Here is a 143,291-nt window from a genome sequence, read left to right as displayed (position 1 = left end):
TTTCCTCAAATGGTGTCTCTCCCTCCCTCCCTTCTTTCTTCTTTCCACTCTCTCCCTCCCTTCCTTCTCTCCCTCCCTCTCCCCCCCCCTTCTTCCTTCCTCACACCTTGCTGTGTTGAAATCACCCACCTGGTACCCACAGCTCATTCTGAGTGGCCTTGAGTGCATCCTTGTTGTGTGAGTATAATTTATTTATTGAAAAATAGTTGTAGGAGAAAACAGATACAAAATGCCAGGCCATATAAGGCACCTATTGACCAACAATCCCAGGGATTATAGGCTTGCAAATGGGGTGGGGGGGGGGGAATGAAGCTTTAGGCTTTTTCCTGTAGCTACCCTGATTTCTGGATAAGCTGTCAGGGTGACCTATGGGGAGGTTTTGCTGCTATAATGAACTCTCATGTGGCCAGAGGAGTCTCCTGTTCACAAAGCACTTTCACATCCCCTTTCCCTCTGACCTGAACAACTGCTCTGCGAGGTGAGCTGTGCAGAATTATTTTCCCGGCTTTTCTGATGAGGAAACTGAAGCTCCGAGAGGTCAAAGAGTTTTGCTCCTGAAGACCAGCAGATTCAACGCTTCACCCAAGGATTTCTTTTGCTAACTCTTCTACTTGAAGACAATCTGGAGTTTTTAGCTTAGGACAAGATCGTGCCAGAAATTTTTAGTTCAGAGATAAAATTAAGTGAATTGGAACTAGACATTAGCCACAACAGGGATAAGTTATGGTCAAGATAAAAGTGACCATCGAATCAGTAAAAATTTGGCTGCCTCCTTTGGTCTCCGCATTCCACCTTTAAACTCCCAAGTTGGACATTTTCTCCCCAAAGCATTTCTGGACCCCCTTGCCTCTGGGGTTGCAGGAGCTTATTCATCCTCTGGGGCAGCTTTTCCATGCTCTCAGTCTCTACCGTAATCTTCATAGTATATTGCCACTTGCGCATTCACAGAACTCTCTTGGCTTGTGTGTAGCAGGTCCCCAGGTAAGGGCTGCCTCAGGGAGTGTCATGAGGCTGCAAACGAACTTGTGTGGTCTGGCTCAAGTCTGGTGCTGAACATGAGGCAGTGGCATCTGGGGGTCCAGGGAGGGGCCTGCAGCAGGCAGAGAGGTGACCAAGAGCTGAGGAAGGGACAATATGGGAGGTTCTAGACCAGTGGACAACTTTGGAGGATGTCTGAGAGCCAAGGCTGTGGCCACAGGCCTGCGATTTGGGATCAGGACTCAAGTCTTTGGAGTAAGGGCTCAGGGACTTTGAATGATCTTGGGAGAAAGAGGCTGCAAGGCTGAGACTAGTATCAGGGATGAGTCAAACTCCTGTTCCTGGAGACCCAGTTGCCAGGCCCACCTGGCCAAGTCCTCTGCCTACCCCGAGGGAGGAAAGAGTCAGGATCTGGGCTCATCTCAACTGTTGGGGAGGGGCATGGCAGTGCGGAGCTAGGCAGAGCATTTTAAGAAGCCTCCACTTTTCTCACTTCCAAAAGGCAGAAGAACTGAGTAGTTAAAAATACAAAGAATGAAAAATAATGGTCAGTTTAGACAGCCCAGGTTCTTAGTAAAGGGTGCCTGTCTTACATATAGAGCTGTCTGTGATTGCTATGGTAGAGGGGACCTTCTCTTTCTTGGTGCAGAATAACTACCATTTCTGAGCCTGCAATCTGCCCTGGTCTATCACTCTGCTGACCCCAAAGACAGGCTGACATCCAGAAGGCATATTGAGTAACTGAACTCACATCTTACCAAACCATCTGGATTTTACTTTCTGGGTAAAAAGTTATCACTCTGTGGTCACAGCAATTACTCTGAAGACATGGATCCTTCTCAGTGCCTCTAAAAGGCAACTTCCCATCCCTGCAGCCTACGTGCTGTAGCAAGAAATGCCAGCCACTTACCTGTTCTTCAAGTTGGGGGAAGACAGGCCAATTTATCACATGCTTGTAGAAATGAAAAAAGGCAACTCATAACATTTATTGAAAGCCTGCTACATACATGTGTTATTACATGTGCATGTATTTATATATACACATACGAAGCCCAGGGATGTCTCTATCCCTAATCTCCAAAGGAATAAACAGGGACTCAGCTGCCATATAATGGAGGTGCATCTTAATGGTAACTCAGCCCTCTCTGAGATCTTTTCATTCCACGTTTTTGCACAGAGAAGACACCAGAAAGGGCTGGCACTCTCTTTGCAGAGCTGGGATGATCGCACTAAAGGCCACTGTCACTGGCTGGCCCCCAGGAGCTTTCTGATCTCCCAAATGACCCTCCTTTGCTCTAGTCTCTCTGGGTGACATCAGTTAGAACCCTGGCACCCAGAGGTGAAGGCTCTGTCCTGGCCGCGGGGCCCTTGTTGGTGAGAGAAGAGTGATGTCGCAAGCTCCTGGGAGGGGGACTGTGAACCCTGTCAGGAGGATGCGCTGGCCGCGCAGGGCTGCCTGCTAAAGGAGCCAGTGCAGTTGGTCATTGGGAAATTGATGAAAATAATCAGCTGCAAACTTCTAAAACACAAACAGACCACGATCCAGAGGCTTGAATAACAGCCCCCTCAGCCAGATGGCCGTAGGAACGTCTCCAGGGAGAAAAACCATCTCCTGCCCTGAATTTCCTCTTTGTTCTGGGCCCTGCTGTCTTTGGACATCATCGGTGCACTCCCGCCCTCTCAAGAGCCAGCCACCCAGACAGGGTCTTGTGCTCAGGGAGCTTAAGGCAGCTTTCCCCAGATTAGGATTTGGGGACAGGGAATTCAGGCAAAAAGCAGCTTTCTTGTACCAGCATGAGTCACCACAGGCTGCAGGAAGCACACAGCTGTCTGCATCTGGGCCTGGAATGTGGCCTCCTCCTTGCAGGACACTCCCAAGAAGTCTGAGACCCTGTGCGTATGGAGCAGGAAATCATAAGCTGGGCCACTCTGCGTGAGGGGGCAAACCCTCCGGACACCACCGTCCTCTCCAACAGACCTTCGCATCCGAGCTGTTGGGAACAGAAAGTGAGCATGTTGCATGTTGCACTGTAACCACGCCTGGACCAAGTGGTGAGCGCATCCTGCCAAACACAGCCTCCAGCAAGAGCACTGATGTAAGAGCAGGGCCAATGTGGATTTGAATCCTCACTCTGCCATCTGGGACCTCAGACAACTTATTCAACCAGAAACATTGAGGAATAAACTCTAAATCAACCACCTAGAGGCTCTGTGTTTTCTAAAACATGGAGGAAACCCTACAGGCAGGCAGGGACTCCAGAATTCTCCACACTTACCACTTGCCACTGGGGATTTGCTAGACATTTTAAAAGCAGAACTTATCCAAACATTTTCACAAAGAAGTTCCTTTTGTTCTTCCCTTTAGTTTACGTCAGTGACCCTTGATTTCCAGTGTGCATTGGGACACCATTTTGCATTGTGTGACATGTACACAATCCTAATGAGTTTGGAGAGTTTAGAACCTGATCTACTTAGGATGTAACTCTGTGGTTTTAATTGATACTGATCCCTGACTTTAATTTCTCATAGTCTTACCTCCTTCTCTTCCTCTGAGCTTCACCTATAATCTTAGGGGCTACCCCATCTCTGAATCCAATTGTTTGATTTTGTGTACATACTAACAATTACTGATACAGTCTTCATTGAGTTTACAATAACTATTTTTTATTCAAAGCTCTGTAAAAATGTCTTCCACATGCATTATCATCTTTAGTAATTCTCACTATAACCAACTAAGGAGTTGGTTTATTAATGGTACATCTCCATCATACAGAGAGGGTAAGTGATGTGCCCAAGGATACACAGTGCAGACATGTGGAAGTCAGGCTTTGAACCTGTTTCTGTCTGGCTTCAAATCCTATGGCTTTCCCATTATCCCAGGCAGAATTCCAATTGGGGCAAGGAGTTTCTGTTTGGAAAGGAAGTTTATAGGCACTGAACTTTGCTCTGAATATCTATGGCAAGCACAAAGGGAGTGAGAGGCTCAGGACCCATGAACCCCTCTTCCTGTGGCCAGCCCTATATTCAGAGCACTGTGCTTAATGGAAGCCCAGCTTCTGCAGGGGTTGCTTTGGGCACACAACCTTCTAGAAGTGGATGTCCAGGAATTCCTGTTAATTAGGCACTTATTCACAGAATAAACATTTCCCCGAAGAGCTCTCAGCAGCTGGCCAATGTCATGGCCCTCCCCCGGTTTGGTCTCAGCAGTGAGATGCCCATTAGCAGGATACATGACAGTGTGAGGCGAATTGCATGTGTAAGTAGGTAATCCATATAAGCGTGTAAGCCGTGTAATATGTCTCTGTAGAGTGATGTTTGTGTTAGCCTTTTTCTATTTGTAGGGTCACCGTATAAAATACAGGATGCTCAATTAAATTTGAATTTCAGATGAACAACAAATGATTTTTTAGTGTGTCTGGTCCCATGCAACATTTGGGCAAAAGTATTATTCACCTGAAATTCACATGTAACTGGTGTGTTTTTGTTTGCTGAATCTGGCTACTCTATCTATATGCTTGCATGTTGGTGTACACGGGCTGGCTGGTATATCTCAGGGTGCACGTGAATGTGCATGCTTGTGCCCACGTGTTTCTGAGTGTATACAGGGATCTGCGTGCACATGTACCTGGCTGAGAAGGAAGCAGCAAATGACTGGGAGCCAACTTCTCCACCACCTGCAGTTCATCTACTGCAGGTCAACCTTACTGGAGCAAGAGGAGTCCAGATGGGCCAGGAGCTCACAGACTTAGATGTGAGCTAGGAAGCCCTCCAGCTGTATCCCAGAGAAAGAGCTGAAGGTCACACCAGGGGAAGGCTGAGCAGGCTGGACAGTTGCCGGTAAGGGAGGGTGAGGGTCTGGGCTCAGGCTTTGGTGGTGGAGATGGAGGGAAGGTCCCCCTGTGGGACTTGTTTAACTTTTGCACAGGGGTGAAGGAGTAATAAGCTGAAGGCAGTACCCCAGTTTCCAGTTTTGACACCTGGGCTAATGAACCATAGGCTCCTTAAAGGTTTGTCCTCCTCCCTTCCTCATCCTCAATGTCAGGCACAGAGAAACCAGGCAGCAGGAGGGGCAGGGGAAGGGGGGAAAGGCCCTCCTGGCTGCCCGTCCTCCTGGGTACTGACAGTGTCTATTTTATTTCTGTCTATAGCTCCACATTAAAGTAGCAGTGAGTAAATGATGGTGTAAATCAAATCTTTGCATAGTTCCTGGCACGTAGTAGGTGCTCAATAAATGTGCTCTACAACCTTCATCTCAGGAAGTAAGGTATTTCCTTCTCTGAGCACAATTTTTCTATTTTAGGGAGTCAAATTTCCTTTTGATTGGGAAGAACTTTCTTTTCGGCTATTGAATTCCTGGAAATTTCAAAGGCACCGGGCCTGAAAGCTTGCTGTGAATCAGGGGGCAGGCAGGAGCCCAGGTGAACAATGGTCTGATCCGTGGGGTGGCTCTAGTCAGGGTCACTCCTCCCACAGCCGCCCCTTCCTTCCGACACGCCTTGTCATCTGTCAGGAGCCCAGAACTTCTCCTGGGTCTGGCACATAATGTGTGTTGTGTAAATGTTTGCTGTGATTATTTTTGTTCTTACTCTCCCTAGGCCTGGTGTTTCCTGAAATTGAATCACTTCTCTGACTCTAAAGTCTAGTTTATTTGATTTTATCCAAGCCTCAGGCTAACACCTCAATAGCTCTAGATTCCCGAAGCAGGGGAGACTAATTCTGACACAATCTCTTTCCAGTCATTTTTAAACACTCCTACCACAGATGAAGGTAGGCTTCCTTTAAGAGCTCACTTAGTTTAGATAAATATTTGGGCTGTGGGTATACAAACTGTCCTAAAATGTACCTTTCTCTAGGCTTAGGATCTCAGAAAGGGTTTTCAAGGGATTCAATGCATATTCATTTTGTCATTGACTTATTTACCTAGCAATTCCCACTGGAATGTAAACCAGGGTAGGGCTTTCTGCCTGTTGGGTTCACCGTTGTAAACTCTGTGGCTCCATAGCTGCTCAATACCGATTTGTTGAACAAATGAGCAAGTGTCTTGTCTGTGCCAGGATGCCTGGCACTGGGACGTTGGAACTGGACACAGTCTTTGCCATCCAAGAACCTGTGGAACTCCCCACCTTGTGCTACCCCTGCCCCCACACCCTGAAATACAAAGCAGATCCACCCTGCTCAGGGGTCCCAGGAACCTGGCAGGAGGAGTACTTCTTCCGGAAAGACCAAAGATGGCATCCCGGATGAGAGGGCATTCACGCTGCTTTGATTTCAGCGCCCAGGAGTTAGCAGAAGGGAAATAGAACGAGCCTGGGTCCAGAGGTGGCAAATATCAGCTTGCAGAGAGAGTTCTGGGTTTGTTCAGCTGGGTGGTGGAGGTCCTAGAGCAGAAGCCCAGGATAGCAGGGTCCACTCTGCCTTGGCCATTATTGTGTGGCACAGCGCCTGGCACAGGGTAGGTTCTTAGTACATTGTTGATTAAGAGAATGAATGAATGACAGGAGAAGGGATGGGCCCTAGAAACCTTTCTGGAAGTGTGCTTAGCAGCTACTGGGGGTTTCATTGTCTCTTTCCACCCTGGAACTGTGATGCTCGTGTCTGGAAGGACCCTTAGTCCAATCCTCATCATTTCCACAAAATTCCACCAAGCGATAGTCTGGTTTTGGCTGGAATGACCCTTTGTGACAGGGTGCTCACTCCCTTCCACACCACTAATTCCTTTTTTATATTGATCTGATTATTAGAATAGCCATCCTTACATTGACCACACAGAAGCAGAAGAGTGGTAGGGGAAGAGCATTCAGTTTGGAGTCAGAAGAGTTGGCCGTGGCTCCAAGCTCTGTGCCCGACTTGCCACATGGCCCTTGGGCAGGGCAGGACTTAATTGACATCTGTGCCTGTTCCTTATCTGTAAAATGGAGGTAGTAATAGTGCCTACCTCACAGGGCTGTAGTGTGGATTAAATGAATTAATGCACGCCAAGTTCTTAGTAACTTACTTAGCAAATGAGTAAGTGCTCAATGAAAGTTAACTATGATTTTTAGTATTATTGTCCCCTTTCTGGCTCTCGGTTTCTTTCTCTGTGCAATGGGAGTAAGAACCCCTGTCTTGGGTATCTTGGGATCTTTGGGTTAGATGCCAGAGAACATGGGAGGGAAGCATCCACAGAGGGGACAGGTTCTGCCTCATTCCTATTGATGTTGGGTTGTGCTGTGGGAGACCCCACTGGCAGGGCTTATCCCCCAAATCACTCCCATCCCACCCCATCCAGATCCCAAGCTTTTTCTCTACCTTTGGTGGTTACATTTCTGTTCCTTAATAGTCTACATCTTGACTTCCAAGAGATATACAGTAGAACCTCCATAGTTGACCACCTCCCTATATTGACCACCTCATTACATTGACCTAATTTTCTTTTTTTTGGCCAGGGCTGGGTTTGAACCTGCCACCTCTGGTATATGGAGCCGATGCCCTACTCCTTTGAGGCACATGCACAGCCCCTTTTTTTTTTTCATTGACCTAATTTTCATAGACTGGACATGCTAGTCCCTCATGTTGACCACCTCTGTGTGTTGACCAGTTTGTGACAGTCCCTTGGGTGGTCAACTGTCACAGGGTCTACTGTATTTTGAACAGGTCTGCAAAGAAAGGAAGGGGGAAATGAAGAAGAGGAAATGGGCAAAGTTCTTGCTTTCAGCAGGTCTGTGGGGAACCTGAGACTCAGATTCTCTACCCTCCTTGGCAAAGGGGGCTCGCCCAGCCTTTGAAATAACTATTTCCTTCCCTCCTGGCCTTTTTAGATCAGAGAGGTGGGAGGGGGTATGGAAAGTCACTGAACAGGAGGCTGTAAGCTTTACTCTGATGTGTGACTCTTCCTCAAGGGCCCTGGCCCTGGGAGATGGGACCCTGGGCTGTGGTTGCTCATCTTGTGGTCTACCCTGGACTCACCACAGGCCCAGCTGCCACTGACCACACAGATTTCTTTTAAAAGGCTTACTGCCCCTCAGCACAGCTGAGACATTCCAAGTCCTAGAATGTCAGAGCTGGAAGAAGATTTCAGCTTCTCTGGGCCAGTGGGCCCCAGACTAGGGTATTCTGTAGGGTCCTTGCACTATTTTCAGTTCCTTTAAAAGCCCCAAAGAACAGTACTTGGCCCCTGTGTGAGGACTCTCAGGCCCCTAGAAGTATTCATCTTCAGCAAACTCTTCCTTCTAATCCCACGCCCTAAAAGTACCAGCTGTTTCTACTTTTCCCTGAAATCAGCTCAGGGAGCTCCCTCTGTACCTGGTGTTGTTGGTGACAATAACAGCTTCCTACTGAGCTTGTCACCTGTTAGAATTGAGGCAAAGCCCTTTCTCTGCAAGATCTCTATTTCACTGATGGAGAAACTAAGGGTCCAAGGGTTTAAGCACCATGCCCGAGGCCCTGCCTCTTGTCTCTTCATCTCCCACCCTCAAGCTCCAGCAATGGTCTTCTGAAAGCTGTCATTATGTATCTTTGAATACTGCAAAACACAAACGAATGACAAACACATTTGTCTGTATCATAGAAGGAATCTGGGAGGGAAGTTTGAGGATCTCGGTACTATGTACAGGAGGAATAATAATGGCGGTGGGTGGGGAATAGTTGAGGACCAGCCACCTTGTTTCATAGAACTAAGGCCTGGAGAAGTGAGGGTCTCACCCAGTGTACTTTGGGAACTGGCAGCTGGGGCAAGAACTTGTTTCGCTTCAAGGGGACTTGTTGGGCCTTTTGTTTGGCAGGAGGCACGGCAGCACTGTCTTGTCTCGAGCTGACGGCAGATGACCGTGGGCTTCCGGGCAGGATCTCTGACTCCTCCTGCCCTGAACGCTACTGCCCAACAAGGGTCAGACCACACACCCTGACTAGTTTTCCACCAGTCCCCACCTACCTCCCTCCAGCTTCACAGTGCCTTGGCCTCACCAGACCACAGAGCCATTCAGATCTGGCCCAGCCATATTCATCTTCAGCAAACTCTTCCTTCCATCTTCAGCAAACTCTTCCTTGGCAGTTTGCAAAGGGGCTTCCACATCTTCCACATTATTTATCTTGAGACCCAAGTTTGTTCTGGGGGCTGAGTAGGGTAATACCACACTTTACAGAAGAGGAAAAGAAAGTTCTAAGAGGAAATGCAACTTGGTCAAAGTCATGTACATAGATAAGAAATACTGGAGTCAGAAGTTGGAGCTGGGTGGGCCTGTTACACTGCACAACTGCCTGTTCTGGTGCCTGCCCTACCTCACCAAGAGGCTCCCCCTGGTTCAGAATGAGCAGAGAGCAGTGATGGATCAAGTGCTAAGCTGGGGCCTGCAAAAAACTTTTTTTTTTTTTTGCAGTTTTTTGGCCAGGGTTAGGTTTGAACCCACCACCTCCAGTATATGGGGCTGGTGCCCTACTCCTTGAGCCACAGGCACCTTCCAAAGAACCTTATATTTAACTAACAGCATCACCATTAACCACATCTTTTTTCCCATAGTGGACCAATATAGGTCACTAAATTAATGTCAGTTTAGGTTGCAGGCCTGCACTTTGAGAAGCTGTAATGTGATGAGGACACAAATGTTGAGGTCAGAAGTGGCATAAGGCCAGACCCATAACATTCTCAGTGTGACCCCGGAAAGACCCTTCACCCTTTGGGCCTCTGTTTTACTTGTGTACAATAAGATGATAAAACTTACCTTAGTTGTTATAAAAATGAGTATGACCCTTATAGACAAGTTTCTTTGTAAAATTTTAATAACTGTTATACAACCATCACACACAATGATTAATCTTCACAAGCAGCTAAGGCAAGGGAAATTCACATTTAAACACTAAAGATTAAATGCTTCCTAAGTAATTTACATTGCTTATTCTGTGAATTTGAACAAGAGCCTGGTAGAGACTGGTATCATTCTCATCCCCATTTTATAGATGAGCAAACTGAGACTCAGAGATTTTTAAGTAACAGGTAGCAAATGGCAGAAGCAGGATATGAAATCTGGGTAATTTAGCACCAGCAGGTAAACTCTTTAACAATCCAGGTGTATCAGAATCACCTGCAGGGCTGGTTAAAGCATGAATGGCTGGGTTCTACCTCAGAGTTTCTGATTCAGTGGGTTTGGGGTGGGGTCTGAGTTTGATTTCTAAGTTCCCAGGGGGTGCTGATGCTGCTGGGATCAGGGAACACACTTTGTTGTTTTTTAAATTTCAGATTAATATGGGGATACAAATGATTAGGTCATAATGTTTTGGTTTGGTAAGTAAGGTCTCTGTTGTAGATTGGCCCTCATGCAGGAGGTGGGCCATATCCTCTTACATCGTGCCCATTAGGTGAGAGCTTATCTAACCCTCCTGCCTCCCCCTCCCCAACTTGAATTAAATTGAGTTTTGTTCTTGGTCAAGCATGTGTTAGTCAGTCTACTGGCTTCATTTTAGTATTGAACATACTGGAGACTTGCTTTCCCATTCTTCTGATGCTTTACTAAAGAGAATGTTCTCTAAGGCTATCCAGATTAATACAAAAGATGTAAAGTCTCCACCTTTTCATGGCTGAGTAATATTCTGTGGTATACATATACCACAGTTTATTAATCCATTCATGGGTTGATGGGCACTTGGGGTGACTCCACCTCTTGGTGGTTGTGAATTGAGTGGTGACAATCTAGTGCAACTGAGGGACCACACTTTGAGAACCACTGTGCCACACAGAGCTCTCTGGTCCCACCCTGGCCAAATCCAGGCCCTCTGAGGCCTGTTTGCACAGGTTACCTGGCCATGTTTGCACAATAGGCCAGACTGATGTCAGGTGGACAGGTATCCCACCAGTGGAGAGAAGTAGCATGGACGGCAGTGCAGAGAGGCCCTTTCTCCTCCAGAAACCGAGTGAGAGCAGTTACTCCATGTATCTCCCTACTTTGGAAGATGAATATGCTTGAGTCCATGTGGTTCTGGCCATTCAGGCCCTTCCCCAAAGCCAGCCAGGCAGCGGGCAGGGCATTAGTCTGGAGCAGGCACAGAGAGTAATTCACAAGAGGCCTCGCTGGCCACTGTCGCTCAACATTCCCCCTCAAGCTTCTCGCACTCCCGGAAAGAGAAGGCACAGTCTTCAAAAGCAGCAAGCATGGACCAAGAATATTTCAATCTAATTTATCTTAATTAAATTTATGTTTTTGAAGAGAAATGAGAAAATGACTTCCAGAAGAACAGAAGCATTTCAGAAAACAGGGCTTGGGCCAAGAGCAGTGGCCACAGACAGAGTAAAAAAATCAAGGACATATGACAATCCAATTGTTTCTGAGCTGTGTCTGTGGAAAATACCAGGCCTTCTCCACTAAACTGTCTTATATCCATCAAAACCAGTTGTCCAGATTTAGAATAGCCAGGACAATCTTGACAAAGAAGAACAAAGTTGGAGGACTCACAGTTCACAATTTCAGAATTTACTACAAATTTACAGCAATCAAGACTGTGTGATGTTGGCATAAAGACGGACATATACCAACGGAATGGAATTTGAGAGTCTGGCAATAAAACTTCACATCTGTTTGTTTGTTTTAGAGAGAATATCTCACTCTGTTGCCTGGGCTGGAGTGCAGTGCTGTGATCCTAGCCCACTGTAACCTTGAACTGCTGGGCTTAAGCAATCCTCTTGTCTTAGCCTCTCAATATGCTGGGAACACGGGTGTGAGCCACCATGCACAGGCACCTCACATTTATGACCAATGGTTTCCTGCAGTGGTGCCAAGACCATTCAATGAGGGGCGGAAAAGCAGGTCTTCAACAAATGGTATCAAGACAACTGGATAGACACAAGCAAAACAATGACATTAGACCCCAGACTTACATGTAAAAAAATTAACTCAGAATGAACTAAAGACCCAAATATAAGAGCTAAACTACACAACTCTGACAAGAAAACATAGGTATAAATTTCTGTGACCTTGACTTAGGCCATGGGACGTCTCCCCACTTAATTAGGTCTTTAACTTCTCTTAATAATGTTTTAGAGTTTTCAGCATAGATCTTTCACATCTTTTGCCAGATTTGTTCACTTTTTTTATGATTAGCTGGATTTAATATCAGGCTATGTCTTCACGCTTTTTTGCTATTGTAAGTGGTATTGTTTTTTAAATTTTGCTCGTGTATAGAATTAAAATTGATATTTCTGGATTCTGACCTGGTATCCTACAACTTCATTAACCTCATTTTTTCTAGGAGCTTTACTGTAGATTCCATTAGATTTTCCCATTGATAATTGTGTCATCTGTGCGTAAAGGCAGTTTTACTTCTTCCTTTCTAGTCTAGATGCTTTTTACTTTTTTTTTTTTTTTTTGGCCTTTATGAATTACCTAGAACCTCTGATACAACATAGAACAGCAGTGAGAGCAGGTGACTGTGTCTTGTTCCTATTTTGTGGGGAGAGCAGCCAGCCCTTCGTCATCAGGTGTGATGCTCATGTTAGGTAGTTGGCTAGATATGAGCAGGGCAGATGGTGGATATGGTTAGGCTGTTTTAGATTGGTTTGAGTCAGGCTGACTTGGGCTATTAGTGGATTGAGGCTGATTAAGACCTTGCAGGTGGGTTGTTTTAATTATACAGTTAATTAAGACACTGGGAGATGTCCAAGAAGCATTTAATACTTCTCAAAGTTGTGTATAAAACTCAGAAATGTGCTTTCTACAGAGCCTGCAGTCACTAGGATGAGCCCTGGCTTGTATGTAAGTTGTTAATAAACTTCCTTTCTCTTGATAAAGCTTTACTTGCTTTTTAAAATTATTTTGGAGATGATCTCAAGTTACCTGCTATAACACTGATTGAATGGGTGCAGGAAACCCCCCTATATCACCCTTCTATTCCTAGGTTGCTGAGACTTTTAATCAGGAAAGATTGTTGGATTTGTCAAATACTTTTTGAGTATCTATTGATTCAGAAAATACAGTCATCGTAGGTGAGAGAGTACAAACTCAAAAGGGGCCTTTATTTTCTATTACAAAGAAGAAAAAGGGAGAGGGAAGTGCCCTGCCCAGCCAAAGGAACCTTTCTTAGGGAGCTGGGTTGGGGGCAGCCTCTGCTCTGTTCTCTCCCCTTGGCTGGATCTCCCAGGGTTCAGACCCTTCCCTGTGGACTCCAAAGCCAATGCTCTCTCCTCTACATTCAGATGTCTAAAGACTTGGACTTCAGAATTCTGTCTTGCCAAGGCCCTTAAGATGGATAAAACTTCAGATTCTTCCATCATATAAAATAGTAGCAGCCATTTACTGAGCACTTTTGATATATCAAGAGACAGCACCAGGACCAGGGTGTGGTAAGAGAAGCCATCTGTGGGTGCAGAATCTAAACAGACACCACCTTTCTATTACGGAAACTTTCCCAGAAATACAAAAGAGAACCAAATAGCATCATCATTTTCCAATATCCCCCAGCTTCAATAGCCACCTTCTCCCCTCATTGCTCCTTTCTGCATTGGTCCTGCCCTCTGTGTTATTTGAAGCAAATCCTAGATCTCATATCATTTAATCTGTAAACAGTTCTGTATTTATCTCTAAAAGGCAAGGACTTAAAAAAAAATAACCATAATACCATTATCACCTTTAACAAGGTAAACAGCTACTCCTGAACAGGAATAAAAGCCCAGAGTTCAAATTTCCCCTGATATCTCTCAAATGTTGTCATTAGAATTCATTTGTTTGCACCAGAATTGAAATAATGTTCATACGTATATTCTAGTTGGTTGATATGACTCCTAAGTTTCTTTTAACCTCTAATTGTCCTCTTTGTTCTTTTTTCCTTGTAATTTATGTTTGAGGTGATGCATATCCCAGTTACCCTGATTTTTATTATTACAAATTGCATACATGTACCCCCCCCAAATATGTACACCTATAAAAGATCAATTAAAAATACAAAGAATGGACATTTGGCCGATAGAGTTCAGGTCATACAATCTGGATTTTGCTGTTTCCATGTTTAACATGTTTCTCTGTTCTTTACATTTTGAAGAAAAAAATAAAAAAGGAAAAACAATGATATGATGCCATTATCCTAATAAAACTGCTTCTATTACTGCTCATCCCCTTCTGATCCCTGTATATATGCGCGTAACCTTTCATTTTTTTTTTTTGGTTTAATACTACACTGTAAATATTTTCCATGTTTCACTGTTAATGTTTGTAGTAGCCAGAGTGATGTTGAGTTTAATCATTCTTCTGCTATTGAATATTTAGGTTTTGTCTAATTTTTGTCACTATGATAGGTAGCAGTAAATCTTTCGTGTCTCTGGCGTAATTATTTCCTTGTGCATGAATCCTAGGTGCATGCTTTTGTCTACACTGGGTCCTGTATCCACACTAATCCCCCCCTGCAATTCCCCCCCAATTTAATGAACGTAAAATGAAAGTGTGGTAGATCCAAGATGGCCACAAATTCTTTGCTACCTGTTCCATCGCGAGGTGGAGTCTAATTCCCCTCTCCTCCAACATGGGCTGGCCTTAGTGCCTTGAATGGCCACTTGTATGTGGTAGGAGTGATGCTTGGAGATTGTTGCTGTGGCTTCTGCTGAGGGCTCTCAGAATGCTTGTCCTGGGGCATGCCAGCTACCTCCTAAGAGATCCGGCCACCTAAGTAGGCTGTGCATGATGGGGACCTGCGAAGGAGCTGGGTCAGCAGTTCTAGCCAAGCCTAGCCTGTCAGCCTTCCCAGGCTCCCTGCATGTGAGTGGATCTTTGGAGTCTCTCAATTCATTCACCAGCTGAGTACTGTGGAATGTCCTCAGATTCCATAAAGAGCACAAGAATCACTCAGCTGAGCCTTGCCTAAATTCCTGACCCCGGAAAATCATGAAATACGGTAAAACAGTGATTGTTTTAAGCTGCTAAATTTTGAGATACTTTATGTAGCAATAGATAACTGAAACAGGTACCTTTATATTCCCCCTTCCTTTTTAAACTTGTGGTAAGAACTATGTTCCCCTGATTTACATTTCCCAGATATCTGGATTTGTATTTTCATTTTCACTTGCGCTTGTGATTTTTTTTTTCAATCTATAATCATTGTAAATTGGCCTTATTTGTCCTGGGGAAGGACTTTGACTCCAATTCACATGTGCATAGCATGTCTGGGACCCTGCACATCTAACTCCCACACACATTACTGGGAAATACGCTCCTGCCAAGGATATTTCTACCCGAATGAACTTTGAGTTTCCTTCCAATTCATTCACGATTCCAAGTGTCCTGGATGGTGGAGTGAGAAACGAGAATTTGTCTTCTAAATCCAAAACCCGTATCTAACTAATCATGGAACATTGAATGCTACAAATGAAATACAAAAGTAGAGACATGTTAAGACTCATTTCAAAGCTGCTTGACCAAAAGGCTCTTGTAAGTGAATCCCTGCATCTAGAAAATACAGAAACAAGGTTAGCCTTAAACCCTGAATGCTTTTTGCTATAATATAATTCAGGCTTTTGTGCCATGAGCAATACTTTATGTTTACTTTTTGCATATATTTTGTATTAGTTCATAAAACATGACAGCATCCTAAAGGCGCTAAATAATTTGATAAGCAATTTCTCATTTTAACTTAGTCCTCTCGCCTCTGCTAATGGTTATCGCTTTCTGCTTAATGCATTATTAATAGCCAGCTACTCCGGAGGCTGGGGCAGGAGTATCACGTAAGCCCAGGCGTTCAAGCCCAGCTCGGGCAACAGAGCAAGATTTTTGCTCCTCTTTTCAAAAAGCTTTAGTAGGATCTATTACTTTATTTTGAGGGATTTGGGTTTTTTAAGTAGGAATATAATAATGTTAGAGAAATTTGAAGACAGGGTGAAACTCATAAGCCTCCCACTTTGACATAGTGACTTTTTTAATGTTGTTTTTACAACTCATGTGTGTTTAAATGTTTTCCTAGACTTTTTCACCTAATATTTCATTGTAAGCATTTTCTATGATCCTTCACTAAATTCAAACCCATCATTTTTAAGGGCTATAGAATATTTCTTCAAAGTTTATACCATAATTTGCTAACTACCCTTCTTATCCTTTTTGAATTTTTGGGTGGGTTCCAGTTCTTCACTAAGCAGCTCTTTGATGAATATTTTTCTGCATATGGCTTTTTCCATATTTCAGGGTATTTTCTTAGGCTAGCTTCCCAGAAGGGGATTATTGAGTCAAAGCATATGAACATTTTTAGGGCTTCAAAGTATCTTTGAAGAAGGTAGGTGTTCCATTTCATGAGGCCCACAAACATAAAAGAGGAAATTTGGCTTCAAAAAAATCCCTTGTAACACATGTACATTAAAGTTTGGTCAAAGAGCTGTTCTGATAATTTTCTAAGTAATTCAGGCTTCCCCTTTTAGATTAAACAGATATAAAAAGTTATTTTTTACTTTATTTGTTTTTGATGAGAGGCTTTTCTGGGATACTTCTTAGCTCTTCAAGAAGAATCCACATAGCCAGCTCTTGGCTTTGCTCTTTAATCACACACCCCAGGCAACTATTGCGATGGGGGTCTGGGGGCTGACCCCAGAAAACTACCAGGCACCCATATCAGGGTGTTGGGATGTCTCTGGACTTACCTTGCTATTAGGAACTTGCAACTCTCACAGAAGTCCCCCAGGACTCCTGTACCTTCTCATGTGAATGCAGAACAGCTCCCAGGTATCTTTGTCCCCCAGCCAGGTAGGGGACTGAAGTTCTGAATAAAGCCTGTGTGCTTTCCTGACGTGATGTGAAATGTAAGGTCAGAGGACCAAGTTCAACTTCCAGCTCTGCCCTTTATCCATCAACTGACCTTGGGAAAGTTACTCTGCTTAACCCCTCTGAGTCTCAGCTTCCTCATCTCTGAAATGGGGATAATAACCCCCTGCCCTGCCATGTCCAGGTTGGTGTGATGCTCACGTGGGGTAAGTGGAGAGGAAGTCATAAAGATTCTGGCAGATGTGGGTCTGCCTCATCTTGTTTAGATTGCAAGCACAGAGGCCAGCGCATGCTGAGGTTTTATTTTGCCAGCTTTTTGGTGGGGAAACCTATAAAATCTCATGAGTTGCTAAGAACAGGAGCCCTGCTAGGACTGGGCTCCTGGGGCCTGTAGTGGTGGGGGTGGAGTTTGGGGTGGGTGTGGGATCTGGATCTCTGGTGGCACCAGGCTCTGGGCATAGGGAACACTGGGTGCCTCCTCACACGAGGGCTCTACCTATGGGAACACTGAGTCACAAAATGCAGGCAGCAGAAAAGCATGAGCCAAGATAGAGAGAAGTGTCCATGGAGGGGACGGGGCCACGTTTTTGGATGGGGCAACGTTTTACAGTAATATGTTAAACCATGGTATGGTTGTTAAGAGTATGGTATTAGGAGGATCAGTTCAAAGATGAGATCACATGAACTTGGGACTGAAGCTTCAGTGGCTGGAACATGGACAGAGGGTGGCTGGTTCTCCCACTAGCCAAAGTCAGGGGTCCCACCCCTTGGGCCTGGCCCAGATCTCAGCCCCGAATGGCATCAGTTCCTGCACTGCTCTACCGGGCTAGAACCTGGGCCCTTGTGTATGGTGGGAAGGAGGTTTGGAATCTATTGGGAAAACAGGCTGCCCATCTGGCATAAAATACCAAGCTGTGGCTCAAAAAAACTGAGAAACACTCATTTAAGGCCTTTCAGCTTAATTCAGGTTCCTCAGCCCACCCTCCCCCACCGCCTGGCCTCCCACTGTGGCTGGTTTCATTGCCCACTGTGATGCAGGCTTTGAATGGGTTGGATCCATCTGCTCCCACTGTGGGGAAACATTGTGGGGAAAGCACCTGGGCCTCCTGCTTCAGAGGGAGCCCTGTGAAAACCATCCATTGCTTCAGCGTGCACAGTTGTTTGTTTCTGGCCATCTGGTAGTGGGAGACAGAGCAAGACAGGTTTAGCTCATCAGAAATCACTGGGGCTTTCACTTTAGTCCTGAGGTTTTTTTTAGGTCAAGTAGTGTGTGTGAGAATGGACAAACGGTTCTTATGGTGAGATTCACTCCATAGCCGCACCCCTGGGGCTGGTGGAGAGTTTTGAAATAATCACACTCTAATATGGGCTGTGGGCCATTTGTGGGTCATAAAATCTACTTAATGGGCTTTGATTGGCTTGTCTTTTTTTAAAAAAATAAAATAGACCAGGACAAGAATAGAAGATATTAGAATGCGTTACATATAGTTAAGGACAAATACTGCTACATGAAACTTTTGTTTCAGATGAGAACAGATATGTTTATGAGATTGTGAGACAAAGGTTCTTGGTCAAAAAAGACAGAAATCCACAGTCTGTGAGTGTTTCTCAGTGGGGCACAGTGGGCATTGTGGCTGGGATAGTTCTTTTTTGGGTTGACTGCCTCTTACCTTGCAGGATTTAGCATCCTTAGCCTGCCAAATGCAAGCAGCATCCTCATTCATTGTGACAAAAGAAACTCCCCTTGCTCTCACATTTCTAAATGCCCCCGGAGAGCTACTGACCCTTGAGAAACCTTGAACCTGTAGGGTTGTGGGAAGAGGAAGCTACATCCTGTGGCTGATCCAAGAGACCCTGCCTGCTGCTTGGCAGTCATGTGGGGCACAGCTGGTTTCCAACAGCTGGTGTGACAGAGAAGGGGGCAGGGCCGGGCCATGTTTTCTGTCAGCTGTACTGCTGACCAAGAGTGTGACATCAAGGCTTAATCAGTGATAAAACTCCTATCACGTTGGATAAGATTTCATGTCCTGCCCTCTCTGGCTTATCTCACGTAGATATTAATCAACTCTCATCCTCCTTGAAACAAAAATAGCAGTTAAATTTAGTGTGCCCATATTTGCCACACCCTTCTCTACAGATATTGGGGAAGTGACCCGTCTTTATCTGGTACACTGATGAGACACTTAACAGAGAATGGAAGGCAGGAGCCCACAATGTGGGGTTTTGCCCATATTCTCTTTGACAGACCTCCCTCTCTAGTGAAATGGTACCTAGGGAATTTCTTAGATGTCTTATTTCTTTAAGACATTAAGAAAATTTCAATAAATTTGCACACTCTGATTGGATAGGGCTTGGGATTAGGTGCAAGGTCCCTTCTAGCTCTGGCTGCTTTCTCTCCAGAATCTTGGATCCTAGAGGCCTTAATTGAATAGAACACATTTTTTCCTTGTTCTTCCAAAGGGTGTGGTGAATGGGAAAATCCATCCAGAAGAGGTCTTGGCAGTTTATCTGAGCTGGAAACTGCAAATGCATCATTGTCAGGGCGAGTATTTAAAACACAAAAGTACTGTACAGCAAGAACTTCCAAGACAGAGTTCAGGAACCGGGTGCCATGAGAAATACAGATCTGAAACTTCAGGCCAATGGCAGTGAAACTGCAGGGTGCATAAGAGGACCAGGGAGCTTCTTAAAATTCCTATCCTGGAGTCCCCTGCAGAGGTTCTGATTCAGTAGGTGTTCATAGAGAGTAGGCATCGTACTACTAACATTCTTGGCTGTTACAGAGCCAGTCATGGTTCTTTAATGACTATAGTTGTCCAGTGATATTAGGTAGAGTGATATTCTCCAGGGCAGTGCTTAGCTGAGCAAGCAGAGACTTTTGGGACCCATTATAAGCATGAAACATTAATTTCCAATTCTCCTTCTGTTTTAGAATGGTCCTGACTTTGTATGTATGGTGAAACTGGGTAAAAGTTCCAAAAGGCAGAGAAAAGAGCCCAGGATGGGAGTCAGGACACTTGAGTCTGGCTTTGCCCAGACTAACTGTGACTCTGGGCAATCCCCTTCCTCTTTGGACATAAGTGGAGGTTGGATTTAAAGAGCTCTGAGCACTTTTCCCAGATCTGAGGTTCTATGACTGTATCTATCTCAGTCTTTTGTTTGTATGAGACATATGGAAGCATTAAATAATAATAAAATAGAAAAATCCCTACTGAAGTGCTATGTGTTAGAGTCACTTAATTTCATGCATTCAATAACTTTGTATTATTATGGCTATTTTTTAACTCATGAAAGTTGAGGCACAGAGAGGCTTAGTAATTTGCCTAAGATCATACAGCCAATAAGGGACAGTCTCTGGATTGAAACCCCTACAACCTTACTTTGAATACTCTGTACTGTTCCTGTGTTGGAAGTTGGATTGGGTCCTTTCTGTCCCTTGGAAATGGCCTCTTTCCCCCACCATTCTGTGATTTTTGCAAGCCCAAAGCCATCTTCAATAAGGAAGGAAATTCCCAGAAAGCTAATGTTCTCATGCTAACCTCTGACACTGGACTCTTGTTTCTAAGCTCTGTTGTAGATCATCACAGCACCCACACTGGTGGACTCTGTTCTTCTGTTCTATTGACCAAGATGGGGAATCCATCTCCCTGCGGACATCCACAAAACCCCATCTTCATTAAGTGTTGGTGTATTTGGTAAACTCGAGTGAAGGCTGTTGTTGCCGGGGAAGGGGCATTGCAGGAGAGATTTCCAAAGCTAGAATGCAAACTCCATACCAAGCATTAGACTTATGATTTCTTGCACGTTCAGGGGCCACCCCTGTGTTGGATGTGTCTCATTGAATGCTTGATTGTACAGAACTTCTGGCCTTACACTATATTAATGATGCTTATTGACTCTTACTCCTCTGTCTTCACCTGGGGTTTCCTAAAAAGCAGAGCCTAAGGCAGAGCCTTGGAGTGCAGCCTCCAGGGATGAGGAAGGTGGAAGGGAGTAGGGAAGAAGGAAGAGCAAGTAAGAGGTATTAAATATAGATGAGTTCTCATTCTTGTGGGACTTTCTTTTAAGAAGCTCTTTCTCAGCCTAGCTGGCCTGGAATAGGAACAGAGAAATATTTATTCACTGGTTTCCATTCTCATTGTTCAAAAGTTGTCTACAAATTATTCCTTTACATTTCCAAGTTGCTTATATATGGGCACTAAATGGACCCTGCAGCATCTCATGTCTCAAGATCAATGAAGAAGTCCAAAGCAGGAGACAGGCTTACACGATGGGTGCAAGTTAAGGCCCTGCAGCGTTTTCCCGTGGTTCACTGAAGGGCACACTGAGTGGGTCTCGGCAGCAATGGCTGTGGCTGGCACGAATGGCCACATGGAGGTGGGAAATGCTGAGAGGATTTACCATGGTGCTTTAGTGGCTGCTTAGGTTTGCTCACACCCTCCCCACAGACCCATCTCCGATCATATGAGCTCTTCAATTTTGTACAAACACAATGTTCTCACTTTCTAAGAGGAGAGATAATAAGTCCAATCAGTCACAGGGTCCATTTCAAGGTCAGAGCCAACTGAAATCTCTGAAAAGATTTTAGGCAAGAGAGTGAAATAACCCACCGTCCCCGCAGCTAGAGCTTAGCCCATCTCCCTCCTCCTCCAGCCGTTGCAGGTTCCCTTTATTCTCGGCCACACTTTGCCTGGTCAGGCCTGCTTGCCTGGTGGGGTGACCTGGGGACTTATCCTTTAAGTGTCCGACCTCTGAGTTGCCGTGATTGCTTCATGTGCCCATATGGTATCACAAGGGGATATGGAAAGACCAGGAAATGTCCTGGGACATTTATTATATATATCCTCTCTGTGGCTCCTGGTGGCACCAGTATCCCAGCTCATGCAGTCACTCCTTTATTTGACTGCTTGCCCATGGGATGAGAAGCCCAAAGTGATCAGGTAGTGGTCATAGCTTTAAGTTTAGTGACCTTACTGTATCACTTGGAAAACTTTTGCTTATCACCAGAAAATCTACCCAGCTATAGCCCAAGGCTTCAGTGGGTCACTGTGAGAAGAAAAGGCTTCATCCCACCTCTATCTTTGATTTCTAAATCTAGGTATTCTAATTATTGAAGACAGAGCAACACATATTGTTCCTTAGTTCAGTAGCTATACCTACCACATTCTGGAGAAGGGTGCCACAGCTGTGCACCAGCCTGTCCCCAGGCTGATGCCATAGCTGCTAAGCCTTTAATAAGCGTTTCCACCACTGCGTGACTCCTGCTGTTTCTGGGTGCTGTGGCACATGGTCAAACCAATGGGTTCTTTGCTCATTCCCCTGTCACACTCCTTTTGCTATAAAATGGGAATGTTGTATGGATGTCATATTGATAAATAAAGCATTCTGTAAGTCTCTAGATAGTGATTCTGGCAAAGGCACCTGGTCAGGGAAGGCAAACCCAATTTCAGATAGGTATCAATGCTGATGAGGAAGCCTTGCTCAGGAAGGGGTCTGAGGGAATCCATTTGTCACCAAGTGGTTGGCTGGCCTTTCTAAGGAATTGTGCCATGTTGAGGGCTCAGTGACAGTGTCTGCAGCTGGCAGACTGGGAGGCTAGATCTGCTTTAGAGGGACAGGGTCTATGCTGTTGGGTCTTTTGGTCTTTGCTTAGCATTTACCCCTGTTATCATTGTCACTGTTTAAGGCTCCTCCACATCAGCCCTGGGATAGCCAAGGAAAAGACCATCACTGGATGGGTTATCCTGTCCCCCTGGTTGGATGGTCTCTAGTGAGCATTGTTAGATACAAGGACCAACACATTTCTCTTTTCTATATCATCCGGTCTTGCCTTTCAGGCCTCTGGCCAACATCTAAGACATGTGCTCACTGCTCAGGCATCTATTTACATCTAAATACTATACCACTTCTCCCTCCTTCCAAGGGGTTGACCAAGTGCGCCGCTCATAGTTCTACCCAGCAAGGGCTGCAATCCAGCAACAGCCCATTTTCAAGGAGCACCGACATATCACACAGACTCCTGTGAAGCAGTCTGAGTTTTCTCACTCTCTATTTACTGGTTGTAGGAAACTTCCCATGAAGCTGTAAGAGTGAGCTGAAGAAGGGGCGTGGGTGCAAAGCAGTAGATGGCATGGGAGTCTGGGCTCCTTCTCACATAACTTGCTTGTGCTTTCTGGACCTGTGTAGGCCTGATCTCAAATATATATTTGGGACAGATACACTTATTTTCTGGCAGAAACTTTACTTAGCAATTTGACTTGTAAAGTCTGGGAGGAAAAGCTGAGTGGAAGTCTATGAAACTACCTCTTTTCCCCATCTTAAGACAGTACATCAGAAACACTATCACCTCCCAGGGGGCGTTGCAGAAATTAGAATCACTATCATGACTTAAATGGTGCAAATGTGCTGGGTCCCACTATGCTTCCATTAAATCGCTCATACTGGCCCCCACAAAAACAAAATGAATTGTGGCCCGATGATAGTGGATTTCCATAAACTTGGCCATGGTAGCATCAATTGTAGCTGCCACAGCGGATGTGGCATCTTTACTGGAAATCATCAATATAGCCTTTGGCACATGGAATGCAACACAGTCCGGCAAGTAGAACCACAGAGAAAATTTTTTAAAAAAATTCACTTTTGGCCACATATACTGGGGCTGGTGGGTTCGAACCCAGCCTGGGCCTGCTAAACAACAATGACAACTACAACAAAAAAATAGCCAGGTGTTGTGTCGGGCACTATAGTCCCAGCTACTTGGGAGGCTGAGGCAAGAGAATCACTCAAGCCCAAGAATTTGAGATTGCTGTGAGCTATGACACCACAGCACCCTACCCAGGGTGACATGATGAGACTCTGTTACAAACGAAAAAAAAAAAGAAAATTCACTTTCACATGGCAAAAGCAAGAGTGTATATTTACCTCAGGGCTATTCTGACAGTTCCCTGTTACAATATAGACCACAGGGACCCTGCCGTACTGACATGCCATGGACTATACTGCTGATCCCTGACACTGGGGATATCAGGCTAATTGGAGCCAGGGAGCAGGAAGTGACAACTGCCTCAGATACTACATTAAGATGCCTGAGTGTGTCGGAAGGTGGGAGATAAGCTCCACCTGTCCCCCCTAGTCCTCGCAGGCAGCACTGCCTGAGGTGATGTCTGTGTGCCTCTATTGTCCGAGGGAGCCAGTCCTAGGGAGCAGACTTGCAAAGGGGAGTGAGGCAGGGAGGAGGAAGAACCCATTACTCAGCATTGAGGGACCATCTTCTGAGATGCCCTATGAATCACTTTCTTGGGACAATGCAATAGGGAGGGAAGAATACATATTTACTGTCTTCCTTGGGCTAAAATTTTGTCTCCCAGGGTGTTATTTGCACTGCAGCTCCAGGCGGTTGTGGGTGCTGCGCTGAGCAGACTATGACGATGTCAACTCTAGCACCAATTGGGAACCTCACAGGCAGACGTGGGGAGTGATCAGTGTGTCCATGAGGCAGCAGCTGTGAGTCCTACCTGCTGGAAGTTGGTGAGAGTCCAGTTAGAAGACTGGCACTAGAACCAGTCTAAACAATCTGGAGACAGGTGAGATTAAGAGAATCTGAAGTGAGCCAGGCTAAGTGGCTCATGCCTATAATTCCAGTCCTTTGGGAGGCTGACGCAGGAGGATCGCTCAAGGCCAGGAGATCTAGATGAGCCTGAGCAACCCAGCAAGACCCCATCTCTACAAAATACAGAAAAGTTCCCCAGACATGCTGATGTGTGCCTGTAGTCCCAGCTACTCAGGAGGCAGAGGTGGGAGGATTGCAGAGTGAGATTCCATCACTAAGGAAAAAAAAATAAGATTAAAAAAAATAAAGAATCTGAAGTGGCTGTCTTCATTTGGATTTCCCCAGAAGAAAACTCTGATTCCACTTGGCGAGGATTCCACTGCCAAGAGTTCACTTGGTCAGCTTTCTCAAGAAATGCTGGAAGGGGAGGGAGGTGAGGCGGCTGATAAATAGTGAACGCTCAGCCGCCCTGTGGGAGCTGTGCAGAGAAGCACAGGATGCCTCTGTACCCAGCTGGCCCCACCCCTGGATGAGGGAGCAGAGGTTCTTATGCACCAGTTCTCGCCAGTCATTGACTGAGGGCCGCTTGGGGTAGAGGGGGCACCATTAATACCCCAACACTTCTGGTCTGCGGTGCTTGTGGACAGAGCAAGCATTCGGGTGCTGGAGGTGGGAAGGCAGCCACCATGTGCATAAAGGATGGAGACAGAGGGCATGTGGGCACGGGGCCACAGTGGCATAAGGGGAGGCGCCTGACACACCCTCCCTCCTTTTATTCTTGTCCTGCTCCCGCCTCTGCCCCCCGGGATTGGCAGATTTTCAAATCCACCATTCTGTATTATGCTGAACAAAAGACTCTTCTGAGCCTGTGCCCCCCTTTGCATATCCAAACATATCAATGTGCTCACCAGAAAAAAAGTGGGAGGGGTCCTCCTTGGAAGGCAGTTATGGTTTTTTTTTTTTTTTAATATTTTTCATTATTATGGGTACATAATAGTTGTGTATCTTGATGGGTGTCCACGTGATGTATACATAGATATACAATGTGAATTAATCAAATCAGGGTATTTGGAGTGTCCATCACCTCAGGCATTTAACATTTACTTGTGTTAGGACCATCCCAATCCATTCTTTTAGTTATTTTAAAGTATAATCGAACTTTTTGTTGATTGTAGTCATTTCGTTGTGGTATCATATATTGTTCATTCTATCTAACTATCACTAACTTTATTTTTGCACCCATTAACCATCCCCACTTTATCCCCCTATCTCCACTACACTTCCAAGCCTCTGGTAACCATCATTCTAGTCTGTCTCCCTGAGAGCAATTTTTTGAGTAAGAACATATGAGATTTGTTTTTCTGTGCTTGGCTTATTTCACTTTATATGTTAAGTGAATATGTTGTCTGGTTCCATCCATGTTGTTGCAAATGGTAGGATTTCATTCTTTCTTTCTGGCTGTATAATATTCTGTTGTACATATGGACCACAGTTTCTTGATTCATTCATCCACTGATGGACACCACGGCTGATCCCACATTTTGGCTATTGCAAACAGATAACCAGAGCAAAATTGGATAAATGGGATTATACTAAGCTAAAAAGCTTCTGCACAGCAAAGGAAACAATCAAGAAAGTAAAGAGAGAGACAACCCACAGAATGGGAGAAAATATTTTCAAACTACCCATCTAACTAATAACTAGAATATATAAAGAGCTCCAACAACTCAATAGAAAAAATTAAAATAATCTGATTTAAAATGGGCAAAGGATCTGAATAGACATTTTCTAAAAGAAGACACACAAATGGCCGAAAGATACATGGAAAAATGTTCAACATCATTTGTCACCAAAGAAATGTAAATCAAAACTACAATGAGATATCATCTCACCCCAGTTAAAACGGATTTTATTAAAAAGACAGGCAGTGACAAATGCTGGCAAGGATATAGAGAAAAGGGGACCGTGTGCATTGTTCATAGGAATGTAAATTAGTGCAACCATTGTGGAAAACAGTATAAAGGGTTCTTCATGAAACTAAAAAGGGAATTACCATATGACCCAGCAATAGGATTGAGAGATGCATCATTCCAAAGGATGAGGATGCAGTATATTGAAAAGAAATAAATCTGCACTCTCATGTTTACTGGGGTTTAAACTGTCTTTGTTTTCTTTTGATTATCTAGAAGGCAGTCATCTTCTTGGCTGTTCTAGTAAGTTTTTTTCTAGCCAGCTAGTTCAGTCTATTCTGCTTTTTCTTCTCGTCAAATCAGATGGCATGCAAACTACCCACCTGCGCACAGCAATGTACTTCCGTGTACTGCAGAAACAGATTCAGAATGCCTTGCACTAATCCTTGGTAATTTCTTGCCAAATCAAAGTTTGAGATGCTTCCTATGAAATTTTGTACCCCTTCCAGCTACTTGAGGTAGTATCGAGAATACTTTTGGTTATTGAGTTTTCTGGAGCATTTGGACAGATTACAGGAAAATGAAACAGCCTATTAACTTAGTTCAGTCCTGGAAGAGCTGAAACTAAAATACCCAGTTTCTACATGTCCCCACCTCATAGATTACTGAACAGCGGTAAACAATTTAGACCAGCTTGGGTATGACATGAAGCTTCTTCCTCTTGGCTATTTCTACAACTTCACATTGAATGGAAGGAAATCACTTAAGACCTCAAAACACTGCCTGGCAGGAGGTAAAATGCCTTGGTTGGCTTCCTGCCCCATCCCTCCCACAGCTGGGACCATTTGGCCCCCATGTCAGCTCTCAGGCCTGAGGCCCTCCCTGCCCTCCATCCGGCTGAGTTCATAATTCCAGTCACTTGTAGAGGAGAAATGTGTTAGGGGGACTTCAGAGAAGTGAAGATTTTTAGATTTTAGTGAATTGGGTATTATCAGATACATGCACAGAGCCAATAAAATATGGAATGTGCATACAAGTCTTTCCTGGGAGAGTAGTAATCTGCTGCTTTATGCGTGTGTGTCTTGCGCTGATAAATTGGACCACAGTCAAGCCAACCAAATATGCCTTCCTCCTCAGGTAACATGCAGAACTGAGGCAGGTCAGGTTTATTTCATTTCATAATGGCGGCTTAGTTTTCATTGTTTTCGGTACAGACTTACTTTATTTGTACATGAAACATGCAGAAACATGTTCTTTACCTTTCTTTAAACTTGGCCTTCTCTGTCTATTTGTTGTTTTTTTTTAGGCAGAGTCTCACTCTGTCGCCTGAGCTAGAGTACCTTGACATCAGCCTGGCTCACAGCAACCTCAAGCTCCTGGGTTCAAGTGATCTTCTTGCCTCAGCCTCCCGAGTAGCTGGGATTACAGGCATCCACCACAAGGCCTGGATAATTTTTCTATTTGTACTAGAGATGGGGTCTCGCTCTTGTTCAGGCTGGTCTCCAACTCCTGAGCTCAAACGATGCTCTGGCCTTGGCCTCCAAGAGTGCTAGGATTATAGGTGTGAGCCACCATGCCTGGCCTGTTTACCCATTTTTAACAGGAACGTTAGCATTAAATCTATTCCACTTTTTTCTTTTTTATAAGCAAAGGTAGAGGACAAGTGTGATAATAAGTAACAACTGATTCTTAGCCTTGGTTGTTGGGGGCAATAGGGAGTGGTGGGGACTATGGCCCGGACTGTTCTGGCAGCAGTTCTTTAAGGTCAATTGTTTGTTGGCATAGGATATGCAGGCTCCATGTTTCCAGATACTCCAAAATTTTAAAAAGTAGCCTGAAACCTGGATTTTAATGTACACTCTCCAAATTATCAAATGTTGCTAATTAATTTAATTTTGAGATAGACACCCAGCAGGGCAAATAAAACATTGTGGTCCAAATTGAGCCAGCCCAAGGCCACCAGTTCACAATCTCTGGTTTTAACTGTCAAAAAGAACCATGGAACTACTATGTAGTATTGTTGTCCTAACTCTATAGAAATATAGTTCTAAGAAAGTCAATTATATTCCTAGTTGATGTGGTACTTTATAAGCAATAAATATAGAATTAAGAAAAGCAAATTCCCTATGGTCAATGATTTATAATAAAATAAAGTTATGCCCATCACAGAGGGGCTGCAATTGGGAAAAAAAATTCACATTCACAGAGAATGAGAGCAGATTAGGAAACAAGCCACAAGTGGACACAATTTTGTTAGAATGTGCTTTGTCTTGCTGTTTGCTCTGCATGGGGCCATCCTTGCCTCAAGCTGCTTTGGCTGCCAGAGCCTCAGTCCCTTAAGAGCTCCCTGTAGGGTTCTGTCTCTCTCTTGCCAATTGCCCCCTCCCTGGGCTGCAGCCCTGATGGTAAGAATACCCACCACCACCAATAAGAGAAGCCAATACCCAGTGAGCAGTGTCCTGTGCCAGGATCTCAAATGAAAGCTTTATTTTCAGTAACACCCTGACTTTTCCCAGCAACCCAGGAGGAAGAAAGTTTTTCATGTCTATTTTACAGATTTGCCCATAAATAACAGAGCCAGGATTCAATCCAGGTAGTGTGACCCCAGAGCTCAAGCTTGTAATTCTCACTTTTTCTGCTGCTTCTTGTGTGTTAAGGAGTCTGTCTCCTCCAGTGATGGGGGACTCTCTATCCTAGAGGATCTTCTGTTTGATTCTACATGATCTCTGAAACATTGAAGACCTTGCCCACGCCCTCCCTGTCTAATGTCTCCATCTTGGGCATTTGTCACCCTCTCTCTGGGCCTCAATTTTTCTTTTAATAAACAGACAAGAGGGAAATTGCTGGATCAGGGTTCTCAGGATTCTGTCTGTAGCAAATGTTCTGGGATCTCAAAATGCTCAGGGAATACCAAGAGCTTCTGTGGCCTTCAAGGTCATGTGCATGCCCATTAAACAGCCTGTCTTTGAAGGTACCAGCACTACAGCACCACCTTGCTGGTGCTTGCTCCAGACGGAGGAGGTTCTTATCCGCGTGTTGCTCTGAGCACTGTCTTTCTCTCCATCCCATTTGCCCTTCGAACTCTCAGTAGACCCTAGAGCCTGGGTCAAATCTCTTCTATTGAAGCCTCTCCTGTCTTCTTTGGGTCATGCATTGATTTTTCCTTTTTCCGAAAAGCTATTTGCATTAATCCCATACACGATCTCTCACATTTATATAGTGATTTATAGTGGACAGAGCACTTGCACTTGTGCAAGTTATTCCATTCAGATCAGGATCGTTACGTTCATAACACAGATGAAGAAATAAAAAACCAAACCAAGGGAGGGATTTGCTCAACTTCACTCTGCAGCCAGGGCCAGAACTGGACTGAAACCAAGGCTGCTGATGCCCAGACCAGTGGCCTCTCCTCTGACCCCTCATTGCTTCTGCTGGCATTAATCCTTTCATTCCCTTGTGCTTTGTGCCTCCAGTGCAATAACCCTCTTGATCACTTGCAGGCAGCATGGCTGAATGGTTAGGAGCATGGATGTTGGCGTCTGCCAGGCACTAGCGTTGGGTATGTTTTGAACCTCAGCTTCCTCATCTATGAAATGGGGATCAGCAGTACCATCTTTCCAGAGCTATTGTGGGATTAAATGAGATAACACAGGAAAAGCACTTAGCACAGGCCTGGGACCTACCCAGTAAATGTTAGCAGCCACCTTCATTGCCACGCTACCTCCGCTACAAGGCTAATAGCGTGGCAGGAGGTGACCTGTCCTCTACAGAGTGATACAGAGTGAGACCCAGGCACTGGCACAGAGCCATGGCCACTGTGGCTACTTGGTGCATCAGGAAGAGAGGCTGTTGGTGTTGGCCTGGCCTCAGAGCTGTCCAGATCTCAGCTGGCTTCAGCGTGCCTCCTCTCGCCCAGAGATCTCACACTACTGTGCCTGGTGTTAATCTTAATAAAAAAAAAAGCTGCCACTTGAGGGGTTACAGTGCCCTGTGCTAAGCTCTGTACAGTGGGATAGTCAGCTCTGCACCCCTTCACCTCCCCTGAAGGCTTTGGAGGCTGAAACTGGCTCATGTCCCCCATGTCTCATCACAGGGCCTGGTGAGATGTCTCACTCAGTGACATCTACTACCTGAACTGTTTTAAGCAGAGAACAAAACAAAGATAAACTCTCGCCCTTCTGGAGTTTACATTCTGGTGAAGGAGGCAGAGGAAAGTCCTAAAATGCCAGATTCATTAAAAAACATGTATTAGGACCACCTTTGCTGCCCTTATCCCTTATGCCCCCCAGCAGGGCTACTCCTGGGCATTCGAGTGGGTTTGTGTGTCAGGCATGCTGGATGGTGCACAGCAGCCAGGAGCTCAGTCCAGCTGTGTGACCTTGGGAAGTTCGCTCCACCTCTCTGAGCCTTGGACTCTTCTATCATATAAAGAAATCAGGGCGATTGGCACTCCCATGAGCTGTGGAGAGGATTCCACCAGTGGCCTGTAAAAGAGAAGTGCCTGTGGCTCAGTGAGCAGGGCGCTGGCCCCATATACCGATGGTGATGGGTTCAAACCCAGCCCCAGCCAAACTGCAACAACAACAAAAAAATAGCCGGTCGTTGTGGTGGGCGCCTGTAGTCCCAGCTACTGGGGAGGCTGAGGCAAGAGAATCGCCTAAACCCAGGAGTTGGAGGTTGCTGTGAGCTGTGATGTCATAGCACTCTACCAAGGGTGATAAAGTGAGACTCTGTCTCTAAAAAAAAAAGAGAGAGAGAGGGACAGAGAGAAGTGCTTTATTTGTGGGGAAGCCCGACAGGAACAGACGTGAGGACTGGAGGGAGCTGCGTCCCGCTTGCCCAGACCAGCGAGGGCGCCGGGCTTTCCTCGCAGGTTGCATAAGGCCGCCCTGGGTGGAGGCAGCAGTTGGGAGCGCACGCCGTCGAGGGGGAAAGGGGTGTGGGGAGGCCGCCGGCGCGCCGGGATTCCCGGGGCGTGAGTGCGCCGCCGCTGCCCGAGGTGGGGAGCAGCGCGCAGGGGAGCGCAGGGCGCGGCGGAGTCGGGTTTCACAGCGCGGGTGACTCAGGGCGCGGGCTGGGAGCCGGGAGCCAGGGGCCGGGATCCTGCCCGCCGCCCCGCTGCCAAGCGTCGCCTTTGTTCACTGCAGAAAGGGCGAGCGCGGCGGCCAGCCACCCGCGCCCCTCGTCCTCCGCGGAGCTCCACCGCTCTGTTACGCTCGCTGTGCGCCTTCGCGGGCTCCGCAGACCCACGAGATGGCGCCAAGGTAGGACCCGCTTCCCTGGGCCCGGGGCCCCTCCAACCCTCTCGCCGCCTGACCTTCTCTGCTTCTCCCTCTCGACCGCTTTTACAGGAGGAATGGGCAGCGCTGGTGCCTCATGCTGCTGCCTTGGGTCTCCCGGCTTCTCTCCGCAGTCACCCAGACCCGCGCGGCGACAGGTAGGAGATCCCGCCTGAGGGTGGCACCAGCTCCCCTCCGCGCCTCGGGGAAGTTGGTTTTGGCAGCGGGCGCGGCTGCGGTGCGCGCCTCATTCCTGGACATAAAAGGGAGTCCTCCGTGCGCATTGGAGGTCCTGCTGGCTGCTTCCTTCGGGTAGTGCAGGGACTATGGCCACGGATGGGGCCCCTGGGCAGCGGCGGCCGGCGGAGCACTGTCTGGGCACCGGAGGTGTTTGAGCCAGGCTCGGCCCCTCCAATCATGGGCAAAGAGAGACTTTGGAAGCACAGTGACAGCGCCTGCGACAACAGCCTCAGAGCATCTAGCACCCGCGCTCCGGTCGTGCGCGCTGGCTGGCTTCTGTTAAGGGCAGGTCTGGGATGCTCTCCGCACACAGGTGCGAAGCGTGACCACCAGCAGGGACACCTGGTGCTTTTGCCGCCCAAGAAATAATGGAACAGAATTGCTCCGATGCATAACTTAGCTCTGAGTTACCTGGCGGGTGACATCTACCACGGGCAGCGGCTCCATGGATGATGGAAAGTGCTGTGGGCTGGGAGCCACAGGATCTGCTCTTTGGGCTTTAGTTTCTCCAGCAGAACTCAGCAGATGGGATGCATAGTGGGGTCTGAGTTTAAAACAGTTCTCGGTTAAAATCACGGTGTGCAGGTTTGAATTGTGACTCGGCCTCGTGGCACTGGTTGACGAATTTCAGGTTTCTGTGCCTGCTTTCGCATCTGAAAAAGAGGAGTAATTAGGCCCCTTAACCTCCTAGGGATGCTGTGAAGATGAAAGGAGAAATAGGAATAATGTGCTTTCCATGCTTGTGGCACATGTTAGGCACAAAGTAAGTGATGGAAGTCACTGCTTGATTCTTGCAATAACTATATGTTGGAAAGCAGAGTAGGCAATTGAAAAAATACTGAGGTTGAGAGAGGCTTAGAGAGTGGCCAGTTCAAAATCCAGGACTTGAACCGGTGCTTCTGGGCTCCTGTCCCTGCTAGATCTTTTCTTGAGCAGTTTTGCAGGAGAGCTATGCTCTCCAAATGGTAGCTTCTGACCCCTTTTGGATTTAGAGTATTAGTACACAGTTCAATCTAATAAGGGAGAGGGAAGACTAGGAAACACTCTTTGGTCCCTTGAAGGGAACTGGGGATTGAGAGGGTGGCTTTGGTTAACTCGTTGTATGCCTGAAGAAGCCCAGGACCACCCAGACCATTGTATCCTTGGGAGCAAGACGCAAATGCCATGAAAGATTTTTCTGCCAGAGCATTCAGCCTGGCATTTCTTGCAGATCAAAGGGCAGCTGGAGCATAGTTTTGGCCTCTCAGCACCATAGCCCATGTCAGAACATTGCAATTTTGCACGTGGTATAGGGCACTGCCAACTCAGAGGCAGAAGGCAGTTTGGACTCCATGGTCTTCTGTGAACTTTGCTGAAGCTTCCAGTTTCCTAAAAGGAAGAGGGATCTGGAGAAAGAAATTTGGGTGTTTCTTTCTCCTCCTGCATGTGTATCCTAGATCCTCAATGTTGGGTGAGGGCTGTTGTTTCTAACACAGAAGTCCTGTTGCCATCCTTAATATAAAAAGCAAGGCCAGAAAACCCTCAGGAGCCAAGAGGGGCCCAGGGAGATTCGTTTGCCTCTGATGGGCATTCAGTGCCCCTTTGGGAATATGAAAAGAATTTTTAGAAATGCAAACTATTCTCCTGCAAACTACATATCTTATGCGGTTTAATATGGCTAGTGATTATAAAACATTCCATATGTCTGGGTGGAGGTGTGAACCTGTTCATAGGAGGTGGGGACTGAGGGCTGTTACTATCTCTGTCATTCAGATGAGGAAACAGAGGTCCAAAGTCATAAGCTTTCTAAGTGACAGGATAAGATTTGAACCAGATAGTCTGACTCCAAAGTCCTTGCTCTTAATCGTCCTACTATTCAGTTAGAAGAATTTCAAAGGTAGGGAAGTCTTGAGGGGCCCCAGTCTCCAGTGAGCTCCATAACTGGAGTGTCACAATTGTAACATGAGTCCATTGCATCTGTGTGGCATTGTGTAGTCTACAAAGTACTTACCCTCCACCAAGTCACAGGATTTTCCCCTAGCAGATCTAGAAAGTAAGCTGGGCTTCCTCATACGAAAGGAAGTTGACTACCTCAAGACCACACAGTTGTAATTGGGTAGATCCATGATAGCTCTCCCATGTCCGTGAAACCCAAGACTGGCACTATTTCTCCTATGAGACCACTGCTCAACTGGCATTAAAAAACTATTGCCAAAACTTTATAGCGCTAATATGAACAGCAGTTTCTAAGTGCTAAATGAACTTGTTCAATTTTCACAGCAACCCCATATGTTATCCCCTGTTACAGATGAGGAGACTGAAAGACATGAAGCCTTTAGTGTCAGAAGTATGATTTGAACCCAGAGGGTCTGACTCCAGAATCTGTACTCCTACATACTATGCCATATGCTTAGTCAGGGTTGCTTCTGAAAACATGTTTTCAAGTGGAATATTATGAGCTTAACATGCATTTTCCCAACAGTTTGACAGTTTCTTAAAAAGTTAAACATTTACCCTACAACCTAGCAATTCCACTCTTAAATGTCTATTTAATTGAGAGGAAAGCATATGTATATCTGAAACTCAAACATGAATGTTCACAGCAGCATTATTCATAATGGCCTAAAATGGAAACAAACTGGTTCATAAACTGGTGAACAGATAAAGAAAATGTGGTATATCCATTCAGAGGAGTGCTACTCGGCAATGAAAAGGAATGAAGTACTGATAAATAACAACAACATGAATAAATCTTTAAACTATTAAACCACTTGAAGGAAGCCAGACATAAAAAATTGTAGTAGAACCTCTGTAAGTTGACCACCCAAGGGACTGTAACAAAGTGGCCAGTATATGGAAGTAGTCAATATGAGGAACTAGGCCTACCATGCTGATAAGTACATGTGGTGCTCGTCTATGAAAATTAGGTCAATTTAAGGTGGTGGTCAATGTAGGGAAGTGGTAACTATGGAGGTTCTACTGTGTAATGTAGGAGTCCATTTATATTAAGTTTCTGAAAAAGGCAAAACTATGCAGACAAAACAGCTTGGAAATTGCCTGGGCCAGGGATAGAAACAGGGATTGACTGCAAATCGGCAGGGAGGGAACTTTATGGGGACTGTTCTAAAGCTGGATTGTGGTGATGACTGCATAACTTAATAAATTTACTAAAACTCATCTAACTGTACATTTAGAATGGGAGAATTTTATGGAACATAAACTATACCTCAATAAAGCTGTTTATAAAAACAAAAGAATGCATTTTCCCAGAGAATCTAGCTTCCAGGTCTGGTGGGGCTTCAAGGTGGGGTACTGCTGGCCTCATAGTGTGTTGCTTCTCTGGGAGTTTCGCCTGCACTTCCAGGCCTCCTGCTATACTGTCCCTGCTGTCCCTGAATGCCACTGGGTGAGGAGCAGGGGAAGAACACAGACATATGGTGAATTGCAGATAATGGATCAGTTAAAAAGTCTTTGTAAGGGCAGTGCCTGTGGCTCAAAGGAGGAGGGTGCCAGCCCCAGATGGTGGGTTTAAACCCAGCCCTGGCCAAAAACTGCAAAAAAAAAAGTCTTTGTAAGCTTCCTGGTATTCCACCCCCAACGATAAACAACCCCAAATCCAAGCGCTGGGAAACCTAGGTTTCATCACTGACTTCCTCTGTGAACTTAGATGAGTCACTTTTCCCACTCTGAGCCTCAGTTTTCCCATCTATAAAATGAGGAGGCAAGATTCTCTCGTCTCTGTAAGTCCTTCTAATTTAAAATGTTGGAAAACAAAACAAAACAACATTTATCTAGTTTTATGTTTAGTTATTCCATGGTTTAGTTCAACAAGTACATACTAAGCACTGACTCTGCATCAGCTTTCATGCTGGAGGGGTAGAGAAAGGATTTGGGCACAGAAATGTCCTAGGGGCTTGTAGTTCGGAGGCAGAAGGACAGGGTCAGAGACAAATGAAATGAAGCTTTTCCTAGAGTTCTTTTCATCTAACTTGCCATGTGTCTTGTGTGCAGCCAACCCCATCCTCCTGCGCCATCCTGTGTAGAGAGATCTTTGTCAGCTGGGTGTCGCCACATGGCCTCTTGTGCCCCTGATGGGTCAGGGCTGAGCTGGAGGACAGGATCAATGCTCCCTTTCCCTGCAAAGTTCCAGCATCATTGGAATACTGAGAATTTTAGAAAATAATGGGACTGGGAGGCGCCTGTGGCTCAGTCGGTAAGGCGCCAGCCCCATATACCAAGGGTGGCGGGTTCAAGCCCGGCCCCGGCCAAACGGCAACTTAAAAATAGCCGGGCGTTGTGGCGGGTGCCTGTGGTCCCAGCTGCTCGGGAGGCTGAGGCAAGGGAATCACTTAAGTCCAGGAGTTGGAGGTTGCTGTGAGCCGTGTGAGGCCATGGCACTCTACCGAGGGCCATAGAGTGAGACTCTGTCTCTACAAAAAAAAAGATGAAAAAAAAAAAAAAAGAAAAGAAAATAAGGGGACTATTGTCAGGGCAGAGATGGTGGTGTCACAAGTAATTTGTTTTTGCTAATAAAGTGCCGATAGCTGCAATTATTTAATTTCCTTTAGCCTGTTTTATTGTGAAATATAATATCCATTCAGAAAAGTACATGTAAGGTCATTAAGGTAAAAAAAAAAAAAAAAAAAAAAAAAAAAAGGGTAGCATCCAGAAGCTGTCCTGTGACCCTTTGCTGTGATTTTTTTCTCTTCTTCCTCTCAGAGGTAACAATTACCTTGACATTAACAATCATCACTTCCTTTTTTTTTTTTTTGAGACAGTCTCACTATGTCACTCTTGGTAGAGTGCTGTGGCGTGACAGCTCATAGCAACCTCAAACTCTTGGGCTTAAGCAATTCTCTTGCCTCTGCCTCCCAAGTAGCTCGGGTTACAGGTGTCCACCACAACACCTGGCTATTTTTTGTTGCAGTTGTCATTGTTGTTTAGCTGGCCCGGGCTGGGTTCCAACCCACCACCCTTGGTGTATGTGGCTAGCGATGTAACCACTGTGCTACGGACGCTGAGCTACTTCCTTCCTTTTAAAAAATATCTTTACTACTTAAGATGTATCTCCAAACTCTGAACTTCTGTTTTATTTGGTTATGAATTTGTTATATGCAGCAAACATGCTTTGGTGTTTGTCATTTTCACTGAATATTAAATTTCTGAGATTTATTAATGCCATTGTATGTGGTTGTAGTTCATTTCCATTGCTGTATGATGTTCCATTGTGTTAACATATCATATGTTATTAATCCATTTTTTTCCAACAATATTTAGGTCATTTCCATTTTTGGTTAATATAATACTGTGGCTTTGAACATTCTTGTACATGTCTCTCAATGCACATGCACCTGAGTTTCTACTGGGTCTATACCTGGGCGTGGAGTGCTGAGTGACAGATTGTGCATTCCCTCCAATTAAGTAGACAATGCTCCATGTCTTCTAAATGGTTGTCGTGATATCCATGGCCACTAAGAAAAGAGAGTCTCCATTTCTTCACATCTGCACAAGCACCTGGTCTTGTCGCTGAGCTTGATTCCAGCATTTCTAATGGACACACGTTACAATCATATTGTAGCCCTCATATTTTTCTGATTATTAAGTTAGTCACCTTTTCAAATGTTTACTGACCATTTGGATATCTGTACTTACCTTTTATTGATGTGAAATTCACATAATGTTAGCCATTTTAAAGTGTATAATTCAGTGGCGTACATTCACAATATTGTGCAATCAACACCTTTGTCAAGTTCTAAAAAATTTTTATCACCCCAAAAGAAAACTCTACTCATTCAACAGTCGCTCCTCATGGTCCCCTTTTCTTAGCCCCAGGTGACCACTAAACTGCTTTCGGTCTCTATGGACTTTCCTCTTCTGGGTATTTCATATAAATGGAATCATACAATATTCGACCTTTTGTGTCTGGCTTCCTTCATTCAGCACAAAGTTTTTAAGGTTCATCCGCTTGACATCATGCATCAGCCCTTCATTCCTTTTTATGACTGAGGAATATTCCATTGTACGTTATACCACATTTTGTTTTTCCATTCATCTATTGATGGATATTCAGATTGTTTGTACCTTTTGGTTATTGTGAATAGAGCTGCTATGAACAGTTGTGTACAAATTTGAGTGCACTTCTTTTGGATGTAAGTATACTTAAAAGTGGAATTTCTGGGTCATATGATATTTGTATGTTTCAATTATGAGCCACCCCTAAACAGTAGCTGCCCCATTTTATATCCCCACTAGCAATGTATGAGGGTCCTAATTTTTTCACATTATTGCCAACACTTGTTGTTTTCAGGGTTTTTTTTTAAATTATAGCCATCTTGAATATGAAGTGGTATCCCATTGTGGCCTTGATTTACATTCTCTAATGACTAAAAACATTAAGCATCTTGTCAAGTGCCAGTTGGCTACTTACTTATCATCTTTGAAATCCGTATTAATTGAAAATGTAAATCAGAACAGTTCAGGATTTTCCTCCAGCTATGTCACCCCTGCCTCCCCTCTGATGTGCTTCTCTGGGTGAGAGAGATGAGAGTAAGGGTCACACCTGAGGTTCTGCAGCATTGGCTTTTGGTCTTCATTTCCCAAAGGGCACTTGTCCAGAGTTGGCCACCTGGACTTTTGCCGTTTTGAAATTATAAACAATGCTGCTAGGAACATCTTCAGACAAATGCTCTTTGTCTTTTGTGAGTTTTTTTGTTTTTTGAGTATTTCCTTTGGCTTTATTCCCCTAAATGGACTTGTACATCAAATAATAGAATTAGTTGGATAATTCTTTTTATATATTTAGATGGATCTTTCTTTGCTACAGACTGAATCATGGCACTTCCTAGTCTAATGCCCTTGCTGGGTTCTCCTTGTACCTGGAATGGAGTCACACTCCTTCCCCTGGAGTGACACACTGCCTCCCCTCTAGTGACACTGAGCCCCTACTGACTTGGGCTTACACTGAACCACTGGCAGGATTGTGAATGAGACATGCAATGACCCACATCTGTGTCTTTGCACATGCCAGTCCCATTTTTAAAATGTCTTTCCCCTGGTGTCCCTGGAAACACCCCATTCATCCTTTAAGATCCATTCTGAGAAGTTCTCCCTTCCCTCCCAGGCATGTTGGGTGTCTCTCAGCCACAGGGTTTCTGAGACTGTGATGATTACTCAGCTGCCTTCCCTGCCACATAGGAAATTCTGCGAGGCAGGGATGGGCCTGTCCAACTCTGAATCCCAGAGCAGGGATCCCAGGCATAGGGGCTAGCACAAAGTGGGAACTCAGAAAACTTGTTCAATGAATCAAAAAAGTAATGAATGGCTTGGTTTAACCTGTGGCCTAATGGGGCAATTTACCATGTCCTCTGTGGTATGTAAATCATCCTGATTCTTCCATTGCTCTGCCAGCTGTAGGTGACCAGGACTGAGTAATAACTTAATAACTAGGTGGGCTGGAATTTATGCTAATTTTTTTTTGCTCTTTATCTCTTTTAATTACATAATTGTAATAACGATTTATCTTCTAACTTATCTCTACTCATTTCTGATAGACCTATTTTGTCAAAAGTTGTGCATTTATCTTTTCCCTTCTAGCTAAATAAATATATGAGTTAATTTTCCAGTTTTCTTTTAATGTGTGTAGTTTGTTCCATTTAAAGTGGACCATAGACTAAGGTATAACCTACTGTCAGTTCTTTTCCAAAGTGGCACCAGGATTCCTCAATGAACTAACTAAAATGCGGGCTACTGCACTATTATTGTGTTGCCCGTTATTGTTACATAAGTTGTCATGTGCAATTTTTTCTTTTAATGATATACATTTATTTTTGAAATCTCTATACTACTGGTTACTTTCTTGTACTTGGGTGTGGGTTCTTGTAAATCTACATAGTCTTAGTGATCGTTGCTTTGTGATATGTTTTAAAGTCTAGTAAAAATAAGTCACCCTGCCTCCTTCATTAAGCTACAGATTCCTTAGTACAGGTTGGTTTACTGCATGATTTCCTCATGAGATGACTGGGTACTAGAGGTAGACTAGTAGTGGTGGGTAGGTGAGGGCTGTGAAAAGGAGGCAATCTTACGATAAGATTCAGTTTAAGATATTAATATTCAGTGAGGACAACGGACATGCAAATCAGACTTCAAAATGAGAGCATCAGATTGTGGAACCTGAGCTACTGCTGTCAACACAGAGCCCAGGTTGCTGACATGATGTCAGAGGTGTTGGGAGGAGCCAAGTTTGCTGACTGGTCACCTTTCTCTGCTCCACTCCAACTACAGAAAGAAAGGGAAGAGCCAGGGAGAAGATTCCTACCTCTTCTTGGGCAACATTTAATGAAGGAGATGTGGGTGACCCAGGTCACCTAATGAGTGCAACCCCCTCCCTATCACCATCAGAACTCAACTCAACTCAACCCAACCCACCTCCACCCAGATGAATGCAATCCAACCCAATTTAACTTGACCCACCCCAGCCTAATCCAATCCAGTTCACACTTGTTATAAGCCATGGGTGACTTAAAGGATAGGATAGTGCAGAAATTTTTCTGAAGTCCTGGGTATCTCTTTCAAGCAACCAGGACCCTTGACCTTAGGTGTTAGAGAGCCTCTTCTTCTCCCTTCCTGGCTTTGGGGAGCTTGGCTGGAGTTTGGCTTGCAGGGAGCAGCCTGGCTTTACATCTCTGGGAAGAGTTACCCTTCCCATCACTGCAGGACTCAAATGGGCCCAACTTAAAAGCCACTCCCCACCACCGATTAGGACTACAGTCCATAACCCCTGGGCCCTGGACTGGGTACTGGTCTGTGGTCTGTCAGGAACCAGGCTGCACAGCAGGAGGTGAGCAGTGATGAGTGAGCAAAGCTTCATCTGTATTTACAGCCGCCCCCCCATTCACATCAGTGCTTGAACTCTACCTCCCGTCAGATCAGCGGCAGTGGCATTCGATTCATAGGAGAGTGAACACTACTGTAAACTGCACTTGTGAGGGATCTAAGGTTGTGTACTCCTTGTGAGAATCTAATGCCTGATGATCCAAGATAGAGCTAATGTTAGTGCTGGGACCATCTAGCTGCAGGAAAACAAGCTCCAGGCTCCCACTGATTCTGCACTGTGGTGAGTTTTATGTATAATTACTTCAATGTATAATACAATGTAATAATAATAGAAATAAAGTGCACAATAAATCTAATGCACTTAAATCATCCCAAAACTATTCCCTTCCCACCCTAGTCTGTAGAAAATCGTCTTCCATGAAACTAGTTCCTGGTGCCAAAAAGGTTGGGGACTGCTGACCTGCGAGGTCTTTTGTAACTAGTTTTCTCCCAAAGAGAACTTCTGTTGAAGTTTTCAGAATAGTCTGTGTTATGATTACTCTTACAGATGTTGTCTTCCTCCCATATTTCTGGCTTCTGCTCCCTCTGAGGCTCTCTGGAGTGAGTGGCAGGATGGCTAAAGAGCTACACTGGACCCAGTGCCCATCATAAATCCACCCATAATCTGGTAGGAGAGATGGTGGGCAGCAGCTGGCTTGAATGCTAAGGAGCTTGTCTTGAGTGTCCTAACACAGTGCAAGCAAGCATCTGTGCTACCAAAGTAGGGACAGTCTTTTCCACCAGGAGATGGGGGAGGCAGAGGGCTGTAACAAGCAGACTTTGAAAGACATTTATATTTTTTAGTAACATTTTTAAAATTTGGTAATAAGAGTAAGACATGATTATAAAAATCTAGGGAAAATTAAAAAAAAAGACCTTTGGCAAGAGCCATATTATCTCAGGACTCAGAAATAAACCCTCTCACATTTAACAAAGTTATGTTTCAAGTTTATTTTCCTGCCTAAATGTGTGCAAATGGGACCTATGAATAGAATATTCTGTACACTGTGTTTTATTGATTGCTTCCCTCCCTCCTTTCATAATCATTTAGACACTTTCTGTGGAATACTAAGTATTCCTCTCTAATTGTCTTTATATTTGAATAGTATGTCATGGTACGGCTGTCCCATAACTAAACAAGCCTCCTTTTAGGCCTTCCGATTGTTTCTGATTTTCGCTGCCATCGACACTATTGTGATGACTGTAGTCTTGTAGCTCTGTATTTGACTATTTCAGTAATTGTTTCCTAGCACAAAATAATTTCCTAAAACAAAACATTGGGCCTAGTGCATGTCCATGTTTAAGGGTTGGTTTTGTTCTCTGGAAAAGCAGTAGTAATTTATACTCCCCACAATGGTGTGTGAGAATGCCAAGTTCACCTTGCCTTTGTCCACTGCTGCTGTGTGTCTAATCTGGAAGGAGAAAATGACTACAGCTAAAGGGACAGCGCCAGCATCCCTTCTCCAAATTATGTCCTTAGGCACATGAGCTGGGGGTTCCTTCAGCCCTCCTGCTCCTCCACTCATCCATTTGGCCTGTGGTAAGGGCCAGAAGAGAAGAGGGCTGTTCAGATTAGAATGTGAGAACTCAGGTCACAAGGACCTTCTTGATTCTTAGCCCTGGGGCACCTTAGAATCACCTTGGAGATTCCAAGGACAGCCCAAGGCCCAGCCCTCTGGCTCTTCCAGAATTTTTTTTTTTTTTTGAGACAGAGTCCTACTTTGTCACTTGGGTAGAGTGTCATGGCATCACAGCTCACTGCAACCTCAAACTCTTGGGCTCAAGTGATTCTCTTGCCTTAGCCTCCCAAGTAGCTGGGACTACAGGTGCCTGCCACAATGCCCAGCTAATTTTTTTAGAGATGGGTTCTGACTCTTGTTCGGGCTGATCTTGAACTCCTGGTTCAAGCAATCCACTTGCCTCAGCCTCCCAGAGTGCTGGGATTACAGGCCTGAGCCACTATGCCCGGACTCTTCAGGGATTCTTTATTCATATAAGGTGAGGTGGAGACATTGGCTCTGGGATCCAGGATCCTGATTCAAATCTCAGCTCTGCTGCTTCTCCTGACCTACAGTAGTTACCTCTCTTATCTTTTCCTTGCCTTTAAAATGGGAAAATAATTTCTTCTGTGGGGATTAATGAGGTAAACACTGGGCCTGTCACTAGTGATCAGTTCAGTATCTCATTCCTTCCCTGCTCCCACATCACTGTGGGTTCTTGAGGGCAGGAACCCTGTTTATTTATCCATGTTTCCCCAGCATCTGACATGTCACCAGAGGGATACAATGAGCATTTGAATACATTAATGAATGAGTCATTCAGAGCCTGGGACTGTGGAGATCTCTGTGAAAACAGCGTTATGAACCCTTGACCAGAGTAAAGTCTATGTGAGTCTCTTGCCCCTGGAAGACCACCCTGCAACCACCCACTGCAAAGGATGATGGGACCGGAGTGGGGGTGAGAGCAGGCACTGGGATAGAATATGTCTCATCGGAAAAAAAATTAATGTATGATTTTCTGGCACTGGAAAGTTACAACGATTCCACCCAGTAGGACAGACATGAGAGGTCCCAGCTGATGACAGACTGAACCTAAGTTCATGTCACACATAGAACTCCTTCTGAAATTGGTCAGCCAGCCACTTCTTCCCCTCCAGTCACACAGTCTGAGCGGTTGGCTAGTCTTCACTTTATTATCCAACCCAGAGGGGGAAAGTGACTAATTTCAAGGTCACAGTGCAAGTTGGCTGGAGAGTCAGGCCTAGAACCAGGTATCCTGATTCCCAGGCCACCAGATTCCCTGGTGCTTCACACGGACCTGAGAAAGTATCAAGAATGTGATCTGTACTAATAATTATACAATGCTTTCCATGTGCCAGACATGATTTTAATTTATATATATATATATACACACACACACATATATGAGGTCAGACAATTAAGTTCGTGAACTCGTCCTAGAAAAAGGGCCACATAGCTCATTGCTGAATATCACCATAGGCACCTTTGAAGTACTCCCCTTGGAAAGCTACGCACCGACGCCAGTGGCTAGTCTACCCTTCAATGCAATTTTGGAACTTTTTCTGTAATGGCCGTGAGCACTGTTGTCCTATGAGGTATGACAAGTTCACAAACTCATCCTAGAAAAAGTGCAGGAGGCAACCCAGTCAGAGCCAGTTTTAGAATGATGCTCAAATGTCGATGTGCATGCCAGCCACAGGGATCTTGTCAAAATGCGGATTGGGATTTATTGGTCTGGAGGTGAAGCCAGACATTGTGCATTCTACCAGATTCCTGGGAGATTATCTGGTTGGGCCCAGTGTTATCACAAGGGTCCTCGAATGTGGAAGAGGGAGGCAGAAGAGTCAGGGTGATGTGATATGAGAAGGACTTGGCCAGCCTTCTTTGCATGCTTTGAGGATGCCTGAGGGAGACTTTGAGGGACCATGAGCCAGGACACGCAGGCAGCCTCTAAAGGGTAGAAAATTTCCCTTAAAGCTTCTAGAAACAAAAAAAATGGAGTCCATTGATATGTTAATTTTTATCCCAATAAGACCTGTGTTGGACTTCTAAGTTCCAAAACTGCAGTAAGATGGTAAATGTGTGTTAATGTAAGCTGCTAAGTTTGGAATTTGTCACAGCAGCAGTAGGAGATAAATACAACCCTTTGCTTCCTAGCGTGGCATTTCAGGCCCTCTGAAGTCCCACCAAGTGCTATCCTGGCCTTATCTCCCAGAGTATCCCACACACACACTGTGAACTCAGACTAACAGTGCCCCCAGAGTGGCGAGAGTGGGGAAGAACACTCTGAGGGCCCAGACTGGGGTTATTCTCTGGACCACCAGCTCCTAGCCCTGTGCCTGGCCCCTGGCATGTACTTGGGTAATGCCTGTTGAGGAAATAACCCAACAGAACCCTGCTACATTCAGGTCACTACCAGCCACAGTGGGGCACCCGACATGCCGGATGGAGGCCACTGTGGCAGCAGGGAGGGGCATGGTGGTCACTGTCCCCAAGCCTCAGATTTCACAACCCCTTGCTCTTCTTCTGCCTTGGGAAAATCTCTGTACCTCTCTGGTCCTCAGCGTCTGCATCTGGGAAATAAAGTGATTGAACCAGGAGAACTCTAAAAGCCCTGTTAGTATGAACATTCCAGGATATTTGAGGGCAGTTTGGCCAAACTCTGTGGCAGTTGAGGGCAGTGATTCAACTGAACCTTGCTCCTCTCCCCTGCTGAGCGCATCCTTCCCTGAGATCCCATTCATGAGCTGGGACACAAAATTGCCCAACAACTGTGTATATTGGGTACAAAACAGAGACTACAGCTGCCTGCTCCCCATGTCTAGTTGAAATGCCAAATTACTCACTCTCCCACAGAAAGAAAAGAGGGAGTGGGGGGAAGAAACCATTTCTCACTGCAGAGTTTTTCCATGTGACACATTTTCTAATTTTATTTCAGGTTTAACTGCTACGGTTAGATGGCTCCATTTCAGTGTTCTCCCCACCCCTTTTAGGATATGAGCTTCCAGTTTAAGGAATGGAATGGTTTTGTTTGCTTAATATTTGCAAGTGCAGGCTGATGTCAAATTGTAACTGAATGTCTTCATTTTCTTTGCTGGGGGAAGTTCTCAAAGATATACAGCTTTGGTCTAGTGGTTAGGATTTCTTGGTTCCACGCCTGGCCAGGGGAGCTTGGCCAAGTCACTTCCACTCTCTGGACTCAGACAGTTCATCTGCAAAGTGAGGAAAAGGCTGGCTCACCACGGAGACGGCGTGGCTGAATTGGAAGAAGTGGCTGCTGGGGCCCGTTTTTTAGAGTGGTTCTGTTTGTGATTGTGTTGGGATCATATGCATCTAAGTTTATATCTGCCATCAACTTTTGCAATCTCTACACTATTGCACTAGAGCATGGGATGGCTGAGAGACTTTTGCAATCTCTACACTATTGCACTAGAGCATGGGATGGCTGAGAGACCTGGAAAGAGAATTGCAGCTTTATTTTAAAGAAATGAATTCTGTCCCTGTGGTATCTGTTGCATGCAATCTCTCCCTCTGTCTCTGTGCCCACCCACCACCGGGTTCAGGCCTATGTCATGTCTCTCTGATGGATTGCTATGGCAGCTTGATGGCCATCTCTCTTTCTCTACCACAGCTTCTCCCTGCAATCAGAGTGGCTCATCTATAATACAGTTCACATCATGTCACGTCCCCTTTCAAAACACTTCCATGCTTTCCATTACTGCACAATAAATTCTGCCTTCTTGGGCTGGATGGAGTTCAAGGCCTGAGCCCTGGCTGCACCGTGCATTGGGCTCTGAGTTAACCATGAATGTCCCTTTCTCCTGGCCTCTGTTATGCTGTCTGCTGAAATGTTCTCTCTGCCCCAGTAAAACCTTCCTTCTGTTTTCTCCTTTATAAACTCACCGTTCATCCTTGCTGCTGTGCTCCCTGGACCAGCAGTGTACATCAAATTCATCATCAGAAATGCAGGGTCTATGGATTAACAAATTGTGGTATATGTACACCATGGAATACTACGCAGTCATAAAAAAGGATGGAGACGTCACATCTTTTATGTTTACCTGGATGGAGCTGGAACATATTGTTCTTAGTAAAGTATCTCAAGGATGGAAAAAAAGTATCCAATGTACTCAATATTACTATGAAATCAGTATATAATCACCTACACATTCATATGATTGGCAATACATAACTATAGTCCAGAAAGTAGAAGGGAAGAGGAGAGAGAGGGGAGGGGGGATATGAGAGGAGGAAGGGTATTTGGGGGGACACCACCTAAAGTGCATGATGCAATGGTACATTTCAAAACTATTAAGAAACGAGTATAATTGTGATGGATGTGTTACTTAGTTCAATGTAAGCATTTCGCATTGTATATTAAAGCAGGACACTGAACCCCATAAATGCATCAATGTACAAAGTTATGATTTAATAAATAATAATAAAAAAGAAAAAAAAGAAATACAGGGTCCCAGGTTCTGTCCCAGACCTGCAGCATCAGAATCTGTGCTTTAACTAGCCCCCAGTGATGTGGAGTCAGGAGGAGCTGGTTTAGTTCCAAGTCCTGAACATACTCACTGATAACCCTGGACAGCTTACTGCTCCTCGGAAACCTTGGTTTTCTCATCTGTAGGGTGGGAATAATAATAGTACCTATCTCAGACTTCTTGTGGTGAGTACATGAAATAATGCCCTCAAGTTCTTATCTCAGTGCCTGGCACATGGTAAGCCCTCAGTAGAGGGTGGTGGCCTATCACAAGGTTCCATCTCACTGTTAACTGATGTTTTCCCTAAACCCTCCTGTGGCCTCTCTTAGCCGGGATGGGATAAACCCTGTTTTATCAGGGGTCAGAATTCATTTCCAAGTCAATCTCATGGAGGTCAGAGAGGTCCAAGACAATGTCATTCATCTTTGACTTTCACCATCATTGACCTTCCAGTGAAGGGAGATAAACAGCCGTAATCGGAGGTGAGAAAGGTGAACCAGGACTAAACAGGGACTTTGCAAGCATGGATGGGTGGGATGGGATAGATTCTAAAGTTTCTGGCCTTGGTAGAAATGGCCTTTCTGCCTATCCTAGCCTGGTAGATTTTTTCATTCATTCATTTTTTTTTTTAACTTGGTATTTCCACTTTTACTTAATATTTATTAACTGCCTACAGGGTACGAGGCAATGTGGACACAAAATGGTGAGCAAGACTGGCTTGGTTCCTGCCCTCCTGGAGCCTACAGTCTAATGTGGACATTGACACTGAATGAAGGATTGTACAAAAAGGCTCTGAATATTTATAAATGGCAGAAGGTGTTAGAAAGAAGTACAGGCGATAAGAAAGAACATACCTGAATGTTTCTCCAAGCAGAGAGATTTAAGATGAGATCTGAGGGATGAACAGATTTAGCCAGGAGAGGTGGTGAGGAGAGGAGGTGAGGCTGGAAGAGGAGTGGAATGTTCCAGATAGAGGGAACAGAATGAGGAAAAGATGGAAGAGGCCCCTGTGTGTGGTGGAGTGTGCTGAGGGAGGGAGGCAGGTGGAGACTCTGGGATGAAAGCAGACCTTGTACTTACAGCCAGCCAACTTCTGCAGCCTGGCCCTGAGGGAGCAACTTGGCTTCCCACTCAGCGCACAGCCCAGGACTCCCTGAGCCAAGGGCCTCTCGTCTGGGCAGAGTCGGGCTCTGGATTCCACCACCTGCCCTGCTCCCGCCCCTGCTCACCAGACAGTGAATTGCTGCAGGGCGGGGCAGAGAGTCTCCATCTTTACATAAAACAAGAGTTGTAGAGGATTTAAGAGACTCCCAGCACCATGTTAGAGAAGTAGAGCCAGAGTGAAAGCCTAAGCCAGCAAGTAGAGCTCCCGTCCTGGTCCCACCTCGGCCCCTGGGTGTTGAAGCTGCCTGGGGAGGTGGCGAGAGGCAGGTGAGGACAAGCGTGCCCTCTCCAGGTAGACTGCAGTCAGCCTGGCTTTGCGCAGCTCCCTCCCGTCTGTGCGGAGACGGGGCAGGACTGGGTGAGGGCTCGCCCCGTGCTGACATGGTGCCTTCTCTCTCTGTCTCTGTATTGAGAATGCCCACCCACAAACATGAGGCAGAATTCTCTTGCCAGGGAAGAGAAATGAGGTCTTAAGTGGGAAGTGTTTAGCTGGTTTTACTCAGGGAAGCAATTCCTTTAGAAATGGTTGGACCCGTGGGAAGTGGGAGATACATCACCCTCTCCTGCCCAAGCCATTCCTGTACAGAACTGCTTCTCAAACCTAGGTGTCTTGCCGTCCTGGGCTGAGTGGCAGTGGCCTGCACAGAGCACATTGTTTATTTCCTGGGGCACTCATTTCACTCAGTGGTTGCTCTCCTGGGTATGGAGGCCACTAACAACTGGGAAATAACTTAGAACTTTTTTTTTTTTGAGACAGAGTCTCACTATGTCGCCCTCCGTGCTATGGCTTCCCAGCTCACAGCAACCTCAAATTCTTGGGCTTAAGCGATTCTCTTGCCTCAGCCTCCTAAGTAGCTAAGACTACAGGTCCCCAACGCAACACCCAGCTATTTTTTTGTTGCAGTTGTCATTGTTCTTTAGCAGGCCTGGGCCGGGTTCAAACCCATCAGCCTCAGGGTATGTGGCGGGTGCCATAACCACTGTGCTACAGGTGCCGAGCCAACTTGGAAGATTTTTATGCTCTTAAAAGAAACACACACTCGTAAATTCTGTAGTAGAGTGCAAAACTTCCTGCTTTCAAAGATAAAGCGGGAGACTTAGTTAAGTTTCCAATCTCTAGGAGTTGGGGGGGCTCTTTAGCTCGACTCAGGCCCTCAGGTGCACAGTCCCTCTTCTCTGATGACAGGGTGAGAGTAGAGATGATGTCCCATGGCTATGTGAGGTGCCAACCTGGCGGGAGGGGGCACTCAGAATTGTTACAAAGGGTGCCAGAACCCATTCTTACGTAACCATTTTCTCCATTGACAGATACCTAAGACCTTTGTGTGTGCAGGGGCTATTAATCTTGTGACATTGACAAGATGGAGGTCACTGTTCCACAAAGCTCTTGTACTGGAACTGTCAACTTCGAGAGGGAGGGCACTTGCCTCTGTCGCTGTGGGATCCCAGCACCTAAAACAGTGGTTCTCAACCTTCCTAATGCTGCGGCCCTTTAATACAGTTCCTGTGGGTCGCTGACCTAGAACATGCCTGCTTGTGAACTGAACGGAGGGGTGAGCGATTGGGGGATTCCCAATCTGCGTTTACCTTTCCAGGAATCAGTGTGTGAGGCGGCTCCAGCCCCGGGAGCTTGGGTAGGGAATGTGAAGCATGTGGCTCATGCATATGCATGTGGTACCCGGAGCAGTCCTGCCAGAGTCTGGGATTTCTAAGAATCACCCGCTGCAGGCAGCCTCCTACCCAGTGCGTCTGTGCAGCACAGTGGCTCCTTGTGGGACAAGGCACCGTTCACACCATTCACCCACCTTGGGTAACTGGGGGCCCCCAAGCTTCTCACAGGGCCTACAAGACCCCCCCAACACCTTGATTTTGTCAGCACTCACTGGGACCCTGAGAGCCCAGAAAATGCTGGAATTTGGGGATCATCTATTCCAGCTTTCCCAAATTACAGATGGGAAGATGAGGGTTCAGAGAGCGCAGGAACTTGTTGGGAGTCACAGAGCTAGAATTGGGTCTTCTGATGTCCAAGTGGGTGGCATCGCACCACCGGAAATTCCTGAATGCTGTTCAGTTGGGTGTGTACCATTCACAGGGACATGCCTGGCGGTGCGTGGCTAGAGCTGAGCTTTGGAATCATCAGATGTGCTTCAAAGTCAGTTCTGCTTCTCACTGGCTGTGTGCCTGGGTTCAGAAAGAGCTGTGGTTTCCTCACCTGTGTGAGCCGTTCTGTAGGCAGTGCTGGGGAGGACTCAGAGCGGCACCTGAGGGCAGTTGAGTTTGGTTGGTGAAAGCTTGTGAAAAATACTGGGGCCTGACCCTTATCCCCAGAGATGCTGATTGGCCCAAAGCCCACGGGTGACACTGCTGCCTGTCCTGGGATGAGGAGCTCAGATCTAGAGTATCCCTGCCATTCACCCTGAACCACCAACACTAGCAGTGCCAGGCACGGGACAGTTGGTACTTGACAATCACTTGTGAGCCAACAAATGAACAGGACCTGCTCTGCACCTGACATTCACCCTGCACCGCCACCTGAGAGCTAGCTATTGCCAGCTCTGTGTCTGGATAAGGAAACTAAGGTTCAGAGAAGTTTAAGAATGTGCCCATGGGTGGCACCTGTGGCTCAAAGGAGTAAGGCGCTGGAGGTGGCAGGTTCAAACTCAGCTCCAGACAAAAACTGCAAAAAAAAAAAAGATAATTGTATTAATACATGTAAGTATTAATAGGTGAGCAGAAACCTTCCTTCAGGTCTCACTGGTGCAGAATTTGGTGTCCTTTCCCAGCACCATACTGGGAGAGGCTGGTCTTCCTGGGGTCCCCCTGAGGTCATACCCACTACCCCCATCAGTTTCTGGTGTCCAGTTAGGAGGTACCTCCTGGGTTCTCATCTTAGAAGAGCTGATTCCCTTTCACATTACTCTGGAGGTCCACAGGCTCTTCCTTCTGCAAACATTTGGAGACTGTCAAGCTGTACTTTCATCTAAATTAAACAAGAGTCAGTCTGTTTCAAAATATGACTTCAGGGTCACCATCTGTTCTAGCTGTTCCCTCAAACTCAAATCTCATTTCAGAGCCAACTGGGGTTCCAGCATCCCGCAGAGAGCGGATCTCTTGCACAAGTGAGCAGGAATGTCTGTAGGAAGATGCAGTGTGTTCAGTAGCACCTGCAGGACAAATTTCCTACACTGCTTCTTTCTTCCTGCTGCACAGTACTGAAGCCAGCACCTGTGGACCACAGGCCGGACTACAGTTTCAAATGTGTTCATTCCTCTATTGGGCACCTAATGTGCACCACGCACTGTGTGAGGCCCTTCCTGTGCCTGGCCTTCTTCAGGGTCATGGGTGAGAGTGGCCTAGATAACATACAGCACCTAATGCCATAGGTGTTTGGGGCAGTCATGTCATTAGTCTGGACCTCAGTTTCCCCTTCTTGGGGACATTGGACTGTTTTTTTTTGTATTGTTTTTGTTTGTTTTTTTCTGAGGCTCTTCCCAGCTCTGCAGTGTCCCCTGATTCTTCATCAACTCTGGTCAGCGTTGACAGGATTTCCTGGTGCCTGCTGAAGCCATGAGCTCATTCTGACTGGCCTGTTTGTCTGCCCTGGCTGAATTCACACAGCTCATCTGTTGGGACGCCCCTGGCCGTTCCCAGGGCAGTGATCTTGCCCAGGGCACAACATGCCAAGTGCTGAGAGACTGCAGGAAAGTATGTCTACTGCTGATGCCAACTACCGCCTTCGCACCACATTCCAAATCACCCAATTCCACCCTCTCCTTGGCAAGGGAAAGGAAGGGGCCTGAATGCCTGGGGCAGCAGCTTGGGGTGAAGTGGGGATTCCTCCTAAAATGGTCAGCTGGAGCCTTCCTCAGAAAGTTGCCAAGGCACCCCCTTGCCTGTTGCATAAATTTTAGTTTCCTTGGCTTGACATTCGAGGCTCTCCACTATCTGACTCCAATCACCGAAGCGAAAAAGAGAAAAGGAGTAGAAAGAGCCATCCCAGTTACCAGCACATGGTCTTGATCTCTCAGCCTCAGTCCACTCATCTGCAAAGTGGGCTAGCCACAGCCCCACCTTGCCAGACTGCCCTGAGACTGAGCCAATGTTTCAAAGTTCAGCTTAGAGCTTGGCCTGTTGTCTGATTAACATTTTGAATCTGTGTCTATCTGTATCCATCATTCTCTCCTTTCTGCTGTAATGCTGGAGGTCATCTCAGGGTTCCATGTCTCCTGTCCCCAGAATCTCTTACACACCCTAGTCTCCCTAGGTTCCATGTCTCCTGTCCCTAGAATCCTTACACACCCTAGTTCTGTGGGTTTGCTGGTGCTCTGCTTGCTCCCTTGTGCTCACCTGTGCAGAGCCCTCCAGGCCTACCTTGAATGCTCCCTCTTCAGGTCCCTTCCCCAGCAGGCAGGTGCGCTCCCTTCCTAACCGCATTTAGACCTTTACCTGTCCTTTGTTCATGGGCCCAAGCTCAGGCCACCTGTACCAAGGCTCTGGGTGTTGCTGGCTGGTGTCCTCTACTAGGCTGAAAACAAATTTGGGATCTAATACCTTATCCTCTTGACCCCAGAGCCCAGCCCAGAGCCAAGTCCAGACACGGTTGAGCAGTGGATGATGGTTGTGGCCAGACTGGGTCTGGATAGAGTGAATGATAAGGACAACCCCTCCTGCGCCGTCTTCTGGGATCCATTCTCCCCTTGTAGCTGTGTCCCCCAAGGCTGGGTGATGTAATTTATGCCTTAAGCCTGTAGATAGCAACTCTTAAGAGATTTTATTGACCACATGGGATCAACTATGCCAAAGAATTCAAGAAACACCCAGGATGAGCTTCACTTAGAGACCTGGAAAGCTCAGGATTAAAATACTCTTTCAAGCTCCTCCTGTCATTCCACGCCCCTCACAAGCCAGTGCTGCCCCTCTAAGAAGGTGGGGCCTCCTCCACACAGGAGGACCGGGAATCTGGCTGCTCTGCCTCTGGGACCTACAGGGCTGGCCTGCCCCATCCCACCTTGCCCAGTGGCCCCAGCTCATGCTCTGACACCCACATAGGCTATGAGCAGCTTCCCTGGGGTCTCTAGCCAAGCCTCAAGGACAGGGAGGGGAATCATTTGTTGTTCACATTCCCCACCCAGACCCATGTTTCAGGGAGGGGGAAGGTGGAGGCGGCTGGAATTTAGTCTGAAGTTGGAGAAGCCAGTGTGTTTCAGAGAGGCACTCCCCACTCAGTTGGCAAGTGATGGCCACAGACAGCCGTTTTACAGAAGGTTGGTCATTCAAAGCCCTCCTGCTTAAGGATCAGCCATAAGGATAGAAGATAGCAGCCCTCAGAAAATTTAAGATCAAGACAGTATGTGGCTATTAACGTCATATTACACCTTGACAGAGGGGATCAGACGAGGGCTAGGCTGGTAATGGTGCAGGTGAGATTACAGTGACAACTACAGACATGCATTAGAGTTCTTCATGATTACTGACAATAAATGCAATGTGCCGAGATCAGCACACATCACTCTTTCCAGAATCCACTAAGCTCATTCATTCACTCACTTGTATATTATTTATTCGTACGTTCGTGCATTCATCAAATATTCAGAATTTGTCTACCCCAGGCAGGCCCCCATGTTAGGGAGGAAGGGATGAAGCTGGTGATATAAAGATGAAACAGAACACACTGCCTACCCCTCGAAGGGCTCACAGTCTGGTGTGGGACACAGGCAAATGAGCAGGTAATGACATAGTGAGAAACTGGAGCTTTCTGGGAACCCCTGCCCTGTGAGTGGGAGCTGGGTTCTAGGGAGATGGTGGGCTCATTTATAGACATTTAAAAGGAGCCCAGTGAGGAGGGGGAGACCACCAGGCCCAGCTCCCTGGTGTGGCTGGAGTGACCTTCTCTGTATGTTGTCAGACCCCCTGAGCACAGTGTGGGGCAAAGGGAAGTACGGGTGAGGCCGAGGAAGTGGCTACCACAGCCCCCTCCTGGCAGATGTAGGCCCAGCCTGCTCTGGACAGACTTTCCCTGGGAGCAGCTCTGCTGGAGACCCTGAGCTTCCTTCTGGCTGCAGCATCCTTGCCCAACATGCCCAGCCTCATGGGCTGGACCTCCTAAGCCTCTCTACGTCCACCTACCTCCACTTACCTCCAGGACTGCCTTGGGCAGGCTTCCTGCTGGCCAGCCTTCTTCTCTCTCAGCCCCAGTCCCCAGAACACTGCTGTTCTCCATCGGTGGGATCTAGTCACCAGGGGACTCAGCATCCCATCAGCCTGGTAGGGACAGTGCTCACTTGCTGTGCTAATATTGAAGTGAAGCCTGCCTGGGTCTGTCCCCCAGGGGAAGCAGCTGGAGTCCTGCCCCTGAGCCCTGCCCCTAGGTGTTGGGCACCTGTGCCAGCCTTTGCTGCTGCTGGCGGCCTGCACTTTCTCCTGTCTTGTGATGCCCCTACAGGTGGTAGGATGCCATCTCAGCCTCAGCAGCACAGTGAGTCTCCAGCCTGTGTGTGCATCAGAGATACCTGGGGGGGTGGGGCCAAAACATGGGGTTCTGTGCCCTGCCCCAGGATCTCTGCTTCAGCGGGGCTGGAGTGGAACCAAAAACTTGTGTCTCTAATAAGTTCCCAGATGCTGCTGATGCTTCTTGGTCCAGGAAACACACTTTAAGAACCACGGGTGTCACAGTTAAGCAGAATTTGAATCTAGTTTGTCCAGGTCTAGATCCTGGTTCTGCCACTCACTAGCTGTCTGACCTAACCCCTTTGCTCTTCATTCTCCTCATCTATAAAAGGCAGGTGATAAAGGGCACCTTCCTCATTGAGTTACTGAGAGTACTAATGACCCCATCCAGGTAACCTGCTTGGAATAGCGCTTGGCACACGGCACACAGTATACATCTGCTGATTGTGTTAGCTTCCTGGGGCTACTATAACGAATTGCCATAAACTGTGTGGCTTGACACACAGTGATTTATCCTTGTGCAGTTCTGAGGCCAGAAGTCTGAAATCAAGGTGTCAGCAGGGTCACGCACACTTCCTCCCCAGGAGACAATCCATTCCTTGCCTCTTCTGGCTTCTGGCTTCCAGCTGCTGGCTGTCAGTAGTCCTTGACTTGAGGCTGCAGCACTTTAATTTCTGCCTCTGTGGCCACATTGCCTTTTCTTCTGTTGTCAGATCCCCCTGTCTGTGTCATGTAAGGACATTTGTCATTAGATCTTGGGTTCTCCTAGATGGGATGATCTTATTTCAGTCAAGATCCTTAATTACTTCTCAAAGACTCTTTCTACATATGATGAACATTTATAGGTTCCAAGGATTAGGACATGGATGTATCTTTTTTTGGGGGGGAGGGGTGTCAGCATTCAGCCTACTCTAGGGAACATGGGCTTTATTATCATTATTGAATTGTTTCTTCCGGCAGCTGTTCTTGGGCCTGGCTACAGCTTCCTACCCTGTGGGGAGGAGGAGTGAACTGATTCTGGGTTCCAGCTTCTGCTTAGCTCCATTTTACTCAAGACAGCCCATTATAAGGCTGGGGTGGAAATTCTGCTTAAGTTACAATGGCTACATTATATTTCTTATTACCATGCGCAGATTTCACTAACCTAAGAAAACCAGTATTTCTGGCCCCTAGAGCCTTGTCCGTGTTCATTGTTCCCTATGCCTTAGCAAGCTGCACTTGACAATGAATTTTCATGTTCATGGACACGTTTGACCCTCACTGCAATCCAGTGAGGGAGGTTCTATTGCCCACTTCGCAGATGAGAAAACTGAGGCCCAGAGGGAAAACTGCACAAAGCTATCTTTCAGTAATTCACAGGAGAGAAAAGCAGGCTTTATCACTGATGATAATAGCAATAGCAACAACCACTGGCAGGACTAGAGCCTCCTGCCCTGCCAGTGCTGGTCAGAAGATGAAGCCTGTGAGAGACTGTCTCTCACTGTCAGCAGAGCCTGGATCCTGGGGGCTGGTAGGGACGTACCGGATGTTGATGCTGAGAATGGGGAGGGATGTCACGGTGAAGAGAGAGGCAGAGGGGCCCAAAGCCATGGAGGGCTGGGATACACAGGTGTGCTTCCTGCAGTGGGTCAGCACAGGGTGAGTGACATTCCCAGAGAGGAGCAGAGGGAGACTCAACATCTTGTAGCAGACAGGAGAGGGTTTAAAATCACCAGTTCTGGGACTCGATAGTTGTATGACCTTGGGCAAGTTATTTAACTTTTCTGTGGTTCAATTTGCACATCTGTAAATTAAGAATAATAAGAGTGGGGTAGTTATGAAGAATTTGGGGGCTGGAATTTGCATCACCTGGGGAGCTGGTTCAAACTCTCCCATGCCAACTGAATCAACACCTCTGGAGGTAAAGCCCTGGCATTGGTATTAATGAAAATCTCCCCAGGTCATTCTGCTGTGGAGGCAGGGTTGAGGACCACTGCTGTTGGCAAAGCCTTTGGTGCTCAGGGCTTTGGACACAGGGCTGGGTACACGTGAGTCCTTGTGGTACACACATGAAATGTTTACTGAGCACACTGCCTCCCTGTGCCAGGTGTCAGCTGTCTGAATTTATTTATGTACTATTTCTACTATTGCTTCTGATAGGTGGGCTAATGGGCTTCGATGCTCTGTGGCAATGCGACCCCAAGTCTGATATTTGGGGGAGATGGTTTTACTGTCACGGAGGAAAGGAGGGAAATACAGAAAAGCCTCTCATGTCAGAGAGATCAAAGCCCCATGTGTGGGAAGGGCAGTCAGAGACCTCCAGGCCCTTAAGGAGGTTGCAAGTGAGGGCAGGGTGGGCTGCAGACTTTTCATGGGCCCCTCCAAACATATCTGCCCTTGTGATGTCCCAACTTCCACATCTGTCACGTGGAAGGGTTTTCAGCGACCAGTTTGCTTCTTTGTTTTTAGCTGCAGAACACTTTCTTCAAGTGGGACTGTTGCTTGGATGTGAGGATGTGTGAGTGCAGGTGAGTGTGTGTAAATGTGTGTTAGTTGAGAGGACCATGAATGAAGGTAGAGTGTGCGTGTGAGTGTGCAAATGTGTGGCAGTGTGAGTGTGGGTGAGTCTGTGTACGGAGTGTGTGAATGTGTGCACACAAGTGTGTGTCTCTGTGTGTAAATGTGTGTGTTAACATAACTCTGGGTGTGGTGTGAACATTCCAGAGAATGTGTATGGGTGTGTGTTTACGAGTGTGAATCTGTAGGGGTATGTGTGAGAGGATGTACATGAGAGTGTGTGGGTTAGCATCCCCTGCTGGGAGCCTTCTCTATGCCCCTTGCTCCACCATCCCTAGCCCTGGAAAATGCGGCTTGCAACCCTCCGGTCCCTGTGTCCACATGGCCCTGTCTGCCCCGCCAGCAGTGGTTCTGTATCCCTTCAGGATGTCGAGCCCAGGAGCCGAGGGCTGCAGGGCACCCACTTTCAGCAGGTCACCATGTGCTCCCATCCAGTGCCCCTCATGTGCCCCTGACAGTCCCCTTCGCCTCCTGGCCGTTTTTCCATGTGTTTTTCTCCCAGAGCCCGGAGCCGAGCTTTCCAGAGCTGCCTGCTGGGAGGCGGTGATGATTCATTTCAGTTGATGTCATCCTCGGGATTCAAGGTCCTCAAGGAGCTCAAAGACTCTTTGTTCCCCAAATGGAAAGGAAAGTCTGTAAGAAGAGAGGAGTTGACTACAAAACTCTTCCCAGATGCCCCTGGCGGCTCATACCTGCCCACACCTGCTGGCCTTCTCCATGCCACCTGGTCTACGTGGTCCCTGGAGTGGCTCTGTACCCAGGTTCCCTGAACAGAGGTCTGGGGAGGGAGATGAAGGGCGGCGTCCAAGGGCCTCACCACAGCAAGGCAGCAGGGCCCACTCCTGCTTCCTGAGGTCAGATATGGCCCCTGCACTGGAGCTGGCTGCAGCCAGGACTGAGGTGCGCGTGTACACGTGTGCGCATGCATGTAGGGGAGGTGGCAAGCAGACCCAGGTCAGAGAACGGGGGTCATACCATGCTGTCTCCAGGCTACTCGACTGAGTTCATTAGACACAGGCTCATTTATCCAATTATGTTATTTAATAGTAATACTTAAATGGCTATCAGGTGGGGGTGGCTGTGAGGTTGAACAGAGCTAGAGCGTGCACGGCCATGCCAGCACCCGTCAGGCAAGCCAGGACCCTGGGTGCTCACTGTGCTGTCTGTCCTCGCCAGGGCTCTGCGAGCTGGTTTTGGTGCTGCCTCACTGTAAAGCAGGCGTCCTCAAACTTTTTAAACAGGGAGCCAATTCACTGTCCCTCAGACTATTGGAGGGCTGGACTATAGTTTAAAAAAAAACAAAACTGTGAACAAATTCCTATGCACACTGCACATACCTTATTTTGAAGTAAAAAAACAAAATGGGAACAAATACAATCACACTGCCTTATGTGGCCTGTGGGCTACAGTTTGAGGACCCCTGCTGTATAGATTAGGGTTCTGCTCAGAGATGTGAGGTGGCTCGCCCAATGCCACACAGCCAGTTAGTGGTCTGTCTGATGCCAAAGGCAGGTAGTGAACCCTTACCTGTGGCTGTCAACTGCATGTGGGCATCAGACTTATGCAGGCTAGACCCTGGAAGAATGATTCTGTAGGGCGAGGCAGGACTTTTGACTTTTAAAAGCTGCTGGGGGCATGACTGGGGCTGGACCCTTCCCACTGTGATATGTTCCCTATTCCTATTTAGGTCCTGACTCCACCTTAACCTCAGGGCCTTGAAACTGTAATTTAACTTTTCCAGGCCTCAGTTTTCTAACCTGTAAAGTAGAGATAATAAAATCATCTGCCTTCTAGAGAATCAAGCGTGCAGCTGACTGATTTGTGGAAAGCTCCTTGAACAGTGTTTGGTAAGAAGCAAGTGTGCGGTCCTTCTCAGCTCAGATGCTGTTGTTTCTTGTCATTCAGCTCACTCACAGATCCCTGGGGCCAGGCTCTGTGCTGGAGCAGAGGAATGGGAGATGAGCAGGAACGGTCCATGCCCAGGAGCCCATGTCTACCCCTAGGAGAGGACAGGGAGCTGACTCTTTAGCATGTAGATGGATGAGGGTGTCCAGATGGGCGGGGACTATGAGAACACAGAGGTGTGCAACTGTGCCTGGCAGGGACACAAGCAGAGCTTGGGGGGCAGTGTGCTGTAACCGGCAGGGCCCTGCTCGGGGTCTCCAGTGCTGGCTCCGGCACTGGGGGCTGTGAGTGAGTCACTTCCTCTCTCTGGGGCTTGGTTCCTTCCTCTGCCTTGCCTCCTTCCTGGGAGAGTGAATGATGCTTATAAAACAAGAGGGGGTGCTGCACAAGTGTGGACCACTTCTTCTGGCTGGAGCTCCCAACCGGGCTGAGTGCCTTCCAGCTGCTGCAGCCCTGGACCCTAGCTCCAGGCCTCTCCAAAACTATCCTTTCCTCAGTTTAAGACAGAAGAGAGAGAGAGAGAGAGAGAGAGTGAGAGAGAGAAAACACTCACACACAGTAACTTCATTGAGCAGAAAATTCCTATGCTATATATGAAAACTGGAAAAGGGAAGGAGGCGTTCTAAGTTTACATGTAGAAAAATACTCTTCTGTAATTCAGAAAAATGGGGTCTTTGATTGTGGCCAAGCCAGATCTCCTTTCTAAGTTGATCCAAGATTTTTTTCCCTGGCAGGGAAACAGTTCTTCTTCTAAGAAATGCCCTGGGTGGTAGGTTTTTCTAAGAACCTCCTGCATCTTTGCTGGGTGCAGATGGATCCTCAGGCAGCATGACTGTGCTGTGTTCATGTTCCTCAGAAAGAGAATCAGGTAGAGCCAGGAGCCCCTGGAGACTCCAGCCTGGGTGGGGCTGAGTTTCCTCGCAGGCAGAGAGCTGTGACATTTTCCTGGGCACAGTGCTCCTTGCCTCTGGCCAGGCCATGCTGCCCAAAGACAAGGAAGTCTGTGGGGAAGTCTGGGTTTGTTCTGTCCCTGTTGGAGTCATTCCTTCCAGGCCTGAAGGCTGTGGGCTGAAGGAACCGGCAGTTCAGGGTGGTTAGAAAAACTGGAACACAGGCTGGAGACTAGGAGGAGGCAGAATTTAGGCTCTCAGACCTGGCAAGGGCCTTTGGAAAACATTTAGTCCAAGTCCAAGCTCTAGTTTTGTAGATAGAGAATCTCAGGCTCAGGGAAGAGAAGAAACAGCTCAAACAGCTCAAGGTCATGTGCCAAATTGGTGGCAAAGACTAGTCTCGCGCTGGGGCAATTCCTATCAGCCCATGTAGCATCTCAGAGATCAAGCTGTGCAAGTTGGAGCTGACCATGTGTGGTCCCAGAAAGCAGAGCTAGGCCCACCCAGGTGGGTGTAAGTTACAGGGAGATTCACCCTAGTTCAGCTAAGAGAGAAATTCTGAAGACTTAGAACTGTCCAGCATGGCCAGGGTTGCTGTGAGAGTTGGGGGCAGTGATCTCCCCAACAGTGGAGATGTGCACGCAGAGACCAGAAGGCTCTCAATGTATCGGAGGATACTTCTACCTGGATGTGATCTTTCTGCACAGTCTGTGGCTTACTGAACTCCCAGCTTCCTATCTCTAGAGATATAAGAGCAGAGGAAGCCTACAGGCCATGTGGTCTGGCTTAGACCCATCCAGGGTCCTCAGCAGCCACCTCTCTGCAGGGATGTTCAAAGGAAAGGTCAAGAATAATCCTGAGAAGAATTTACCCCTCCCAGGAAAGACAGCCTGGCACGGGGCTTGGAGGAGGGACACCTGGCTTCTTTGAGGCTCCCGGCTCGTTCTGCAAGCAGCAGAGGAGAGGTACCAGGGACCTCCTCTTTCCCCAGGGGCTTTAGAAATGGCTTTAGAGATGGACCAGGCAGAGGAACCCTGCTAGGATCGCTAGTCTCTGCCCCCACTTTGTCCTGCACATCCTCAGCCTGCTGGCTCCATCCCCATCATGGGGTCACCTGGACCCCTTGATCCCTGGCCCCCAGTGGGAATGCAGTGACATCTTGAAGGAATCATCGTGTCCCCTTTGAGGCTGTCCGAGTTCTCCACTGGTATTCAGAAACATGGGTGGCAGTGGAAGAGATGCTGGAGGGGCATGTGGGCCCCCTCAGACCACGGGTGTAGGGAAAGAGCAGAGGATGGGAGGGAGGGGTGTGGGTCTTGACCTGGCCTGGCCACACTCCCTGTCTGACCTCACACCTGCCCTCCTGAGTCCCTTCCAGAGCCCTGGCTGGGACAGGTTGGTGGAGGCGCAGTTCTGTAAGAGACCGCTGGGGGCCGCTGCTGCGCTCCGGCCGGGGCGTCCTCAGCCTCCCTCGCGCCTCCTTCGGGACATCTCCACGGCCATCCTTGACCTGGAGCCAGAAAAAACGCTCTTTAGCCTCTTCTGGCCTTAAAAGCTAACAAGGGCCAGCGCTGGGCTCAGGGCCCAGCTGATCATCTGTGAGATGGAGCTTGCAAAGCCAGATACAGTTCCCCAGGGAAGCAAGGTGCCAAAGCCCAGGCTAGCTCCAGCACAGCCTCAAGACCCCACAGATGGAAGGACTGATCAGTCCATTGCACAGAAGGGGAAACTGAGGCCCATTTGGGTTGGAGAGGCACCAGATGTCCCTGTGACTGTGACAGACAGGAAGAGAGATGAGAATTCCGGTCCTTCACCTCTAGCCAGGTCTCTGTCATCTCCGTGGATGGAAAGCCTGGACCCTGCCTTGTTTGTTTCTTCATGCTAGGATTCGGCCCTGGATTCCATGGAAACTGGCTTTGGACCCTTGGGAGGAAAGTTGCACCCTGTGGTGACTGCTCAGATTTTCCTCTGTCTGGTCCATCTCTAAAGCCATCTGATTTCTCCTCCCGGTGCCCTGGGGAGGGGCCGCCTGGAGTATTGGGCTCTGGAATCTGAACCAAAGATTTGCTGGTAGCGAGGCCCAGGTTGTGTCTATCTGTCCTCTCCTTCAGGCCGCATTGCCGAGTGTCTGCTCTTCCAAGCCCTTACACGGGTGTTTAGAGGAGGGGGTACTGCCCGCTGCTCTGTTTGTAGGGTGGGAAGGTGGGAAGGGGTGCAGCTGAGAGAGTCTGGAAAGAAGCTGTGGGAAGATGGGCAACATGATGTCAATAGGAGAAATAGAACAAATGAAGACAAAGGGAGAAAAGGAGGCAGCAGAGGGTATCTTAAGTGGAATTTTGACTTGATGCTGAAGGCACTGGGGAGCCATTGAAGGCTTTGGAGCTTGTGAGTAACATGAACAGATGACTGCTTATGGTCACCTAGATAGTGAGCTTCTTGAGAGCACACATTCCCGGCTTAGCTCCATATCTCCAGCACCATACAAGGCACAGTGGAATCAAGGGGGTTTTATAAATATTATCAAATTCATGAACTAGAAAAGTAGTTGAAAATCCTTCATTGGCAATGAAGCTATCCCTAAGCATTAATGAAGCAAGAGAATAAGACTGAGGTTTGAAGGCAGTGAAGATACATGGAGTAAATCACAGTGGGTCCACCTCTGAGAGGTCCTTTTTGTCTAAATCCCTGACCTGGAGATTTAGAGGGAGAGATGGGAGGGGGAGCAGCTGACCCAAGAACACAGACAGAGCCAGGACTTGAACCTGAGTCCTGCCTCCCCTGCCTGGACCTCTCTCATTGCCCTCTGGCTGTGTACCTCTCACATGGACTTCCTGGGCCAGTGGATCCAGCATGGTACAGGGAGGGGGACTGGAGTTCCAGGTGATGAATGAACTTGCTGTGAGGTCATTGTTGGATGCAGGACCAACGACTGACCTCACTGCCCCTCACCAGGGCCTCAGACTCTGAGCCTGGCACTTCTGAATCTGGAATGCTTACAATCCAGACCAGCCAGCAAACACTTCCTGAGTATTTGCTCAGGGCCAGAGCCTGGGTACTGGGAAGACAGGGACTGGTGGAACACAGTTCCTATACCCAAGGAGCTCCCCAAATGGGGAGCTCCCCACCCCAACTGTTAGGGTCTTCTATGATATGATGTGATGTGTGCTACATAGAGTCAGAGCCAAGTTCAGGAATGGGAATAACCATACCACCCAATGGGAGCATCCAGGAAGACTTCACGGAGGAGGTGGTGACATTGAAACTGACATGGATAAGTGTGGAGCAGTTCCTCAGGTGGAGGGAACAGAATACACAAAGGTGTGGACGTGTGAAAGGATAGAACCCATTCAGGCTGTTTTGAATTTCCCACTATGACAATTGCAAGGGATAGCAGGATAATATTAGTGACAGAAATGGTAGCTACTATTTATTAAGCACTCTGTGTGCTAAGCAGTGTGCTAAACATTTTAGGTGTATCATTTTATTCAAGTCACACAACTGTCCTAGGAGGCAGATATTTATTATCTGTGGAGAAGTGTGGGCCCTCTCGGAGGATTGTGAGGCTGGAGAGTTCCATGCTGGCACCAGCAGCAACACATTCCCCACCCCTAGGTCTTGCCCCTCCAAGATGGTGGGATATCTTCCCACCATCTGTGCTCCCCACCCGCCTCCCTTCCTGCCCAGCACAGAGCCATCCCAGGACAAGCTCGTGGACCAAGCTCCTGGGCCTGTTTGTCTTGGCTCCCTGGTTTCTCCTCCCCTCCCTTGTGGCTGCCTGAGCAGGTGGCCCTCCTGCTGGAGGCCAAGGGGAAATGAGCCAGCGGGCCAAGGTGCAGCCTTGAGCACGGGTCACTCCAGGCCAGGGTCGTCCCCCACCACACCACACCATGGGTCAGTGCATAGGGAGGGAGGCGGGGTTGCTGAGAGCAGAGCTGGGCTGACTTGGCTTGCTCCAGTTTGGGGGCGTGGCTCCCTCTGGGGTCAACCCAGTGGAAACAAGTCCTGTAGGCCAGTGCCTGCACACATGTCCTCCCTTCAACAGCTGAGGCCTGGGCAGCAGGGGGCGGGAGCGTTGTGGAGGAATCTCTTTGTAGACTTTGGTTTTGGCTAAACTCCTGCCTATACATCGAATTGAAAATGAATCACTAAGCTTTCTTAGGCATGCACTGTCATTTGTCATCTCACTGGAGCCCCACCTGGGAAGTGGGCAGAAACCGTTCCATATCACCAGTCAGTCATTTGCCCAAAGGCTGCATGCACATTTGGTAAAGGGCAAAGGCTAGATCTGTACCCATCTCTGCCCAAAGCTGAGGGTGTTCTCCTGGCAGGCTGCTTCCATTGTCCACTCTCCAGCTGACCAACCAACGGCCAGGATCTGGAAGCATCGGGGGTCATGGAGGGCACCAGTTCTGGGGACTTGGGATTGCCAAGTCTCTGTCCACCTCAGCTTGCTGCTCCATCTGCCACCCCCTGGCTGTGTCTTCTGGTCATGGTGTCTCCCTGACCATCAGTTTCCCTCTCTATAAAACAAAGAGGTTTGATAGATTCACAAATTTTTGTTTTTAAGCTGACTCCTGGGCATAGGAATTCCCAGAATTGCTACATGCAAGCCTGGATGTACCAGTCCTGGGAAGCACTGGGCTTCTGAGTGGGAACCTCTCAGCCCCTTCCCCCTGTGTGTCCTGAGCCCCCACCTGACCCTGGAACTGCAGGGATGCCACTTGGGAACAAGCCACTGGATGGAAAACTGAGGCCTGTGTACTGCCTGTGCAACCAGTAATTCTCCAAACCTGGAGCATCCCAGTAGAAAGGACCCTCTTCCTCCTGATCTCAGTAGGAGAGGAACTGGAGGAAGAGCCGTTTACTGGATTAGATCAGGGAGGAGGAAAGCAGAGCTATCAGTAGGGTGCTCATGGTTTTGTTTTGTTTTGATCTTTAAACTGTGGAGGGGAGAAAACAAATGTCAGTGGGATGTTTGCTTTTCTTTTTGTTTCTTTTCTCTTTTATTTTTCTGTGCACGGATAAGCTATGTCTGAGTAAAGAAAAGCAAGAAAAGGATTTATAACTTCTTAAAAGTGGATACAAAGGCCTGGCATGGTGACTCATGCCTGTTCTCCTAGCACTCTGGAAGGCCAAGGCAGTGGATTGCTAGAGCTCAGGAGACCAGCCTGAGCAAGACTAAGACCCTGTCTCTATTAAAAATAGAAAAAATTAGCCAGGTGTGGTAGTGGGAACCTATAGTCCCAGCTATTGGGAGGCTGAGGCAGGAGGATCACTTGAGCCCAAGAGGTTGAGGTTGCTGTGAGTTATGACACCATGATACTCTACCTAGGGTGACAGAGTGAGAATTTGTCTCAAAAAAAAAAAAAAAAAAAGTGGATACAAGGAGTTAACCTCTCTTTTTAAAAATCTGTATTTATTATTATTTAAATTTTTTTATTGTTGGGGATTCACTGAGGGTACAAGAAACCAGGTTACACTGATTGCATTTGTTAAGTAAAGTCTCTCTTATAATTGTATCTTGCCCCCAAAAGGTATGTCACAGACCAAGACCCCCACCCCCTCCCTCCTTCCCTCTGTCTTCTCTTCCTTTCACAACCTTCCCCACCCTGTACTAGGTCATTAATGTCCTCATATCAAGATTGAATACATAGGATTCATGCTTCTCCATTCTTGTGATGCTTTACTAAGAATAATGTCTTCCACTTCCATCCAGGTGAAGGAGTTAATCTCTTTAAAAATACGTAAGTATCTTTACTTTTCATACTATGTCCATGGTGTAAAATTGAGAAAGTATGAAAGGCTATCCAGTGAAAAGAAATGTCCCAGCCACCAACTTCCTTCCCTGGAGACAACCTCTGATCTCAGTTCCTTCTGTGTCCTAAAGAACTGTAATCTACTGTGTATATGTACACACACACACACATATATATCTTTTATATATTTAACATATTAAAATATACTGTATATTTCTAAATGATAGCAATTTAATTCTGCACCTTGCCAGTTTTGGTCTGATTTTACTTACTCTATTTTGTTGATTGTTTCATATTAGTACCTAAGGAATAACCTCTTGTCAAAGGCTGCTTTGTATTTCATTGCATGGATATACTTGACCACTCCCAAAGATAGACATTTAGGTAAATTTTTAAAAATGCTGCTGTGAATATTCTTTTTTGTTGTTTGTTTTTGAGACAGAGTCTTTGTCACCCTCAGTAAAGTGCTATGGTATCATAGCTCACAGCAAACTCAAACTCTTGGGCTCAAGTCCTCAGCCTCCCGGGTAGCTGGGACTACAGGCACCTGCCACAATGCCTGGGTATTTTTAGAGACGGTCTCAATCTTGCTCAGGCTGGTCTCGAATTCCTGAGCTCAAGCAATCCCCCTGCCTTGGCCTCCCAGAGCACTGCAGTGAACGCTACATGTTTTATATTTCATCTATATAATTTTATCTGTTAGAAAATTCGTAGAAGTAGAACTGCTGGGTCAAAGAGTACTTCTGTGTGTTCGCAATTTTGATAAATGTTGTCAAGTTGCCTCTCACACTGGTGTACCAATTTATGATGCCACCAACAATGCATGAGATGGCCTGTGGTCTCAACCCCTGGCAGACACAGCACATCACCCAACATTCTGATCTTTACTAATCCGGTAGGGAAAACCATTATCTTTTTGTAGTCTTAACTTGTATTTCTTTCATTACAGGTGACACTGAATATTTTTCATGCGTTTAAGGTCCATTTTTATTTCTTTTACTGATGGAATTATCTATTCTTTGCTCATTTTTCCATGGGGTTTTCATTTGCTTTGCATATTAGGCAAATAAGTTTGTTGTCTGTGATATTAGTTTGGGGGCTTTTATTTGGCATGGTAAGGGTTATCATCATTATTTTTTTGCTACACAGAAATAGAACTTTTTAATTTCTATGCAGCCAAATTTAAACAAATTTATCAGTCTTTTAAGCCTTCTGGAGTTTGAATCTTAAACCCAAATTACTTAAAATTCGTTTCTGTTTTAAAGCAAGTTGGAAACTGGAGAGGACAAGCAATTAGTTGAGAATCACATCTGAATTCCTGGCCAGCGAACACTTTATTAACCTTAGTTTAATCTTTTGTAAAATGAGAGGATTGTACTAGGTCCATTCATACCTTCATTTATTTCTTCATTCATTTATTCATCAGCACTGGCTGGTCACTGGGAACACAGATGAATGGTGTGGCCCTTGTGTTCATGGTCCAATGGGCAGAGAGACAAGTGACCCTACAATGACACGCAGTATAGGGGGGCTATGATGGAGGGCCCCAGTCTGTAGGGAGGGGGCTTCTAATGCAGTTCCAGGAGGGAAGGGTGTGGAGTGGGAGGTGAAGCAAGGGGTTTCAGAGAGGCAAGGCTGGGCTGAATCTTGAACAGAATACCTGGGGAAGGATGGGGTAGATGGCAGAGAGGAACGCACTCCTAAGATGTTAGAACAGCATGGGGCACTCGAGGGACTGTGCCAGTGCTTTTCAGGCAGTAGGGAACACAGCAGGGTCCAGACCACAAAGATCCTCTCAAGCCAGGGGGAGCAGCTTGGTCAGCCCTGACCCTGAGGCTGTAGACAGCCGGAGAAGGCTTCTAAGCCGGCCACCAACAGATTTACTCCTTTGTCAAGGAGTAGGTAATCACTTTCATAAAAACTGTTGTGAAATGTTTTCCATCAAAGAATAATATGGTGATACTTCTCCTTTATATCACCTACTTTAAACAATAAACATTACCACTACAGTTAAAAAGCTCCAAGGATCCTCTCCCAAATCGTATCTCTCTGCCCCCCCCAAATCGACATTTGCTAGTGAGCATGCAGGGTGGCACAGTTGCTTCAGAGAACATTCAGTGAAGCTGTAAGGGGCACATACCAGGTCATCCAATAATTCTGTCTCCAGGTGGTGGAATTACCTGTGCATGTAAGCACCACAAGATGTGTGTAAGGGAGTCCATAGCAGTATTGTTTGAATAGTAATGGAAACCTCACTTTTCAGCAGCAGAAAAGTGAATAAATCCAATTATACTCGACTGTACTGTTGTGAAAGCATAAGACCAGAGCTACATGTATAATATCAACAAGGATAAATCTCAAAAATACAATGTTGAGTGAGAAATAGAAAAGCAAGTGCCAGAAGAATACATGCAGGGTGCTGACACTTACGTAACGTTTAGAACACGCACAGTGGCTCCGAGTTCTGGTGGAGTAAACATACAAACAAAGGCACAGCATGATGAGCGCCAGATCCCCACGAGTGGAGTGGCTACCTCCGGGGCACGGGAGGAGGCGAGGCCTGGAGAGAGTTCATGAGAGCTTCAGCTGAATTAATATATTCTTTCTTCACTGGGGGACTCATCCTTTTTCCTCATATTGTTCTTTTAAAAAATGTTTAATAATACATTTTAATCAAATGTTTTTTGAAGTTAATCATTTCAACATATAATAATATAAAAATGATGCATGAGATATTTTACATTCCTTTTTTCTAAACTAAGTCTTTGAAATTCAGTTTGTGCTTTACACCTGACACATCTCATTCGGGGAAACCCACATTTCAAGCACTCAGCAGCCACATGTGGCGAGTGGCTTTCATCACACCTGGGCAGGGTTCGTGCTTTGTACACCGATAGCTGTATCAGGAGACCTCTGAGATTCCTTTCTGAACCGGAAAGTCTACAATCCATTTATGGTTCATGGAATCAACTTAGTAGGTCATTGCCAGCATGTTTTTCATTAAATAAAGGAGAAAAAGAACAATGAAATGGAAAGGAAAATATTTGAGTGCCTGGAAAGTATTAAAAGTCAATAATGTTTTATGAAATATTTGTTTCAGTGTTAGAGCTACATGTAATATTTATCTTTACATGCGCATATTGGGTTGCGATGTAAATGCGTTTCTTATGGTAGGTCGTTGTCAAAAAGGTTTGAAAGGTAACAATTTAGAACAATGTTTTTCAGCCTTCTTATTTCATGGCGCACTTGACCTATAGTTAAACTTCCTGGCACACTTAAATTATGTTGGTAAAAAAAAAAAAAAAGACGAAAATAAAGAATATACTTACTGTGCTTTGAAGTGCTTTCGAACATAATTTAATTAATGATCTTTAAACATTTTTGCAGTGCACCTAAGATCCTCAAATGGCACAGCAGTGTGCTGTGGCACACTGGTTGAAAATCGCTGATTTGGAAACCACAGTTTCAGGGGTGCCTGAGGGGTCCTGTGTCATCTGTGGCCCAGTTGCTTCCTCCTTTCCAAGCACGATAGTGAACATGGCCTCTCTCTCCTCCCTGCAGAGCCTGCTTCCCAGGGCCACCTGGACCTCACGGAGCTCATCGGTGTCCCACTGCCCTTATCTGTGTCCTTTGTCACGGGCTATGGTGGCTTCCCAGCCTACAGCTTCGGGCCTGGCGCCAACGTCGGCCGCCCGGTCAGGACCCTCATCCCATCCACCTTCTTCAGAGACTTTGCCATCAGTGTCACGGTGAAACCCAGCAGTGCCCAAGGCGGCGTGCTCTTCGCTATCACTGATGCCTTCCAGAAGGTCATCTACCTGGGCTTGAGGCTCTCAGGTGTGGAGGACGGCCACCAGCGGGTCATCCTTTACTACACGGAGCCCGGATCACATGTGTCCCAAGAGGCTGCTGCTTTTTTGGTGCCTGTGATGACCCACAAGTGGAACCGCTTTGCCGTGATTGTCCAGGGTGAGGAAGTGACGCTCCTCATGGACTGCGAGGAGCACAGCCACATCCCCTTTCAGCGGTCGCCCCGGGCTTTGGCTTTCGAGTCCAGCGCAGGAGTTTTCGTGGGCAACGCAGGAGCCACGGGGCTGGAGAGATTCACCGTGAGTCAAATCCCTCTCCTGGCAGATCAGGGAGGCAATGGGCAGAGACTCACCCTGCAATAACAACCAATCCCTGTTGTCGTTGTTAGTTTATTCTTCTGTCCTCAGTGAGGCGGGCATGCTAGGGTGGGACGAGCACTAGGACTGGAAACAAAAACCAAGAGTCTAGTCCTCACTTTTCAATTTAGTCTGCTGATTTTAAACAGTGCTGGGATTCTTTGATCCTCTGAGATTTTCATCTCTAAGAGGATATGTGTTTTCTAATCTCTAAGAGGAGATAAGAAAACCTACCCCCAGCCCTGTAAAGTCAAATGAGATAACCTATGGGAAAGCACTTTGTACGCTTTAAGGCATTATAAAAGAGTAAGGTTTGTTACCCTTAAATGATTTTATCTTAATTACACTTACGTACTTTCTGTGAAGGTGGAATATGCCAGAAAACCAGAGGGAGTGTTAGCCTCCTTTCTGTCCTTTTGGACAACGTGCACACACAAAAAAATGAGAAACTAACTTTGGTTTGAAAATGAGCTTCTAAGAAGCTATTCCAAAGGAAATTGCTAAGTTACTGCGGACACCTGTTATCCACTCAGTCCGCACGTGCGTTTACTCCTCCTCACCGGTGGACCAGTCAGCACCATGGGGCAGTCAGGTTTATCTGTAGTACAGTGGAAGATGGTGGGGAGAGTTAGGTTAAAGTCTGAGGGATGATTTCCAGATGCCCACACTTTGAGGGCCCTGGGGAGAAGGAGTAGTCAAGGGCTACTGACAAGGGCTACAGTCAAGGGCTTTCTTGGGACAAGGCCTTCCAGCCCAGAGCTTTGAGCTATGGGGGAAAGACACTGTCCAGGAGAGGGAGACGGGCATCACAGCCCACTGCTGTCAACCTGAGAACCCGAGGCAGGAGGCCATCGTGGAGTCCACACTTGGAATTCACTGCTCCCCGAGGGCCTCTCTGACTCAGGGTGTCAGTGTTATATTGGCCCAAGGAGAGTCCCTCCCCGCCAGCTGAAGGGGCTGAGAGGTGGCCTGGCTTCCAGGCATGGCCACAGGCACCACATTCTCACATTTCCGCTTTCATGGTGCTTCTCCTCACAGAAACAGTCGTGATTTCACCGGCAGTCACGCTGTGCACATGCAAACCATGGTTTCTGGTCCCCCTCCTTCCCCAGGGCTCCATACAGCAGCTGACTGTGTACCCTGACCCTAGGACCCCTGAGGAGCTGTGTGAAGCTGAAGAGTCCTCGGTGAGTGCCTGCACCCCAGTGGGCCCTACAGCCCCACAGCCTAGCAGCTCTTCACTCCCAGCATCGTGGAGGCTCTGAACCCTTTCATCTTGGCAAGCACTGCCTCAAGTCCTATTTTGGGCATTTGGCTTCATTTCACCTTTCAAAGAGCTTCAGCCATCTCTTTGGTGGGGGGTGGGGGGGTTGTGTTTCTTACAAGGTGTTAGGTTTTTCTACGGCTGTAGCGGTCGGTGGCCTGGTTTCCAGACAGCTTGCCAAGAAACGGTGTCAGGATTCTAAAAATCAAAGTCAAAACGCTAAGATATTTTGGGTGTTAATTCCTATTAAAAACTAACCTAAATTTAGCTTTTATGCTCGGCAAATGACTCAACTCCAAAGCTGGGGATGGGGTGCTTAGCAGGAAAATAAAGATGGCTGCTTCTTTCTCCCTCTTTCACTCTCCTCCCGGATCTGCTGAGCACCTACAATGTGACAGCCCCGGGCAGATGCTGGAGATGAGGGGAAGAATGGGGAACTCCTCCCCCCCCATCCTCAAGCCGTTCACACTCACCCCAAGGGCAGCCATAGCGCTAAGTGTGATGGGAACACAGAGAGGTTCTCAAACCCAAACTCAGTGGGTCAGGGGAGGAACTCAGAGCAGGTGAGTGAGAAGCTGATTCCTGACCGGTGACAAGCAGGGGTGAGGTAGGTGAGGAAGAAAGGGCCTTCCAGAGAGAGGGAGGCCTGATGCAGAGTCAGAGGCAAGCAGATGGAGGTATATTCCCAGAATTTCTGTTGCTCTTTGGGTGGTGTCAATCCCACAATAAAACATATGCTGAGTTCACTAACTTCGTGAAACACAGAACGCTGTTGATTCAGTCAGAAAGCCACTCAGAGGTGGAATATGGCTCTGTAAGAACGTTTGCCCTCCTTGAGCAGGTGACCCTGGCCTGGCGTTCATGTGAAGCCAGGGAAACCTGTCACGTCATCCTTCGTGCATCTGTACATGGCCATGAATATTGAAAAAGTGGAAACAACCCGAGGGTCCGAGAACAAGAGATTGGTTACAAAATCATGGCACGCGGGCTCACTGGCCGTCTGTAGGAGGCTGATTATGAGCATTAGGTAACAATAGGAATTCAGCCTTCAGCTGTAATTGTTCCCAGCCTAGGATTCCAATGACAGCCTTCTGTGGATGATCGGGAGAGCAAAGGGAATCTGGATGAAAGAATAATCAACCGTGCACGCAGCATACATGCCATCTCCTCAGCCTCTCTCTCTTATGCGCGCGCGCGCACACACACACACACACACACACACACACACACACACACACACGGAAGCCGGTTTGTTGATTTCTTTGAATTTCCCAGTTGTCAAGCTCCTGTGTGACCTGGTCCCCCCTGCCCGGTGTGTAGCGTGCTTTGTCTCTCCACAGGCTTCAGGAGAGGCCAGTGGGCTTCAAGAGACAGACGGAGTAGCTGAGATCTTAGAAGCCGTCACCTACACTCAAGCCCCGGTGAGTACTGGACTACTGTGCCATGTGGTCTTGGTCAGCTTTTAGGGTGCCCAGAGCCCTAGGTCTGATGCCTCTGTTTTTAGATTTGTGAGTTTAATCATTGACTCATCTGGGGAAGTCAGGAAAGTATTGGCCAGTGGCATTTTGCAAAATCTTAGGTAAACTGAAACACCTAGGTGTCCCCCTGCAGTGTGACCACGAGAGGGCTATCCAAGGGCAAACGTTGTGCTCCTTTGCTTCCCAGTTCTGTGGCCTTGGACAATGTACTCAGCTGCTCTGAACCTCAATTCCACTTCCATGGAATGGTGATAATAATAGCTCTGTCTCACAGGGTTGTTGTGAGGGTTAGATAAGGCAGTGTGGGACAAGTCACAGTCCAGTGGCTGGCGCAAGGAAAATTGCCCTGACTGATGTTGCCGTTACACTTGCCCAGGGCTCCCGCTGTGAAATCACAGTTACACAGTCCTTCTGGGAGCCCACTTCTGACCCCATGGGCAAGGCAGCTCTCCTGCCTCCTGGGAATACACCCTGTGGCCGAGAACACACCCTGTGGCCAAGACAGGGAAGTTGTTTCGAAAGTCCTGAGTCAGACAGTGGGGATACCAAGGAGCCCATGTTTAATGAAAACAGCAAGGAAGTATCTGAGTCATTGAACACAGAAAACCTCCAACAATCTCCTGGACTGATCTGGCTCACTCTGTACACTCATATCTAGAGAAAAAAGCAGGGAAATAGAAATAAGGTGAAGGCTGAGAACTATAGCTCTCAGGTGACAGGTGTGTGGATCCGGCAGAATAGGATCACAGTCTTTTAGCACTGGAAGGACTTAAAGGTCATCTCTTTCTGTAGAAAGGGGTACAGAAAACTGCCCTTTGTAGAGATGGGCAAACTGAGGTCCAGAAAGGGGAAGAGACTGGCCCAGAGGTGTGTGGGCAAAGCTGGGGCTAGAGCATGAGTCTCCTCATGCCCATTCATGAGGTCATGGCCTGAGTGGTATTGCAGAAGTTAATCCTCAGGACCACAACCAACTCTTGGGTGGCTGGCATGGCAGAAGTCAAGGTCCAAGGTGCCTGCCCACCTGCTGAGCGGGGAGCGAGGCTGCTCCAGGCACTGGTGCAATCCTCTGTGCCCATCAGCCTTTGGCCACCCCAGGGGCGTGTCTAGTGCTTAGGGCACTGGGCAAAGAGTAGCCCAAGGCCAACTCAGGTAGAGATGCCAGTAGCCCAGGGTGGCTCAGAGGGAGGATTGGGAAGGACGGAGGAGAAGGGTGGGGTTTGAGAGCCTGAGATGATGGCAGGACCCAAGTGAGGCAGGGGCACTGGAGTCAGCCAACTTTGGACAGGCATATGGAAGCAGACGGGAGGGAAGAGAACTGGCTTTTTTTGATACCCATGTGTGCCTGGTGCTTTTGTGTATATGATTTCACTTACTCCCTGCCCCCACCCCGCAAGGGAGGTAGCATCAGCCCCACTGTACAGATGTGAAAATGGATGCTCAGGGGCACAGGCCTGGCTTTGCCAGGGTCCCACGGTGGCAGAGTCAGGACCCAGGCCAGGCCTAACTGGATCCCTTCCTGGGCCTCTCCTCAGGGCCATGTGGGACACATGCTGGCCGAGAGGTCTGTGAACCAGAGTATCTGAAGAAGTGAAAAAGTTGTTAGTGATTTAATGGACTTGGCCTCTGGGGTACCCAAACCTTTTCTTTCCCAAATTCCCCAGTCCACTCCTTTCAGTGGTTTTAAGAGAACTGGTGCAGATTGGAGTCCCACCAGGTGTGAGTCCCAACCCCGCCACTTCCTGGCTGTTGACCTTGAGCAAGGGATTTAACCTCTCCAAGGATCAGGTTCCTTCTCTTGCGTGCCTCATGGAGTTAGTGTGAAAATTAGATGGAAGACCGTGAAACCCTGGACAGGGCTTGGCCTGAGGCAGCATGTGGTGAGTGCTTGCTGTTGTTACTACTGATTGAGGGCTTTGTTGCGAGGTTTAGGGGAGGAGAAGTGTGGAGAAGTGTTAGTTCATTGGTTTGCAGTTCACCCTGCTCAGGGCTGACTCAGCATCATCATCGGGCACACTGGGGATGCCTCTTCCTCTTGGGGGCTCCGCCCTGCCGCCTGCCTCCCTAGCTGGTGGCTGGGGCTGATCAGTGTGTCAAACCCCTGTGGCTGCTCTCAGTCCTGAGGGCACTACCCCACTGTGGCTGTGGGGCTAGCGGTCATCAGAATCCCTTCTGCGTGCCCCTCCATCTGCGCTGTGGACAGGCTTTCCCGTGCTTGCCTCCCGTCCTTTAGGTCTGTTCTACCAAGAGGGCGCCAAGGCACAGAGCAGTGGAGAGCATTGACCCTGCGGCCCAGCCTGAAGGGGGCAGGGCCGTGTCCTGGGCTCTGGGCCCAGGTAGCTCTCAGTCAAGCCACCCCTGAGCTGGGGACTCCTCCTTTTTATCAGCTCCTGGAAGGGCCCCACGTGGCTCTCCTCTGCAGCCCCTCTCCAGGACAGGAAATTTCCCTTTGCAGCTCAGACAGTCCCCGCCCTTCTCTGTCTGGCTTCTTTCTTGGAACGAATCTCACTTCCCCACGCTCAGCCTTTCCAGCCTGCCACCCTCGGAGACACTGAATCTAAGCCATAACCAGCCGACTGAATCGCAGAGGGACTACAAAGGTGGCCCCTCCTTGCCCTCTTCCCATAGGGTCTGGGGCCCTGCTATCCAATTCTTTGCATTTCCAGAAAGGTCTACCTTATGATGAGTCCCAGTTAACATCCCTACGGTTCTCAGCCCTGGCCATACACCAAAGTCACCTCTGTTAAAGTGCAGGGTGGGGAGCAGTTGGGAGGGATCTTGCCCGGACTGTGTACCTGACATTCCGGTTCAGTCGTTCGGGGTGAGGGCCAAGGATCTGTCTGACGCAGAGCTCTACAGGTGACTGGTCCACAGCCAGGGCCTCCCTTCCAGCTCACAGTTCCCCAATCATACTAACTATTTTCTCCTCTCTATCCCCAACTTAGTTCATGCTTCTGCTTGCCTGGAAGTCCCTTGTCTGCTTACTTTTGCCTGGAAAGTTCCTACTTAGCCTCCAGGTCTGTCGATGGCCTCTCCTAGGAGGCCACCATTGCCAAGCTCCCTCCACCCCCTGCCGAGCCTTGTGCACTTGGCTCTCACCTCCACCGTCCCATGTGTCATCAAATCACAGTTAGTTGTGTCTGATCTGGGTCTGGGTCTATGGCCCCTCCAAAGTCTGACAGTTTTAGGGCAGACACACCATCTTATTTACTCATTTCTGTGTCCTCAGGGCTTAGCCAAGGACCTGGCATACAGTAGGGCCTCAGGATATATGTGCTGAATCAGTAAATCTCCTTGTGTGAACATGGGTGTGGGGCTCAGCAAAGTGCAACGCTTTTAACAACAAAAGTCTTACTAAGACTTGAGATTCCTTTTGTCACAGGCTACACTGGTTCCCCATCCACATTGACCCCTGAAAACCAAAAGCCACTTATTTGAGGCAGGACACCTTACTGTCCTTACTGAGGGTCAATTCAGCACAGTTCTCTTCTGTGGCTGCCTTGTTGGGAGTTTGCCAAAGGAAGGTTTGGTTGATGGACTAGAGTCAGTGATTTCAAATGCATACAAGCCTGACTTTGGCCACTTTGAGTTACAGAACTCATCCCACTGTTAACTTGTCCTCCTGTGTTTCCCAAGCCCTCACGTGCCCTAGTAGCTTTATTACAAAGCCCAAATGCCTTAAAAAGCAACTTTGCTTCCAGCTTCCAGCAGTCTCTCTCCAGGCTAGAGATGAGCTCTCAAGGGCTCTCATGGCACCGTCAGGGAACCATGGTGAAGAGGTTCCTGCCTGGACCCCTCATAGGAAGGGGACAGGAACCTTCCAAGGCATGGGTCCTTGTTCACCAGCTAGATGAAGATCTAGCTGGGTGAAACAGGGGAGTCCTGCCAGTCTTCTTAACCTCTCCTGGAGAGGGGCCTGCACTCTGCTTCCATTGCTGCCTTAGCTCCTGCCTCATGGGGTTTCTTTAGTGCCATCCCAGTGTCCTGGTCCTACCCTCAACCCCCTAATCCATGCTCACACTGCCCCCAGGGTGGACTCTGCAAAGGGCACAGCTGCCTCCCCACTCCCTCACCTAACACCCCACAGTGGCTATCCTTGCCTATGGGTCCAAGGACAAAGAATAAGCCCTTCCCTCTCCTGCCTCCCAGGCTATGTTCTGCTGCTTCCTTCCTGGGCTCTTTCCAAGCTCAAGTTGTTGGCCAGGGCCTCCATCAATCCCTCCCTCTACTCCTATTTTCTGTAATTCTGCTCATTCTTCAAGGCCCAGCTCCTTGAAGCCTCTTCCCACCTGTACCCTGAAGATTACACAGCACAGTAAGATCCCTAGTCACTTTTTTGTAGGTGTTGGTATTCAAAGTGATTGTTTTCTCTTTTTTGTCAATTGTACTTGAAGTTTTTTCGGTAATGAATATGGAATATTTGTGTACTGAACACAGAGGTGAGCTTAGCCTTTCCATGTATTTTCTACCTTTGAATAGTCATTATTGTCTCCCTTTTTACCAAGGGAGATGCTAAGGCTCAGTGAAGTTAGGTGACTCATTCAACATAACTTAGGTAATAAGTGGAGAGCTGGGGTTTGATCCAAGCTTGACTAAAAACTGAACTATTAAGTCCTACATTATGGGGCTCCTAAGGATTCTCCTTGTTCTGGGGGGTGCAAAGAGTCATTTTTATGCACTAGATTCTGATTTTAAAGAAATAACACCCTATTGTTAATCAGGATGGGGAAAGTGATGCTACAGTAACAAGTAAACCTTGAAATCTTAGCATCAAAACAAAGATTAGTTTCTGTTCAAACCACAAACCCAACAATGGTCAGCAGGATTCCCCCATTCACTCCCCGTCCCCTCAAGCTTAGAAAGTGATGAGGCCGTTTCAACACTGATATGCCCTGGGTCTCGTGAGCTGCTACCTGGGTCTGGAGGCCAAGGTCATAACTTTGGAGGCCCACATCAGGATTTCTGTCTAGAAGTCTGAACTGCTTTGTGTTTCTAACTGTTAAATTTTCATTTGCTTGTTTTCTTCTAGTTGGTTAAGATGTTGACTGGCTTTGGAAAAGCTATATAAATGCTGAATTTTTTTGGAAGGAAACCCTACCCAATTTTCATTTCCATAGGAGTTCATGACCTGTGCACACCTGGGATCAAAGTTATATGGTGTTTGCTGGGTACACCCTGGTTCACCCATTTCTTCATTCATTCATTCAGTCATTCCCTCATCTAACAGATCTTTACTGAGCATCTTCTCTGTGCTGGCCTGGGATTCTGGGGTCACAGAAATGTGGTCCTCATGCTCAGAGTGCTTTGGCTGAGATGAGCCCCGATCACAAATGAAAAAAAATTTAATTACCTTTATTTTGCACCTCTTTCAGGCCCTGGGGAGGTGCAGTCATTGGCCAAGTATACAACAAGCAGGTTTAGGCTTTCTTCTGAGTTTATTTAGCACTTTGTAGGTATATTATTTTCTCCAATGATATTTATTGTCATTTTTTCTGCTTTACTGCCAAGTACATAATTTTACATCTCCTTTTTTTCTCCCTTTAGCCTAAAGAAGCAAAAGTTGAGCCCATAAACATACCTCCTACTCCACTCTTTCCCTCTGAGGACCCGGAGCTTTCTGGTGAGCCTGTACCTGAGGGGACCCCGGAAACCATCAACATGAGTGTCATTCAGCTCAGCAGCCCTGAGCAAGGCAAGTCCTGAAGCATGTTCACACATAGTAGCATTTTATGGAGCGATTACTGTGGGTGCAGCCATGCCATGCATGGGACACACAGCATCTCGTTTAAATTTCCCCTCAACTCTAAAGGGTTGGTGTGTGATACCCATCCTCATCTTGTAGACAAGATGAGGAAACGGAGTCACAGACAAGTTAAGTAATCCTGTGTTGCTTGTGAAAGGCATCACTGTCATTTGATCTCAGATGCCTGAGCTTTTGACCCCCAGGTCTGGAGCTTTTACCTTTTAACCTCTACCCTTTCTGTGGTTTAACAGAAAAGCTTGTAATAATCATTGTTGTTTATGGAACACCTACTGTGTGCTGAGTGTTTACACAGTTCTTCTATAATTCTGACAACATACTTCCTAGTCAATATTCCTAGCCACAATTTTATAGGTGGAAAAACCGACACTTGGAACTGCTAAGTGAAGGACGTGCCCATAGCCACACAGCCCAGCGCCCAGGCTTGACTCCAGAATCCCCGCCCTTTCTGCCCTTTGCCATAAACTCCCCGACACTCAGAGGATGGAGACGGTTAAACTTCTGTGTGGCAAATGTGAGAAACTGATGGCCACAGAGGGGCAGGGAATGCTGTGGTCACCTGCCAGGTCAGGGCCAGTTCCTGGGGATGAGCTAGCCTCCTGGCTCCCCATCCAGGCTGTGGCTGCTGCTTCTTGCTCCTCTACTCATTCAGAGAAGCACTGGCCAAAGTCCAAATATCAGATGATATGCCCCAGGCAGCAGCTTGACACATGCCCAAGGCCTGAGGTCTCTAACCTTTCTCAGAGTGGCTCTTCTATTAGACCAAAGTTACAGCTATGGCCACAGCACTGAGATGTTGCACAAGACCATTCCTAGCAGCACTGTTCCTAGTAGCAAAACAACCCAAACTGGCCATAGTAGGCATTGATGGGGCAAATTCTGCATCATTCACACATATAGCTTTGACATCATTGATGTGGAAGATTTAATGACCCAGCAACATGCTCATGGTATAGTCCACTAAAAAGCCAGACTTCAAATCTATGTGTGCTATGACCCTGATTTTGGACATATAGAATATATAGGTAGAACAATGTATGCATTAGATATATTAGAGTTTTGATGTAACATTTATCATAATGCCATGGGGAGTTATCTCTGGGTGGTAAGATTATGAGTGGTTTTTATGTTCTTTATTGTACTTCTGTGTTTTACAAGTCTTCTTACAATGATATTCAATAATATTTATCATTATTCTTTTTGATTCTTCTGGCATCTGTCAATTAATAAATGTTACTTTAACAACTAAAGTTGGGAAGTCTGTGGGTATAGAATATACTGGAGAGAGAAAGTTGCACAAAAGTTGCACAATAATTTAAAAAAGGTGTGATGGAGCCCAGAGGGCATGGTGTGGCTGTCCACCATGGGGGTGGGGGTCAGACAGTGTCAGAGGAAGCCCTGTTCAGCCATCTACCCGCTGTTGGCCTGGAGCAAGTTTCTGAAGCTTCCAAGCTGCAGATTCCTTAACTGTCCTGGGGGTGTTAATAACACCTGCCTCCCACGTGTTCGAGAAGATTGAATCTGGCTGCGGCTGTGGAAGGGGCTTATCCGTTGAGAATGAGGGTGTTCCCTTGGGTACAGTTAGGATCTCTGAGCAGGGGCTGCGGGCTCCGGCTTTCCTAGACTGAGGAGGTAAGGTCCACATGCAGAATGGGGCTCAGATTCAGCGCAGCTTGCCTGCGCCCAGGGATTAGTTACTCTCCTTACCGGCGGACTAAAGGCCAAACAGAACATGGAGACGCTGAAATGTTGCTTTTCTTCTTGAGTAGACAGCCCAGGCGGTGGGAGACTGAAGCCTGCACCCCGAACGCCACACCAGGCTAGGGAAAGCTCCCTAATATTTGCATGTCAAGCTTGCCTAACAGCATCTGGGCGGGTGGAAGGAGCCACCCCGTCGGTCTCCCACAGGGCCAGGCCTCAAACGCTCTAAGGCCCGCCGGCTGCTCCCACAGCACCGCCTGGTGGTCAGAGCAGGAACGACGAGAGCCTGCGACAGGAGCAAGGCGGGGCGAGGCGAGGAGGGGCGCAGGGGCCTTTGGAGAGTCAGCACCTCCCCCTCCACAGTCGGGACCTCGAGACCCGCGAGAGCACCGCCATGGCTGCGTGTGTGAGAAGGGCCGAGTTACCTTCTGGGCCCTTCCCCACCACTTAACTCACTCTGAGACCTTGTTCCTTCTCTGCACGATAGGGGCACATGTGCCATGTGGTGATGGAAGGGACTGAAAACCTGGGATCCCCAGCCAGGTTCTGTCCAGGGGCAGCGAGTGGTGGGGTGGGGTCCGGAGGGCAGGAGAGGAGGGCCAGAAGCAGGTTTACCGGAGGGAGGACATGGCCCAGCCCCTAAATGGCATGTTGTTATGGTCCCGTAATTTCTTTTTCTTTTTTCATGACCCCCTTTGCTTTATAAATTGCAAAAGAAATATGTGCATGTGATAAAAATGCAATTAATTGTATTAATTATTTGTTGTATGAAGCAGAAAAATAGTAATTTCCTCTTCTATTCCTGTCCTCTGGGAAAAACCAGTATTAAGCCGTGTGGTATAGCAAAGAATATATGTAAACGTACAGACACACACATACACATATGTTATATGTAATTATTATTACATAACGTGGATGCTATACAATAATTATATATAAAAATGATAAAGCATGTACACTCATGGGTTTTTTTTCTACTTTACAAATTTAGGACCATACCAACAACGAACATTTATCAATTGCTTACTATATTCCAGGGGATTTCCTTGATAGTTTTCTTGGATTATCTTATTTAATCCGTGTGACACATAATTTTCAAAGCAACCCTCTGAAGTAGGAATTATCATAATCCCCGTTTATAGATGAGGACTTTGAGGCACAGGTTAGGCAACTTGCCACGGGATTCCTGGCCAGCAGGTGGTGCCAGCGCCTCTACTAGCTTGCAACCTGTGTCGTTCTGCATCTGGGTTTCTTTACCCTCTTAATTCTGTATTATAGTATTGTGGACATCTTCACAAGTTAATAAGTGAAGAAATAGCTCATTCTTTTCCAAGACTGCAGAATGTAGGTATTGATTACCAATGTCTGTCCTGCTTCCTGTAGGGTCTGGTGAGATCCTGAATGACACACTGGAAGGGGTTCACACTGTGGACGGTGACCCCATTACTGACACCAGCTCAGGGGATGGGGCCATCCTTGACATCATTAAAGAAAAGGTAAGTGAGTGGTTAAATTCATGTGTTAAGTCAGTAATAAACTCAATTGCTTATTTCAAACTTGATGGTGACTTTTACCAAGCACTGCAAGGGTTTTAGTTGAGTGTCATCAAAACTATCATAGTCCTCCTGGTGCTGAGAAGACAAGTGTCCCAGCAGTGGCTCTGGAGGAATGCTCCAGGACCAGTGCAAGTGCAAGCTCATCCTCACACCTGCCTGGTGATGAGTGTCTGGCCCTCAGCATGAAAAATTAAAGCATAAGTAGTTTTTTCATGGTGGTCCCTACTGAAAACCCACATCCCTTCCCCTATCTTGGGATGAAAACTCAGGCGATTCTCATAGCTGTCACTATCTGGTGACAGTCTATTTTCCGGACATTTTCAAAGTCTAGTCCAGCATAATATCAAAAATTCAACAAAACTACAGTTTCTCCCCTTCCACACCCGGGCCTGCTGTATGTAGACCAGAGGAAAGAGAAGCATAGTCTGAGGTTTCCTCTCCCTTTTCTTACTTCTTCTCCTTCCCACTCCCCATAATCTCCCCACCCCCAATTGTGTTTTTATTTTTATTTTTTTATTAAATCATAGCTGTGTACATTGATACGATCATGGGGCATCATTCACTAGCTGCACAGACCATTAGTATACTAAGTTTCACATATACCCTTGTAAGGCGCACCGCTGGTGTAATCCCACCAATCCCCTTCCCTCTACCCACCTCCCCTCTCCCTCCCCTCCCTTTCTCCCTATTCTTGAGATACCATCTAACTCCAGTGAGACTAGCCTATATCACAAAATCCCAAGACCAGAGATGTTGGCGCGGATGTGGAGAAAAGGGAACACTTTTGCACTGCTGGTGGGAATGCACATTAATACATTCCTTTTGGAAAGAGATATAGAGAACACTCAGAGATCTAAAAATAGATCTGCCATTCAATCCTGTAATCCCTTTACTGGGCATATACCCAGAAGACCAAAAATCACATCATAACAAAGGTATTTGTACCAGAATGTTTATTGCAGCCCAATTCATAATTGCTAAGTCATGGAAGAAGCCCAAGTGCCCATCGATCCACAAATGGATTCATAAATTGTGGTATATGTACACCATGGAATATTATGCAGCCTTAAAGAAAGATGGAGACTTTACCTCTTTCATGTTTACATGGATGGAGCTGGAACATATTCTTCTTAGTAAAGTATCTCAAGAATGGAAGAAAAAGTACCCAATGTACTCAGCCCTACTATGAAACTAATTTAGGGTTTTCACATGAAAACTATAACCCAGTTACAACCCAATTGTGTTTTTAACATCAGCAGGGTCTGGCCCACCTAGAGTACAAAGCACGGTGTACATGGCTGGTCAGCTTGTGACCTGGGCCCTTGGTACAGAAGGTTCCTGATTACTGGATCTTTCTCTCATAGGGGCTTTTGTGATTCCTCAGAGGTCCCCAGTGGGGGATCTAGGACTGAAGTTCAGTAGGTGGTTGGCCTTGTAACTTCTGCCTGAGCTCCTGTCTCCTGCTGGGTACCCTGGCCCTCTGGATGGTCCTTTGGGTACAGTCCATTTCAAGAGGGCATTAGCCAGCTTTTTTTAGTGGGATTATGTCTTGTCTATCACCAGTAGAACAACTGCAAGACAGATCTCTCTCCCCTTCCCCTCTCCTCTCCTTCCCTCCTCTCCTCTCCTCTCTCCTCTCTCCCTCTCCTTCTCCCCAACCCCCCTTCTCCTCTCTCTCCCTCATTCCCCACTCTGTGTCTAGATGACTCCCTATTTTTACCATTTGGAAGACATCCAGTCCCCATGTCACCCAGATTCTAAGGAATACATATCCAGCTCACCAAATGGTTTGGGAGGGGGAGGGGGGAAAGCCACAGCACAATGAAAATTCTCTCCAAAAGAATTCTCACTTTCTGGGCACACAACCCCCAATGAATCCTGTACTTTTCCTTATGCAGCCCGCAGGTAGGGGTGGGCTGATGCTGGCAGGTCTGGTGTCATTTCATTGTTTCTCAGTGGTGGAGGTTACCTGATGCCTGTGGAATTGTACTTGACCCTGGGGTTTTAGCTGATGTTAAGTCAGAAAGAGTCTCATTTTAACATCTGTGGCATCATTTTTCCTTCAACTGTTTTTTGGGACAGTAATTCTGCAAGGACTTCATACATTTCATGAAAAAAGGGCTCTCTGGTCAAAGGAAGTTTGGGAAATGCTCCATCCTACATTCCCCTTTTACAGGCTCTAAGAAGTTCTGCAAGGAAATCTGTTTAATTGTGAGCAGCCTAGCGTTTTTAGTGTTCAAAAGAACTACTTTTTTTTTACAAAACAAAGCAAACAAAAGCTCCCCAAATTCTGGAAAAAGGAACTAAGACATAGTCAGTTTGGTGATACCAGCAGACAAAGCTGGTCTCTCCGTCCATTTTCCCCATTTGCTGTGTAACCTTCAGAGAATTTGTGTATTTCCCAAAGGAAATCAAGTCACAGGGAAAGAGTAGAGGCTGGAGGATCTGGTCTGCTGAAGGCTGAGGTGGATGGTGGGGCTGCCTGCTCATCTTGGAAGCTTCATCATGGGCAAAGACATTGCTCTGAGCGCTCTAGAATTTCTACATGGGGAGGTCACAGGGTGGATGATGTGTCTCAATAGAACTGGAGACGAAGGAGCAATGATCTTCCTATCCCTGGAGGTGCAGACAAATGCGTGGAATCAAATACAAGATGTAGGTGCCTTGGGCGGTCTCTCCTGTCCCTGGATTTATGACATCATAGATATGAAAGTCCTTAGGGGCCCAAGCAGTCTGTTCTCTCCAGCCGTGGGCACATTGGTCAGGCCAAGGGCCCAATGACGTGGTCTCTTGTGATGTCTTTGCAGGATTTAACAGCAACAGCAGCAGGGGTGGCTGAGGTCCCCCTCAACTCGACGGAGGAAGCAGAGGCTGATAGCGTGCCCACTGGGGGACCAACCCTCTCCATGGCCACCCAAAGCCCCGGGGAAGGAGTTTCTCCAGTAAGGAACTCAAAGTGCATCTCCCCCTCACCTGTTTCCAAAGGACAGGGGTCATCTCGGGTGGGAGTAGCCACTGCCCTTTCTCATCTGTCTGCAAAATGCAGAGTGACAGTCTTGTGGGGCCACGTTCGGGTAGGCACCAAGTAGGAGGCCAAGGCATGTTCTGACTCATTCAGCGCATGTTTGCAGAGCACAGCCCGGGGCTGGGCATTAGGCTGGGTTGCAGAGATCCATGGTAAATAGGAATGATCCAGTGCCTGGGAACAGTGTGGTAAGAGCGTGAGAGGCAGAGTGGTAAGTGGTAGGTGAAGCACGGGTGCCCCGGCAGCACAGGAAAGGGGCCTGGAGCCCAGACTCAGAGGTCAAGGCAGCTTCCCTGGGAAAAGCAGGTTGCAGGCGAGCCCGGGAGGATCGGTAGGAATAACCTAGCAGATGGGAGGGGGCAGGTGTCCCTGCAAGGTGGGCTGGCAGGAGCCTAAGGACGTGCAAGTGCCCACACAGCCAGGCGTGAGCACGGGAGGGCGAGGAGTGGCTGAAGAGGCCTGAGAGATGGCTCAGCAGGAGTGGGAATCACCAAGAGTGAGGAGTCACCAAAGGGTCTAAACTAAGGACATGTGTTGTCTGATGAGAATTGCAGACTGACCTCCCTGACTGCTCAGGAGAGAAAGGGGGACGTTCTGGGGGCGTGTCAGGGCACAGGGGAGAAGTGATGTCAGCTCCCTCTGGGTATGGTCAGTAGTGTCGGAGCCCACCCAAGTCCCAGTGATCAAGGGACTGACAAGTGTCCATTGAATTTGTAAACGTGACTGTGAGTGACCGGGAAGTGGTCAGTGAATGTAGATAACTCCTTTAAGGGGATAGCAGTGGAGTTCAAGGACCTGGGTTTCTGTCCCAGCCCAGTAGAAGCTGTACTCTTGAGGTACTGCACTCCCTGGGGTGCAAGGAGCTGGGTGCAGCCACCCCAAGGCGGGGTGCTGGGTGGGCTCGCATGCTCAGTGGTTTCTGTACGGATGCCACACTGAGGGCCACACCCTGAGGTGCTTTGAAGGTCGGACAGCAGGACACAGTGTGGGAGGTCCTGGCCATCTGCTCCTCCAGCTGCAGTGCGTGAATCAGGGTCCTGCCCACTGATGTGATTTCTGCCATCTTTCTCCCCAGAGTCCAGACTATGAAGAAAGACCAGCAGCCGCAGCAACACAGGAGGCCGAGCTTCCCATCAGTACTGCTGGGGAAGCAGAGGCCAGTGGTGTGCCCACCGAGGACCTGGCCCTCTCCACGGCCACCCAGCACCTGGGGGAAGAGGTCACTCTGGTAAGCCGTGTCAAGATCATGGCTGGGATCAGCTACCGGCCTTCTCAGAGTGTGGGCCTCTCTGACCAAACACTCACTCAGGGCTGTGTGGCATGTGCCTAGACCTGGGTAGGTGTGTGGAAAAGCTCCCAAAGCCAGGCGGGAGACAGGCCCATGGGACTGGGTGAGTTGGGGCACCTGCAGGGGTGGGCAGCCACAGAGCAGGTGTGGAGGGCTGCAAGTAGAGGAGAGGCCAGAGGTTCCACTGGGCTGCCAGTAGGCAGAGGGGTCAGGGTGTTGGCAGGCAGGCCCCAGCAGGGGTATAAGGGCGTGCCTGGGCCTCCTCAGCCCTCTCCTCACATAGTGTAGACACGCTGCACCCAGCTTCTGAAGGAGACACCAGCATATCAAGGCACTTGGCAAATCTGTCCCTGTGGTGTCCTGTTATGGACACCTCGAGTTCTTCTAGCTCAACAGTGTCAGGCCTGGCCTCCTCATTCCCTCCTCTGCTCCTGCTTCACACGAATGGGAGTCCCCCTCTCCGAATTCTCTTCCCTTTTCCTTAAATCCCACATCCCATCAAGCATCATCCTGTCGATTTTTCTGCCTAAACACATCGCGAGCTGCCCTGCTGTGTCCTTATCCAGCACAAGCCCCTTCTCTGAGCCACCGCATGCCCCGCCCCGTTGTCCCTAGCCATCGCAGTAACACACTGTCCTGTGCTCAGGAGCTTCCCATTGGCCTCCCCTGTGGACCCAGCTCCCTGCCTGGCCCAAAAGGCTGCCCAGGGTCTGCCCTGGCCCCTCTCTCCCTGGCTCCTGGCGTTGCAGCTGACCTTGCAGCTACTTCTTCCTGCTTCTTCCCCTCACCACAACACTCTCTCCTCCTTGTCATTCTTGCAATAAGGATAACTTCAGAGTTTAGCTCAAACACCACTTCCTCCAGAAGGTGCTGTCCCAGACTGCGAAGTCTCCCTGCCCTTGTCCTTTGAGGGCCTCATCATAACTATAATTGATAATGAACTTGGTAAGTAGTTCATGCCTGGCTCCCTACCAGCATATAAGCTCTGTGAGGCCAGAGATCTCATGCACACAGGGTCTTGTTCATGGATGGACGTCATTCCTGACAAATGGTGGGCATCGAGTGCACAGCTCTGAGGGAGGGAGTGGCGGGGGCCGTCTGGTCATCACAGATCAACAACCCTGGCTTGAGGTTATTGCACACGCTATTTCCCCCAGTCTGCTGGCTGGTCAGGCAGCCTCTGGCTCTGGTTGAGTGTCCATGACGGGAGACAGCGCAGTGGGGAGGACGTGCTCTGGGCAGTTGTGTGGATTCTGCCAAGGAACAGAGTGGGTCTCTCCTTCTCCTTCCTCTTCCCTCTCTTTTTCTCTTTCTTCTTCTCCTCCTCTTCCTCCCTCTCCCCTTCTTTCTCATCTCTCCATCCCTCCTCCTGCTCCAGCACCTCCCCCTCCTCCCCTGTCTTTAAAGGCAAAGCACTTATCACAGGGTAGGGCAGCCAGGGAGCAGGTTACCAAGTCTTAGCTCCATACCAACCAGAACTTGCCTGTGGAGGTGGTGAGCCCTGGTTCCTGGAGGTGTGTAAGTTAAGGCCAGAGAACCACTTGGCAGAGCTGTGCTGGGGGGATGCCATGAGAGGCGCTCTCTGACTCTGGAGCTCAGAGGTCTGTGGGCTGAGGCGTGGCCCTGGGTGAGCAAAGGTAACAGAGTCATGAAGCCGCCAGTCACCTGAGGGTCCCATGCCTTCCTGCCTGCGGTCACTCATCACCAAACCAGGGACGTGGGTGAAGGGGCACAGCACCTCATGCCACTTTTCTTTTAGGGTCCCAATGGTGAAGAAAGTTTAACAACAGCTGCCGCTGTGACAGAAGGGGAACTCAGCAGTTCTGAGGATGAGGAAGCCAGCGGGGTCCCCACAGATGGCCTGGGCCCCCTCACACCCACAGCAGCAGCTCCTGGGGAAGTGGTCACTCCTGTACGTGTGGTCTGGCATCCTCGCTATTGCATAGAGGAGAGGCGGGTTGGGGGACAGTGGAGGCTCGTGCCTGGCCAGCTTCATTAACAGCACGCCTCTGGGTGGGCGCCAAGCACAGGGAGCCAGGATGTAGTGGCAGGGCACTCCAGGATCAAGCAGCAGGTGTCGTCCCCGCCCTGCTCCCCCCACCCCCCACCTTTCCCTGAGAGGAGCGACCCAGAGTTAGGAGGAGCTGAGGCCCCAGAGTTGTGGCCTTCAGAAGGGGGCTGTGAGTCTCTACTTATATGACTGGAGGTGGGGGTTGTAGGTAAGGAGGTGGATTGAAATTGGACATGGTAGTTGCAACAACTCCCTGGCAGCCTCCCAAACAAGGTGAGGTGATTCCTCCTGTTGGTTTTGTTTTTAGGGTCCTGTCGATGAAGAAGTCTCTGTAGCAGCCACAACAGGGGCACCCCTTACCACATTGTGGGGTGAGGAGTCGGGCAGCGCTCCCCCCGATGGGCCACCACTCCCGGTCCCCACAGCGGCTCCTGAAAGAGTGGTCACTCTGGTGAGCGGCAAAGAGGCGTAGAGGTTGGGCTTGGCAGGTCTTACAGGGGAGAGAAGGAAAGGCTGGAACTATGGGAGGGGCCAGCCCCTGGCTTTGTCAGAGGTGGGTTTTTATTTTGGTTTGTAAATTTGGGCATTTGAGGGAACTGCAGTTTGAAGGGAAAGGTAAAAATGGAAGGGACCTAGGTTTATGTCCCAAACTGCCCTTTGGATCGAAATGAGATCTTTCTAACAGGCAGTGCTGTTTCAAGATGTAAAAGCTGACTTAAGACATGGCAGAGTCTTATAGCAGAAGGGATGAAAGTCCCTGCCAACACGAGTTTTCTGTGATTCTGGGCTGCAACTGTGTGACCTTAAGCAAATCCTTTAATTTCTCTGGGCCTGAGTTTCCTCATCTGTGACAGAGGGCAGCTGGTGAGGTCTGATCAGAGAATGTAGGTCAGAGAATGTTTGAAAAGCTACGTATACACACTTCGGGTTGTCAGCACAGACTGTAACTTTGTCTTTTAGAAATAGGAACCTCAGAGCCCATGCTCAGCTTGGGCCTCTGGGAGGCAGGGAATGCGGCTGCTCTTCAAACGTGAACAGATTTCTAAAGGCAAACATCCCTCTGGTGGCCAATATGGTCCCTCAGTTCCCCGTCACACTTTGATAGCCTCCACTCATGCTACAGCTGGGTGGTCCGTGGGCTAGGGTGCTGCGGGGCTGACCTGTGAGGGCAGGGGCTATGGGCCGGGCGGTCAGGAGAGCCTGTTGTGTATCCCCCATGCTGCTGACTCAGAGGCCTCTCCCTGCAGCTGTCACTCAGCTTACCATCCCTTTATTTCGAGCAGTCCCCCCACCCACACTCATTCATTGATTCACTCATTAACTGGACACACAGCAGCTCTGGGCACTCAGTCCAGACACTTGTGGATGAGATGACTATGACCTCGCTCCTGTCCCCAAGAAATTTGCAATCAAGGGGCAGGAAATAAGCCGTTTGAACTGACATTAAGTACTTTGTGTTCTGAGTCACCCACCGCTCTCTGGTACAGACGAATGATCTCCGTGAGGGAAATGAGACTCGGAGAGGTGAAGTCTCCAGATGGCTGCCTCATGCCTGTGAGAGGCAGAACTGGGACTTGAACCCAGGCGTGCTGCCCTGCAGAGCTCACACTTTGTGTGTGTGTGTGTGTTTATTTATTATTTATTTTTTATTAAATCATAGCTGTGTACATTAATGTGATCATGGGGCATTAGCGGTGTGTTGCTAATGAAGCTGGCCAGGCACGAGCCTCCACTGTCCCCCAACCCGCCTCTCTTCTGTGCAATAGCGAGGATGCCAGACCACACGTACAGGACTGACCACATCCCCAGGAGCTGCTGCTGTGGGTGTGAGGGTGGTCACCTTCATCCTTTTGTAGATGATAAGGAGGCACAGGGCCCACTACCAGTTGAAGGCATTACTGGAAGGGGAACCTCAGCCTCCTGGTTCCCCACCCAGGGCCTTTCCACTGCACAACTCTCTCTTGGCTGAGAACTACTATGGGGTGGAGCTCAAAAGTGTGAGCTCTTCCTTCCTTCTCCAGTCCTACGGTGGACTGGAAGGTGTGCCCCAAGGTCTAAGCAGAGAGTTTAAAAGCACAATGGGCACTGTCTAGAGAGCACCCACTCTGGAGTGTCTTTAGGATGCATTTGAGTCTCAGAGTCGCCCCCAGTAGTAGAACTTAGCGAGTGAGAAGAGGCATCCAAGCCTGGCCCTGCCACGTATCTGTGACCAACTTCCTCACCTCCCTCTGTCTCAGTTTACTCACACCTAAGATGGGTTTCATAATCATAGTACCTACCTCTTGATTTGTTGTGGAGGATTCAATGAATTAATACATGGAAATCTTCACCTAGCACATAGTACATGCTCAATAAATTAGCTATGGAGAATTTATTTTGCACATAAGTCCCAGTGAAGGTTAGGGCTTTGCTCAAGGTCACACAGCCCTCAGGGACCAAGTTAATATGAGAACTCTGGTCTCTGGATTTTCTGCTTTCTTTTTTTGCACCATTCACAGCCACCATCTTTAGATGTGAGCCAGAAGTTGGTTCTCAAAGCCCAAAGTGGTTGAAATGAAGTCATTATTGATCTATTAGAATCTTTTAGAGACTGTATGGAGAAGATTGACCTTAAAAGGAAGTAATATATTTTAAAAAGTGTTGTGAAGCGCTAGTGAGAGATGAGATTGATTGTCAGGTCTGGATGACTCCCAATGCCTGGGCCTTCCTGAGTGTCCACCGTGCTGTGTGCCACTGCAGAGAATGCTACAGTGACCACATGACCTCTCTGTTCATGGGGCTCACTGAGGCCCAGTGCAGGCCCTAGCACATGCCCAGCTCACTGACCAGGACCAGGGAATGTCATCAGAGCTCAGTAGCTCTGTGACCCAAAGACATTGTGACTATGCTTTAACCACATCTTTTTATTTTAGGCTCAGAGAACACGTGAGGGAATGAAAGGACAGGCTGGGCCCAAAGGAGAAAAGGTTTGTGCTGTGATGATGCCAGAGAACACAGGTGTCCTGAGCATGTTGTTTGGGTTGAATCAGTTTGGGAATTTAATCAGTTCTGATCCAGGTGGTAGTAGAAGCTGTAAGAGGGATGAGCCCAAGAAAGATTGACCCGAGGGCCTGGGTAAATCACGAGATAGCACCAGATAGTTCTGGCTGAGTCTCTTCCCATGACCTGGTGACCTTGGCCTAGTCCCTGGACCGTGGAGGGCCTCCATTTCCCTACATATCTTCAAAGAGTCTTTCTGGTTCTGGGGCTGTGTCTGAGGCTTGTACTCTGTCCCTGAATTTCTTTTGGGAAACTGTTAGACGAATGAGATGCTGAGGACCACAGACCTAGGGTTAGCCTCTCAGTAGCCATAGGATCCCAGGAAAATTCCTTACTTCTTCTTTGCTCCAGTGTCTTCATCTGCAAAATGGGGTGGTGATGATTACCCTATAGGGTGCCGTGAAATGGGAGATGCTTTGTCTGTTGTCAGTCAGAAGGATAATGAATTCCTCTTACCAAAACAGCTGCTGGTTTAAATTATTCCCAAGGGGATGTGTCCATGGTGACTGCAGCCCATGGTCCTCAGGAAATCCTGCCCAGGAAGTCTGCTAGGCTGTAGGCAGCAACTTGACTGCCTGCAGGGACTCTTCACTCCTCCCATTGGCCCTGGTTCTCTGCCTCCCTCGCCTCCCATGGGTTGCATGGGGGCAGAGCCCTGGGCCAGAAGATGCCCAGCTTAGTACCTCACAAGTGTGCCCCGGGGGATGCTAGGAAGCGAGGGCGGTGTCCTTATTTCTCTCTGCCTCTGGCCACCTCAGTGGACTGCAGATGCCAGCAGGGCTCGGGGGGCATCACGTACGTGTATTTGGGGGATTTTGCTGTCAACATTTCCACTATCCTTTTGGTTGGCTCAGGCCTTTCTGTCACCACATTTGTCAGAGCACCCATAAACCTTTGGACAGCCAGAACCACCCGGATGCCAGTCTTTCTCATTTTCTTTTCTCTCTCCTTTCCAAATGGGTGCATCTGTCATTCTAAAAGCATTTCCTGGGCACCAGTCCTGTGCCAGGCACTGGGACCTGGAGGTGATTTAGGACCGTGCTGGCCCTCCAGGAGCCCATGGTCCCTGGGGAGGCAGGTCTGGGAGCAATAAAGACGCTGTAAATGTTAGTGGGCTGGTGCTCCAGAAGGGGCCAGATCAGCAGGGGCATCCTGGGTGACAAGGAGGTTGTGTGTGTGCAGTGGTATCCACACTGGTCAGCTGTTTCTACCACTGCCCACGGCCCATCCCCCACTGTGGTCCAGAAACAAGGGCTCCTGAGCCTGCAGCAGACCAGGTACTGGTCTATAAAAGATAATGAGTGCCATCTCTACAGAAGGGAAGGGGATGCGGGTGGCAGCGCTTCACTGGCCATTTTGTTCTCTTTAGAGTGATGTTGTGGAAGAGCTTCCTGGTTCCCCTGAACCTTCCGGCCCTACGGTGAGATTCCCACCCAGACTCATCACCTGCATAGTATGCAGGGACCATGGAAGGAGCCCAAATAGCCACAGGCTGAGCATTCTTATTAGCCCTCAGAGTACCTTGCCATGCGCCCTCCAGGGCAGAACTGACATATCCAGTTTATGTTCTGCATATGGCCCAGAGGTTCCTTAAACTCAAGGTGCCCCAAGTTGGATTGGTCACCCATACCCCAGACCTGTTCCTCCTCCTGGACTCTGCATCTCTGGGATGGCACCCTCTCTACCTCATCACCAGGGGGAAAGCGGGAGACCTCCTTGAGTGGTCCCCAAGTCCTCCAGAGTCTAGCCATGCAGGGCCGCCTCCTCCCTTGGACTGGCAGCAGCCTCCACACTTGTCTCCTTGCCTCCGCGTGGCCATTCTCCCACCCAATGTGCACACCACCCTGACCTTCCTAAACCAGCTTTAACCCTGCACCTAGCCGCCCCTCGGGCCTCTCAGGGGTGCTGAGTAGGAACACATTGGATGATGGATCAGGTTTCTGGGCTTCCTGCCCTCAGGAATTAAGTACCAGAAAGGTGTTCTGAACATTTCCTACGGAGGAGGTGACTGTGGAACTGGGTCTTAAAGGACAAGTAGGGAACTGAAAGGCAGAAAGAAGGCTGAGGACTGGCCACATGTTGGCTGCACAGTTGGGAGGGTCAGAAGGCAGCTGTCTAAGGAGTCAGAGAAAAGGCCAGGAGAGTTGGGAGCAGAGGTCGTAGGGCTACAGACTGTGGGAGGATTTTTGGTGTCATGGCCGTCCTTGGAGACTGCCAGTGGAATGCAAGTTGTGGGAATGTCTTCTCTCTCAGGTGGGAGCAGTGGAGGCGGAGGGCTCTGGCCTGGGCTGGGGCTTGGAAGTTGGTTCCGGCTTCGGTGACCGGCTGGGCAGCGAGGAGCTGTTGAGAGTGAGTGGGGCTGTCTCCAGGATAACACAGGAGGGGGGACGTGGGGTGAGGGACACTGCAAGAGACGAACCAGATCTCCCTGGGGGCGATGGTGGGCAGGGAGTCCATAGGGAGCAAGTCCCTTACACTTTTCCCTTCACTTTTGCGTATGTTTGAACTTTTCCCTTTGATGAGTTTCATTTTGCTTCAAGTGGGTCTGAGCCTACACTTATTTTCAGGAGCTCCCTCTCTGCATGTTCCTCCCTCCCCCAGCAGCCTTCTTGAGCAGGCTATTCCTCGACTTAATGATTTTTTCAACTTTATAATGGCGCAAAAGTGATATACAGTCAGTGGAAAACGTACCCCAAGTACCCATGCAACCATTCTGTGATCACTTTCAATACGATATTCTGTAAATTACATGACATATCAAATGCTTTATTATAAAATAGGCTTTGTGTTAGATGACTTTGCCCAATTGTAGGCAAATGGAGTGTTGTGAGCACACTTAAGGCAGGCTAGGCTGAGCTGCGATGTTCAGTAGGTTAGGTGTATTAAATATATTTTCAGCCAGTCACAGGAGGCTGCAAGCAAGGTACTCCTGGGCCTTCACCTCTATAGGGTGATTTTAATCCCCACCCCACTTCCCTACTCTCTTCCTATTCCTTAGAGAGAACTTCTAGCTTCCTCTCTGGATAGCATTTCATACTTTGGCTTCCAGAACCTTCTCAAAATCCTCCCTACCCTTAGGCAACCCCCTACCCTCTCCAGGTTCCTTTTCCTCCCTCCTTGGAGCCTCTTGCTCCCCTGGCCTCTTGCCCACAGCTGGGCTCTCCTGGTCCCTTTTAGCGCCCCCCCTCCAGCTGCATCTCTGGTGCTCTGTCCCTGGGACCAACCTTACCTCCCCCTCTCCTTGTGCTAAAATCCTTGTGCTTAGGGCCTAGTTGGAAGCTGCACTGGCCGTCCTGAGGCCCACTCCTGGTGGCCAGGGCAGGAAGGGCTCTGACTCAGTGGATGAGTGGGTGGGACACATGGCTCTCCCAGCCTAGCGGGAGAGCAGGCATCTCAGAGGTGATACAGACCAGCACACTCCAGGGGGAGTTCAACAATAAGGCCACGAAACAGGCAGTGGTGGGCTGTTGATCAGAAAACAGAATTAATCAAAGCACCTTTGAGAATTCCAGCTAAATGGACCTTCATTGTATACATCCATTTTGGAAAAAAATATGATATAATAGGCTCAGAAAGACCTAGATTCAAATCCCACCTCTTCCACTAATAACTGTGCATATGAGCCTTGAGTCATCTCTCTGAGCTTCAGTTTCTCCATCTGTGAAGTGGGAGCAGCAATACCTCCTTGCAGGGTTGTAAGAAATGCAGGGAACATGTGGAACACATATGCTCCGTGTATATTTACCCTCCCTCAGCATTTCTAAAAGACTGTCTTTGTTTTAGGGTCCTCCAGGTCCCCCAGGCCCACCTGGCTTGCCTGGGATTCCCGGAAAACCAGGAACTGATGTTTTCATGGGACCGCCTGGATCTCCTGGAGAGGATGGAGCTGCTGGTGAACCTGGGCCCCTGGTAAGCAACTGAAGTCCTCTCCCCATCTCTGTGGCCATGGGGATTGCTTCATCCCCAGATGGGTGGACAGATTGCAGCCTCCAGCACTATCCAGGCCTCACCATGGGGACAGAGAAGATAGCTGTTTGTAAACAAAAATCCTCCTCATCTGAATCCCTGCTGAGACTTGTAAGAAGCAGCAGCCAAGAGAAACCTCATCCTGCATGTTGGTCTGCTGCTTTATCAAAGTCAGCACAGCTGATCCCTGACCTATAAGGGCTTGACTTAATGATTTTTCAATTTTACGATGGCGCAAAAGTGATATGCAGTTAGTAGAAACCATACCCCGGGTACCCACACAACCATTCTGTGTTCACTTTCAATACGGTATTCCATAAATTACATGATATATTAAACGCTTTATTATAAAATAAGCTTTGCATTAGATGACTTTGCCCAACTGTAGGCAAATGGAGTGTTCTGAGCACACTTAAGGCAGGCTAGGCTGAGCTGTAATGTTCAGTAGGTTAGGTGTATTAAACCCATTTGCAGCCAGTCACAGGGGCCATTATAGGGGGTCACATCTATAATCCTAGCACTTTGGGAGGCTGAAGTGGGGGGATTGCTTCAGACCAGCCTGGACAACATAGTGAGATCCCCAACTCTACAACATAATTAAAAATTAGCTATGTGTTTTGACACATGCCTGTAGTGCTAGCTACTGGGGAAGCTGAGGCAGGAGGATGGCTTGAGCCTGGGAATAGGAGGCTGTAGTGAACTATGATCATACCACTGCACTCCAGCTTGGGCAACAGAGTGAGACCCAAGCTCAAGAAAATGTATTTTTAACTTAAGATATTTTAAACTTACAATGGATTTATTGGATGTAACCCCATCGTAAGTTGCAGGGTGTTTATATAAGAAATGTAAACTCCTGAAGAATCTTGGAATTATAGGACATCAGAGCTGGGCTTAGGGTGGGAGACCCTTGGAGACCATCTAGTCCAACCCTGGCCATAGAGGAGGAAATGTGACCCAGAAAGAGAAGTACACTCAGGCATAGGTGTACAGCCAACAGTGGCCCAGCTGGGGCTGGGGGATAGCACTCTTGCCTTGGACCTGATACAAGGCCCTGGGCCCACCAGTTGCTCCCACCTCCTTTCCTAAGAAGGATTTGTGTGTGATTCTTAGCAGAGATGTTGTGGACTGATTGTCACTAATGTTCTCTAGGGCCCTGAGGGACCGCCTGGAGTTGATGGAGCCACCGGCCTTCCTGGGATGAAAGGGGAGAAGGTATGGGGAGTGTGGGAGGTTTCAACGTGTGGGAGCCATCAGGCCCACTCCGTTCTCTCTCAGCCCTCTCCCAGACCTTGCCTATTATGTACATGACTCTCTAAAGTCCGTACTGGGCATCTCTGCAGGATGTCCCCATTATGGGACTCATTCTACCCACTCCCCTGTGTCCCCAGCCTCGGTGAACAGAGTGTTCTTGAGCTCTTCCCTCCTGGCCCTCACCGCTGTGACCAGTCTGTCGCCAGGACTGTCTGGTCTGCCCTCCGCATCTCTCTCCCTGAGCTGGCCTCATCTTTTCTCGCCCACGTGGTAGCCTCAGGCTTCTTATCACAGCTCATTCTCTCCACCCACATTCCAGCTTGGCTTCCTGCCCTGCCCACCTTCGCAGAGGCTCTTATAAGTCCCTGCCTTGGCCACTGAGGAAACACGGAGGCTCCACTGCCGGCAGGACACACCTGGCTCTGTGCAGACCTCTGGCTGGCCCTTCCCAGTCTGCCCTGGCCGCCTCTTTTCCCTGCCAGCCTCCTGGCCTTTGCACACGGTCGTCTCCCTGTTTGGGACATTCTTTTCCTTTTCTTTTCCCCCAAGGTCCAGTTCAGATACGTCTTCTGGGGAGTTCTCCCCTCTCTATGAGCAGAAATCTGCCTTCCTCCACTTACTATTAGCACAAGACTCATCCTGGTGAGAGCCTTCCTAGCCAGTGACACCACAGGTGTCAGCTTACCTGTCTGCTGCTCACCCTCACCCTGCCTCTGTGTCCTTAGAACCCAGCACAGGCCTCTATTAGCATTGGATGAATGAACTGCCTTCCTCAGACCCGTTAGACTGCCGTCCCCAGAGCTTCAACTGCTTTCATTCCCCATCTGCTAGCCCCATGCTGGTGCTGCCAGGGGGGTCAGCGATGGTGAGTCCTAGCCCTGCAGTGCTCCCAGCCCGTGTCTGGCAAAGGGAGGCGATGCAGACAGGGTGACCTCCTTGCTAGGGGTGCAGTCAGAAGAGGTAGAGCCCCTCCTGGTGGGGATGGGGTGTGGGGACCTTCCGTGCACCCCGCATGGATACAGACGTGGAAAATGCTGACTTACTAGACACCACCATCACTGAACTGAACTTCTAGTTTCCATCAGCTCTCAAGGGTGTTTGCTTTAGTTGCAGCAGTAACTCAATATTTGTGCAAAGCTTATTTCTCAGAAAAGAAATAAGGTTTGAAGAACTCATTTTACATGTTCTGTCTATTTCATAAGAAATTAAATTTTGCAGGAAACACCACAGACCTACATTCATCTTACCTATTCTTCTTACTGTCTCCCCACACCCCACACCCCTCCCATGCTTGGCCTTGCGCCTGAAGATGCCCCCAGCAGCTGCACACAGAACACCCCCACTCGCACACAGGTGCACTCTGCAGCTGCTCAGAACCAGCTGTACCCAGAGCAGCGAGTCTATCCAGGATGACTGTTGGGGGGATCAATCACCTTTTGTTTATTTGCTTTTTCCTGAAATTTACTGAGTCTCAGCTTGTTGAACTGTGTGTGTATGATGCTTTCCAACCAAGTGAATGTTGACCATAGAAGGATTGGAAATTTGCGTCTGCTGAAGGGAAACTTTGCACAGAACATAACCTTTAAAAAAAAAAATCAAACAGAGCATCTTCTAGATGTAAAATATCAAAAACATGCTAAAGGAAACAAGCCATCTCCAGGGTGTAACAGAATGTAAGATCCAATGATCCATTTGTTCTGTAATACCCCACCATAATATCTGCCCTTCACTGTGCACACCTCCAGTGAAAAGGAACTCACTTCCTGTCCCAGCAGTGCCTTCATGGATGGGTAGATGCCTTGGAGGGAAGTCTTTCCTTATGCTTTGCCCAAGTCAGCTTCCCCCTTATAAAAACGTAAAGCAGTCTAGGCAGTTATCTAATGCGGGGTCCCCCTCTTGGAGAGCTTAGTTTATTTAGCTGGAAAAAATTTTGATATTTAATCATTGTGATAGAATGTGGGATTGTGATCAAAATGTGGATGGTCATTAAGAATTTAACACATAGGTTATTTATTCTATACTGAATTCAATGTTAGATATATTCCTTAATTTATTTTTCTAAGATTAAGATGAGCAGCTAACTCTAACATCTTTAGCCCAAGAAGGAATAGGTGAGGAGCTTCCTGTAGAATGTTTCTGGAAAGAATGCTGAAGAATTTGTTGGAAGATAGCAGACATCATTTCTTTCATTTTGGATGGCAGATTCTGCTGGCAGTTCTGCAGAACATATCTAGAATTAACAGTGGTCACTGGTTTTCTTTTTCCAGAATCTAAGTCATTCATGTTACTCTGCATTCTCAAAAGGTACTAGGACACTGAGGCACGAAAGAGTTTATGCCTGGGAATTTTCTTCAGTGCCCAGAATTGCTGAGGAATGTTGAGTTCACGATAGGGGGAGGGATTTCACGGAGCTGCCGAAATATCATTGTCAAATCAGTCTTTTCAGACTGATTGTCAAATCAGTCTTTTATGTATGAGATGTGCAATTAAGTTGTTATCTTCTTCTTTCTCCAAGTAATCCCAATTTGTGCACAAATCCTGTAAATCTTGTGTAATAAAGAAAAGAGTGGCAAGCTGCTTTTGCTAAGGATTCAGTAATGGGTTTAGCGCTTGTAACAACATGTTTAAGTGAAATGTGTTCCTATTTTATCTTTTCATCATCAGAAGTGTTTAGTACAACATCTGGATTATAGGCCTCCATAAAGTCAAATAGACCATAGTCATTTGTAATGGATAACAAAATGGTTATCAGAATTACAGACACCAGAAGCAGAACCCAACAGACAGCCACAAGGCAGTTCAGTTGTGCTGTTTCAGATACCCCAATTAAAAAAGAAAAATCCATATGTCTCTTGGCTTCTTTGATGTTCCTGTGTGCTAAAACCTGGTGATGTCCTTAGTAAATCCAGTTCACTGTAATGAGCCAACATGTCCAATGAATTCTAAGCCGTGATTTCTCAACATTCAGCACTGCTGTACCTCATTCCTTAGCAATGTTGCCAACTCGATGTTTCATCACAGCCACACTTGCCTCTCTGCTAGTTGGAATTCCAAGCGAGTGCACGGCCTCACTGTACAAAAATTCTCTCACTAAGAGGATGTGCAACTCCTCCACCACGCTTTGGGGAGCATGGGACCTTTCCCTGAGCCTGTTACTTGGAGCTCACATTTTTCATCCTCTCTGCTCACGTGAATTCTAGTAAGGTGGGTTGGCTCTTCTGCTCCCAAGCGGATCTGTTCATGTTCCAAACTGATGGCCACTTTATGTGTGAGCCAGTGGAATAGACCCCGATACAGTAGAACCTCTGTAAGTTGACCACCCGAGGGACTGTCTGAAACTGGTCAACATACAGAGGTGGTCAACCTGAGGAACTAGGCTGATATGTATGTATGGTGCACGTACAGTCTATGAAAATTAGGTCAAGTTAAGGAGGTTGTCAATGTAGGGAGGTGGTCAGCTGTGGAGAGTCTACTGTACCATGTTTTTATCATGTATAAGCTGGAGAAAATCATCTAAGACAGATAAATCAAGGTCCAAAATATCTTCTAGAGTTTCCTTTGAGACTGATACAAGATGCACTTTTGACTTGAAAGGAAGAGGGAAGGCAAGTGAAAAATTGTGGTTTTAACTTTAGGTACATAATTTTCTTTAGCAGAATCAACTTCTAAGCAATTATGAAGTTTTCAGAGAGGAGGCTACTTTAGATTCTCTTTCATAACAGCCCTGATGGTGGTTTGACTTGTTACTGGAAAGAGGCACAAGGTTGACACTTCTGTCAAGGGCAGATGGCAACAGGCAACGGGGGTGGCGGTGGGGGGGACAGCACGACTGGTCACACCCAAGAGAAGCAGACACAGAGACTGTAGCCTCCAGATTAGGCAGTAAAATGGGAACCCAATTATTTCTGTCCTGTTTTTGGTAGAAGATGATGTTTAGTTTCTCCCTGTTGGGGGAGAAAGGTCACAGGCCCCAGTGGCTGCTACTTGCTTCACCGAGCACTCCAGCTCTTCCCACCTTAGATGTTCAGGTGTCCTCACTGGCTCCTATGGGAAGGAGCTGCCAAGATTCCATGAGGCGGCTGGCGGGCCCATGCAGAAGGCTTTGATTGTGGAAATTCCATGCCATTCTGCCTGCAGAGCCCACCCCGCCTTTATTCCCTGCTGTCCCCACTCCTAACCACATATTGGGTAAGGTCTCTCAACAGAAATACAAAGGAGTTTTCACTGCAAGAGCAGAACCTTTCCCATTCCTCCTGCATGCCACCAGGCGTGAGGCACTTGTCTTCCTCCAGCATCCTGCGGTAGCTGTCACCTGGCAGATCCATGAGCCCCACCCAGGAGAGCAGCCTGGTCCCTCAGGAAGGGGGTTGTAGTCTCCAAGCAAAGAGGGTGGGCTCCCAGTCCGTGAAGGAGCCGGGGAGATTGTTGTGTGTCTAGGGCCCATCACATGCAGGTCTTATTGCTGGGCAACCATGGCCTTGTCTTTCTCCTTTACTCAGAGGGCTGGGTTAGGCTTATCTTTGACTAAGTTCCAGAGTGTCAGAACCAGAAGGAGCCTGCAAGATGAGTTAGCCCCCCATCTCCACCCCCGGGCCCTCATTGTGTCCTGGCAGAACCGTGAGACTCTGTGGACGGGCTTCGGGACTATCAAGTTGTGGAACAGAGCAACTCAACTTTAGGCATTTGTTGCAATTAAATTTTAATTACAAAAATAATTTATGAATGTATTTTTAAGGGGAAACAGCCCTCTTGGGCCCTATTTCCTCTTGAATTATTCTTGTTGGAGTAGATCCTTTAGTCGTATTTTTCAGAGATTTATAGATGGCATAGACCTTGGATGGTTAAACATTTTTAAATGCCTTTATTTTGTAATCATTTGGCTGGATATAGAAGTCTAAGTTCAAAGTCATTTGCCCTTGGTGATTTGGAGATGATATTCATCATCTTCTAACACTCAGTGTTGGTAAACACAAAATCACATTTCACTCTGATTTCTCATTCTGTTTGTTGAAGGTCATCTGACTTCTCTTTGGCAGATTTGGAGATTTATTTTTCTTTATTCTTGGTATTGCAAAATTCCCCTGCATTGTAACTACATGTGGAGTCCTTTCAAAATTTATTCTTCCATTTATCCTTCTTTGGACTCTATGAGCCTTTTTATTTCATTTTATTTTTTTTGACCAGGGCCGGGTTTGAACCCGCCACCTCCAGCATATGGGGCTGGTGCCCTCCTCGTTGAGCCACAGGCACTGCTCCTCTATGAGCCTTTTTAGGGGTGAGGAGAGAGGGTAATTTTTTTTTAATCTGGAGATTTCTATGTTTTTTTTGTTGTTGTTTTAGAAAATTTCAGCTATTTTTTTCTTAAAATATTGCTTTCTCTCTATTCTCTCTGTTCACTCCTTCTGCCACTCCAATCAAACACTTCAGGAACTTCTGGTTCTGTTCTTTGTATGTCTTAACTCGTCATTTTTTTTCTAGGTCTTTATCTTCTTGGTTTCTGAGAGATCGCTGTTGCCTGGTCTCCATATTAATTCTCTCTTTAAATGTGTCTGTTATTCTTCATCCCTTCTGTAGAGTCCCTCAACAGTTTATATTTTCACTTCCAAGATTTCTAACTAGTTCTCTTGCATAATCACTGTTCTTATGTCATGGCAGCTTATCCTAGTTTCACGAGTGTAATACCCTCCCTTTCTCTCTGAGAACACACATTACGTACTTAAGTCCTGACTGCACCATTTTGCCAGCTCTATTTCCTCAGGTGTATATTCTGTGGTTGACTTGTCTCACATCGAGCATTGCCTTTCCTTGGATGTTTGGTGTTTCTTGCTTGTGTTTGTTTTTAAAATTGAGATCCACTATAGCCTGTTTTCTGCCTATGTATAGACTTTGGGGAGGTGGGTAGCAGCTATTTCTGTGATTTGCAGGTTTCAAGAAGGAAGTGGAAGGAGTGGATTATGCCATCAGTCAGGGTATCTTGGCAGCTGATCTTCCCAAGTGTGAGGTGTCCTTGAATTTCCCACACTTTCCCAGTCACTTGGGGGCTCTGCCCTGTCACTGTGCCCCAACAAACAAGTCTTATTATTCTTTTAAAATTAAAGCACCCATAGTTGCCTCTCAACAGTAGTGGATGTAAGAGGAGGAGAGATAGCAGGCTGGATGGATGGCTTGCTGCAGAATTTCTGTAGTTTTTTGTTTGTTTGTTTTTGTTGTTGTTGTTGTTGTTCACTTTTGTTTTTTTTAAAGATACAAGGTCTTGTTGTGTTGCCCAGGCTGGAATACAGTGGTAGAGGTCATACCTGGAGATCAGTGGCTGGAGATCATGCTCACTGTAACTTCCAACTCCTGCGCTCAAGTGATTCTCCCACTTCCAAATAGCTGGGACTCCAGGCACTCACCACCCTGCCCAGCTAATGCTGCAGAATTTCAGGCTGTCTCTTTGCCTAAGGCCCATAAACACACCCTGGGCCTGGCTTTCATCACCACTTTGCAGGATGCTTTCTTCCCACGGTTTCTTTCCATGGCTGAGGCCCTGTCTTCAGCTTCCCTTCTGTTTTCTCTTTGACATTCCTGTTTCAGGTCTAATGTGACTCCCCATTTTACTTTTGAGCATGGCTATTTTAGAATGATCCAGTCTGTTGTTTCTATGGATTTGATGTAGGAAGGGCACTCTAGCCTAGGGACAACAGGGACTAGGGAAGGACACAGTTTCAGACAGCTGGTACATCATAGTCAGTGTCAGGACCTTCCGTGTGGCCATCAGCTGCTGCCTCTTTCTCTTGCAGGTGCACTTGTGGTTTCCTCAGAGAGTTTCCATTTGGGGCCCTGACACAGTCCCCTAGTTTAGGGCAGTGACCTGCAGCTGACCTCTCCCGACCACCTACCCCCTTTAGTCCTTCTCTCTGCTTGGACCTGACAGCTGGCTCCTTTCTGTGGGATCCTCGTCTAAACCCCCAGGAGACGGTAGTGTGGTCCCACTGGGGGTGGATGTATAACTCCTCCCCATTCTGTCCCCTGGGGGCTACTTTAGCCAGTGTTTGGTCTTTAGATCTTTCCTGAAGAGAGTCAGTCATCTTCCCCCGTTTCTCTGAAAGTCTGGGGGATACCTATCAGTTCCTGAAGCCCCTCCCTCAGTTTAGAGTAGGGGAAACATCCTTTTACTTCTCTCATGGAGAGATGGGGGAGGGGACCACTGCCGGCACTGACAACTCCCCATGGGATTCTGTGATATCTCTCTCTGGTTAATCTTCAGCTTCTCTGGTTTACTCTTGAGGAAAGTGAAGAGCTGATGGTTGATAAGTGGGTTTCACAAGCCTCCAGCGTGACTTGCCTCACAGACCAGTTCCTACTGTAATGTGCTCAGCTTGGAGACATCAGCCACACCCAGACAGAAAGAGTCCCATTTTAATGTCCTATCACTTTAGAGTCCATAGTTCTGCGTTTTCTTCTAAACATATCTAATAAGATGTGTATTGGCCCTTGTTTTCATTTTTGCTTTTTCAGGGAGCAAGAGGACCTAATGGCTCCGTTGGTGAAAAGGTAAAAAGAAATAAGTTTTCTCTCTCCTGACTCCCCTTTCTCTGGGTTTATTATAATTGGGCCATTGGGCTGGAGTATTGAATGTATAAATGTCATGGACCAGAGAGAAAGATATCTCAAAGGAATTGCTCGGGGAAGGCACAACAGCTGGGATGGTGGGGGATTAAACAACCTTCCCTGTTTTCTCTTTGCTCACCCCACCCTATAAATGCATTCAAATGAGTGCGTCAGCTTATCTCCGAGTGAAATGTCAATTAGCAAGACAGCTGTTTCTGTACCATTAAGCATCGATCAGAGCATTCATCAACCTAATTAACTTCAGACAGTGATGTTCTGATGTTGTTCCTTCCATGAGTGAACCCAGGGTTGGGTAATCAGCCTTTCTTTTCCCTTACAGGGTGACCCTGGCAACAGAGGCTTACCAGGACCCCCAGGGAAAAATGGACAAGCTGGCACTCCTGGAGTCATGGGACCCCCGGGGCCCCCTGGCCCTCCTGGTCCCCCAGGCCCTGGATGTGCAATGGGACTTGGATTTGAGGTACTTTCCTTCCTTACTGTGATAAAGAACATGTGCACTAAGGGCTACTGGGAAGACCGACTAGCTGAACGCTGGCCTGAGTGGCTCCCCGCTGAACCCCCAGCTTGCAACACCGGGAGGTGGAAAAGTAGGTGCTCAGAACCAGACCTGAAATCCTTGTTCTTCCTCCTTCCCTAGGATACTGAAGGCTCTGGAAGTGCCAGGCTGCAGCATGCACCCAAAATCTCCGGACCCATGGCGCCAAGCGTAGGTTGATTTTGGAACCTTCAGTACGAGGATTGTCACAGTAGAGCGAGGGGACCATGGTGTATCCTGGCTCTGTCTCTTTCATGAACCACCTTCTCTGCACCTCCAGCTACTAGCCCCTGTGGAGCAGGGAAAGCAGGGGTCCCTTAAAGCTTGTTTCTCTGGGAAACAGCCCAGAAGGTTTTTTTTTCTTTTTTTTTTTTAATTTAGAGATAAAGTCTTATTATGTTGTCCTCAATAGAGTGCCCTAGCATCACAGCTCACAGCAACCTGAAACTCTTGGGCTTAAGCAATTCTCTTGCCTCAGCCTCCCAGGTGCCCACCACAATGCCTGGCTATTTTTTTTGTTGTTATTGTTGTTGTTGCAGTTGTCACTGTTGTTTACCTGGCCCGGGCTGGGTTTGAACCCGCCACCCTTGATGCATGCAGCCGGTGCCATAACCACTGTGCTATGGGCACTGAGCCAGCCCAGGAGTTTTGCACAAAACCTCACATGGGAAGAACTTGAAACCCACTTTGCCTTTCTTCATCTCTTCTTCCCTGTCCCCCTCTCCCACCCCAGTCCCTGACCACCAAGCATCTCTGCTTCATCGCCTTCCTCCTGTTGCCCCACTTGAACACCCTGTGCTCCTGGCAGGTGCCTCGCCCTGCTGCTTCCCGCTCCGGTGGTGTGGTCCAGCCTCCCCGTGATGCCTGCTCTCTGGAGGGCCACCCCCTAGGTCTCATCATCTTGGTCAAATGGGACCCAGAGCAAGAAGGAGCAGCACAGCCTCATGACCTCCCTGCCCCCAGATGCAGAGGACACTGAGACTGGGGTGGAGAGGACCCTTGCGGGGCACTGGGGGAGGGCCTCTGATCCTCTTACTGTCTGACTTCGGACCTCTGGCAGAACTTTCCCCTCACCCTTTGTTCCCATTGCCTGGAAGAAAATGAGTGTGAGAGCTTAGAGAGAGATGGCAGGAAGAGAGGGGATGGAGAGCGAGGTAAGAGAATAGAAGAACGATTCTGTGTCTGTTTGTTTGCTTTTCCAGGGTCCCAAAGGAGAGAAAGGAGAGCAGGGACCCAAGGTAAGGTCATGCCTGAGGTGGGGTGGGAGGACTGTCCAGCCTGGTGCTAGGGACATTATCCAAGTACAGTGAATTTCTTTTTTTCACATCTTGCTGCTGTAACCAGGGTGAAAGGGGAATGGATGGTGCCAGCATTGTGGGACCCCCTGGGCCCAGAGGGCCACCTGGGCACATTGAGGTCTTGTCTGGCGTGAGTATCATCCAAGGCAGAGCTTGCTGCACATTTTCTGTCTTTACTAAAAGGAAGTGAAGGCTTTCCACAAGTACAGGGCTGCTGGTTATGGGGCGGGGCATGCAGCCAGCGCTGGGCTCTGGGCGCTGGGGACAGAATGTGGGTTGGGATCAGATCATGCTCCACCCAATATTAAGACATCACATTTATAAAAAACCTTTCTAAGAGAACATCATGCTGGTAATAACAGAAAGCCAAAAAGCTTCAAATAACTGGAAGGATGACTAAGGTTAAAGTGGGGGAAGTATGATTAAAAAGTAGAAAGTGTGGTAAGGGTGTGGGGAAAAAGGTAATCTCATGTGCTTCTGCTGGAAGTGTAAATTGTACGGTGGACGGCTTTTTGGCAGAATCTTAAAGCTAAAAATATCCATACTATGAAATTCCATGTGGAACAATCTCTACACAATATGGTTGAGTGAAAAACACAAGTTGAAGCATAATACGTACAGGCTGATGCCATTTAAGTAAAATAACCACATGGGCAAACCCACACATGTCCCAGCACTATGTGCTTTCTATGGGGGGGTGTATGTAGTATATATATTTAAAAATCTTAAAAAAGAGATGATAAGGCTGAGTGTCATGGCTCACAGCTGTAATCCTAGCACTCTGGGAGGCCGAGGCAGGTGGATCCTGAATTCAAGAGTTTGAGACCAGCCTGAGCCAGAGGGGGACTCCATCTTTAAAAACAGCTGAGTGTTGTGATGGGCGCCTATAGTCCCTGCTACTCGGGAGGCTGAGATAAGAGAATCGCTTAAGCCCAAGAATTTGAGGTTGCTGTGAGCTATGACGCCACGGTACTCTACCAAGGGTGACATAGTGAGACTCTGTCTCAAAAAAAAAAAAAGATGACATTCATGTATTGTATAACTTTAAAATTAATTAGAAGAGGAAAGTGCTAAGGCAGCTCAGTGCTGTTTTCTGCAAAGTAGGAGGGAGGGATGTGTTTGGCAGTGGGCTGGGAGTGCCCTCAGTGTCTGCCATGTTCTGCCACACTGGGCAACTTCAGTGAAAGCCTCGCTTCCAGGAGCAAGGCAGGACACATCTGCGCCATCTTTTGGCCTCATTGTCTGATATTTCTCTTTTCAGTCCTTGATGAATATCACTGATGGATCCCTGAATTTCTCCAGCATTCCTGAGCTTGTGGGACCTCCGGTTTGTATCTATGGCTGTCCCAGAGTGAGGTTCCTACCCACCTGAAACAAAGTTGGGTTTATTTGGAGTCCTTTTAGCTCCTGAAGCATAGAGCTAAAATATATCAAAGGAGAATGGAAAGAGAACTATGCATTTTTGAAAGGTTGCAGCCTGTGTTGTAAATCTCCACCACCCCTCCCAACATCAGCTGCCCAGTGGATGAAAGTGTATCTCAGCATTCCTCCAGCGAGATGGAAGGGGAGGACACATGGTCAGACTGGCCTGTGGGCAGGGAGTTTACTAACTTGTCTCCTGTGGCTTCTAGGTTCACCTGGGACTAAGTGGGTTCAAGGGTGCCAAAGGAAGTGGAGGACTCCCTTTCCTTGATTTCTACTAATGCAAATAATCCAAAACACCCCCATATCAAACCCTAGAACAAATCAGCGAACAACAGCAGCTTTTGCACAGGGAGAGGCTGGGAGGCTTAGGGTATTAGGTGGGCTGATAGTAAAGCAACACACAGGCCACCTAAAGTCAGAGATTGGGCATCTCTGTTTGAATAGTCCCTGCATTCCCAGGCCCCCACCCCTTCTTTCTCTTCCCCACTTCCTTCCCAATTGCCGTCCTCCCCTTGGGTGAATCCAGACCCTCAAGATGCCCCTTGAAAAAACAGCTGGATCAGGCTTTATCCACTCAGTGTCCGTTCCCTCTCTGAGAGGACTCAAGTCCTGGCTATCAGCTTTATGCTTTTCCAGCCCATGACATACTATATGCAGAGACACTTGTCACCATCTAGTGTCCTTTCTCTCCCTGCCCATTTATATACTTATATGTACATAGCCTGTCAGACTCTGATGCCTTTAATAGCTGGAAGTGTCTTGTGCTGTCAGGAAGAGGGTCTTGGCCCCTGTGGAGTGAAGCACAAACTTTCCATGTCCTGGATACTTTAATGTGGCTCATCCTTTAAAATTCTCACTCCTACTAAGGGAAAAGAACTGAGTCGCACCAGCATACATCTTCTATCCCACAGATCCCAGCCCACTGCTGAATCTACTCCTCAGAATTTATTTATCAGGGGCTGAGGGTGTATTCCTCACCCCCAGAGATTTCAAGGTCCAGCTGTTTTCTAGGGGGAAGAGGCTGTGACAAAGCTCTGGCTCCAGGGAGTCGTGAGGTCAGGGTACCTTGGACGTTCACCAGCCGTGTGATTCTGCAGGGATCTTCCCCCTCCCATCTGCACCACGGAGCCTTGCCATGTGCCATGTTTAGGCCTTTGGAAGGTGCTAGGAGAGAGTGGGCCCCAAGGCACAGTTTCCTGCTGAGTTGGGAAACGCTGCCCTAATCCCACCTGCTTTATTTTGGTGTGTCACAGGGGCCAGATGGTATTCCTGGGCTGCCGGGATTCCCAGTAAGTACCCCTGCAGCTGTGCCCTGTGGCTGTGCTTATTCTGTCCCTTCGACCTGGAACAGCATTTCCTCCATCTCTGCATGACAGGCTCTGGCACCATCAACGTTTTCTCATTGCTTTCAGGGGACACCTGAAAGTGTCCCCTTCTTTGAGTCCTATAGAGCTTTATCATCACCACTCCTTTGGTTCTTTTCGGCCTTAAATAACAGTTGCTTGTGCCCATGTCTTTTTTTTCCTCACGTGTTCTACAAACAGTTATGGAGAGTTGAGTCTTGCTCACATCTCTTTACCCAGAACAACCAAAGCCAGCAGTTGGCTTGCGATGAATTTGAGTGGATGAGTCAAGCACTTTGAATAGATGAAGTTCCCGTAGATAAAGTGCCTAAAGAGATGGTATGGTGACAGTAGAGCGTGGAGTGCTGGGGGTACACGGTGTGCACCTTTATGAAGCTTTCATCTCGGAAGGTGAAAATGCATTTCTGTGTAGATAGTGATTAGTTCTGTCTAAAAGTTAGGCTCTGGCTTCAGGGTGGGACCTGCAGGATTTCTCCAAGCCACTGCACCTCCAGATAAATGAAGGAAACTTGCCAAAAATGTAAGAGACAATTGCTCTTGATGGCAGAATTATAAGTGGTCTCTTTTTCTATTTCTTTATAATTTCCTGAACTTTTCACATTTTCTAGCATATCCTATGATGACACTGAAAGTGCATGTTAACTAGACATTAAAAAACAGAAGAGTGTGGCTGGGAGAAGACCTGCTGGTGAACGTGGGTCTGGAGCTCTGAGCTGCAGCCCTGGCCCGGCTGCCCCGAGCCCTGGAGCATGTTCCAGAACACATCCTCCTCTAGATGAGTGGTTCTGTGTTCCCAAGGGAGTCCCAGGCTCTGAAGAAGAGCCCCCAGGACCATGTGGTTAGGAGTAAGCAGGGGGCCAAACAGGTTGGACCCAGGGCACCGACCTCCTATCAGGGGAGCTCCATTTAATATACCTTATATATTGGGCTCTTATTTAAGTCTTTATTTGGAATAAAAAGGCAAGACAAAGTTTCATAATAAATAATAAATATTTGAAAGCCACTGCTATAATGGGTAACTCACCCTTTTACCCAGAACACAAGACAGAAACATGTGAAAAGTTACATAGCAATGAAGTGTTGACATGCTTTTCTGGGACAGACGTTGTGGTTGTATGAGTCATTGTCACAGACATTCAGTGTCTTTACTGGAGTTGAGAAGAGGTCACCTCTGGCTGTCTCTGCAGAGGGGTGCAGGGGCATTCCTGCCAGGCATTGCTCTAATGCAGTAGTGGGGAGTGTAGCGAGGCTGAGGAAAAGGAGGCAGCCCGGGGCAGGGTTGGAAGGTGAGGTGTGAGGCCTGGCTGGGGTGAGCTGGGGTGTCAGATGAGGGTGCCTGGGTGCCATTTCCTGGGGAGGGGGACACAGAAGGCACAGGAATCCTGCAAGGGGAATGGTGCGGGAGGCAGGTTGCATGGTGATCATTAGCAGTTAATGTCCAGCTGTTAACATCTAGAATCTCGTGAGCTAGGCTGAGGCAGCAGGACCAGGTAATAGGCTGCATCAGTAGCAGTTGGAGGAAACTAACGTTCAAAGAGGCATGGGGCCTCCCGGCCTCCTGACAGTGCTGTCTTCTTTCACCAGACCACAATTTCTGGGTCGCTTAAGAAAACAGCATGGCTCATCATGATTTCCACCTGCCTAGGGAATGGCACGCTCTATTCTATTTTTTGAAAACAAATTTTTTTCTGATTGGTTAAAGCATTGTAATCCTAAACAACAAAATAACCTACAATGATTCTTTCCAGGGGCCTAGAGGACCAAAAGGTGACACTGGTGTTCCTGGATTTCCAGGACTAAAAGGAGAACAGGTGAGAGGGGCCCTGGTGTGTGGGTAGGCTTAGGCTCTGGAATTTGCTAAACATTTCAAATTGGCTGAAAGTAGCAGTTAATATTTTTCCTCTTTAAGATACAGTTCACATACCATGACCCCTTTAAATTGTATAATGCAGTGATTTTTAGTAGTTTCACAAGGTGGTGCAGTCATCACCACTATCTAATTCTAGAACATTTCATCATGCCAAAAAGAAACGCCCTACCTATTATTAGCAGTTACTCTCCAGCTGTTAACTTCTAGAATCTCAAAGTTCCTCCATGAGATGAAAAGGATGTCACAGGTGGTGAAATTGACTTTCATCATAATTTAGAAAGAGAACTCAGTTTAACCCTCCCTTGAATGCTTTTATCACGTGTTGTGTGTGTTTTGTCCAGCCACCTGTGGGCACTCCGGATGGAGAGTGCACCCCTGAGAACAGGCATTGTGCCAGTGTTTTCCACAACTCCAGTCCCAGCCCAGGGCCTAGTGAGCAAATTATACTTGAAACGCTTGTTGGATGAAAGAATGTATAATACAGGGTGGCCATAAAGTTCATGTGCAAAATAGTTGTCTAGGCTTATAATTTGTAAGTATTAACATTCTAGAATGAATTTTAATATTTATAAATTGTAAGTTTGGGCATTCTGCAGTTGGATAACGGTCTTGGTTCAAAATCTTTGTACTCAATTTTTAGCATCTGGAGGACTTTCCAAGGACAGGATATCAGACTGATCTTTGTACCTTTCTATGTTTGCTTCCTTAGAATTAACTTCCAAGTCGGAAGTTGGGAAAACTGTAGGGGGAAAGTAACATCCATAAACAGATGGCAGAGACGCTAGACTGGATTCATTCATCCCTGGTCCATTCATGTATTCAGCCATCTCTCAGCCATTGGTCCCCCACGGTGTGCCGGCCTGCTTCCTGCACTGGGCACTGCTGACTGGGGGTTTAGAAATAGATATGAAGAAGAAATACGCAAAGAGCCAGCAGAGCACTCTCACTGCTGGAGTGGAGGTCGGGACAGGGCCAGTGAAAGAACTGTGCACCCCCTGAGCCTGCCCTGGGCAGGCAGGAGGGCGGGCGTGCTCTGCGGGAGGAGGGAGCCCAGGCTTTTCTCCTTCCTCTCCCCACCCTTACCCTTCTACAATGGCCTCGAAGGAGGAGAAGAAGGGTTCCAGTGTCCAGTGGATGCTGTTCCAGAGACACTGTTCTGGAGTGTGGAGGGTTCAGTGTGTGGGCAAAGATTTGGCACCACAAGGAGGCAGTGTCTAGGGACGCTTTTGCTGCCCCATCTGTGAGACGGAAAGGGGCTGGGGCAGCTCTGGCTTGCTAGGAGGCCCCGTCAAGCAAGAGCAGCTCTTGCTTTAAACACTCTGTTTCCTGTGTGGCGAGGTCAGCTGGATCTAGGAGGACCAAGATGACACCCCACCCCAATACCTGCCACTTTGAGTGCCTGGGCTGGGCACCCCGGCAGCTCTGCTCCAGCCCTAGTGGCAAACGCGCTTTCTCTTGCTGCAGCTCTAATACTTTTGTGCTTGCTTCTTCTCGCTGCTGGCGTGCTCAGGACTGCCTTTCCTCACCAGCGGAGTGGTAAGATCCAAAGACCAGATGTGGGCTTAGGGGGACGGAGAGAAGAGGCTGCTCTGCTTGCTTTGGTACTGCTGCCCTGGCTCTTCCCGCCCAGTAGAAAGGAGGCTTCTGCACGGATCAGCCCAGCTTCCCAGGGGCCAAAGCCTCAGAGTCACATAGAAGTTTTCTGTACTTGGCTTTGTTCTCTGGACATACATCATCTTGGAAGACCTGAAATAAAGGGTGACTCTGCTGAGTACAGAATTGAGAACGAGACCCTGTGCCCTTGCCCATAGTCTACGCATCTCCTAGTTCTCATCATCAAGGGTAGCTTTGCTTGACCATGTAAGTGTTCATATAGGAGCCTGGAGTTTGAAGACAAAGTTGCATGTGGAGACCTGATGCCCCTGTGTGGGGAGAGGCCTCTAGTCCTTTTACCTTCTCATCTCTTTCCTAATTTCATGTGTTTTAACAAGGCTAAATATTCTTGGTGGGAACAGAACTCAAGTCATTAGGAAAGCAAGCTGTCAAATGGTTTAGGAGCCACTGGTGCCATGAAGGCACCGTGTGATAAGAGATAGACAGGACCTCTCTCTCCACATTGGGGCTGGATCCTGGAGGGCTGGGGATGAGGGTGCAGATCTGCCAGTGGGAAGCGCTGGAGAAGACCACAGCCTGTGTCCGAGGACAGCAACTCTGCCAGTGCGTGGAGGGAGCAGCTCTGGGAACATTCATTCACTTAGGAGGCAGTTGTGTTACAGTAGTGAGAGGTGGGACTGCAGCAGCAGTAGGGTTAGGGTTGGGATGAGGGAAGGAGCGGCATCATGGCCGTGGGACTGAGAGGTCTTTATGAACCTCTGGACGAGGGCAAGCAGGAGCCTGACCTCACTGACCGCTTCTCTGAATTGTAGGGCGAGAAAGGAGAACCAGGTACCATCCTGACAGGGGATATTCCTCTGGAAAGACTGATGGGGAAAAAGGTAATTATGTTACCAGGCCCTCCAGGCACGTATCTTCTCTGGCTTCTCATCATTTCTACCTCAAACAGTGTTCCCCTGAGTGATAAGCACACACCTTCCTGTTTCAGGGTGAACCTGGAGTGCACGGAGCCCCTGGAGCAATGGTGAGCCAGAGCGTCTCTCAGCTGGATGGGGCTGGGGTTTGAAACATTTGTCAAATTTTGGTTTGGTTAGATTTAGTTGTGACAGTTGTGAAAAATTTGAAGGATGTGGCAAAACGTGCACATATTAGGGTAAGCTAACAGTTATTAAAATAAAACCGTGGCCGAGCGCAGTGGCTCATACCTATAATTTTAGCACTCTGGAAGGCCAAGGCAGATAGATTGCCTGAGCTCAGGATTTTGAGACCAGCCTGAGCAAGAGTGAGGCCCCATCTCTACTAAAAATAGAAAAACTAGCTGGGTGGTGTGGTGGATGCCTGTGGTCCCAGCTGCTTGGGAGGCTGAGGCAAGAGGATTGCTAAAGCCAAGAGTTTGATGTTGTTACAAGCTATGACTCCAAGGCACTCTACCCAGGTGACAGAGTGAGACTCTGTCTCAAAACTAAATAAATAAATAAAATAAAATGAAATCTCAGTAGCTTAACACAATAGCAGCTTATTTCTTACCTCTTACTAAGTCCACTGTGGTTGTTCCTAGTTGGGCGTCTCTCTTCCAAGGAGTGTGTCAGGGACCCAGGATGCCTCCATTCCTTGACTCTGCCATCTTGTGAAGTCAGGGTCATGCTGGTGTCTTCCAGCTGGCAGAGGTGGGGGAGGGGGAGGAGACCAGGTTCTACTCCTGGTCTGTACCTTCCCACTCCCATAGCTGGGTCTGCCTTATCTTCTAGAGAAATGAATGGTTTAAGCTTGAGGTTCCTCTAAGTCCTCTTTTCCTGTTACCATTATTGGCCTTGAAAAATGGCAAATAAAAACTGAGTTGAAACAGGTTTGGCATGTAAAGTACTTGATCCTTATTGCTCTTAGGGAGAGAAAAGCAAATGTAGAAGGGGCTAACAGGTCACAGGCCACAGGTTGGTGTGCTCTAGTGCAATACTTGCTGTACGTCAGTGTGTGGAAGATAATGAAATCATCCACTTCTAGCGCATTCTCCTGGCCAGAACACAGATGCCTGGAGCTTCAGAATATAGTTCTTCTGTGTGTCCAGGAAGGAGAGAAGAAGGAAGTGGTGGTGGGTACTCATAATTATTCCCAACAGAATTGGTCAGTTAAAAGCAGCCAACTGCTTAGGGAACCCCTTGAAGGAACCCCACAAGATCTCTCTGGCTCTGGGATCCTACTTCTGAATCTACTACTCATTTGCTGTGAGACCTTGAGCAAGCCCCCTTCCCTCTCAGGGCTTCTGTGTTCCCGTCTGTATGTTGAAGGACTCGTATTGGTATTAGATGGGATTAGGGCCCTTCTGGCTTTGCTGTTGTACCCTTTGGGCTTTCGAATAGTCCATTTCTCTCAAGGGTAACTCCTAAACTTCCCTGTCATATATTCCTCCCCAAAGAACAAAGAAAGTTCAGGTATAGAATCTCCCTAGGGATCAGAAACTCTCCTGAGACTTCGCATAGGTCATCTCATTTCATCCTCACAACTGTAAGATGTAAACCAAGGCTCAAGGAGTTAAGTGGCCTGCCCACTGTCACATTAAGTGACAGGGTGATGACTTGAGGTCAGCCTGTTGGACTCTAGGTCCAGGCTATTTCTACCACACCTCCAGTGCCTCCAATGAATAAACTGCCCTTGATTCTTTTGAAACATTTTGGGCTGGAGAGATACACATAGGTTTGTCTGGTTGAAGCTGGAGCTTGGTTGTGGGGAAAAAGCACCTCGCATTTCTGTAACAGACACGTGTAATTGATGAATAGCCCTCGACCACCAAGTGCATCCTTCAGAAGACCTTCTGAGACCTTCTGATTTAAGGAACCAAAGAATGGACACCCTGGAGGGAAATAGCTGAGGGCTAGGGCAGATTGGGAGAGTCTTGTGTTAACCACTGGTTAATTACTTCCTAACCTCCAATATTATGGAAAATACAAATAGTTAGCCATAGTGGCCAGCAGGCTTCTATAGAAACCATGGGGGTGTTCCTAGTGAGGCCTGACTTTGCCAGACACAGGCAGTAAGGGGCAAATTCTTCTAATTTGCATAAAGGCGCCATATGGGCTAGCAATGGCCCTGGTAACTAGTATAGCTTACAACTCCCTTTCAAAGCTACTGAGGTCTTGTTACTCAAAGTATGGTCTATGCACCAGCATCACTGACCTCACTTAGGAGCTTCTTAGAAGTGCTGACCCTCAGGCCCCACCTCAGACACACTTGATCTCAATTTAAGCAAGATCCAGGGAGTTCTTAGACACATTGATGTTTGGGAAGTATTGCGCTAGAGTATACCAACCAGTGCCTGTGCCCTGTCAGCCTCTTCTACATTTGTTTTTCTTTCCAAGTACCATGGACTGGGTACTTGACACACCAGATATGTTTTATTTGCTATTTTTCAGGGCGAAATAATGGTACCAGGAAGAGGGGATTTGGAGGGTCCTAAGTTTAAACCATTCATTTCTCTAGGACATCGGGCAGACCAGCTACGGGAGTGGGAAGGTGCAGACCAGGAGTAGAACCTGGTCTCTTCCCCCTCCCCCACCTCTGCAGTCTGCACCCTAGCTACTGAAGGAGGCTGGAATAGAACAGTGCCTCCAGAAGCATAGGGACTTGGAAGGACAGTACTGAAATAGGGCCAATGGATCAGGGACTTAGCTGGAGAACTAGGGTGCCAAGCCAACACTTTGGTCCCTAGGAACAGGTCAGAGCAAGGTAGGAAGCAAATCCTAGAGCAGGTTATTAGGCAGGGCTGTCCTGAGGGGTGAGCCAGGGCTGCATGATTCACAATGGGGGATGTAATAAGCCCTGAGACCTAAGACCGAGGGCAGAGGTCTGCATTCTGGGCTGGCCAGCACCCAGCTACCAGGGAGCTGGGGCCCTGGGCTTCTAACTTCTTGCTCCTTGGTTAGCTCAGACTTCAAGGGGCTGGGTCCAAAGTTTGGGATGGGCAGGAGCCTGCAGGAAAGCGAGGCATGGTATGGGGCTGAGGGCAAAGAGGCCAGAGACAAGGAGCAGGCCGGTGGGTACTTTGTCACTGCCCCTTGCCCCCTTCCTACTCCTGTCAGTGGTGGTCACAGCTATCCACAGATGCAGGCAGGCACCCTCCATCTCTCTGGACACAGAGTTTCTGTTCTTTTCTGATCAGGTGTTTGTTTTACCTCTAGGGGCCCAAAGGACCACCAGGACACAAAGGAGAATTTGGCCTTCCCGGCCGGCCTGTAGGTATCAGTGCTCCTCAGACAGGATGTGAGGGGAGGACCTGTGGGCCAGTCTGGCCTTTGGGCAGTGGGTTCACTAAGGTGCCTCCTATGGGTTTCAGGGTCGCCCAGGATTGAACGGCCCCAAGGGTGCCAAAGGAGATCGGGGGATCATGATGCCGGTGAGTCCCCTGGGGATGCAGCCAGAGGCTGGTGTCCTGGGGTGGGAGAGTGCCAGTCCAGTGAGCCTGCAGACCAAACACTCAGGTGTCCTGGGTGGGAGAGTGCCAGTCCAGTGAGCCTGCTGACCAAACACTCAGGTGTCCTGGGTGGGAGAGTGCCAGTCCAGTGAGCCTGCAGACCAAACACTCAGGTGTCCTGGGTGGGAGAGTGCCAGTCCAGTGAGCCTGCAGACCAAACACTCAGGTGTCCTGGGTGGGAGAGTGCCAGTCCAGTGAGCCTGCAGACCAAACACTCAGGAATATTGTTCTTCCTCCACCACCACTTCCAAAAGTCCTCCCACCCAGTGCCGTCCCACTCTCAAGAGGGTCCCTGTCACCCATAGCACCTAAGTGGGGCAGAGCCTTCCTCATGCAGGTCCCAGAGGGAGATAGGGAGAAAGCAAACTGGGCTTGCTCGTAATATGTGATTCCAAATCCCAGGGGAATGTCCCCTCTTCCCTCCTTGGCACAGCCCCAGGGATTTCTCACATCACTAGAGGCTTAGTCCGTGTTGTGAGTCAATGTCAAAGGTAGGGCCTCACAAGATGGGGCACACTGGAGTATCAGCAGGGTCTGGGGTGCAGGAGAAGGAAGCCAGTGTTTACTGAGCAACTCCTGCATTCTAGATGCCTTGCAGAATGCTTCTCAGGGCAATATTTCACTTAGTCTTTGTAATAACTATCACATGAGATAGAGGAAGAACCTGCTGCCTATTGAGGTCAAGGTACCCAGCTAATAAGCACCAAACCAAGGTGCAAACACAGCTCTCACTCCATGGCTGCTTCTCTTTGTGCCACCCTGTCTCTGCTTTGTATGCCCAGAAATCCATTTTTACTGAAGCATTAGGGGTCTCCCACTCACCAAGCCCCCAGAGACTGGTAGGTAAGCCAGACACTGGTGCCATCGTGGAGCATGGTCAGCACGGCTTCCATGTGGGCGGAACTCCTTCGTCTGCCCTCGGAGCGTCTCCTCTCCCGCTGCCCGGCCTCTGGGCTTGAAGGAGAAAATGTTGCATGGCATTAAAGCTAGGCTGACTTGGCTTTAAAAATGACTCTGCTATCTAATACAAGTTTTGCATTTAGTTTTGCATTTCTGAGGCACTCCCCTGGGCACCATATCAAATGTTTGTGGGGAGGGGTCCTCCCGTCTCAACCCCCTTCACATTAGAGATGTGCTGATAGGTCATAGGCTCCATGTCCACTGAGCATCGCTCTGGGAGTCAGAACCTGGGTTGCAACCTCAGTTCTGCCCTAAATTGCTGTGTGGCCTTCAGCAGGTCACTTCCCCTCCTGGGCCTCGTCATCTGCAGGTGTTAACCAGGGTAACACTTGTTTCTCTGCCATCTCTGCTGTGAAGATGCAGCTGGAAGTATCCTGCAGCTGCCCCTGTCAGCTGGAACTCAGGAATGGCCTTTCTTTTCTTTTTCTATCTTCAGGGCCCACCTGGCTTACCTGGTCCCCCAGGCCCTCCTGGACTACCTGGAGCTGTGATTAACATCAAAGGAGTAAGTTGGGATGGGTGCGGGGACCTTCATGAGGGATCAGGCACGGGGCTGGCCAAAGCTCAAGTTGGGGTCCTGATGGCCTAATCTGTTGTGTTCTCAACACCCACAGGCTGTTTTCCCGATTCCTGTCCGGCCACACTGCAAAACACCGGTAAGTAGCAGTCACTGCCTTAAAGAGCATCAGGCTGGGCATAGGTAGCAACTTAGAGAAAAAGAGCAGCCATTGTCATGGGCCCTTGCTATCAGTGAGTGTCCTCTGTCATGTCTTCTGTCACCTACATGTGGACTCTTAGTGACTAGAAGCTTCTAGACAACAGATAGTGGCAATGAAATATTCTGGATCTTATAAGGGTGCACACACTGGCAAGGTGCTTCTTTAAAGATAATTTAAAAAGCAGTGTGTTTTGTTACCGTGACTACATAAGTTTCATGGTTGGAGCAGAATAAAACTGGTGAAAGTAGAGCCCTTAAAAAATATAGACGGGACAAAAGCAAGGCCAACCATGGTCTTTGCACTAGGAAGTTGGGGCTGAAATCTGTAACTGTGTTCTGTCCTTTCCCAGTGATCATGTCACTGCACAGCGCACAACCCTGATGGGCAGAGATTATCTCTTCCACTTTACAATAAGGAAACCAACTGTGAATCAGAGAAGCTCACTTGTTTGTTTCAGTCATCAGATAGGCCCGAGCTGGAGCCCTAAATCAGGTCTCCTGGCCACGAGGCAGCAGAGCAGACTTGGTGATTCTGAGGGGTCAGGCCATCACCTGGTTCTCCCGCCAGTCAGCAGCACTGTCCCGGGGCTTTCGGCCATATTAAAAGAATCTTGTTCTGTGGGGAAACCCCAGGAGGGTGGGCCCTGTGCACAGGCATTAGTCACAGAACTGTGCAGAATCACTGTCTTGTTCATTCAACAAATATTTACTGAGCACTTACTGAGTGCCAAGTACTCTGCTGGGCTCTGGAGATGCAGGGGTGACCTGGACAGGCATGGTCTCTGCTCTCAGGAGCTTCTGCATTACAATTTACGACTATTCCCTGAAGTGAGTCCGTCACTGACGCCTGTTGGCGGTGATGATGAGGCTTGGGTCAGAGGCTTCACAATGAGGCAATCTCTGAGTGTTTTCCCAGACCTCTGCCGATGTCTAAACTCTGAGGCAGCCAGAGCCTGGGAGCTCTGGCCCAGAAGGCAGAGGGCAGGACCCACCTATGTAAGATGACAAAGGCGCCTGCTGGCAGGGCCTGAAGAGAAACATGAATGGTCAGAGCTGGAGGGGCCCTCCTGAGTGATCGTGCAGCCCCCTCCTCATGGTACAGATAGACCACAGCCCAGAAAGTAAAAGAGCCGGCTCCAGGTGCTAGAAAAATGCCAGTGCAGTTACCAGGGCCAGGACTCTTGCAGGGACCAGGGCCTGTGAGGGTCATAGAATCATATAAACGAAGCCAAAGGTGGGCTCAGAGCATTTTTGGTAAGTTACCAAAAATGTCTCCATGCTGCCTGGCTGGATATCATGGGAGCCAGGCATGGACATTTCCTGACTTGCTTCCAAAATGGGCATTTTGAACCAGAAATGCTTCCTCTCACATCTGGCTTTCCACAGGCCCCTTCTAGTTTCAGCCTTTCCTTCCCAGCACCCTAACAATTTACAGCTTGTGTCTGTCGTGGAGGAACTTTATCAACATAGCTGCAAGATAGCAGCTTGGTGCTGCAGCCTTCATCCTTATCTTGAAAGTGTTTCTCCTGGACAATTCCCTCCCCTCTTCCCATCTTTGACTCCTGAGCAGCCTATGACCCTCCATCCGTAAGCGTGGAAGGATCATGGTCCCAGATGGATCACTTTGATTCTGCCTATCAACTAGGGAGCAGCCAGGTTCCAGGGTGCAGGCAGCTTTGTCTTGATAGATAAGGAAATGCGCTGTCCGGCAGAGGACTAGGAAGGAAGGTTATATAGAACAGCTTGGCCCCAGACCCTGGCACTTAATGGGGAGTCCAGAATAGCCCTGTCCAACCTAACGATAGCCCCCTTTACTGTTACCTGCTGATTATCATGCTCAGCAAAGCTCACGGCTGACCCAGCTTTATGGCTGGCTGTGGGATGCCTGACCTTTCACATGAATCAATCCTCAGTGATAAGAAAGAATGCCAAGAATGCTCCTAGTTGGCCAAACCCACACTGCCATGATTTGTTGTCTTAAGGACTCTGGGCTTCCTCTCTGCTGAGTTTGTTAGCAAGTAGGTCTCCCTTCTCTCTTCCTCCATCTGGTTGTGTGATGAGCCTCCCTGGTGAAAGCCAGAGATGTGTGTGTCTTCAGAATTACTGGGGGATGGGGGCCCCAGGGCTTTGGGGGGCTGCAGAACCATCGCCTCTTCTGCCACATGGCCCTGGGATAGAGGCTGCCATGCATGCAAACCCTGGGGCGGGGTTGGCAGCATCTGACCACACCTTCCTCTCTTTCCAGGTCAGTACCACTCATCCTGGGAATCCAGAACTCATCACTTTCCACGGTACACACTCCCCTCTTCACTGTGTGTTTCTCTGGAACATCACCCCACCCTAGTAGCTCTGAGTGAGGTGGTTTCCATTTGCCTGGCACCAGGCACAGACTAGGTGCTCAGGAAGGTCTGACTGTGTGTAGTGGGGAGGTGGCTGTGGAGTGAGACATCTCTTTAGGCACACCCCGTCTGACCTGCCCATCTTGGCTGAGTCTCTGGCTAGCAGGAAGCATGCCCCTTCTTCATCCATGTGTGAATTTGTTCACAAAACACTCATTAATATCTACTCCTTGCTTGGTATGATCCCATGCCCTGGGCTGAGACAGTTGAATCCTTCTGTTCATCCTTGGAATCTGTTAAGTGAAACTAATTATTTAAAAAACAATAATAGTGCAATATGCCAAGAGCTGATCCAGGAAAGGATTGTGGGAGCTTAGAAGCCCCTTGCCTCAAAGTGTCCCTGGACCCATTGGAAATGCAGAACTCAGCCCCACCTGGCTCCCTGGCTCCCCGGTGCAGTGTGCGCACAGGGAAGTGTGAGCCCATGGCTGTCTGCAGTCTCAGGGCGGGCCCCTGCCCAGGTGCTCGGTCTCAAGCAGCTCCCCCGACACTGGTAAGATGTGGCTGCATCTCCCTCCTACCCCTGGCTGGCAACGCCTCGCCTCTGATGCTCACATTCCTCCCCCACACTGGGGCAGTCTGAGTCCCCAAACCTCATCTGCACTTTGTAACCCCATGTCTAGGCTTGAGAGCGTGGGTGGATTGAGCTGCCACACCTCCTGGAAATCAGAGGCCTAGTGACTACCCAACCATCAAGGTGGGAAAGGGGCGCCACCTCCCTTTCCAACACTGATCTCCTGAAAGGCTCCCTTTCAGACCCGCATCTGTGAAGACAGGGAAGGAGGTGGGGATGGAAGGCCAGTCCTGCAGACACAGTGTCCCCCACTAGTCCTGCAGGGAGGTGCATCTCCACGCAGTCGGCATTCTCTTGGCATCGTTAGTGGGGTACTTAGCACCTAGCACCTTTAGTTGTCCTGTCACTCTCTTCCCCATATGCCACCATGGTGAGCGGGCCTAGGTGAGTTGAGGTGGAAGATCGATCCGGTGTGGAGCCTCAGTCCACACTTGTGAAAACACCAAGTGAGAGTGAGTCGAGTTAGTCGTAGGCCCTGCTGGGCCCTGGTGCACCTCAGTGACAGCACACGTTTCATGCCTTACATGCAGTGAGCTGTGTCTGTCTTGCCAGCAAGACCAAGCTTTTCAAGGTCAGGAATGTAGCTGATGCATCTGCCTCTGCCCTCTTCATCATTCAGCAAAGGGTTGTTAAACCCACTGGATTCTCAGTAAGCCTTTGTTGGTTTGAGTAGATTTCACTCAAGGAGCTGTTTGAAAACTCGTCTCAGAAAGGTTTTATGTAAAATTGTAAAATGAAGGTGATTTTTCACTATTTAAAAAAAAAATGTTCGTGTTTGGTGGCAGGTGTTAAAGGAGAAAAAGGATCCTGGGGTCTTCCTGGCACAAAAGGAGAAAAAGGCGATCAGGGAGCCCAGGGACCACCAGGTACTCCAGCTCTTGTTCTAGATCTCACCTTTGACTTTTGCCCCTGAGAAGTGCCGCCGATCCAGAGTAAGACTAGTCTTGTTACTACTCTGACCACAGCTCCACTGAGGTCCGGGGATACCCACCCATGGGCCTGGCATGTCCAAGATGGAGCACTGTCGAGAGTGACCAGAACTTCCAGTTGTGTGCATTGCATATGCAAAACAAGGCCCAAAGAGGACCAGGGACTCAGCCAGGACCCCACAGTGTCTGGGGTTGCTGGGCACAGGCCAGGACCCAGTCCTGACCCTGTTAGCCAACCCAATGCAAGGTCAAGTCCACTGGGAAATATCCATGTTTGCCCATTTGGAGACTTTTATTTTTAAACTTCTGAAACTGTGATTGTGAATTTTATGAAGTATTTCTTTTTCAGGTCCTCCAGTCGATACAGCTTACCTGAGACATTTTCTGAACAGCTTAAAGGTGAATATTTCTCTAAACGTGTGGCCTGTACTTCCAGTTCCTTGGCTTTACATCAGAGACCAAGTCATCCCATTCCTACTGAAATATTCTCATGTTCTCTGTTCCCAGGGGGAGAATGGAGACAGGGGCTTCAAAGGAGAAAAAGGAGATTCTAACGATAACTTCTTTGTGTCTGGGCCGCCAGGACTGCCTGGAAATCCAGGCCTGGAAGTGAGTAGTAACTTGCCAAGTCATCTTCCCTGCAGACTCACAGCTGTCCCAAAGGCCCCAGCAGGACCAGACAGTAGAAGAGCCTGGCTAGTGGTAGCACTCTAAGCTGGAGACAGGAGCTAGGGGTTGGCCAGCTCTCCCCTATATTGCTGATTGATGGGGAGGATAGCTGAAGCCCACGGGTGGAAGTGAGGTGTCCAAGGCCATATGCAGTGAGGTGACTTCTAGGGCAGCAGGCTCTCTGCCTTATTCATGGACATGATGGAAAATTCACTCAATGCAAAGAGTTTTTAATGGTGAAAACCTCAGTTAATGGAGGCAGAATGGAAGGTAAGGGAGATATTTTTAGAGAACCTATTAGATTCTTCTGAAATTTTATCAAAAAAGACACTCCTAAATAGGCTCGCTCTTCCTAGGATGAGATTTTTCCAAGCTACAAGAGACAAAATCAAGCTATATATGTCCCTAATGAGAATATGGCCAGATCATTGACCTTTGGAGCTCACCATGAGTATAGAACTAACAAAGCTAGAGGTCAGGGCTCGACTTCTAGCTGGGCCTCTCATTTGCTTTGTGATTTTGTCCTTTCCCTTTCTAGGCAAAATCTAGCCTGGATTGATCTTCAGGGTTCCTCTGACTCCAGGGCTCTCTGGGCTTCTCTATAGCATCATTCAACTTAATGACCAAGATACTGCCCTTGAGGCCTTTCCCCCACCCCTGCCTTGAATTGTGCCGAGATGGAGGATAATAATAACAATAGCTGGCATTTATGGATTTCTTACAAATGTCCTCATGAAAGGAATAGATGGGACTTCTGGTGATGAGTAGTGCTTTCTCTGCTCTTACTGTGTGCTTGCCTTGACAGGGCCAGAAAGGGGAGACGGGCATTGGGCCCCAAGGACCCCCAGGTGCACCTGGCTTGCCTGGGCCACCTGGCTTTGGAAGACCTGGTGCCCCTGGGCCACCAGGACCCCCCGGGCCACCAGGACCTCCAGCTATCCTGGGAGCAGGTTAGTTCTGTGAGCAGCACCGTCATTCACGCTGCCCTACTAGTGTGCTCTGGGTTACCACATCAGGGTGTCGCATCGCAGCCACACCGTCTAACAGAGGTCTGCTTCCTGGATGGACCCATGATTTTCTTGTTTTTTTTTTTTAGTTGAGATAGAATTTACACATCATAAGATTCACCCATTTAAAGTGTACACTTCAGTAGTTTTTAATATATTCACAAGATCAGGCAGCCATCGCCACTGTGTAATTCTAGAATGTGTTTATCACATGAGAAAGAAATTTTGTACGTGTCCTTCCCCCTCTTCCCCAGATCTTAGCCTATCTGGACAGTTCATGAAATCATACAGTACATGGCCCTTTGTGTCTGGCTTCTTCCACTTGGAATAATGTCATAGCGTGGATCGGCACTTCTCTTTATTTATGGCCAAATAGTATTTCATTGTAGAGATGTACATTTCGTTTACTCATTTATCTGTTCATAGACATTTGGATTGTTTCTACTTTTTGACTGTGTGAATAATGCTGCTCTGAATATTGGTGTACAAGTTTTCATGTGAACTCATGTTTTCAGTTCTCTCAGATACTTAGGAGTGAAATTGCTGGGTCATATAGTATCTCTCTGTTTAGCTTTTTGAGGAACTGCCTAACTGATTTCCAAAGGAGCCACAGAATCTTTTCATTCCTACCAGTGATATATGAGGGTTCTAATTTCTCCTCATTGTCCCAAGATTAAGATTTAGCCAACCTAATGGGTGTGAAGTGGTATCTCACTGAGGCTTGGGTTTCCCTAATAACTAATGGTGTTGTATGGCTTGTCATGTGTGGGTAGAAACTTCCTTGCTGCTTTGTCAATGCCTTAGGGGAAAACGTTCTCTTTCTCATGTGATAAAACTATAAATGAGCAGCGATTGTAACTCTGTATGTAAAAATCTATCCACCCCTTGGAGTCTTACTTCCTCAAATGCAAAATGGGTGAAATAAAAAAAAAAAACAAAAAACCAAGCTGGGCAGTGCCTGTGGCTCAAAGGAGTAGCGCTCTGGCCCCATATGCCCGAGGTGGCAAGTTCAAACCCAGCCCCGGCCAAAAGAAAAAAAAAAGCAAGCTTCATTTATTGAGCATTTATCAAGTGCCAGGTATTTTGCTGATCACCTTACTACAGTATTTTATTGAATTCTCACAATAACCCCTGAAGTTAAGAATTTCTGTTTTACAGGTGAGGAAAGTGAGACTCAGAGACATTTAGGACCCTTTCTAGGCTCACATAGCTAATAAGTGATACCAACAGTATTGGGACCCAGATCAGTATGGCTTCAAAGCCTGGGTCATTTCCACCATGCCGGCCAACGCCTGTAGCTCAGCGGCTAGGGCGCCGGCCACATACACCGGAGCTGGTAGGTTCAAACCCAGCCCGGGCCTGCCAAACAACAATGAAAACTACAACAAAAAAATAGCTGGGTGTTATGGCGGGCGCCTGTAGTCCCAGCTACTTGGAAGGCTGAGGCAAGAGGATCACTTAAGCCTAAGAGTTTGAGGTTGCTGCAGCTGTGACGCCACGGCATTCTACCAGGGTGACAGCTTGAGACTCTGTCTCAAACAAACAAACAAATAAACAAAAATACAAAAAACAAATCCACGCTGAGGTTGACAAACATTTCCACCATGCGCCTGGTGGAAGATGGTAACAGCAGCAGTGACAGCATAACTGCGTCCTGTTCTGTTGTGTGGACTGGCATGAGCCAGGCCTGGGAGAAGCACACCTGGGAGAGACCCACCGACACTGGGACTCAGGGACAGCTTCACATGGGAAGTGACTTTAGAGCTGGGTTTTGACTTAACCTTGGATCTTTTGCATTTTTTTTTTTCTTTTTTAAAAAAGAAATGTGGTCTTACTTTGTCCCCCAGGCTGGAGCACAGTGATGCAATCATAGCTCACTGCAGCCTTGATCTCCTGGGCTCAACTGATCCTTGCACTTCAGCCTCCTGAGTAGCAGGAACTACAGCCAAAGCCATTAGCCATGCCTGGCTAAGTTTTAAGATTTATTGTGCAGACAGGCTGGTCTTAAACTCTTGGCCTCAGGAGATCTTCCCTCCTCGGCTTTCCAAAGTGCTGGGATTACAGGTGTGAGCCACCGTGCCTGGTCTAGTCTTGGATCTTTTGGCTGTAAGTGACACAAATATAACTCAAAGGAGTTCAAAGGGAAATTGACTGTGTATGAAGGAGTGAACAATCAGCTCACAGGAAGGGTAGACATGTGGTGGGACCTTAGTAGTAGCCAGAACCACGGACTCACCCCTGCCAGGATCCTCTGTCCATCTCTTTCTCTGCCTCTCTCTATGCCAGTTTCATGCTTTCTCACCACAGACCACATCCGCTGCATGGTGGGAAATATGGTTACTGACAACTGACAGCTTCTGCTGTCAGCTCAAAATCTTCTGAGTTCTTTCTCAGTTTTAGTTTGAAAAGTCCTGGGGTGGGGAAACTCCCTAGGAAGGACTCTGATGGCCTATGTTGGGCCAGGCTCCCAACCGTGGGCCAATCACCTGTAGCCAGGAGGTAGGATCATGTGAGAACATGGTAGTTATCTCTGGGAGCCAGTGGTTATAGACGTGAAGAGGAAGGTCCTAAGAGAGAAGATGATAAGGATACTGGTTCTGCAAAGCAAGAAGGGGCTGGGTGGGTAAGGCCTGCACAGCCCAGAGGGATGAATAGGATTGCACGTTACAGGGTGAGTGCAGGATGCAGAGAGGCTGTTGTCTGTAGCAGCTCTGCATGAGGGGGACCCAGGATGCCTTGCAGCATTGCACAGGGATCGCCCCTAATGTAATATGTGGCAAGTCATCATTTACAGAATACTTTCATAGCTGTTATCCCTTGTAATCTTCACAGTAACCCTGGGAGGGACAGGAAATGGGTATTATTATAAAATTTATCTCATGGATTAAGACATTGAAGCTCAAAGAGGAGACTTTCCCAAGTCACTAATACTTGTAGGAGGCATGGGTGGGATCTAAATGCAGGTCCTCTGACCCTCCATCCATTAGATGCTTACCCCCAGGTGTGGATGTTCAAGTCCCATGTTAGAACTCAAGACTTGCTTGCAATCACCTCAAGGATTTTCTGGGAACTTATAAGAACATCCTTAACTCTGCTAAGAGCTTTGCAGATTTGAGGGCAGGAGGGCAGGGGATTAGAGAGGTAGAAGAAGAATAAAGGAATAGCTATAATAAAACTCCTTTATGTTTGCACTTGCTGTGCAACTTGCAAAGCAGTGCATTCTCACCACAGCCCAGTGAAGAAGAAACGCCCTTTTGCATTTTGCAGATCATGAAACAGGTTCAGAGCTTACTGTTTCCTCAAGACTATTCAAGCAGGGAACTGACAAACCAAGACTTGAGTCCATGTCTCCAACCCCGGGGCCAAGGCTCCCGTCCCTGCACCACTCTGGCCTCCTTCCATTGCTTGGCACTTCCTCTTCCTCTTTCTGGGCCTGCTTCCTCTGTCTGGTGGTCACATGCTTGTCTCTTGGGTGAAATAAGCTGTACAAGTAAGGATATTTTTGGATGCAAGTGACAAAAAGTTCAAGTTAAACTGTCTTTCACAAACTACCACAACAAAAGGTATTTATTCACTTATAAAATTGAAAAGTTGGCCAAGTGCTGTGGCTCACACCTATAATCCTAGCATTATGGGAGGCCGAGGTGGGAGGATTGCTTGAGCCTGAGCAAGAGTGAGACCCCATCTCTACTAAAAATAGAAAAACTAGTTGAGCACTGTGGTGCACACCTGTAGCCCCAGCTGCTTGGTATGCTGAGGCAGGAGGATCACTTGAACCCAGGAGTTTGAGGTTGCAGTGAGCAATGGTGATGCCACTGCACTCTATCCAGGGTGACAGGGTAAGACTCTGTCTCAAAAAACAAACGAACAACCCCTGAGAAAGTCCTAGACATGGCTTGAATCACAGGGCAAAAATGAAAGAATCCCAGCTCTTCCTCAAACTAGTCAACGTGGCCTAAGTCATATGCTGGGTCCAGATTACCCAAGATGCAGCTGCAAGTTGGGCCATTTCGTAGCACTGTGAGTGGGGTTGTAAACACTCCACTCCAGTGATCAGCTGACACCTGAGGCATTTTTTGGAAAGTATGGGGGTTTTTTTGTAACTTCTCTTTTCTGCTTTGTCTTAGCTGTGGCCCTTCCAGGCCCACCTGGCCCTCCAGGGCAGCCAGGGCTCCCCGGCTCCCGAAACTTGGTTAGTATCATTATCAATGTGCCTTCCTCATTCCATTTTGGATGGATTTACTTAAAAATCTGGCTATAGAGTTTAGGGCCTGATACCCTTTGGGGATTAGCCTCTGTGACAGTAGAACTGATGCAATTCTATAAAGAATAGAGGGAATTTATTATCAATGCAGATGACTTATTACATGTCATTTGTTATATGAGAAACAAAATCACTTATTTAAGTTCTACCCTTTGAATCCTGAATTGACTAAGCTATAACAAAAAACAATCATTTTACATCAAAAAAGAAGAAAAAAATTTTAAAATGTATGTGGTACATGTATAGGTGATCATTATATAATTCTTTCAACTGTACTGCATGTTAAAAATCTTGCCTAATACATTCTTCTTAGTAAAGTATCATAAGAATGGAAAAAGAAAAAAAGAAGATCAGTCCACGAGTGTAAACAGTATCAGAACAGGCCCTTGTGCTGTTCATATTTACCCTGGATAGTTAGTTCAAAGGGCATCTCTTATAACATTTGTTATTCTGCAGTTGTGGGAACAAAGTATGGTGCTCTGAGATCATTAAAATGCACAAAAGATGGACAGATTATCTTACAAAGATGTCAGGAGTCCTAAGAATGCTCTTTGATCTTTGCTGGATTTTAGCTGCCAAAAACAAACAAACAAACAAAAACTGTCCAACTGATGATAGAATTTTGATATTTGGTTCCTTTGGGGAGAGATTCTCAGCCATTTTGACGTGCAAAGCCATTATCTTCAAGGCTAAGTGAAAATTAATTTTTCATAATCTTTCTCAGTGAAAATGAAAAATAAAAACTCTCTTAGCTGGTATTTCTCTGAAACATGATGCTACTTCATAGATTTTTTACAGTTTCTCTATCTACTCCCAGCTATGCCAAATGACTGTCTAATCTTTGGCAGCTTTCTAGACAGAGAAATTACAGACCCTCATTTTCTATAATGTATTTAATATTGTAACTACCCAGCTAGACAAAAAAGTTTTAAGACCTAAGTATAGTGTCACTTGCTTGCATTTCTTACTCCAAATGAAAATAATTTGGAAACTCCTCAAAGAGTAGCACGAAGCGATACCACTTAACGTCAGGACTACCACGCAGCTTTGAAAATGAGACAGGGCTCACCAAAGTTTTTGCTAATACCAAAACCCAACAAAGACAACTCTGTTGACAATTTTTAAATGTCTTTATACTCACAAAATATCACCTTTTTGTTTTAATTCATTTTTGTAAGTTAGGTATGTGTTTCAAAGTGATACGTGTTTGTGTTCTATCAAAAAGAGTGCCCCTTAGCTATCAGTGAGTGTCTAAACCTCTGCATGGCACACAGTAAGCCTTTCTATTGAACACGAGGGGACAGTTCATAGTTGACTGTACAAAGAGGCTGGTTGTGTCACATTGTGTCCCTGCCCTGATGATAACGGCGGTGATTGGACCCTGAATGATCTGCCAGGTCACGACCTTCAGCAACATGGCTGACATGCTGCAGAAAGCTCACCTGGTGATAGAAGGAACGTTCATCTACCTGCAGGACAGCACTGAGTTTTTCATCCGCGTTAGAGATGGCTGGAAAAAATTACAGGTGATGCCTAAACTCCCTTTAACAAACTGCCTCCAGACACCCTCTTAAAAAAATAATCTGCTCCTGTAAATGTCATTTTCCTGCTTTGGAAATAGAAAAAAGTTTCTAGTTGATGTCTCATTTCAATGTACCATTTTCCTTAAAGCTGGGAGAGCTGATCCCCATTCCTGACGACAGCCCTCCACCCCCAGCCCTGTCCAGCAACGTGAGTAGTTGCCCTGCCTTGTGGCTCATGCCTTCCTTGGCCAGTGTGTCTGGAGTCCCTCTGGGTGTCCAGCTGGACAACCAGCTCTGCATGTTTAATATTGAAAGGAAACCCAGAAGTTACCAGGTGCCCACAGAGCCTTCTCACGGTGGCCTGGAGGGAGAACTGGACCCAGGTCTGGAGACATGCTGTTCTCATATAGAAACTGAGTCCTCCTGGGCAGGCAGCTTCCCCTCTCTTGGCCTCAGTTTATTCATCTGTGAAATCACTGGCTGGCAAAAGCAATCCTCCAATCTTGGTGGAGAAGTTTCCTTTAATTTTTAACACTCTCTGCCTGATAAGTACATTACCAATTGCTGTTGTCCATCTTACGGCCCTACAAGCAGCCCTTTCAGGCAGGTATCCCATTTTACAGATAATGAAACTGAGGCTTTGAGGAGGTGGCTTTCTCTGTTAAGTGAGAGTTGGTTTTTAAACATGTGTCTTCTGCTTTCTTGGTTTAGTGCTCTTTTTAAAAGTCTTGAGAACGTCCCCTCTGTTTCTGAGGATGACCTTTTCATGGGAGCCTGAATCTCCTCAGAGTTAAGAGTCACAATTGAAACAATGACAAACTATATTTTAAAGTATCTTCTCTAGAAACATTGCACTTGTCCCTCAATGTCCTCTGAAGAACAGACTTAATGCATATTCAGAACTCTTTCTTTTCCTCTTTTACATAACAGCCACATCGCCCTCCACCTCCAGTGAACCCTATTTCAAGTGCCAATTACGAGAAGCCTGCCGTAAGTACGATTTGTGCATTCACTCTGCAAGCACTGAGTGTGTGTCTCTTGTAGACGAGGCCCTGTGCTTAGTGCATAGTCCCTGCCATCAAGATGCTTGTGGGCTAGCAAGAGAAGCAAACAAAAAAACAGGAGAATTACAATGCAATTGTGTGCTAAGTTCTTTGAGTGAGGCAGGCACAGGGCGCTGAGGGTATGAAGAAGGCCAAAGAAGTCTGCCTGGGGTAGGGAACATCTAAATAAGACCTGAGGATAGTTGGGTTCATGAGTGAGCCAGCGAAGGGAAGAAAGAACAGAGGGAGGCAAGGGGAAGTCCTATAACTGCAAGTATTTCAGTCTAACTACAGGAACAAAGCCCAAGGCAGAAAAGGAAGAAGTTTGGTTTGCAGAAGTCAGCAAGGGCAGGGGCTAGTCATCAAGAGCTTGAAAGCCAAGCTGAGAACTTTGTGCTGTGGGCAGTGGAGAGCTTCTGGAGGGTTTACAGCAGGAGACAGGTGTGATAAGATGGGCATGTCAGAAATTAGCTCTGTTACAGTGTCAGGTGGACTGCAGGGGACCTGTGCAGTCCCAAGGGCATGAGGTGGCTCCTGTGCTGTCACAGCAGTGAGCATGTAGAAAAATAGGCAGACTGAAGAGACGGGAAGGTGCCAGGAGTGACCACTTTGATCACCGGCTGGATATGGGGAGGGAGGATGAGACAGATGACACCCACGTTTCTGCAGGGGTAATTCAGCAGGGATGGTTTCCTTTCCAGGGATCACTTATTTGTTGGGATTTTGTTAGGATTAGAAACTCTCACTCTGTTCCTTTGACAGTTGAAGTGAAAATCTTGTTCAAATCATTCCAGGCACCTCGTGGGACTCAGTTGTAGGAAGCATAGCCAGGCTGGGGACTCTTGTCTCAGCCATCAGTCTGTGTTACTGTTTCTGCAGACCACCTTCCACAGGGTCTTTCTTCCTACCCAGAAGGCACATACAGGTTACAGGAGCTTGCACACAGCTTTGGCACTGATTCTGGCCCCCGCTCTGTGATCCTACGGCTGCCAAACCCCATATTACCTGACTCGATTAGGAGTCCTGGGAGAGAGAGTCTGTGTGGTCTCTTCCGTTGCCCACTCCCTGCCCAGTCGAGAATGCCCGGGGAATGAGTTGAAAGCCTAGGGCCACTTCTTGTAGCAAGGATTCTGGGGATACTTTCAAAGAACCAGATATGGGTATGCCAGACACCAGAAATATGTCACCTGTAGTGCTGTCCTCCCTCCAGGGGGAGCTCACCGGGAGCATGGTGAGTCGGGGTGCCAGCAGGTTACAGGGCAGTAGGAGTCCTGTGCAGTGATCAGGGACTGGACTATGAGAAGCAAAAACCAAAAGGAACTGATAGAAGAAATACGAGAAGGAAACCGGGAACCCGTAGCCAGAGAGGAAGAAGAATGCCAAGCAAGGCAGTAGCCACCCACGTCCAAGGCTGCCAGGAAATCCATAAAAAGAACTAAAAGGTATCCTTCAAATTTAGAAGTTAGAGCACAGGATTTCAGTGGCCAACAAAATTCTAGTTAGTTGCGGAGTAAATGGGAGGTGAGGGAAGGGAGAAGTGAGTGGAGGCAGTAGCTTAAGGGTTTTTTTCATAGTGTTTTATAAATGCAAGAGTCACACATATTCATTGTAGAAAATTTTGACAATGTATAAAAAGAATGGAGAATAAAATAGTAACTTACCTGTAATTTTACCAAAATGACAACCATTCATAGAATAGCTCTTTTAACATTTTGATTGTTACAATGTTAATGTCTTCCTAAAAGTGATACATACTCATTGTAAAAATGTTCTAGCAATTAGAGAAATATAAACATGAGAGCACAAAAGCCCTCAATCTCACCATTCGGAAACAACCATAATTCCAGACATTTCTCTCTGTCCCCTTAAAGGAGAGATGGAGCCGGGTGGGATTACTAGCGTGGCACCGAAGCCCTACACATGCTCCCTGCCTTTGTTTGGTGGCCACCGCTGACACTAGGGAAGTCTCATTCCCTTAAGGCTTCTGGTGAATCCCCTTTGATGTAGCCCCAAAAGCACACTGGGTGCAGGGTGATGAGAGCACGGGGCCTGGTCCCCCAGATGTCCCCAGATGCGAGAAAAGGAGGAAGACAGGGTGGAGGCAGCGTGGCTCATGTCAGGGGCGTCAGAGGGCCAGGGTGTGTGTGTTGGGGGGGTTGGGGGGGATAGGAATCTGGTGGCCTGCAATGTGCTAAACCTGGTAAGGTCAAGCTTGAAGTGCCTGCCACTGGGAGGCCTGTTCTGTTGGAGAGGCCTTAGTTTGGGGAGGACAGGGTTGGGGACTGGGAGTGAACCTCTAGACCTCTGAGTGGTGAGCAAGGCAGAGCCCCGGATGAATACAGAGTGAGAGAGTGGAGGAGGCGGCAACTGAGCACCTGTCCTGCGCAGGAGACAGGGAAGGAGGGGCTGGGGAATTGAGAACAAAGCTAGAGACACACAAGGGCTACATGGGGTAGCCTGGACACTGCCACTCATAGCCAGCTGTGGCCAACTGGCTGGAATCTTGAAAAGCAGAAGAAAGCCATCATGACAGTCCTGTGTGCTAGAACATGTACCCACAGGCTTCGCTCAGGCCTGGCCACCTCTTGCCCCACCACATTGGGGCTCTTTTCATGTCCTTGGGCTTAAAATATTTTAAAACATCTTCCGTTTTTATCATCTGGGGCCCAGGTCCTGCACTAGCCCTCCCCAGCTCTAAGTTTATGAGATGAAAGTTACTGCTGAGACGAGATTGATGAGGAGGGAATGTGTGTCCCTTGATTACAGGATGCATTCCTGAGGGGGTGGCAGACAGAGCTGGGAGACGGGCTGCAGAGGGAGGCTGGGGAGAGAACAGTAGAAAGACAGACTCGGAATGGCTTTTTGTTCTGGCTGCAGGGATGTGGGGCTAGAATCACTATTATACCCCCAGTTTCCAGAAGGGTGTGTCCTAGCAGTCTTTGTCATAGTGTCACACCCTTCTCTTTAGGCCACCTTCTTCCTGGCCCTCACACGATCAGCCCCAGGCCCACTCAGGAGACGGGAGGAAGGGCAGCAGGCAGATGGCTGGGTGAAGCTCTGGGACCCAGGACCCTGCTGGAGACTGGGCTGGGAGGACCCAGAAGCCTCAGACATGCAGCTGCAGGCTGGTTTCAGATCTGTTCTGATCTCTGAAGTGCTTTATTCAGTCCAAGCAGTGTTGTGCTTTATTTTTCTCTTCTAAGGGAGAATTTTTCCCACTAATAGCTATTCAGAGGGCTGAGGAAGGCTGCTTTGGAGACCATAGCGCTCCCTCCCTGGACACGGTCGAGCAGAGGCTGAAATTCCAGCATCACAGAGAGCTCGACTAAGATGACCACCGTGATGTGCTGCCTCCCAGCCTGCAACGTTGAGGATCTGCTCAGAGACCTGGGACAGTCATAGCGGTTGGGCTTTGCCTTTGATTCTAACCGTACTCTGATTTCTCTCACTTCTTTCAGCTGCACTTGGTCGCCCTGAACATGCCATTTTCTGGGGACATTCGAGCTGATTTTCAGTGCTTCCAGCAGGCCAGGGCTGCAGGCCTCTTGTCCACCTACCGAGCATTCTTATCCTCCCACTTGCAAGATCTCTCCACAGTTGTGAGGAAGGCAGAGAGACACAGCCTTCCCATAGTGAACCTCAAGGTACAAATCAACACGGTCTCACCTCCTTCTGGAGGCATGGACCTCCACAGGCCTGGGCACGTTGCTGTTCCCTAACACCACCACGGGATCGCTAGCTCCAGGCCCAGCTCTCCACCTGACCGGCTGTGCCACTTTGTGCAGATCGCTTTCCCTCTCTGGACCTGTTCCCTTCCTGCTTGGATGGTCTGTGACTCCTGGAGCACACAGGAGAAATAATAACATCTTTCATGTATATAGGATTTTCACTTGTTTATGAAGCACTTAGATCTATTCTTTTAATAGGTACTTCTGATAAAAAATGGAAGTTGTTCTTTTCTCAGTTTATCAGATAAGAAAACTGAGGCTCAGCAGAAGAAAGCGATTTGCTCAAAGTCACTGCAAACTAGCATTGGTTTCTTTAACTCCTATATCTGGAGCTGCAGGTCCCACCTGAGGATGCCTTATGTGGGCCTCAGCTGAGTGGCACCAGAGAACAGCTGGGGGACACTGGTCCCAGGAAAGAGGCACTTTGTCCTGAACGCCAGTTGGGTGTTTTCTGAGCATGTAAACTGCCAAAGCCTGACTGGCTGGTAAGGCAGAGCCTTATAAGGTCCCTTAAATGTACCATAGAAATAAATAACAGACTCCTTTAAAGCTACAGAGGGAGAGCTCTGTTGCTGCTCACACACATCCTGGCTCCTAATGACTAACTTGCTTGCTCTCAAAGGTACTTCAAGTCCTTGTAGACCCTGCAACCCCAGTACTCCAATTTGGAACTTAGAGGCCGGCAAGTTCCATCCTAATCCTATACCCAGCACTTTCCACCCATTCTTCCTGAGTTCTGTTCTCTACCACCACTGGAATTATTTTTATTCTTACATCTCTCCGTAAGAGACCAGACTCTTTCAGAAAAAGGACTAAGAGATTCATCTCTATATAATCCACAGTGTAGATTGACACAAGGCCAGGCACAGATTAGAAGCTCAGTATACATACATAAAAATGTTTAAATATCAATAATAAAATCAAGAACTAAAATATACTTCTGATGGGGAGGAGTACTGTACACATATATGATAAGAGACATTGCTTCAAGAAATAAGATAGTAAAATCAAAAGGCTTCAAGGCTGGATTATAAAATCAAACTGTGAACATCTCTCAAGTTTGCACTCTGTCCAGACTCTGGGATTGGGGCTGGGACTTCCATGTGAGATGCCATCGGGGCTTTGGAGAATGAGTAAAAACATCTGGTTTATTTATAGGCTGATGGTACCATGATTCTAATGTGGTATTTTTGTCTCTATAGGGCCAAGTACTTTTTAATAATTGGGACTCGATTTTTTCTGGCCATGGAGGTCAGTTCAATACTCACATTCCAATATACTCCTTTGATGGCCGAGACGTAATGACAGATCCTTCTTGGTAAGTGAGGGTGGAAGTCCTCAGATACCATATGAGGGACAGTTTTAGGATGCATCCTAACAATCAGATGCCTTTATCACCTGCCCCTCTGGGATGGTATTAACATAAAGTCACCTTGAGGCAACTGAGTGTCAGGAGAAAGCCCTGTCCTTGGAGCCAGAAGACCCAAGTCCAGTAGCTCAATATGGAACCTTGGACAAGGCATTTCCACTCTTTGAACCTCAGCTGCCTTACCTGTCAAAGGGGCAAGATAATCACATCTATACTATAGGATTTTTCTGTGAATAAAAATGATTATGGATGAAAACATAGCATTGAGTGGGCACTTAATAAGCGGCAAGTGATGCAACTCCTGGTGCTCCATAACTCTATACTGTGAGTTGCATTCTAAATCTTTGACAATTACATGTGCTCTTCAGAATAGAACTCAGTAAATCTTTCCTCAGTGTCTACTTTATACCAGGCCTAGACGGCACAGTAATAAACCTAGAGCCCTACCCCACCCCCTTACAGGACTCACAGTCTACAGAGACACAGGCTGACAATGATTCTAGACAGAATGCTATAATCATAACATGGAGACACAGGGCAAGAATCAGAGAAGGCTTCCTGCAAGAGGAGGCATTTATTGACCTTAGAAAGATGAGAAGGAGTCACTGTTGTAAAAGTGAAAGAGAGGCTACTGCAAACCAAGGGACTTCATAAGCAGAAGCTTAGATTCACAAAAGCAGAAGGAATGATTTGAAAATGACTGTTAGCTGCACATGGCTGGAATATCATGTGTTCAGAAAGCTGGCAAAAGCAATGAGGATAGAGAGGTGGTTTGGCATTAGACCATGGAAAGTTAAGGAGTTTGGCTTGATTCACTAAACAGATGCCAATTTTTTTTTTTTTTATCAAGATATACCACAATGAAGTGTCATTTCAAAAAGTAACATGATAGCCAGGCATAGTCGCTCATGCCTACAATCCTAGCACTCTGGGAGACTAAAGCAGGTGGATTGCTTGAGTTCAGGAGTTCAAAGCCAGCCTAAGCAAGAGTGAGACCCCGTCTCTACTAAAAATAGAAAAATGAGCTGGGCATCATGGTGGGCACCTGTAGTCCCAGCTTCTCAGGAGGCTGAGGCAGGAGGATCACTTCAGCCCAGGAATCTGAGGTTGCTGTGGGCTATGACACCACAGTACTCTAGCCTGCACAACAGAGTGAGACTGTCTCAAAAAAAAAAAAAAAAAAGGTAACATGACAAAATTACTTTTTAGGCCCCAGAAGGTCATCTGGCATGGCTCCAGCACCCATGGTGTCCGCCTTGTGGATCAGTACTGTGAAGCCTGGCGAACAGCGGACATGGCAGTCACGGGATTCGCCTCCCCGCTGAGCTCGGGGAATATTCTGGACCAGAAAGCATATAGCTGTTCTGATAGGCTAATTGTCCTATGTATCGAGAACAGTTTCATGACAGACGCTAGGAAGTAATGATTCTTAATGAGTTTTCAAATTTTTCCTATGTGAAGAGTTGACACTGAAATCTAAAATGTTTAAATGTTGTAAATATTACAGTGTTTTATTACGTATTCGTTATAAGAGCAACCAAAGAAAACATACCTCAATACACTCAAAACTGAAGACATAAAGGACTCAGATCAAAGACAAAATCTGATCCATCTCTTGGTGCTAGATTCTGCAGGAAACGCCATGCAGTGCGGACACATCCCAGCACAGGTTAAGAGCAAGTTGAAAACAGCAGGCCGTGGCACTCTGCCCGCTGCATCCTTCAGAAAGTTACTTCCTCCTTTTAGGCATTGTTGTTGAGTGTTCCGATGTCCTTCATGTTTTCTTACCAAGTCAGTGTTTAGGAATGTTTCCCCTCTCTAAGTTATGTGCAGACAGAGTGCTTTTTTCTTTCCCATACATCCATCATTTGTAACTGGTTTTCTTACAGAGAAACAGAACTGTTCAAATGATCCTGTTTAACATTTTTTTCCTTAAAATATTATTGCCATGATGCTTTAGGAGTTTTTATATGTTTACACAATCATATTTTAGAATGGCATCTGTTTATATAACTCTGACTTGCTGGAAAAGTTGAAACTCCAAATTATCTGAAACTCGAAAAGAAATAGCACATAATTGCTACTTTCCCTTGGCGGCTCCTCTCCCCACCCCTACCCCACAATTTTATGACTTCCATTAGGCAAGTCTTGAACTACAACTACAACCGAAACAAACAGGTTCATAGAGATGAATTTTCTGACAAACGTATCTTCATGCTGTATACTTTGATTATTTTTCCATGTAAGTGAACATAAAATCATCTTTTCCACGCGCTTTCTTCAGTTTGACTTTGTCTCCCTCACTCCTTTATTCTCCTTCACTGATGTGGAAGTTGACCTGGGCGGGTAGGGGGTTGCTAATTCTGTCACTGTCACTTGTGCTTCTCCTCAGGGGATGAGCAGAGAACAGAAAGATTTTCCCATCATGCTCATCCATTCCTGCCTGTTGTCTCTGTGTGGTGGGGGCAGTGCGGGGCAGGCAGAAGAGCCCCAGAGTGGGAAATAGGATGAACTTGATTCTGCCACCGGCTCAGTGCATGGCCTTGGGCAAGTCTGCCTCTTTCTCCCTGGGAAGTTGGAATAAGACAAGCATGAGATCAGCTCCCTGTTACTAAACGTCAAACTTATTATATATCCCATCTAATTTTCATAATAGCTCTGCAAGGTGGGTCTTTTTACCTCTACTTTACAAATTGAAAACCAGGCCAGGTGCAGTGGCTCACTTCTGTAATTCTAGCACTCTGAAAGGCCAAGGTGGGTGGATTGCTTGAGCTCAGGAGTTCAAGACCAGCGTGAGCAAGGGGAAGACCCCTGTCTCTACTATGACAGAAAAATTAGCTGGGTGTTGTGGTGGGCTTCTGTAGTCCCAGCTACTTGGGAGGCCGAGACAAGTTAATCGCTTGACTGCAAAAGTTTGAGGTTGCTGTGAGCTATGATGCTACCACACTCAAGGATGACAGAGTAAGACTCTGTCTCAAAAAAAAAAAGAAAAATTAAAAACAAAAGAAAACAAAACGGTGGAGGCTTAGGAAGTTCATTTGCCTCAGGTCACACAGGTGAGTGGCAGGGCTGGTTTCACACTTGGGGTCTGTTCCACTCCAGCACCAACCATCTTCCCAAGGAGCCACCAGGCAAGGCTGCCTCTCTGCTCCCTCCCAGCTCCAAGCATGTGACTCTCTGGCTCCTGCTGTAACTCTGTAGGAGAAACATAATCGCCAGGCAAGAGGCACACTGGGATATTTCCTCCCATTCAGCTGGGCTGGCCCAGAAACTTAGCAAAGTGAATTCACCCTAATAGTCCTTGAATGAGGAAGGAAATAGAAGAGAAAAAAAAGTCACCCAGAATCTCCACTTAGGGGCTTCCTACATGGAAGAGCAGTGAGACTGGCTCTCATGAGTCATGGCACACACATACAGCTACAGGTTGCAAAGCCCCAGAGATGGATTATTGAGGACCCGTGCCCCCACTGAGTGATAGGGCTGGAGGTGCTTGTTGTGGACAGGAGCTGGGGGGAAGGGTCAGAGGACCCTGAGGCCACTCAGTGCAGCCGCCTATTTCAGTTAAGTCCACAAGGACAGAGGCCACGGCAGGAGCAGGCTAGGATGGGGAGCTGGGAGGAGACAAACGGAGGACAGACCCCTTTGCTAGCCTTGGGAGAGGACGTTGAGGTCTCTGTCCTGGCCACCCAGGCCTCTTCATGTGCAGGAGGAGGCATCACTGACCTCCCAGAAGGGGGCCCTGAATCACCTCCATGCCCCTCCTGAGAATTACCGTCAGGATCCTAGGCCTGGCATTCAAGAACCTTCACCAGGCTTTCCTGTCACAGGCCAAAGGCCATCATCCTGGTGTCCTCATATCACTTAGGCAAGCCACACAGGCTCCCTCTCCAGCTGTGCTGTCCGTGTGCTGCCCCATCTTGCAGGTCCATGTCACAGACCCTGGGCAGTTAGACGAGTCTGCAGGAAAGCCTGGCCCTTCTGCAATGGCCAGTGCGTCTGTGCCTGTCTGCTTTTCATCCTGCTTCCTCCTCCAAGCACCTGATGTGTTCAACATCTGAATCTTGTCAGACAATGAGACCCAAAGGCCGAAGAGCCTGCAAGCCTTCCTTCTACCCCACACCTGGAAGCCTTGAATAAACCTGAAGGCTGAGAAGCCAACTGACAGTCTCAGAGAGACATGATAAGGGAGGGAAGATTTGCCACAAGTGGGTCGTCTTTCTAGTGCTAGAGGTCTTTGGGAGACATGGTCTGAGTCCACACTGCAGGATCTCCAACTCTGAAACCCTGCAGCATCCAAAGTCTCCCAGGAGGAGGCAGAGTTGGAGGGTGCAAAGGAGCAAAAGATTGAGAAGGTGTTGTGGAAGGGACAGGGAATATGAAGGAGAAGGTCCAGGACAATCCCCACCCAACCTGGACATGGTCAGATAGTATGGCTGGAAGAAAAGTCAAGGGAGCCGGAAGAATGGGCTGCAGGACCTGCCTCAAATTTCCTGAGTCTTTTGGCCTTTTTGTGGCATGCATTGTGTCACTTGAACCTGGAAGGAGTGTGAGCAGGAGAAGGGTCAGTCAATGAAGGAAACACAACTCAAACTAACAAGACCGGGAAAAAAAGGAATGTACTGTGTCATGAAACTGATAAAACTGGGAAGCACAGGGTACATAGAAACTCGAGCAATGTGGACATGGCAACGTGGTGACTTTGTCTCTTCTGTGCACAGTGTGTGTGTGTTTGTGCACGCGCGCATGTGTGGTGGCTGGCTGCTTCTCTTGTGTATGGCTTCTCTTCTCCAACTGAGAATGAGATTCCTTCCTGTGGCAGGGATATCTACAGATAGCTCCAGGCTTTATATTATTCCATCACTCCAGAGAGTGGCCGCAGAGGAGAAAGAGAACACTTCCTTTCCCCTCTGGATTATATTAATTCCTAGAATAGACCCGGACTGATCCCACTTGTGTTGTGTGCCCATAATTGTGATTGGCAGCCCTCCATACCCAAGAGATGAGTTATGAGTTGTGCGGAAGGAACAATTCCTCTGCCCGAAGTGAATGAAGGGTTGAAATGACCAGATAAGGGAGGCTTAGAGGGTTAATATGCCGCCTCAAAACAGACTCTACCATATACACCAACAGGGAGGGTTGAGTGTGGGGGACATTGTGGTAGAATGATAGGCAGAGGTGAGATTGTACAGACCTTGAATTCATAGACTAATATTATTGTGCAACTGGTGAGGCACCTTGGAAAGATTTTAAGAGGGTAAGAGATGGGACTGGATACATTTTTGAGAAAGATCAAGTAGGCCTTTTGTTTACTCATTCGAACATTCCGAAATAACTTCTTGAACAATAATTTTATACCTGGGATCATCTTTGGCTATGGAGGTACAAAGATAAATCATGTCCTCACTTTTCAAATCTATAAGCCCATTCTAGCACCTGTTACCCTGTTTCAAATCTCTTGTATATCTCCTCTACCCCCCATCCTGAGAAACCCTACAAGCTGGGACAAGCACATGCGTACAGAAGTAATTTCTGGTAATCCCCTGAGCTCCTAAGCCACCAAGACACCACTGAAACTCCTCAAAGGTCTTTGACAGACACTGGCTGATTTCCCCCTTTTGCCTTGAGGGCAGTTGAGTGCAGAGAGGACTTTTTCAGAGTTTGAATTTTGGCTGCCATCTACTAGCCATGTAATCGGAGGGAAGTTACGGAAAATCTCCAATCTACTAAATCTTCTACATTTGATCATTCCCTGCAGCATGGTTTCTATATCTTTAAAATAGGGATAATAATGGAAACTATTCTCCCTTGAGGCAATTTATTGGAAGCACTGAGAACAGCATTCTGGGCCATCCCATCAGTGTTCACCATCCTTGGCCACACACACACACACACACACACACACACACACACACACAGTCTCTTAACAGGGGTTGGGGGTGGAGCCTTCCTCCAGGCTTGCTATATGAAGCCTTCCAATCTACCTAGTTGCTCTGCCCGTCCCAAGCCCAGCACTGCGACAATTCTGCCTGCTGTTGGTGAGTATCCACTGTCCCAAGCCCCCAGTTGCACTTGGTGCCCTGCTTCTGCTCTCCATAACTAAGATGTTATCATCTGGCTCAGCAAGGGACCCAGACTCAGCCCCGACATGAGGGCAGACAGGAGCACGTGCCACACTGACCATTACATATTCTTGTCATCCTCTTAGAGCAGGGGTCCTCAAACTACAGCCTGCGGGCCACATGCGGCGGTGTGATTGTATTTGTTCCCATTTTGTTTTTTTACTTCAAAATAAGATATGTGCAGTGTGCATAGGAATTTGTTCATGAGAGAAACTATAGTTTTTTTTTAAAACTATAGTCCAGCCCTCCAACGGTCTGAGGGACAGTGAGCTGGCCCCCTGTTTAAAAAGTTTGAGGACCCCTGTGTTAGAGGATAATGCTCCAGGCTTTGAGTTCCAAGAAGGATCCAGAGCACCCTGTTATCTGACATGTTGGTAGGAAAACATTGCCGACCCCTCCTCCCCTTCCGGACTTGCACCTTTTCTCTGGTCCTTCTTTCAGTTAGTGACACTACTATCCAGCCAGCAACCCAGGAGTCATTCACTGGCTCAATCTGGCAGGAAGCTGCTCAGGTTTTATTTCAGGATAACGATTTGAGCTCACAATAACTTCCTAAACCTTATTGAAATGATAAAAAACAATTAAAAAAAAAAAAAACTGCAGCACCACTGTTAAAAGAGGAGGACCAACATCAACCAGGCAGAAACCTTGCGGACTTTCTGGAAGATACATACAAGCCTGTTTGATTGGATGTCCTGTAGCCACCACACAGCAGGGCCTGCCTGCTAATCCTCCTGAGGCTGAAACCTGCAGGACTGTGCCAGCAAAGAGCTAGCGTTACTCACAGAGACCTGTGCAGTGGCTGACGGCACCCAGAGGAAGTATGATCCTTTTCAATATGGACTTTACAATGATAATGTAAAAATCCTGTATAGTTCCATACAGAAAGAAATTCAGACTGGCATTGGAGTTCTCATTTGCAATATTAAAAATTAGAAGACAATACAGCAATGTGTAAATAATCCTGTGGGTCGCGAATTAGGGTATTAAAATTCCGCAGCCAAACTTTCATGCATGAGAACAAAAAAGAGACTTCCAGATACCCTTTCTGAGAAACAGAATTTATGAAAGAATTACAACCAAATGGAAATGAATGAAGAATTAAGATCTCAAAAGTTGGAATATACTAGAAATCTAATAATTTATAGTTATGTCTAAATTAATGTTTCCATATGTATATCACATGTGGATGGAGGTGGTTTTTACTTTAATAGTTATATATTTATTTTAATATGCATTAGAAAAATGTAGGTAGACACCAACTCCACATTTATTTTTGCTTAATATGAAGTGGGTATTTGAGGTTCAGAAAGTGTGTTGGTTGAAAGAAAAATACTAGATAACTAATCGTACAAATGGTATATTGTCAAGATGAGAGACAAATGCCTGAATGTGGGGAAATGTTGAACTGAGTAATTGCTGATAGTGTAGTTGTAAAGTATCCTTCATACTTCACTCAATTGTGACCATAAAACAGGTTCACGTTTCTTTTAAAACCTAAATTACAAATTTATTCCCTAGGTGTGAAATTAGCACAAAGCCATCTTTTTCTTTTTCAAATATTCTTCAACAATTCTTCCCTGAAATATTATTCCAGGGTTGCTTATTTTGCCCAGGCATTAGTTCGAGTCACTGTTTATCTGTGGGTAACTTCTGGGAGAAGGGAATTCAGGCATGTCCCGTGTGGCCAGATGCACTTTCCTGGTATCAAATGCTCCACTGCCAGTGAAGTGGCAAGCTGGTATTTCTGAGAACTCTGCTGAAGTCAGGGTGACCTTGAAGAGATATTCTGCTGGTCCCATCACCCAGACCACCCCAGCCACAGGTGATACAGGTCTCTGCCAATCAATGCCATGGTACTTTCTCATAGTTCAAAAAAGGTTGCCTTTTCTCATTAGTGTTATGCTTATTAAAGACACCCACAGCAAGACTGCCTGGCCTCCAGTGACACGGCTCTTGAATAGCATGGCATTTTCTTTTTTTTTTTTTTTTTTGTAGAAACAGAGTCTCACTTTATGGCCCTTGGTAGAGTGCCGTGGCATCACACAGCTCACCGCAACCTCCAGCTCCTG

The 143,291-nt window shown here is 47.6% G+C and overlaps 1 protein-coding gene across 3 annotated transcripts; it reads left to right on the top strand.

Moving 5' to 3' along the window:
- The first annotated feature begins 30,660 nt into the window (after nucleotides 1–30,660).
- Nucleotides 30,661–137,369, top strand: COL15A1 (collagen type XV alpha 1 chain). Of its 3 annotated transcripts, XM_053567796.1 has the most exons (43): nucleotides 30,661–31,005; nucleotides 31,280–31,396; nucleotides 31,475–31,569; nucleotides 68,788–69,335; nucleotides 70,505–70,579; nucleotides 71,997–72,077; nucleotides 77,676–77,823; nucleotides 80,977–81,089; nucleotides 83,957–84,091; nucleotides 85,250–85,402; nucleotides 87,222–87,374; nucleotides 87,781–87,924; nucleotides 90,386–90,439; nucleotides 91,882–91,932; nucleotides 92,766–92,861; nucleotides 94,296–94,421; nucleotides 95,631–95,693; nucleotides 103,233–103,268; nucleotides 103,666–103,806; nucleotides 103,984–104,052; nucleotides 105,084–105,119; nucleotides 105,226–105,309; nucleotides 106,441–106,506; nucleotides 107,858–107,893; nucleotides 109,717–109,779; nucleotides 112,265–112,333; nucleotides 112,441–112,476; nucleotides 115,625–115,678; nucleotides 115,780–115,839; nucleotides 117,314–117,382; nucleotides 117,492–117,533; nucleotides 119,841–119,886; nucleotides 121,354–121,434; nucleotides 121,847–121,896; nucleotides 122,005–122,106; nucleotides 122,972–123,116; nucleotides 127,301–127,365; nucleotides 128,835–128,963; nucleotides 129,109–129,168; nucleotides 129,891–129,950; nucleotides 133,462–133,647; nucleotides 134,934–135,049; nucleotides 136,310–137,369. In XM_053567796.1, exons 2-43 carry the CDS (start codon nucleotides 31,386–31,388, stop codon nucleotides 136,521–136,523), a joined length of 4,161 nt encoding a protein of 1,386 aa, XP_053423771.1. In that variant the 5' UTR covers nucleotides 30,661–31,005; nucleotides 31,280–31,385; the 3' UTR covers nucleotides 136,524–137,369. The 3 variants fall into 3 exon arrangements, with proteins under 3 accessions (XP_053423771.1, XP_053423763.1, XP_053423779.1); XM_053567788.1 differs by lacking the exon at nucleotides 30,661–31,005 and having other exon boundaries at nucleotides 31,031–31,396; XM_053567804.1 differs by lacking the exons at nucleotides 30,661–31,005; nucleotides 87,222–87,374 and having other exon boundaries at nucleotides 31,031–31,396.
- Nucleotides 137,370–143,291: the final 5,922 nt, after the last annotated feature.

The sequence above is a fragment of the Nycticebus coucang genome, chromosome 2, assembly GCF_027406575.1.
Source record: "Nycticebus coucang isolate mNycCou1 chromosome 2, mNycCou1.pri, whole genome shotgun sequence".
Classification (NCBI taxonomy): Eukaryota; Metazoa; Chordata; class Mammalia; order Primates; family Lorisidae; genus Nycticebus; species Nycticebus coucang.
The sequence above is the reverse complement of the archived record's forward strand: the minus strand, read 5'-3'. Positions and strand labels throughout refer to the sequence as shown.

Bases quoted from the DNA above. Each gene is read 5' to 3' on its own strand.
- COL15A1 (XM_053567796.1), top strand. The intron at 115,840-117,313 runs GTGAGTCCCCTG...TTCTATCTTCAG, and splicing joins ATCGGGGGATCATGATGCCG to GGCCCACCTGGCTTACCTGG. The intron at 117,534-119,840 runs GTAAGTAGCAGT...CTCTCTTTCCAG, and splicing joins GGCCACACTGCAAAACACCG to GTCAGTACCACTCATCCTGG.